The sequence below is a fragment of the Vigna unguiculata genome, chromosome 3, assembly GCF_037176805.1.
Source record: "Vigna unguiculata cultivar grain cowpea cultivar isolate G323 ecotype 2 chromosome 3, ASM3717680v1, whole genome shotgun sequence".
Classification (NCBI taxonomy): domain Eukaryota; kingdom Viridiplantae; phylum Streptophyta; class Magnoliopsida; order Fabales; family Fabaceae; genus Vigna; species Vigna unguiculata.
In genome coordinates, this window is record NC_140794.1 from 70,042,964 (window position 1) to 70,184,056 (window position 141,093).

The window sequence follows — 141,093 nt, forward strand, 5'->3', positions numbered from 1 at the left end:
GAAAGTAATGATTGGAAACTGTTAAATGCGTAACCATTCTCTCCTCTCTTTTATCTGACTTGTTCATTTTCATGGTCGTACTTCTGTGTTCACTGTTTGATTGAATGTTTCTGACATGTCATCCATTTTGGAGGCTCTATTATAAACTTTAAAACAATACTAATTAATTAATCATGTTACGGTGACGGTTAACGCTGGGTGAAGTCTCTTAATATATTCAATTTGAAATGAAACTCTAGAAGGAGAGATAATAATATATTGCACATTAAAGTTTACTTATTACATTAAGAATTCAATATTGGAGAAAGTCTTCATTGACCAGTTCTCTTTGGATCATTACATGGTTCCAAATGACATGGCCAAGACCATGTTTAAACTGTTATAGTATTAGAGACAACTTTTTGACTGTAACAATTTAGTTTCAGATGTGGTTCTTCAATTTTTTAGTCTCTCTCACAAATCACACACTGTTATGGGTTGGACCCTTTAAACATTTGGATTGAGCATGAACAAAGAAATGAATGAAACACATGAAACACTGTGTTTCACGCTCTGACCCAAAATGGCTGTAAAAACAAGTGTGAACCAACGTATGCCAGATTACATTCTTCTTTCTTAAGCCATTATCTTTTCCAAATATCCTTTCTACATTATTTGCACAACACATAAACGGAGAAACTTGAAACTTACCGACTAAAAAAGGTGACTTTGTATATTCCTTTCTTACTTGATATCGGCGATTGAAAAGATATATCTCTCATCCGAAGCGATTGTGCCTGGACTATAGTAAATTTAAACTATTATTTTTATCATAATGAAGATGGTTTACAGTTGTAAATATATCCTCTTATATCGTACTTTTATATCTATTCCAACACAATACAATTATAAAATAACAATTCAGATTATCATTTAATTTTCTCTTTAGTATCACACTACACTATAGGCATATAGTTGTTTTAGTCCAAAAATCTTGTAATAATATTAATGGGGAGAGTCTCAAAGCTGGCTTTTTTGTAAAAAGGGGTCACTTTGGCCAAAAATTTGTAAAAATGGGTCTGTTGAATTTTTTTTTTTGCAAAATAGGGTCAAGTCATCGTGGTGGAGGACGACATTAAAGGTGAAGTCCTCCACTATGCCGGTTTCTTCTTTTTTTTTTATCAAAAAGCGAAACCGTGCTCTGAGAAGCCGGTTTCTATATATTTTGAAAGTGAAGTCGTCTTCGGGCCTGACGACTTCACTTTTTGGTTTTTTTTTTTTACACATTCAGCTTTATATATATATATATATATTTAATTATATATTATTTAGTTTTTTTTTTAAATATTTGTTTACAGTAGAGAAATAAAGTGACATCCTCAATGACGATTTTTTCGCCAGTTTCTTCTGATTTGGTCAAAACGTTCTCTACTTCTTCGTTTGATTTTACAAATTTAGTATTTTATTAAATGATACTTGATAGTTAGTAGACTAACTAAACCACAAATAAAATAAACATTAACAAATTAAATATTCAAATATAATTATCGAAGGATTTTTTAATATTTTTTTAATTTGTATCATTTTATCTTCTTAATTTTGTATTAAGGTTTAACGATTAAGTATTTTAAAATTTTTTTAAAACTATTTTTCATATTTTTACTTAAACAAATATTTAAAAAAAACTAAATAATATATAATTAAATATATATATATATATATATATATATATAAAGCTGAATGAAAAAAAAAATACCAAAAAGTGAAGTCGTCAGGCCCAACTTCACTTTTAAAATATATAGAAACCGGCTTCCGAGAGCACGGTTTCGCTTTTTGGAAAAAAAAAAAAGAAACTGGCACGGTGGAGGACGACTTCACCTTTAATGTCGTCCTCTACTACGACGACTTGACCCTATTTTGCAAAAAAAAAATCAAACGACCCTTTTTTACAAATTCTTGATCAAAGTGACCCCTTTTTACAAAAAAGCCCTCAAAGCTATATACAAAGAAATTATGTCGCATGAGAAAAAAGACAAGTGGTACAAAATAATGTAAGAGGAGATGAAATTCTTGCACATATCTTTGAATAATTGGTGAAGTTACTCCAAGGCAAGAAAACACTAAAATTGGTTGTGGAGGACTTTAGATAGAAAAATGAAATTGATTTTGAAGAGAAATTTTCATCAATAGTTAAAATGTGTCTATTGTCGGACGTTACAAGAAAATCATTAAATAACAATTAATTTTAGAGACAAAAAATAATTAGTTAACTAGTCATGTAACTAATTTAGATGCCAATTTATAAACTATTGGTATCTAAAATAGTAATTATCATGAGCAAAAAATTAAAATTGATTTATGAACTAGTGTTTAAATTGGTCTCTAATTGGTTATATTAAAGTTTTAGTGACCAAGGTGTTAGAAATGGATTTTAAAGTCTAATTTAATCCTACAAAACTGACTTGTAAGGTAAGGATTGCACTCACTTATATATTGTAAATTGGTCTTATCTCTAGTCAATGTAGGACTTCTAACACACTCCCTGACACCAAAGTATTAGTATATCGTGGTCACGCCAAGATATTAGTATGTATGGTGGTGAATCGTGGAAATGACAAAATCTCAACTAATAATCATTGAGGTGTTTTGTGGAAAATTCTCTAATGTAAAATTATTATTCTATTTCTGTGTATTGATGACATGATTGTGGCGGAGAGAGAAGAAAAGAAGAATAGCACCCACAACTTCAATATGTAGCATATAGTATAGGATGTTGATTTTATTTTGCAGTGGAAAAGATATGATACATCCATATGTGGAAGCAAAAGATGATAAAATGGTGGGAACATACACATGTTACTGCTTAAGACCATACTATTTTTGGTCAAGGAGCCATGCACAATAATTAGACCCGATCTACCTCTCCGTGTGTCCTCACCAACAATTATATTATAAATTAATCCAAAATCCGTGGACAGCATTTCCATTATCCATTTCCCGATTATATATATATATATATATATATATATATATATATATATATATATAGAAGGATCAATAACACATCTTCACTTCATTAATCACACACACCATACTCAAAGAATTTGAAGCAATTCATCTGTGAAAATATGGGAAACTGTTGCAAGGCAGCTTCATCAAGCAAGGTGTTGGATGAAGGTGATGGGTTATGTTCAGAGAAAGTGCAGAAGAAGAAGATGATGGAAACGCTAGGAGTTTCTCCAGATCCAAATGGGAAAGTGAAGATAAAGATATCGAAGAAGGAGTTGGCAGAATTGTTTGATAAGAAGGAACTAGGACGAGCTTCTGCTGAACAACTTCTGCTTCGCTTCATAACAAAGGGTAGAGAAAATGATGGTGGTCACAGATCGTGGAGACCTGTGCTAGAGACTATTTCTGAGGTTTGAGCGGTTGTTAATGATATCAATATCAATCAACTCATGCTGTTCAAAAGCTTTCTTCAGTAACTCAGAACACCTAAGAAATGGAGCATAATTTTTCCAGTATTCAAAAACTTTTTAGCTTTCTCATAACAACCCACTACTTACTTTTTTCTGAAAAAGTAACCAAGTGAGAGGAATGATCATAAGTTTAAAGTGTAGTATACATGTCAATAAATTATTCAACAATTAAAATTTGCCAATATGCTACATCTACTTTCTTGGAATCGGCGTTTCACGTGAATTTCATGGATGATACACCACGTCCACATCATTTTAGTTATATCATCTTTCTATTCGTCAAAAAGGAAAAACTTAAAAGTATTACATTTGTGTTGACAACTTTAACAATTAAATATGTTTTTTTTTAATTTTAATAAAAATTGAAATCAGTTTTCTTTCAAAATTTTGATTTAATTTAATTTTTTAATTTAAAAATGTATGAATTTAATTTTTTTAATTAAAATTATCAAATAGTGTAAATATATGTTATCATGAAAATTTTTTAAAATTAAACTAAAATTTCAAAATAAATTAATTCTAATTTTCACAAAACAAAAAACATATTTAACATATTTATAAAGTAATTAAAGTTGTTTTTACTTTATATATTACTATTTATTGAATAGGTAGTCGTCCATAGAAAATACATTTATTAGTATAATATTTTTTATAAGTTTAGATTTACTTTACTAATATATTATAATTTAATAATATATAATCCACGTAAATTTTTTAATACATCTTGGATACACCTTAGACTATTTTTTTTTATCTCTTTCTTTTCTGTCTTTTATTTATCTATTTTCTCTCTTCCATGAAAATTGTAAAATATAACGAACATCAAGTGGTGAACTTCGATTTGAAGCAAGATTTTTACACTAAAGGCATCCTGGTTAATACGCATCGGCATAAAAAACTCATATTTATCAGCTCTGTTTTGGTAAGTTCTATTAAAATTTTATTATAAAAATTTGATTTCCTTAGACATATATATAGAAGGAGTTTTTACAGATTAATTGATACATGAACTAATTTATTTAATGAAAGAAAAATGGTCTTTTAAGAAGTATGAATGGAAATTTTTCAACAAATTGATTTATCATTAATTAAGGTGAGTTTTAAAATTATTATATTTTAAAATTGAGGTCATAAAATGTAGAATATTGTGGTATCAACATGGTTGCTTAATTGAAGTAAACAATTTGGTGGTTGTTAAGTTTGTTTTGTCTTCTACATCACATATCAATTATATTTGAAAAATATGAAGGCTTAAATTGGGAAGAAAATATGTCGGTTATTTATTATAATCTTTTATGATGTTAAATTGATAAAGGTAAATAATTTACATGTATGATTTTTGTGCATGAGGAAAAGAAAAGGTGGCTTGATCAAATATATATATAATTTGAATGTTGACGAGTAAGAAGTAAAAGTGAATGCCGCGGTAACCAAGACTTCAAATTCAGATATTTGGTTTCTGACTATGACTTTGTGAGTCAGTTTAATCACATTGGTCATATTAATTCTCAAAGAGAAATGCCTTTAATATAGAATCAAAATTTATTCTCATCTATCTAATTCAAGAAGTTATTGTACAGTAGTATTTGATATCTAGAAATACATTTATAAGATAAAAAAAAATATTTCTGAATATATTATGATTAAAATCAATTGAATAAATATTTTTGTATTTACGATAACAATAGTTTGTTTTATGATATAAAATTACTTTTAATTATTTATAATTTTTAAAATATTAAAATTCAATGAATAAATAAGGTTTTCTTTTTCTACTATAAGCATAACCTTCTTTTGTTTTATAAAAATCGAACTTATTTTATAAAAGTAAATATAAAATAATTTCACATTTGCTTAGTGTTCTTGTATGGAAACAAACTATCTCAAGAGTCTTATATTCTCCTATCCTCTGCTTTGTCTCTGTTTATTGGGATTCACTCTGAGTTGCTTCTAGGAAGTCTCCTTAGACTGGGGTACCTGGAGACGCTCCAATGCTCAAGTCAGTAACACTTCGATATAGTATGTATACTAAAGCTTACTAGAACTGAGTTAAGATTAGTCTCTCTTACCTTTGAACCCTGAACCTTATTTTATATCATTTGACTTTCGTCCTGGCTTCATTATCTTGAGGGCCGATTTTCATTTTTCTAAGTGCACGGTTATATTTCCATATCCTGCCTGACATGGAGCATTCCTATCTGCATATCCCCGCATTGGGTCAAGGTGCGCCTGCCCTAATGGGTCAAGATGTACTCGGCCTTCATGGTCCGAGATATACTTTGCCTCCATGGGTCGAAATGTTCACGATCCTTCACTTCACTATCCATTTCTTTCACTATCAACTCAGGTCCTCCATACTCCAAAACGGGACAATTGTACTTTGGGGTTGACTATACCTGTGTAAATAAAAATAATTCCAAATAAAAATTAACTTCTTTTTTATTTGTATTTAAATTAGTCACTGAGACAAATTTATAGACTAATTTGTTTGGTAGTTAAAAGCTTGGTATCTAATGATACTTAGAGACCAATTCACCACAATAGTCAATTTAGAAATTACTTTAGTTACCAATAATTTTTTAATTTATAAATTGTTATATAAATTCATCATTATAGTGACTAATTATTTTTTTCTCAAAAATTTATCATTATTTATAAAAAATTTTCTAATGATAAGATGATATGTATATCTGTACCCACCCTTCATTTGACAAATATTAATTAAATAACTTTTTCTAAAAATGAAAATCACAGCAAATAAAATATTATATTAAGAATTGAATGTCAAATAGACATATTTTATTTTCTCTAGTAAAATATCAATAAAAAAATTTAATTAAATAAAATTCAAATCAATAAATCAAAATGTCTCATGAATATATTCGATTAATATAATTTTTTTAGATTAATTAATAAAAATATAGGTGTTATAATAATTTAAAATAGAAATGAATATTGAAACATGTATGAAGAGAAAAATGCTGAAAATATGTATATATTCATCTAGTTTTCGTATCAATTTAAAAAATGAAGAATTACATATAATTTTATCTACACCTTATCAACATAATATTTTCTATTACAATTGGAATATGTTCGAACCATTCCGGAAAGACTTGTTCATTTATCATCTGGTGAACATGGTAAAATTTAATATAAAGTTTTCTTGACACTTTTAAATTACAAATAAAATTCTACATGAATAGACTCAGTAGCAATTTTTTTGTTTGTGAAAAAGTCATTTGAAGAGATTTATGGAAAGACACGTTTTATTAAACAACTTTAACTTGTTTTCAATTAAAATGAATAAATCACTTCTTTCTCAATGTATACTCTTCATCTGGATATATAAACTCCATGTCAATCTCAGTAGAAAATTATTTCTTTCACCATCTTAATTATAACCATGCCAAAAAAATAAATATTCATTAACAAATCGATCACATATATTGATATTTATTTACCATAAAATATGAATTTAAAAAGCTTTGAAGTGATTACTTTGGGTTTTGCAAAACCATCAAACACTAAGTACAAACCCAGGATGATTTGAACAAATTTTTTTTATTAATAGGGTGCCATCACAGGTAGACATTTAAAGCAAAAAAGGAATATATTATTGAATTAAAAAATAGAAAAAAGCAAACACCAATTTCTTGCATTTGATTAAACAAAGTGACACATAGTGATAGTCACTTGCTTAGTCACTCATAAAGATGCTAAATCTGAGCTTCATTTCACACGCTCTTGGCACACCACAAAAACACCAACTTTCAAAATTTACTGATTTTTTATGTTGTTTTTTACTGAACATTAAAAATATAATATTTTTAATATATTTTAAATTTTCAAAATTAATAATCATCAATATATTTTAAAAAGACAACAGAAAAAATAGTTAAAAAATACCAAATAAAGAATCCAAAAATGATCAAAACTCAGTATTTGGTGAATGAAGCCACCTTTTTGGCTGCCATGCAGAACACAATAATGAGACCCGATCTAGCTTTCCGTGTCTCCATCACCGTTCCCATTATCCATTTCCCTTTACTTTATATATATATATATATATATATATATATATATATAGCTATCAAATTATCAAAGCCTTCCACCTCACAAATCTCTCATCACACACTTCATTTTTTTCTAAAATCATCGATTCATCTATCGAAATATGGGAAACTGTGTTAAGGCTGCATCATCAATGGAGTGGGACGGCGAGGACTGGAGCGATTTGAAGTCGAAGAAGAGAAGCTCAAAGGCTCACGAGTTGAGTTTAGGGAAAGGGCAGAAAGAGAAGCTTATGCAAACGCTGAAACTTTGTCCTGATGCCAATGGGAAAGTGAAGATAAAGATATCAAAGAAGGAGTTGGCACAACTTTTTCAGAAGCAACACCAGAGAGCTTCTTCTGCAGAACAAGTTCTGGTTGGCTTAATAAAATCCAGAAATGATGATGCTGGTCACAGATTCTGGATGCCCATGCTAGAGACTATTCCTGAGGCCACTTGATTAGTTCCTCCAGGGTCAAGGTTTTTTTTTTTTCAATCTTTTCATGTAAAATAGATGCTCCTGTGAATATTTCTTCTTGTGAATAGATGCTCCTGTCTTGTATTTAAAACCAGATCAAAGTTAAAAACTTCATCTTCGTGATTCAGTAATAAACCAATAATTGAAGATTGCAACTGAGTGTTTTGAATTAATTGTGTAGAAAAGTAAAATAAATCAATAATTGAGTGAAGTGACATGTATAATAAAACTGAGAGAATACATAGCATTCAGCAACTTGATTGGTGTTTGGAGATAAGATTAGCAGTAAAACAGAGAAATATGACCTGGTCTGCAAGGACTTCGCATATTATTATTATTATTATATGATGAAACTTTTTTCATTGGCTATGGGATCATATTTTTTATTTTTTTTAATTAATTATTTGCATTTTAATTTTTTAATAATATGATATGATAATTTAAAAGTGATTGAAATAATAAATTTTAAGTAAATAAAAAAAAATGAGTCAAAACATTATTATTTATTAATTAATTAATTGTTAACAAATCACGGAACCCTGTAGTAATTCAAAAGTTTTAACTAGAAAGGGACAGAGGATTGGTTGAGTTTATCCTCATTTCTGTTTGAATTAACAAAGGTGAGAGTTGTTATTTTTATTGAATTTTTTTATTTATACAAATAAAACACTGTAAGAAAAAAAAAATGACTTTTGTGTTTGTCATCAGTGATGTTGCAAACTTTGAAAACATTGTTGATGAGAAACTAAATATCAACACAATCGAGCATAATTTACTTTGACAACACATAATTATATATCAAATACAAAATTTATTATTTTATATGAAAAATATAATTTACTTTTAAAATAAATATTTCAGAATGAAAAATAAAATTATATATATATATATATATTATATATATATATATATATATATATATATATATATAAAGACATTGAAATACGTTTTCCCATCTCATTTATTTTAACGAAATATATGAGAATGAAACGTACGAAAAGCAAAGCAACTTTGAAAATCAAAATAAAAAAAAAAGTAGGGAGCATTAGTTGGTTTTATAATGAAACAATTTTTTTAAAATAAATTCTATTAATATAATGAATATTTGACTAAAAATAACATATATAATTTTAATAACTATTATTATAATGAACTAAGATTAAAATATAAATTTCAGTTACAGATTCATAAAATTTCAAACTGTTTCTTATCTGAATTTCATATTATTTATTTTATTCAATTTTATTTATCTAACATTATACATTTATTTGATCCAATCAGATTTCTTTTGGATATCTTCATGGTATTTTTTTCTCAAACCTATAAAAAAGTATGAAAACTGAGATCAATTACTTTTATAAACTTTTCTTGTAGAAACAAAAGTTTCAAAATTCAATAAACATTAATTGATTTTTTTTTTTATATAATAGACTCTCTGACTGCATGCATAATCGAATTTATTATTAAAATAATCAATTATATATATAAAGTTTTGATACTTATATTGTAATATTATATATAATTAAAATAAAAATATAATAATAAAAATAAGATAAAATTATTATTATAAAATTTGTATAATGATTTTATTTTAAATATTATTATTTTAAAATGTATTTTATTTTTATTTGGAAGTATTTTTTATTTTAATTTAAAATTTATTTTCATTCTAATTTATAATTCAAAACTTACTTTTAAGAAATTATTTTGAAAAATATTTTTTAAATATGTAAAAGTATTACATAACTAATTCTATATAAACATTTTATTAGTATTAATCTTATCTAATTAAGAGATACTTAATTATTTTTGTAAATATTTTAGTAATACTTACTATATTTATGTTATTATATTTATAAAAGTAATAATCTCATCTCTCACATTAATAAAACATTTACATTTTATCTATAACTATATATAATAAAAGTTCTCTCTTCTATCTCTACATTTCATAATTCTAATTTTATCCTCATTATATAATTATTTATTTAATTTTTTAAAATTAATTATTACTTTCACAAATTTTTTAAAAAATGATTTATCTTTTTTATTTTATTTTTTATTTATCAATCTTCATATTTGTTATCTATTTTTAATAAATTTAAATTCATTTTATATATTAATTTAATAATATTAAAATATTATGATCTACGAATATAATATTATATATATTTAAAAAAATTTACATCACACCCGTTTATGCTGATTTATTATAATAAGAAAATTAAGAAATAACTATATACAAACTAAGAATTATTCTGGCGATAGCAAAAAATTATTAACCAACCACGTGTGGAATTTTGTTCTGCGCAACATCTTGGTGTTGGAAAGAAAGTGTAACAGAGATAGATCCAACACTCTTCACTTTCTTTTCCTATCTTTCTTTTCCCTTCTTTCTTTGTCTTTTTTGTTTTTTCTTTTAAATAATATATTAAATGCAACAACATTCATTTCCTCGCCATAGCCACAAAGCTTCCAGTTTTTGCTGTTCATTATATCCACCCCTTTTCGCCCCCAACTTCTTTCCATAACCCTAACCCATCTGTGAGTTTTCCATGCTTTCTTTTACGCTGCATTTTGCAATTTTCTTTTTCTGCGATGTTCAAGAATCAAATCTATTTATGATTCTTGCTACTTTTGTAAATCTGTTCCCTTGTTAGTTTAGGGGTTTCATCTTAGGACGACTGCTTCTGCATTCGCACTACCTTACATGTTATTACACATTCATTGTCAATACCTTCAATCTAACAACTATTTTGTACCATAAATTATTTCAATTTCAGAGCGTATATAAGTTATTTGTAAAATTGTAAAGGTTAATAATTTTTTGGTATGAATCATTGCCGCATATTGATCTCATTTATGATAACATTGCTTAACAACTATTAAAAAATTGGGACAATGTCTCTGCCCTTGTAGCTTTGAATTGTTTTATCTGCTGCATAAAAAAACAATGCTTAATTTTTGTCATTAGGAAATTTGTTTGTTCAGGTGCTGAAATACTTACATTTTCTTTTCTTTCTATCTTGTTTTTTTCTTAGTGTTTCTGGGCAATCATACACTTCTTTTAAATTCACTTGTTGATTTTATCCAGCATTAAGATTAAGGAATGTTGGATTATCAGACCTACTTTATTTGGTCAGAGAATAACATTTCTCTCTTTTTCAGATATATTTTTCTAGAGAGAACTCTGTAATTGGTATTCTGGGAGATGAACCAACAGAATCAAGGATTAGGTATTCCTTTAAATGTTCCGGTGAAACGAAAACGTGGCCGGCCAAGAAAAGAAGGAAGTGCAGTTCAAGGGGAGAATGTACCTGTAATTCCTGCTTCTGACAATGTGTTGCACTCAAACCAAACAACAGGTACAACTAATGATTGTGAAGATGAAATGGTGGGGAAGTTAGTAACTGGTGTCATTGAAGGAACTTTTAATGCTGGATATCTTCTTAATGTTAAGGTGGCAAACACTGATGCTGTTTTGAGAGGCCTTGTGTTTGTACCAGGCCACTTTTCTCCAGTTACTATAGAAAATGATGTGGCTCCACATGCCAAAATGATCCAAAGGAAAGAGATTCCTATTCCAGTTGTTAACCCACATGCAGGGATACGTGCCTCTTCTGTTCCCTCATCAGTACAATTCAACAAACAATCTTTTGAGCCAGAATTTCGGGTACCTGTGTCTGAAGAGCAAGTGCCACCAACCGAGATTCACTCTAGCATCTCACAAGTACCTGAGAATCAATCTGCCTCTACTTTGGCACCCATTTCCATTTCCAGTGGAGGAATTCCTCAAGGGACATCTGAACTTAGACATGTGAATCAGTCCACCGCTATCATGTCAGAGTTTGATCATGACAAAACGATTGAACAAGGTGAAACACTTCATGAACTTGATGCTTCCACACAGGTAAAAGAATCTGATGCGGATGGTGGAGAAACAAAAGACTCAGAAGCAGCATCTGAACTCATCAACCTGGTTCCATCAATTGACAACACCAATAAGGAGATCAGAACTGGACAGCAGGTTGTTCCTTGTGTGCATCATCTGAATGAGGTGGTTCGTGGAGAACCAAATATATCAAATATTGAATTCAATCTGATCCCTCTATGTACTGAACCTGAAGTCTTGCCATCTGAACAAACTAGTAAAATTGTTAACTACTTCGAGGAGAAGCAGGAGTTGCCAAAAACTGATGTGCTTGAAGATACAAAGACAGAGCTTGCAATTCAGACTTTAAGTAATGTTGACACCTCAAATTCAAGTGGAAGACCGAATACCGTTGTTGTTAATATTCCTGTTTTGGGATCAAACCATGCACTTGTGGCCAGCGAACCTGAATCCATGCCTTCTGAAGGGATTGGTAAATTTGTTCCTTCTGAGTCCAAATTTTCATCTGAAGTACATGATTTGTGGGGAAGGAGTGGTCCCCAGAACTATAGCTCTTTCGGAGACATTAATACAGTGGATTTCAATCAACCTACTGAACCTTTAGCTAATCCAATGGAATATGAGAAACAGATTGGATCAGGCACTTGAAAAATTTTAGTTGGAAAATATGGAGAAGGTTGTCTAGCATAGTTGAAAATTAGGCTGGAAAATAAATCGGATCGGTAGACATGTAGATCTATAGTTTCAAGTCTTAATCTTTTTGTCATTTTTCTTTTTTGAGTCACAATCTCTGTTCTACTTTCTGGTTTTGCTGCCACATTTTCTAATAAATGAGTTCCTTTTCAACATTGTTTTTTTATTTTGAACCTGCGGTGTCTGAATACATATTGGGAGAGAAGGTACAACCCGATGGATTATTTATGCAGATTAAGTATACATGAACAGTGTCATTTGTTTTTAGTTTAAAGTTGTTACTGAACTCTCGGTATGTGAAGAACTATAACTTGTTGCCAGTATGAACTCTTTCTTCACTTGTATGAATGTTAACAATTTGGTCAGTGTTTGGCAAAAGTAGCATTGTTTATGGAGATACTTTTGGTAAGAACGAGTTTGTGAGACAAAGAGAAAGAGATTAAAAAACAAATATTCTAATCTATAACTTGGAGGTTCGGCTATGACAAAAAAAAAAAAAAAGTGGTGAAACTTTGTAAAGCGATATCCTGTACCTCAAAAGAACCAAGAACAAAATGCATTGTCATTAAAATAACTCTGTTTCGAGAAGGACAAGTTTAAAAATTCTTCGAAAACCCTTGGCTCAATTTTTTGTCAACCAACTTTCCTATCAAACCAACTTAGTTAGATGTGTAACTAGTGTTTGTAAAACGCCTGCAAAAACGTCAAAATTCCATTCGATGTAAATTCTCACCAAAAATACTTCATTGAAACTTACAAAATGGCACCTTGCACCAAAAACAAACAGTACAAAAACGTTTAGATTTCGGTTAATAAATTAAGTTGACTAACCTCAACTGAAAATAAAAACAATTGGAACATTATAAGTTGACTCAGAGAGAGCTAAATTAATATAAATGTTCCAACTAAAATTCAAAAATTCAAATACACTACCAATGACCGTAAAACACGAGACTAAGTATCATTCCTACTAAGGTTGAGCAATATATTAAGTTTTATGGGAATCCTACTATCATTTGAGAAAACTTAATTATTAAATTCGTCCTTAACCTGTTTTCTTTTTTAAGTATCATCCAAAAGAATATTATTATTTAGGCGGCCTCTAACATTCAAAGACAAACTTGAAAAGCTTCTCAACACAATCTTTTTTTTATAATTTCTAAGATTGCTTCAGTGATTTTTTAATGCAAAAAAGTCACAATTGAAGACCAAAATTTATTGTCAATAGATGACATGTAATAATATGTTACGAAATGCAACATTAATTCCACCATGTTCTCTAATTGTTAACATTTATCAATTTTTTATGTTATTTAAAAATTCATATCTCCTTCACGCCACTGAGCAAGCTTAATACGCGACAACGCATCATAGGCTACACACTATGCCACCCTCTTAAGATTCTGTATTACAAATAATTAATACGAATATCAAATGTGGAGGGGGGTTCACCAGATGCATAAACATCAAAGTATTCAACAAGCAATATTTAATGGATACAAAATAAAACTTCGCATAGAATGTTTAATGCTAATAGCAATGATAAGAAGGTAAAAGAAGAGCCAAGTTTGTTCTCAATGAGACATAGATAGGATAGGATTACAGAAGAAAACGGAAAATTGGGGCAGAAGTTCTTAGCTATATCCTATTTGCTGTTGTTGCTGAGGAGGTTGGTAATTTGCGTAGCCCGGATAACTGCCATACATATTGGGGTCTTGTCCTGCAGGAGCATAACCATAATTTTCATAACCCTGCGCAGCATATCCATAGTAACCACCACTGCTGCCATTCCACTGATTCGCATCTGGTTGGGCCTGAGTCATGCACCAAATCCAAATTCATTATAAAAATCAATTAACACAGATAATGCATATCAGAATGACCACGGTTCAGTCACATTACTTACCTGTTTGTTTGAAGGACTTCGGCCCCATGAAAGCCGAACATTTTGTCCACCCAAAAGTGTACCGTTTAAAACCCGCAAAGCCTCTTCTGCACAGCTCCTGATGCATGAACATGAAAAAAAAAGCACAACAAGAGGACACTACATTTAGACAAGGAAGTTAACAAGATAAATACCAAATATTGAATGATTAAATTACCTGTCCGCAAATTGAACAAATCCACATCTCTTGCCAGCTGGAATCTTCACGTGAACTAACTCTCCATACTGCCCAAAAACTTGCCTCAAATGGTCATCGGTGACATTAGGATCCAAATTGCCGACAAAAATCTGCAAAAAAACTAGGGTCATGAACAAGAAAAAAGGAGAGCAGTTTCTATATAGCAGAGAAGTACGCACAGTTGTATTATTTGGATCATGCTCGTTCTGTGCCCCTTGAGGATTCTGATATGATGCTGCATGTTCAAAGTACAAGTAAAAAGATGGGTAACATTATTAAAAAAAAATCTGGAAGCAATCCGTGGAAAGAGATACCAAACAAAGATAGACAAAAATTCACAGACAAAAAGCACATCTTTTTTATAGAGGCACGACTTTTCAACATAATATTGATACATTCAGTGTGAAATTTCAAATATCCCATACTCAACTCTATGATTCATTCTAAAAACATGCAACTATATATATATATATATATATATACATACATATATATTCCACAAGCAACAAATTATAGGTGCCTTGCATGCACCACAAACATTCACCACATTACACTATTACAAATGCACCATCATTCAGAAGCAAAAAATCTACCTCATTTTCGATTAATAAGTACATGTATAGGGGAAAATAGCACCTTGAGAAGCAAATAACTTGCCCAGTACCTTGCATCATAAATATTAAAATATGGAAAAACTATTCAAAGATATAAATATGATCAGACATTAAAATACACCATGGATTCAAATAATTTCATGAGAAAATTAAGCAGAAAGGGTTACAATGCAAGGGCGGGATTTTTCACCCTACAGGATGCAAAGGGGATGTAGAAAATGATGAAGTTTCCCTCGCCCTGTCAATAACTATCCAAATATGATAAAATATTCTGACATGAAGAAAATCTGACATTGAACTAAACAATGGATTCAAATAATTCTATGAGAAAACTCAACAGAAATACTTGTTGATACAATGCAACGGTAAAACTGTTGGCATTACAGAATGCAAATACTATGGACAATGTGACAAACAAAATGGACACCACTCTCACAATGAGAATGTCTCCCTATAGTAGTTAAATTACACACATCGGGGTTTTCCATATAGACTAAAATAAGAATGAACTAGGAAGCTGTCAAATGCTTGTTACTACACAATATAGAAAACTTCACAAGTCATTTAATATTTTGACATTTTAATAGATTGGTCTTCCCAAAGGATTAAGTAATAGAGTAAATTATAACTTTAATAGCAATGGGTCTTCCCAAAGGATTAAGCAATATCGAGTAAATTATAACTTTAATAGCATATGTGCTGAGAAATTTAGAAAGAATGGCGAGAGACCTTGCCTTGTGACAATAAAAAATGGCATGATAACAAAACCATCTGGCAGAGTGCATTTCTACAAAACCACCGTATCCCAAGGTATTCCTTGTGAACTAGGTTGGAAACTTGAATTAATAGCGACAGATAGATGAAGAAAAGAAAGTAGAAAGTAAAAAAGACTTCTTAGAGAAGGGAAAGCTAAAATAGAAACTCAAAGATACAGTTCTTTAAGTAATGTCAAAGGAGTAAAGCTAAAGGGGAAAGGAGCAAGAATGGAGGACGGATATGAAAGTAATTTGAATAGTTGCATAAGTAATTTGGCTAAAAAAGCCAAGCAACAAAATGAAAAGAAAAGATAATATACGTAATAAGAGGCAGAAAAGAAAATGCCACAAAAAATAATGGGCAATACATAAACAGATAACTGACCTACACAAGGCCATGCACTAAAATGGTAACCATTTCAGCTGAAATCAGTTCCAGGCTCCGAGATGACAGAGCCTCTTGACACCCTGCTTTGAGACAACGGGAGTTCTATAAGATTTTATTATTTAATATCATTTACTTAGCCCAAATTTTTAAAGGAAATTACAGGAAGAAATGTGTTTGGACTGCAATTCTTCAAGAGTGTACTGAAAAGAAATGTAAATTAACACATCTGGGATACACACAAAATAGATAACTAAAGAATTAAAGAACTGAATCCAACCAGTAGTATAAATGTATCAATATTCAATAACAGACCAAAAGTATGCATATGAAAGAAAAACATATCTAAATTATATTTAAGCACCACATCGGCAGATATTTGCATCAAAATGACAAGCACAAGCCAACTATGAAAGAGACGTACCTTTTGGCTGGGACTGGGTGCTAGGGTTTTTATTAGAGGCAGGTCCAATTCGCATGGGTCTTGTTGAACAAAGAACCCCCTGCATTTCAGTCATAGCCCTAACCTGTTCACTCTCATCTCCAAACCTAACAAAACCATAACCCTTTGTACGACCAGTAAGCCTATCAATTACAACTTTGGCACCCTTAACCGAGGGATAGCGTGCCCGAAATGTCTCTTGCAGAAGATAATCTGTAACATCTGCAGCCAGGTCTCCAACAAATATGGTGTGATCTGGGCTGTCATCATGACGCCTGTCCCCCGCACTAAACGAAGCCCAGTTCAATCTGAAGTTCTGACCACCATTTGGCATGATGGTTCCGTTGTATGTTTGAAGGATTCTCTCGGCACCAGCACGAGTAGTAAACTCAATAAACCCATATCCCTCCGATTGACTGGTTTGTTTGTTCCTAATGACTTTAACTGAAGCCACCTGCAAGCAAGCACCATACATCCATCAGTAACCAACGTCAAGAATCACCTTGAAACACCAACAAACTACTAAACACTAGTTTTACTTGCTTACATGCAATAACACTCATCTGAATCAATCAAATCTGCCCCCGGAATATGCAATTATCAAAACTCAGATTCATAATTAAAAAAATAATATATTAACAGAAAACGCAAATCCGTATTTAAAAACTCTGAAATCTACACCTTTCAAAAGAATATATCATATTTTTTCCACATAATTTATTTATAGGATAAACAGTATTTGCCTCACAAGAAACAAAAGATTAATTTGATGTGAACATATTCTAAATCTAACACCACACCATAGTAATTTCAAGTTAAAATCTAACAAAGATTCCATAGAACAAAGATAAAATGCAAAGATATCGAGGACGATTTGAGAAAGGAAAGCGAAGATAAGGAAAAGAAAATATACCTCGCCTGTGTGAGCGAAGCACGTGTAGAGGTAGTTCTCGTCCATCCAGTACTGCAAATCACCGATCCAGAGGGTTCGGACCTCATCGGCGCTGGTGGGCTGCGGAGGAGCCACCGATTGTGGAGGAGGCTGGGCCGATGGGGCCCACATCTGAGGGGGCTGCGGCTGCGGCGGCATCATCATGTAGGGTTGTTGCTGTTGCTGCTGCTGTTGGGGATATTGCTGGTTGGGTTGTTGGGCCATGCCGGGTCCTCCTGGCTGCATCATCCTCTTGAACCTTAAAATTCAGCAATGGAGAAACACAGAGAAAAAAGATAGAGAACCAAAGAGAGAGAAAGAGAACAACCACAATATCGAATGTGAGACTGTGCTTTAAAGAGTAGTTGAGACCCAAACCCTAACCTTGAGGCGTGTCCTTCTTTCTGTCTCTCAACACGGATATTTATTTACTTTTTTTTTAATTATTATTGACAAAAACCGATCAATATCTTATTACAACTAAATATTTAAATTTATTTACTTATTCACCGGTGAAAAGATATTATCAATTCATTTTTTATAATAAAAATAAATATAAATAATTCTCATATTTATTGTAAATAATTATTTAACTTTTAAAAATTATTAAATTTAGAAAATATTAAATAAAAAATAGTTAAATTTAAAAATTATTACTATAATATATTGATAAAATAATTATTTTAATTTAAAAAAATATTTAAAAGATAAAGTGAAAAGAAAATATGAATATTAAAAAGGAAATCTCTCTGATATATAATATATATAACATATATAATATAATATAATAAACAAAATATAGATAAAAAGAAACACATTAATAACTTATTATTGATGAAAATATTGATACCTAGTATCTTGTAAGGATAAATAAAACTCAATGTTACACACAAGTAAATAATAAAAATTATTTATTCATTTATTAAATTGTTTCCTTTGGCACCACATGTTAAAGAAGATGTTAAATGGTGATCATTGTTTCTCCCTCTTTGTTGTGATTTATTTCTTTATTTATTTTATATTTCTAATAAATTATTTAGGAACATTAGATACAAAAGAAAATCTTTAACCGTGAATTCAAAATGTTTATTAGTTAATATTTATAATAATATATAAAAAATACTTTATTTTGCATCTTTTGTTATTTCCTTTTTATTTTTAATTTTTATTTTAAAAATTAATTATGAATAATTTATTTTTAAATAATATTCTAAAAATCTCTTTTATCTTTAATTATTATTTTAAAAATTTATTTTGATAATATATTTTATTTTTCTAATTTCACATTTAACAACTATTTTGAAATTTAGTTATATATTTTTTATCAATTTTAACTCAACTTTTATGAAAATTAAAAATATGTGAACACATGTTGTGTCTGTATATTTGCTAGTCAATAATTAATGAATATTGTGATACATTCATATACACATAATATTAATAATTAGTTTTTCAACTAATTGTTTATTTGATTTTTTAAAAGATAACTTACTGATTTTGGAAAAAAGAAAAAAGCGCTTCATGACAATCCTCTCAATAATCAGAACTGGTAAATAAGACCTATCTCAATTACAAAATTGTTTATTTAGGTATTTTATATAAACAAAGTTAAATTTATAGGATTTTTCTAAAAAACAAAAAACTATTTCAGTTTTCCTACAAAAAATTCTATTTAGTAAAAAATTGGGTTAAACTTCTAACTGAAATACTTAAATAAATGAGAAGATTTTATTAATTTATAATTAATAAGTATCGCTTTTAAAAACCTCCTAGCAAATATTATTTCAAGAATGATAATGCTTTATGAAACCTTATTATTTTAATATAAAAATACATAATAAACAAAAATAATAAATAAAAAGAATTATAAATTAATATTATTTTATTACAATTTTATAAATTACATACTTTATTAATAAAATTAGAAAGTATCTCACATGAATATGTGACGAGATTTACATCATAGGTTAAACATAATATTAAAAATTTTAAAGTTTTTAAGTACTCAAATTGTTTGAATTATTGTTAATAAATATTTTAATTTAAAATACAATTGTTTTAATATGATAACTTAATAACTAATCCAGTTTTAAGTAATTTTATTTAAAAGTAATTCAATTTTTAAGATTAAGTTATAACAGAAATGAAACCTTTTTTTTTTCATGCAATAGATTAATTTAATATTAGTTTTTTCACTTCATATATTATTATATTATAGTTTTATCTCACGTTTTGTGATAAAAATAAAAAATTAAATATATTAAATAATCTAGCTAAATTTTATTTTTGATAATTTTTGCTACATCTTAGAAAATTATATTTTTGAAGAATTCTAAGGTCATAAATTATGCATAATTTCGTTTATTTTTATTAAAATGTTCGTTTATTTATAGTTAAATTACATCATTTTTATTTATCTAATATTAAAGAGCATAACTTTTACAAAATAGAAAAACATTTATTTGATTCGTTATTAATTTGTTAATTGTGTCTAAGTATCTCGAAATATTAGTTTTTGTTTATTTTATTATAGATTACCTTCATTTTATTTATTTTTAAAACGTTAATACAATATTTTTCTGTCATCTAAATAAAAGTTTTGAAAAAAAAAATCAAGAGGTTATAAAACTTGTCATTGAACTTTTATATGTGTATGAATAAACAATTAATATAAAATTGTTTAATTTTATAAAATTAAATGAGCAAATATATAATTAATTAGTATAAAATTGTTTAATTTTATAAAATTAAATTAAAATTTGATAGAACATAAAGCTTGTAACATTCGATTTCAATAAGATCACACCACTAACTAAGGTATTAAACATTAATAATTACATAAACATACATTATATATGTAAAGTAGATTATACTTGTAAGATTAAGTTTTCTGCCCTAAAGTTTTATGGGTTGTCTTAAGCTATTGGGTCTAAGGGCTGACCCAAGGGATAAAACCACCCCAAAGTTTGTCCTAATGATTTCATTATGCACTTTCAAAACCTACTCCCTTAGTGCTTAGAGCCGCAGCCGCCACTCCGCTAGGGTTCAGTCTTGGAGCTCTGTCACTCTTGTTCAAGCCAGTTTTGTTCCATGTAAGTTGCATCCCATCCCACACCTTCTTGTTTAGCTCAATTGCTTCGAGTTCTAACTAGAGTCGTACTAAGTAATTTCGTGCCACTTCGCCCTTGTGTTTCCAGTTCACTAAGCCGCCCTAGGAGCTGCTGCGTTTATCTATTCGCACCCAAGAACCCAGCTGTTAGCCCTTTTCCAGGTAAGGGAAGGTAGGCTTTACTCTGTTGTTGCGTTTTTTTGCTCGAGTAGCCGTATTTTGCTATGGGATGTCTTGTATGTGTTGTGAATCGGTGAAATGTATTATGTTGGGCTGAATAGATCTGTTACGAGGCTGTGCATGAGAGAACAGTGGCGAGCACGTCTCGCCTAGGCGAGACTATCGGAAGCTCACTTTGATTTTTCTGCGCGAGGTGTCGCCAGAGCGACGCGTTTCCCTTTGAGCGAGCCACATTCTCGCTCAAGCGAGGAGGGCTCGCCTAAGCGAGAGGGTGCAGGAAGCCATTGTTCCCCTTTTTCGAGCCCTCGCCTAGGCGAAGGGGGCTCGCCTGAGTGAGAGCCTCTCACCTGAGCAAGACCTTTCAGCCTGAGCGAGGTGCTGGGCGAGGCAGTGTGATGTTTGATCGTTTTCCCTGACCTTGAATGGTTAATGCTTGTTTGGATTTAAGTATTGTGTTGAAAGTATGAGACAAATGAGTATGCATAAGTGGTATGATTCATAATTTGTGAATAATGGGTTTGGTATGAGCTTAGCATGGGATATTAATGAGATGGTTGGTATTAAAGTGGCGTGGTAACGAGATGAGTTGAAATTCTATATTCACGGATGGAGTATGATAGGTGGAATGGGTTTGACCTGGAATATGAAAGGTATTGGCTTTAAAGGTTGGCATGACAAATATATATTTGCATGATGTGTATTACTTGGCTGTATGATTATGTTTGGTCCGTGTCAGTGCGTAATTCCTCGAAGTCTCTAGGACGTAATTCCATGGCCCCTGATAGTGGGTGTCCATGGTGGTGCCCCATTTGTATAACTTGGTAAGGATTTAAGATAAGGATTGTATCCTGACGCTCTAAGGAGTCAGTTAGTCTCACTTAGAGCGGACTCCTGTGGTGAGAGTAGCAGGAAGCCTGAAACTCATTAAGGGCTAACCTTGTGGTGAGGGAATTGATTCATTGTGACACATAGGGGGTGAGCAGAGGGGGTGAGCAGAGGTATCCACTACAAGTGCAAGTCTTAGTGTATTGTTTGGAAGGTCTTAACATGCTTGTGTGATGTATATATAATGGACTGTGAATATGTATCTGATTACTTTGGTGAAATGGTTTTGACTCTAGCTTACCCTATGAGGTGATTTTTTATTTCATATTTCTTCTTATTTTATTCTTATTTCTTTTTAATACTGACTCGCTCTTTATTTTTTTCAGTTATTAATCCTAGTTATTTGATTTATATATTTTTTTTATAATAAATAAATGAGATAGAATATTCAAAATGGAATATTTCTATTATTTGATTTTTCATCCAATGACTATACATTTTTTATATTTTTATGGAAATACAGGAAAAAACTCTATGGAAAAATGGTGGTTTAATTCTAAGTTACTTAATAGGAAGTTCGAATACAGGTGTGAATCAAGTAAATCAATGGAGAGTCTTGGTTCTTATGCATATGCATAATCTTCTTGGGCTGGATTTCGTGCTTCTCTTGGGTTTTGTTAAGACCCAGGACTGCACTATTATACTATCTGTGTGTGACGTTTCTTTTAATTTCACTTAATAATTAAATGGGACGTCACAACATTTCACCAAACAGAAATAAAAAAAATAAAATATAATTTGATTGTTATATTTTATTCTCTCATTTTTATTAATTTGTTTTTTATTTTTTTTATACACAACACAACTGAAAACAAAGTTTGATACAAAATCAAGGATGAAGGAAGTATTTTTGTTAGTTTTAATGATATTATTTTTTGTTTAGTTTAACAAAATTATTTTTAGTTTTGTAAACTCAAACCACATTTTTCAAAATAACAGAATCAGAAAATTGAAAAAGAAAAACTAATGTTTCAAACTTACGACTCTTGATAAAACTGATGTTAACACTGATAATTCGTATTTACATGGTAAAAAGATGAAATTTATGTTATAGATTTTGAATTTATAAATAACCGAAACCTATTATGTTACCAGTTCGAAAAAGTTAGTGTAAACGCAGTAACATGAGGTATACTTAGCACATGGCAATGAACTAGTTCATGGGATTTTTCTTTTTCAAATCAATAATTTATAATCTGAAAGTTCTATTATTTTAGCTGACCTGTATATTTTTAATTTTTTCATTAGTTTTAGTTTGGTCCTTCTTTGTATCTTTGTTTTTTTTTTTTGTTTTTACTGATATTTTTAAATAATGACAAATTATAGATGTTCATGGAGTGAACATAACTTAACATGAGTTCTAATTAAAAAGAAAAACACTTCTTTATTCACCATTTTTCTATCAGACTATTTTGCTACTTATATAGTCCTTTCACCATTATCTGCATTTTCACTAACATTTTTAAAAAGCACGTATTTTGAAAACAAATTCTGCAGAGAACTCAGAAAACTCACACCTAACATTATCTTATTTGGAACTCAGAAAGTTCACCGAGGTTCTAACAATTGTTTGCTTTCAAACTAAATCATGATGCACCTTTAAACAAAGCTCATTCCAATATCCACGAGATGAGGACAGAATGTAAATAGAAGAGAACAAATCTTAGCCTTCTTCTGCATATCATCGAACATATCATCGAAACTCTGTTTAAAAAAAGCTTTTCACGCGCTTGTTATCAGCTTCACAATCTCAGCAGCCTCCTTCAATCTTCTCTCTCTGTTTTCTTTGATAGCCAGGTTAGGAGCCCTGGAATTTCTGTATTGCAACAAAACAATTGTAATCAACAAAAATGGCATTTTAAAAAACTAATTCCTCTAATCTAGCAAAACAAGTAAAGTCTCACCTTTTCTCGTAAATTCCCTTCCGTTTAAGGTCCTCGACAAGGGCGTGCAATCGTTTTAGCAGAGCATGGGACTTCAAAATCGCCTCAACGCCTATGCCAGTTGAAAATATCTTCTTCAGAAGCTCAGAAGCAACGAAATAGCCCTCGTTTTTATTCCTGGAACAAGTTATATAAAGTTATAACAAGAATTGAATAAGAATACTGTACATCAACTTTCAACGGCTAACTACAAACCTCAACAATTCCATGACAATTATCTGTACAGAATTACGACTTTGGATCAACACTTGTAGAAGATGAGGATAGCGGGCGAGATTTCGGAGAGTTGACAAAGCATGCTTTAGAACCTCCTGATCAGGTATACTCCGGCTGACTGTTTGAATCAGCCGCAGCAAAGTATCAACAGCTCCGGCAGCCACAAGTTCTTCACAACATTTCTGAGAGTGCCCTGTAGCCATGTCTGTGAAAACCCAGAAAAACAAATGGGTCAGGACTTATACAATGAACTGCTATTTGAAGTGAAGAATGAATGCAGGTGAAACTGCAGCATCACTTGGACACTTGGCAACAGAGTGAACGAAGGGAATTAGTAGAATTTAAATCACAAGAAATACAACTAACGGCTCTTTTAAGACCTCCGGCCACCCCTTAATAAATTATAAAATACCACTGTTTACTCATTCGTGTCAGGCTTATTATTAGAATTAGAACACAAATTTGAGGAAATTATTCGGCATGTTTGAGACGCCGTCATAGAAATAAGAAATATAGCAACAAAATCTAGATTAAGTAATGTAAGAAAAATCTCACCCAATATTGAACAGGTATGAAGGATGTTACTAAGACTCTTCATATTGAGTAGCTCCGAGAGCGCTGCCAAGAGTCTGTTTATGAGACGCTTGCTGTCATCTACATTTCTGGCAGACTTTTGCATTCTCAAGCGCAAATCCAATAACTGTTCTTTCGAAGCTTTACGTGCACGGTAACCTTTCCAGTGGGACTACAAAAGTTTAGAGAAAAAGAAGGAAGATTAAGAAAAAGGGAAAACCAAGACAAACACTAAAGAATTACAGGTAGTACAAAACACTATACTTGGATGACAATAATACGATGTCTCTGAACATTAGCCGTTCGCCTGGCGATCCACCCACGAGTACAAGATTGAATAACAATAGCAGATTTTGTCATCAATATCTGTAACAAGTGACCCTTCCACCATCGTTGCAATTTCACAACTGAAAGCAAAAATTGATCAGGTGGAAAACTACGACAGCCAACTGGACCTGAGATGCAGCCAACAGGAGTGATTGCACTTAGGTTAGAAGCACCACCTGCGCATCAGGATAACAAGCATAATAGTATCTGCAGTAAATGTAAAATCCATAACTAAAGCACCACCTAATGAGATTATGCATGAACACTCGTAAAATATGAATATTTACCTAATACCCGATGTCGAGTTAAATGTCCCCTAATGTAGCGTTGAATCACCAACGCGGCATCTTCCTGGCAAATGGCAATTAAGAGGCTTTAGTAAAATATAAGAACAAGAAAACAAATAAGTAAACAGAAAACAAATGAAAAGTGAGCAATAGTTGCAGGTAGCAGCAGCAGCATCTTAATGGTTTAAGAATTATTAAAAAAATAAATAAAGATTTAGCATGTATTTGGTTATCTGTCAGTAAATCATAATAACAACTGGAATATCATACTTGGATGACAACATGGCTTCTATAAAGAGTAGCATTTCGCCTGGCTATCCTCCCACGGGTACATGACTGAATGATGATGGCCGATTTATTCATTAACTTCAGCAACAGAAGACCCTTCCACCATCGTTGCAATTTCACAACCGAAAACAAGAACAATTCCAATTGAAAACTACAAAAGCCAAATGGTCTTGAGCTGCAACTAATAGGAATAACTGTGCCTAGCTTGGAAGCACTGCCTACATCACCAAAACATGAGATAATAGTATTGGTGAGATGATAGGAAACCACAGATAAAGTTAGCTTCATAAGACATTAATTAATAACCTAATAGCTGATTCCGAGTTACATGGCCCCTTATAAAGCGCTGGATCTCCAAAGCAGCATCTTTCTGGCAATTGAGAGCCTTTTGGCACTTCAAACTTCGAACGACACACTGGATCTTTACTACAGCGTCTCTTTGGAACAAGAAGTTCCTCTTTACAAGCCAACCACGGCAGTGCCTCTGGAATCATTAAAGCAACCTATCAGGTTAGATAATATTCTAAAACTAAAAATTACAAAAAATATGTAAAGACTTTTTTCTAAATTTGAAAAAATCATACTATTATAGGAATTATTAATTTCATCCGACGAAACATAACATTAAGTAAATGTATACACAGTACTGTTACAAAAATAAGTAACAGCACATCGACTCATGAATTTTTGAATGCAAACTGGAGATTCATGTAAAATAAATGAACATAAATATAATTACAACAAGCTAGCCGCTGCCTTACTTGAATCTTAACAATGTCCTTCCTACGCGTACAAGCATCTTGTCGGGCAAACCAGCCCCGTAAACAAGACTGAATGATAACAGCTGCTTTAAACTCAATTTTGAACTTCTGGAAAGCATTTACACATCTCCACATCCGAAAATATGATTGAATTTTTATGACAGCTTGAATCTGATTTAAAAACCTTTTTCTCGACAACCACCTGCGGAAATTTAGCTGAATTTTTGTTGCAAATAGGTGATTCCTACGTGCACCAGCATTCTTTCGGGCTAACCAGCCCCGCATACATGATTGAATAACAGTTGCCTTAAATTCAATCTTGAAGAGCTGAAAAGCGTTCACACATCTCCACATTCGAAAATAAGATTGAATCTTTACGACAGCCTGAATCTTATCTAAAAAACTTTTTCTCAATAACCACCTACGGAAATTTCGTTGAATTTTAGTTGCAAACAGGTGTTGCTTCTGAGCAGACTTGCAGCACATGAACTTTTTCCAAGCAAGCTGAATGATAGTGGCTGCATTTGTTTGAAGATGGAAAGGGACTTTCAGTTGGGAAACAAATAAAGCTTTCTCTCTGTGATCTAGCTGATGAATATATCTAGATTGTGCCATCCCATCAGGGACCAATTTCTGAACATTAAGAGCAGGCACTACCATATCTGAAATCAAAAGATCCGGACTTGTACTAAACTCTTGCTTATGCCTCCTATAGAGCCAACTCCTAACTGCTTTCTGGATAATCTGTGCTGAGCTCTTTAACCTCAAAAAGGAACGTCTATAAATGAAAACCATGGCATATCTCTTATATGTTTCTGATTGCTTCAGTATTTCTGTGTGATTAAATAAACAAGACAGACCAATAAGTAATGAAAAATTAACCCCAGAAAATGTCTGAGAAAAACTGATAAACTACATACCACATGAAGAGTCACAGACTTGAACAGTAGATAATATCACACAGGCTGACTTTTGCCTCACTTTTAGCCAAGCTCTGAAAACTGTTTGCAAAAGGGTAATAGCATTTACCATCTTCAGAAACTTGCGCCGTGCAACCAATCCTCTGAGATGCAGTTGTATTGTTCTTGTAGCATTTTCTAAAAATGTGAAGTACCAATTGTTAACTAGATGACATATATCATCAACAACACAAGTTTTGCATGCAATTAGCAGATTATTAAAAAGCTGCAATTATAGAGTGAAAAACGAATTATATCACACACGTTTACTATGCGATTTCATGAACAAAGTAAAGTTTAAAAGCCTATTTCAATTCACCTGCAAATACATTCATTCCTTTGTATAAATACAAACCAGGACTGATAGGAGTTGAACTAAGCACTGCTTCTTATTTTCCCTTTTTGAGTGATTTTAGGAATGATTATCAAGAAAATAACAATGTATTGAATTTCGTTTTTTTTTTTTGCTGCTGTGGTAAATGTAATTATGACAATAGTAGCAAATAGGATTATGCACGTCTTAACAATTACCTGTTTTGATGTTGGTGCTGCATTCAGTGATTTTTGATCCCTTCAAATTTGAGGCAGCTTGTTTGTTCAGACCGTTTCTTTCAGCCATGTCTTGCCACCAAGATTGGATGGCCTTGAATTTTCTTGAAGCATCTATGTTAATAAATAAGATTTTGATAAAAAAATTCATGAAATGATGAAAGAAAACTGATTGTTTCATGATTAAAACCATACCATCACTATGATTAATCTGGGATGTTTTATTTTGGGAAACTAATATAATCACATTGAAAATATTGTCACATAATATATAAAATGAAAGATGGCATGATGTTGTCTACTCAGGGCCAAATACCACGCCAAGGAATGAATAAACTGCAAACGGGCTAGCAATAATTCGTGGTAAAACCTACGTAAAAGGAGATCATATGTTTTAAAGATAAAGCCCAACTTATCTACTAATGTTTTAAATCAATATGAATCGTTCTCACTTTTATTTGTGATACTTTCAAATGATACAACTATAATCACAATGAGATCAGCATAAGTAGTTTTATGTGGATATTTATCAAGTAATATCAGATTTTATATCAAAATCAGATTAATTAACATACAAGGAAGTTGAACGATAAACACAAACAGATGACATGCATGAATAATTAAAGTTCACATCACTTGGTCACCAAACCTTCATTGTCAAGCACATCGGAAGCATCAGGCTTTTGAATTGATTCAGAATTTGAAAGGCACCTTAGCATCCTTAAATGTCTATGGTTCGGACTTTGGCAGTCATAACCCAAGAGTTTGTGGAAATTTAAGTGATCCTGAAAATGAGAGGAGAGATATAAATTTTTCTTGACACAAAATTCAGAGTACAGCAGCAACAGAATCCAATCATAACCTTTATTCTGCTTACCAAATTTTTCTTGACAAATAATTGGCTTGCCAGGAAAACCAACAAAATTATCACACTTCGGTCACTGCAAGCACCATTATATTGAAGTAGCTCACTAATTTGAAGTACCTGAAGCCAATAGTATCAAGTGAGATAAATTAAATGTATATTTCTTCTCTTTTTGTTTGGGTTACACAAAAGTACATCCATATTAATTGTGCTTTTATTTAACACAATTTAAGTGTCCATAGAAATGGCTTCAGTATTGATAGAGTACTGAACCAAAATTTGGAAAATGTATGTAAGACAAAGAAAACGAGAGAGGGAGAGAATTGGGACAGCATTAAGTTGGCCTTCTGGATAGCAGTGAAGGATAGGAACACAGGGAGGAAGGGCACCTCTTGAGGTTGGTTATGCACTTTTGCTTCGCTGTACAGAGACAAAAACATTTTTCTCTTGAGAGTTTAGACTCTGGTTCAAATTGTGAAGTGTTCAGGCTCCATTTCTGATTCTTAACAAATATCAAAAACCAGTTTGTGTTCCTTGTATGCATGCTATTAGCAATAATATAAGAATGTATTTGGTAGAAGGGAACATTTTTGGTCAAGTTTCCACAAAAACATTCTTGTGGGGGGAAGAGTGAATCTAACTTTCCTGAATTGAAATAAAAATTTTACTGAAAAAAATGCCATGTTATCCTTATTAAATCATTCAATATGACAATAAATTAAAGATTTTAGTAAATTTTTAGAAAACTTGTATAACATCGCCAAAAATATTTATGGGGAATAGAGATTTCTGGGTATGAAAAAATTCTCAGGTACCAAACGCCCTCTAAGAGCTCATATTGAAAAGTTTATATGAATTCAGGCATGTATCTCTCATGCATGTACCAATGCATTGTGTACACTATTGACTATATACACATTAAGCATATTTCTTCTCAAGCATGCATGCACAACTGGGAAAATGACCATTGTTTTCCTTAATCAGCCAAAGTTTGATACTTCCCACACCAGTAATTATAATTAAATGTTAGCAAATATTTTATGTGCACCTTGTGCTTTGTCCAGGTTTAATAATAGGCCTTCAACATGAATGTTAGATAGATATACAAAAAAATGCTCTCCATGAATGGATTTATTTGAAAATTTACCTAGTTTGAAACTGAATCACTAATAAACAGGTATCAAAGTACGCAGTGATCACTTATCAAGAAGAGATGTGGCCATGTCTCGGCAACAATGTCAGCATGCATGCAAGTAGATATTAACACAAATTAGGGTATTCACCTCTGGGAAGTTCCCCAGTAATGTAGTCAACTTTTGGGATAGTATAAAATTATACAGTGCATCTGAATATTCATCAACCGACATAATTGATGCCTTGCCACTTTTCATACTAACTTCCTGTTAAAAATGAAAAATAAAGGTGATGAACAAGATGTTATTATCAGATGTCGGAAGGAATCTAAAGAAGTTAAAGACCTTCAACGAACAAGAATTTTGAAGTTCTTTCTGGAAGTAATAATCAAGTAAGCACCAGACAGCTTTGCCATCAATAAGGGAATGGAAATTGTCAATTTCACAATCATAGTTGTCACAAACTGCCTGCAAAAATAGAAAAAAACTAGGTTACTGCAGATAACAGGGAATTTTTTTCTTAAATACCAAGATCACACAATTACAAATGCATCATATGAAGCTCAAGCAAAAAAAAAAAAAAAATTCAAATCCTGAAACAAAGTGTAGCAAACCAACCTCTATCAAAGAACAACTAGTTATGGACTGTATGCACCAAAACAAAACAAAACAAAAATGCATTTATCTGACTTGGAATAAGAGAGACTGAAACAAAACAAGCATTGGGTTGAATTTTGAAGAACTATTATGTTCAACGGTACTGATTAACCTATTGGTAAACCAAAATGAAAAAAAAAAAATCTAGAATAATTACCATGATTTATGGAAGTATTCTAGGAGTTTTTACCTGAATCCAATTCAAAAGCAATTCCATAGAGCTAGAACTTGCATTGTTTACGGGAACCTGTAGGATGAAAGAAAAAACAAAGCTCTAATATAATAGGAATTGTGAGCTTAAAGTGAAAAAAAGTGTAGATACTATTTCATGAATCCAGTTCCTCTAAAGTGAACATCTCACTTTATTGGGTAAATTGAGTGATCTCAATCATAAATGAGAAGAGTACACATGCTTAACAAAATATGAAGGTGTTGTAATATAAAAAATTGATTTGTTCATCAATGGTTAAGATTACTTGCTTTACTCTGGCTCGAGTTAGAGGAGCCAATTATTTATTTTATAATTAAATCAAACCACAAAGCTCATCTAACATGGAGCATACCTTGCCTCCTTGAATTTTAGAAATTTCCCCTTCTAAACTTGCTTTATCAACCAAAAGAGGTAGCTGCATGTCCAATGGCATCAAAACTTCATTGTTGTCTTAGTATTAGTTAAATCACAAGCCTAATGCAGAAACTTGAAAAATAAGTCAAAACAGAACTCCACCTGCAAATGAACAAATATATTCCAGAGCAAGGAAACTGTAAGTTCTTTGTCTCCATTAGCAATATCATCTGCCACAATCATCATGCCATCTTCATCAACTAGTGACCCACCAGCTTGCCTAATATATTGCAGGGCAAGACTGCAGTTTGCTAATTTTTTCTTAGGAGTATCAGAGGGGACTACAATTTTCTGTCCACACAAAAATGATGAATTACAATCATCCTGAACTAATTGAATTATCAAGTGCCAAAGAAGCTAGTATCATTTCCAATACATAAAAATATATATAACTAACCATGAGGATCGAAGAATTATGCTGCAAGAGCTGAATAGCTCTACACAGTTTTAATCCATCTTGGAGATCTACAAATAAATCTCTGATCATGAAATCATACTCGACAAGAGGTTCCTACAAAATCACAAAACATTCAAATAAAACATAGGTTGGACCTGATACAAACACAATGCCCTTCTTCACATATTTACTAGTACATCAACATTAGAGTGAAATATTGACATTAAAATGAAACATCTACGATATTTGTAGGTGCCCAACACTCCCAGGTACATGTGCAAGCTCACGCCCACATTAACGGACAACCTCATTCAGGTAAATCAAAATGGCATATGGAAGGAATAACTGACCTGTTGATGAGATAATTTGTAACCTAAAATCACCAAATGTGTTAGAAGATTGCCTTCTCCATGCATTACGTCAGACGATAGAAATTCTAATTTCCAACCCCAAAAAAAAGAGTCAAACTAAAATGTAATGTAGAAGCTGCTGTTGCAAAAATACTAAAAGAAAATAAGAGTAGGCTGAGAACATGAAAGAGGACCTACCATGAATCAGCTGACTGCTTGATTTAATCCAGGATTCGGGTTTGAATAACAAAGGAGAACCGCCATCCAATCCATCAATACCATACTCCAGTGGGAGGTAACTCTGGCATTTAGCTTTATCCAGAACAAGCACAAGCAACAAAATTCTTTTCAATATCACATTCCCCAAATTCTCATAGTAACCTGACCTATACACGCCTTCAACCATTTTATTATAAGCATAGGCTTTAGCTAAACCCTCATGCGAAAAAAATAGCTTGTCAACGACCGTTCTCAAGAACACAGCATCATGATCAGAATCCACATCACCATTTAACACCAAGGAGTCACCGCCAAAAATTACATACAATCCAATTCGCAACCAAGTAGAATTATAACACATGAGAATTCTAGTGGCCTTATCCTTCAAGCCGACATCAGTTACTATAGGGCAATGCGCCTTCATATTCAGTCTTCCTTGGTCAATTGTCTAAGAAAGGTAATGGACACGTAGTTCAATAACTAAAGACCAAAATGGATACAAATTTTATAAGAGTTGCTAAGCCTAGTATTTTATGGAAGAAAAAAACAAACCTTGGCGACGCGATTCATTTGTAGGAAGATCTCTTTACAAGCTGCGAGGCTGAAATACAAGCTCATCCGCTGATTCAAATCTTCGAAACTGCAAACATCCTTGAGAGAATCGCTGAGGCGCGAAAACGAGGAATCAGGAACCTCAGCTACAGTCGCAGCATTTTCCTTGCTGGACCACATCTTCCTCTGGCGCTTGGGAGTGCGCCAGGTGGAATCGACGCCGACTACGGAGATTACCGGTGCGCCGTCTCGCTTGCCATTGGTAGTGGCGGCGGAAGCATCCTCGGCGGAGTAGTGGCAGCCACATGAATTAGGATTTTGGAGGAGAAAGTTGAGCCATACAGAGAGAGACTTGGCGAGGGACTTGAGGGAGCGCTCCTTCTTGATTTGGGCCTTACGGGAGGACTGAGACTGCTCCAATTGGAAGGCCTTGAATTTCTTGGCTGTGGCGGCGGTGGATGGTTTGTTGGAACGGCGGTGGAAGGAGGAGGAGGTGGCTGCGTGTTTGGAGGCGGTGAAGAATTGAGTGGCGGGAGATGGGGCGGCTGTGAGAGAGAAAGGGGGTCGTCTGGGAGTGGTGAAGTTGGAGATATCCTTCAGAAGAGAGGAAGAACGGAGAGAGGGAGACGGTGACGGAGGTTCTTCGTAATCCATTGCACTCTGCTGTTTCCGTTTCTTCCAACTCTGAAGTGAAACAGAGAAGAATTGAATCACTATCCCTGTTTTGAAATTTGAATTTCAAAATCTCTGACCGTTTGCTTTTCGCACCTATGCTTTCTTTCTTTCTTAAATTAATTTTTTATTGTCTTCCCTGTTAAAAAATCTGTTTTAAAATTGAAGAAAGTACAATTATAAAAAAAAATACACCCTCCCTGAATAAAAAAAATACACATGGCTTCCCTAGTTTAGAATCAAAATTGATGATCACGAGAGTTATATCATTTCTACAACTTTTTTTTTTTATCGTTAAAGTGACTTTTTTTAATAATTAATTAATTTAAAATGACAATTAAATGAAAGATAAAATAACAATACACACATTAAAAATAAAATAAAATGAATCGTGATGAAATTCAAAAGTTAAAAAAAAAAACACTCAAATGGATCAGATTGTGTACTTTTTTTTTTCAAAGTCAATTAATGTGATTTTGCTGATCAATTCCTATTAAAAATAGAATCAAATCAGGAGTTATATTTACTTTTTTATTATTATTAAATATGTGTGTCCCTTTTTTTTAATGAATATTAAAAATAAAAAATTAATTTTTAGCATAGTTATTAAAATAAAATAAAATATATCGTTAACTTATAAAAAAACATATTTATCTAAAAGTAATTACAAAATGAATAATTGTTATAAATTTATTATAAGTATTTTTTTTATTATAAGTAGTCAATTAAATTTTAAAAAATAGTTTTACACAAATTAAATAATAAATAAGATGTATTATTACAAAAAAATAGTAAATAATTATATATATATATATATATATATATATATATATATATATATATATATATATATATATATATATATTACAAATCGTTGTAAAGCAACTGTAAATATAATCATATTTATTAATAGTTAGTGAAAATATGTGTATTGTTACTTTTTTATTATAATAAAATTTATATTAAATTATAAAATGGTTTTTAATTGTTGAGATAGAAAAATAATAAACTATAAAACCATTTTGTGATAATTTTTTTATCATAATTTTATTATATATAATTTTTTTGTATAAATAATTTTTTATTGCAAATAATTATTTGAATTCAGAAATGTAATTATTAAAATAGTCCAACTTCATAAAAAGTAGTTGAAAAAGAAAAAATCGTGTATACTAATAGGAGAATTCCTCTATTAATGATATAGATTATAAGTAACTTTTCTCTTATAATAAAAACGTAATTTTTAAATTAGAAAAAGTTTGCTAAAAGAGTAAAACTGTAAAATATATATATATATATATATATATATATATATATATATACTAAAAAAATCTCCTTATTAATTGTATATTATAAATATTTATTTTTAAGATATAAATAATTATTATTATAAAGTGTTGGTCAAGCCATCATTATTGTTTTATTATGAATTTATGATTGTAATTATATCATGATGTTTCAAAGCAAATAATAGGTAATTTTTTTAAATTTAATGGTTGTTAAATAAAATATATGTGAAAGAAATTATTCTCACTGGACTAAGGTATTTGTGCCGACCAGTTACGGGTTTTTTTTTTTACGTAGTATTTTATCTTTTTAACTATGTTAACTCTTTAAAAACACAATTACATTCATTCATATCTTCAGTAAAATTAATAGTTAAATACTTGAGAAGAATGAAAAATTTTAATTATATTTTTTGAAAATATCAACATAATTAAAAAAAACTAATCCTATTTTTATTAATACTTGTATGGATTGTTAATTTTATGGTTAATTATTGTTCATGGGTGAATATTTTATTACCATTTACTACTATTTATTCCTTTTTACCTATAAATACAATATACTCAAATAAAGCAAATTCACAATAGTATCTTATCAAATCTTGATGTCTTCTGCATATTATTTAAAAACATTAGTATTCATTAGTTTTAGATTTCATTTACAATAACTCAAATGTGCATTAGAATTGTTTTCTCTTGTTTATTTCTATCTTAATGTACTAAAACTTTTTAATCTCTCCTAATAAGAACCTCTGATTATGTCTTATTGAATCATCCCACACTTGATATAGTGATGGTCATTATTCCTCCTTTTTTTTTTTTAAATAAAAGACAATAAATTAACAATTCAAATTGTTGGTAATATTCAATCTTTATATTAAATCTCTATTAGGAAACTAAGTTCATTCAATGCATTATATGACATAAATTTGACAAATTTTTTAAAACATATAACACTTAAAATCTACACTTCTAAAAATATCATTCCAAAATTAAAAATAATTGAATAATTAAAATATATAAGAAAAACATAACATTACTTTTTAACTTTCCTAAAAAAATTATATAAATATTTTTCAGAAGTATTTATAATAAACTAAACTGATATTACTCGTTAGTAAGAATCATTATTTCTGAAATTCATTATTCCTAACCACCATAATCTGCTGACATAAAAAGACTAATACTTCTCTCATATCAAGTTACCTTTAAATGCTCTTTTGTCATATAGACTGAACTTGAGCTGACTTATTTTTTTAACCTATGATTTTTCATGTATTATTAACCAATTACAAGTTAGCTTGAACGTGATTTGTAGAGCAACAATATTAATTATTATTGTTATAATAAAAGTAACAATTTTATCATATATTAGATAATAATGTGAAATCTGTTGTTATGACACCATCTTATGCATAAAATCAACTAAAGAATCGAGGCGACACCCTTCATGTAATTCATTCAGAGTCAATACTCATTTTGTTCGATTGAAGCATATCTAACAAATAAACAATCCAAATTAAGACACTCAAAATTGTACAAAATGTTGGAGTAAATAGATGTATGATTCACAAGACGTGCCTGAAACACTTCAACATCAAGATTACATGAAAATTCCCCTCTCCCACCGTTTTTCTCTTTTGACTAACTGCAGAAAATAACTCAAGCTCTTGAGACTTGTTATTGCATGTACACCTTACAAAACCTGCTGAGAATCACCCCCATAAGAATTACTGCCATGTGACTTTTTCTGGATCTTTTTCTTTATCTGTTGTTCCTGATGAACTTAAAATTATCTATCTAACCAAGAACCATTCAATTAAATCATAAACAATGGGCAGGTAAATTAATAAATTAGGATTCGCTATGAACAACAATCAACGGATAGGATGATATTGGGCTGATATTCTCTTTGGGGGCAATTTGCGCAGGATGTAGAGGACCAGAGTTGAAGGTAGGATCTCAACCAGCTGCATTTTGAAAAGTGAAAAGTAAATTCCAAATGCCAAGAAAACGACAGATTGAACTTCAAGTAACCATAACCAAAAAGAATAATTAAGCAGAGCATACCATGTAATAGATCAAATCCAGGAGAGGATGATCCAAAACATCAAGAGATGCATCTGAATCAAATGCAGACAGAAAACCCTGCATGCACATCAAAGTGTGATCACACATTGGACATTATTCGTAGTTGTCCATTCTCATTGTCAAAAAAAAGAAAAAATATTATATCTCCGAGAAATATACATCAAAAAGTATTATGAAGCATACTTAAATGGTAAACAAAATAAGTACACAGTAAAATCCTTATATATAGATGTACTATAACTATCGAGAAACTCAAATATGACAAAAAATAGAATGTATCAAATGTCTACAGCAGCACTAAAAGTTTGTAGAAACGTTCACATCTTTTGTGTCTGATGGTAACCTCCCTGACTAATGGTGCAAGCAGACAGGAAAAGAAGACTACCATACTAATGGTGTAAAACGATAACAAATGATAATGTGAAGACAAGCAGATAAGGATTAAAAATTCTACATTGACATATTTATTGGACATCCTTATGAAAATGCTTATTTGAATACTAAAGATTACTAAAACAATAAAGGCAGAAATTACCATAACACATCTTATCAGAAAACAGGTGAAACAGATGGCTGTGACGGATCCAACCTGCAAAACCCATTCCATTTTAGATAAATACAAGTAATATTGATATGGGCAGTTTTAATTTTTTTCAATTTCATCGTTATATTTTTCGAATATCAGAAGGTCAGAAGGGGTTATTCTCATTTCCAAAAATGATGAAAACTAAATCTAATTCAAAAGGGTACTTACAGAACATAACCTTATTGTTTAAACTATAGACCGTTGACGATAATGTTAATAAATAAAATTGTCTGTGGCTAAAATGGATAGTATATTGATTTGTTGTGATTTAAATAGGAAAAGCAATCGATGGAACAAAACCTATACATTGAAACACTTAGAGAACATTTAAGAGCTCTTATTCATTACTACTGTTTTGTTTAGATGTTGCAAGTTCAAGAAAATCCCTTTCTCCTATAAAAGAAACAATTCAAATAACTAACCCATGCAAATACTCTCCCATGCCCATTGCCAAAACCTTTGTCTCTGGTGTGTGTGTTTGGAAGATCTATGTATTAAAAAAATATAAATGAAGAGACAACAGAAGCAGGCAATCATTTTCTATTGAAATACCGGCCATGGACCAAATTGGCAATATACTAAGATATCCCAGGGAACCTGTATACATTATAAATAATACCCATTTTTCAGAAAATAAAGGAGGGGAGTAAATTGTGTCTCAAATGAGACTTTCAGTAGTGTGATGACACGACATGATTTGCACAAAGACATACGAATAATACTACTACCAAATAGACACACTCGAAAGAAAATGCTTATACCTCATTAAGTTTCTTCCTTCTTCCTTTAGATTCGATTGGGAAGCGCCTCAGCATAAAAAATAATCTAGCGAGTAATGAGTAGTGAGTAGTCAGTGAATGAAACAAAGACCTCAGAGGTATTAATTGACAAGAGACAAAATGCAAAAGCTTCACCTTCCTCCGTATATCAAGAAGCCTAGAGCAGCCATAAATGATACAACTGACAAAAAAGGGGGAAACATTTTTTAAAAGTGTATACACATATAGCAATGTTTATTCTAAGGTGGCAAAACTCACTCGCAAGTGGGTGTGAAACATAATAACATTATCAACCTTCGATTAGAAAGCTAACCTGCAATAAATATCTCTCCAATAAACTCCACGGCACTGTTATCATCTATCCAGAGGTATATCCAAATGCAAACCTAAAATCCAAAGGCAAACTAGTATTGTGATTTTTGACATCGACTATCAAAGAAAGTACTCCTGTTTGTTTTGAAACATTTAGGCTTTGCACAACATGCATCTTGTATAAACTAGAGATAGTAAACCATCACTAATGCACAAAAATGATTGCCTTTCTGGAGTCAATAATTTCCAAATCAAATAAGTTATGGTTGAACACGTGAAAAAATGTCTCCTGGGAATTCATATGCCATGATATTTCTAGAAACCAGATGATGTCAATCTATATAAAATGTCCCATACTTGACAGTAGGTATCACCACAATTCTGTTCCAGTAAAGTGGGTGGAGGTGAGTGCCCAAATTTTGATACCATAACAGGTAATAAAATGAAAAGATGCAGCATGATGGTGTCTGATCCACATCATGTGACATTAGAAACCAAAATAAAGAGATATTTTCCATATAAAAAAGACGGAATACACAGGAAGAAAAGCAGTGAAGTGTTTCAAGTTCAGACAGAAGATAAGCAGTTCAAGTGAAAGTGCAACTATATTGCAGGTGTAGGGGAGATGTCATTTTGCTTTGATCCAATCTGTTAGTATGACTGCTGAGCACCAACATACCACCATAAATAAATAATAGTGTAGACCAGAAAATGAGATGGATACCTGGATAATATATAGGGCGGCATTTACTGAAATATATACAATCTTTAGCTTATCAGTTGGTAAACCCCTTGCCTGCTCAGTAATTGGAATAAAATTAGAATTTCCCTTTTGAACAAAAAGAATTTCCTTGATCATGCAAAAACTGATAATCTTTTTATTTTAAAAAAAAAAATCGAGGTCTATTTAATTCAATAAAGGGGTATTCATTCATGACAGTTAAATAGCTTCAAAAAAATAAAGAGAACTTTGGCTTGCCTGGTGATAAATTTCTGCCCAGAAAAGGACTAGAAGCGTATATGTTGAGAAAAAAAGCAATCCAGGCAGATCCAACAGTACCAAAATCAACACCTAGGGAATAAACAGCAAATCTACGTCAGCATACCAGCCTTGCAATCATTATCCAAACATCACACGGTGAAACACAGACCTTAGGCTGCAAAAGAAAAACTAACTTGTGCAATCCAAACACCACTGCTCGCACTGCAAATTCAAAAAGCCAAAAACAAAAGGAAATAAACAGATGTCAAAAGAAAACAAACGCGAAACAATCCTAAAAAGAAAACTCGCGGCTTATCTCGTTAACCCACAAATAGGGATTTGAATAAAAAGTTCACGCTAATTATGAAGATAAAACTCCAATTATGACGGAATAAGTACTCAAATAGCACCTAAGCAACTGTAGTCAGATAAAACTAAAACTGAAACGAGCTAGGATTGTGAGATGACCTCCGTTGACAACGAAGTTCATGAGATGAAAAATTTTCTGCGTCGTCCAACCATACTCAGGCACTCTAACTTCAATTCTCACCAATTGAGCCTGCATAATCAACAATCAACAACAGTGCAGAGCAGAATAAAACAAAAACAGCTACAACAGTATAGTAATTGGAATTTCAGTGGATCAAATAAAAAAGAGTCGAAGAAGGAGAAGAGGATAAGGAATGTACTAAAGCGATAGAAGCGACGAGAGCATAAGCAGCGCAAAGGAAGAAGAAAACAGCATTCTGCCAGCGCGTGGAAGCGTTGATTTGGTCCCACCACGTTGCGACGGTGAAGAGAGGAGCAATCTCCATGGGCGGCAAGGTGAGTAGCAGGTTCCTCATTTTGCCGGCGCTGAAGGGTGAGTGAAAGTGTGGTCAAGACAGAGATAATAGGTAGTTTACCAGACAGTCTTCAACGGAATGGTGTGTGTGTGGGCCTCTTTCACTGATTACTCATGAAAACAACACTTTTCGCGCGCTCTCTCTTTCTCTCTCGTAACTCTCAACTAAGCTTCTTCAACCTCACTCCCACACTCGTGGTAGTTGGTGACACTGCATCACTGTACCGCCCAAATTATTTAAGCCTTTTAATTTATAAGTTCTTTATGTAAAATAAATAATTGTCTGTATATATTATTATATTATTATAGATATACATTTAATCTTTAATTTTTATATATTTATTGACTTTTTTTTTCAGTAAAATTTAGTTTACATTGTGTACAGTAAAGTTGAAGAAAAAAATAACAATTTAAATATATTTTTAGTTTCTCAAATTATGTAAATCCCTTTTAGTTTTTTTAGTATTAACAGTTTCAAAAATGGGTTTCCAATTTCATGAAAAATGTACGTGCATACATAAACGAGTATCATATTTATCTCATATTTCAAAAAATGATTAACCTAAAGAAGCAAACCCCGGTCCCGCAATCAAATGTTTTTTTTTTGTTTTGTTAAAAAAGTTGTTTAATATCATTTGTAGGAGTAAAATGGTTATGGAAAAAATAAATTTATCTATTTTGTAAAAAAGAAAATGAAAAGTGGCGACGTGTAGTGCCAATGGGAATGCAATAATTTGGAGACAAAATAATATTATTTTTTTCAAAGAAATTTCCTTTACGTGAATGATATTTTAAAAGATTTAATAGTATTTTTTCTGTTATATGTTTTTTTTTTAATCTAATGTAGTGTGATCTTTTATATCAGAAAAATGTCATGGTTATTATTTCTATTTTGTTTCTGCTCATTTTCAGTATGGAATTTATGTTGTTGATTTAATTGAAAGAGCATCTTTTTAAAATATAAATAATTAAATATTGAATAATTATTATAAATACTAATGAAATTATAGGCGCTACTTTATATTTGTAATTTTATAAAAATTTAAATTAAAATCAATAAAAATATATAATTAATTTTTAAAATGATTGTTAAATATAAAATTAAAAAAATAAAATATTTAAAAAAATAATAAAATAACTGTTAAAGATAAATTATTTATAAAATAATTATATTTTAAAATAATAATTAAAATTAAAATTAAAATAATAAAATATGAAAAAAAAAGAAAATATCTCATTTATATTATATATATATATATATATATAATACTATTAAATCTACAATTAATCAAATACCTTTTGTGTAACTAAAAAATGGTTAACAAATAATTAATTATAAAGAAACCTCAGGAGAGGTTGTTGGGGGTCTATCATCCTTGTGCGCAAATGATAACAAATGGGAAACAAAGAACTCTAGATTTTTGTTGTTAATTTTGATACTAAATTTAATTTCTGTCTAAAAACCTTAAGATAAAAGAACTGTTTAATAATATTTTTAGCTTATGAAATTTAGAACTTATTCATTTTAATTTCTAAATTTCAAAGAAAATTAGTTAAAAAAAATCTTATCCAATAAATGATATAATTATGCGATTATACCATATATAATAAATATTAAATACGTCATAACATTATATTTTTATTATTTTAATTAGCATGGTCATTCTTCGAATACGCTTATTATTTTTAAACAAATAACTAACCTTTTTTTTTTCTCTCCTATTTATCATAACACCAACAAATATCTCCACTTTTTTTTTTCTTTTTTTTTGGGTAAATATTCGTTTTGGACTCTAAAAGACTGAGGCATTTATTGATAGCTCCTTAAATAAGGTAAATAGGTTTTTAAATAATGTATTGTTTTATATTTAAGTTCTTTTATTAGTGAAATTATCAACAATAGTGATAACAACCTAGTGAGATTACCTTTATTTATTTCTTATTGAAGAACATTATTTATCAATATTCATTAACTTGTAACTAAGTTTTTAAATAATCTTATCTTCTTACACATATCCCAACAACAAAGAAAAAAAAGTTAAAAAGAACAAACAAAAAGAATCATCTCAAATATGTATGTGAAATTAGTAAATGATGATGTTAATTGAAATTGAAACTCCTATGTGATAATGTAAATAAGCGAGTACTTAAGTTTCCTTCATTCTTTCAAATGGAGGGACCAACGTGTTAATGTCATAACTTTGAAATTAAAGTATATACATTTTTTATAATATAGAATTTAACTTACCTGAAATTAAATTTATATTTTATATCGGCTAAAATATATATCATTTTTCCTCATTCCTCTTCTTTAAACTATGAATGAATTTCATTATTGCCTAAGATGATATATAACCACACACACAAATATTTATTTGTGATATAGTTAAACTTATGCTATCATTTATCTTTATTAAAACTAAAAATTATAAATTTAACATAATATATATTGTTTTTTATATTTTTAAATATTTATAAAATTGTTATATAAAATAAAACTACCTATAACCAACGAACAATAAAGTACTTCTTATATTTTTAAATTTTGTATTTCAAATCCTTTTTTTTATTATTTAAGTTTTTTTTCTTATAAAAATGTGGAAAAGATTCTTTACTGTGACATCCCATTTTTAATAGATTAATCTACCAAATAAAGCATCACAAAATTTTGATAACGAGAACCAATCAGATAAACATGTAACGTACGAAAGGTAACTATTACAGTCATCCCAAAAGTACTTCGAAAGGAAAAAAAACTAGGCATGCAACCATGCCACAACCAAAGAGAAAACTAACAGAATTCAACAGTTTAGCAAAAGGAGTTACCACCGGACAACCATTACAAAAGGCCCCATGGCCATGAAACTGCCCCTAAGGTCATCAAGACAAGAAAAACTAGGCCGCACCGCTACGTCCCCCGGATCCATCTCGAACATCCCTCTCATCTGCTCCCACCAGAAGGTGATCATCGCAAAAGAGAAAACATAACAAAAACAAACACAAAAATGCAGGGGTAAGCTAGTGCAATTTGAAACTTATCATGATATAGAAGAACAAGTACATAAGCATTCCCAGGCATACACACAGAGACACAAAGTCATGTTATGGCAAACAAGCAAGACACTATGACTCAATTATCCGAATACATATACTAAGATCGGATTCATTGGACGCTTGCACTTGTGGTGGCCTCTACTGCTCTGCAGAGCCATTGCCAATGGGTTTCACCCTACCACGCACAAGGTTAGCCTTTAAGCGTCTAAGGCCATTATCCTGCCAGAGACTAGGGCCTCCCGCTACTCTCACCACTTGGGTAAGTTTGCTCGACTTGAGACTCACTGACCCTTTAGAGCTTCGGGATGCAATCCTTACTTGAATTCATATCTTAATATATACACTACACACCACCATGAGATCTCCCCACGAGACTCGTGGAATTACGTCTATCACATACAAATTTCATGTTTATCATATCCCAACCACCAATTCCATCTCATACATTAAATTCTCATTTCACCCAACCATAACGTAAGAATTCCATGTCATTACTCATACCAAACATACCAATCCCAGTGCATATAACTCATACAGTTACACCATAATCATACATGTTCGAGGTAAATAGCCACACACAACGTAGATAGAGATGTAACACATAAATCTACACGATTCTCGCCCAAGCTAGAAGTCCTCGCCTAAGTTGCAGCAACTGTCTTGCTTAGGCTAGGCCTTCTCGCCTAGGCGAGGCCTGAAATAGTGGCACTCTGCGAGCATCTCGCTTGGGCGAGACCAGCTCACCTGGGCGAGACCGTCCTTCGCCCAAAAATAAAACACCTCGCCTGGACGAGGCTGCGAACAGAGCACACCAGCTTCTCCTTCGAGAACTCGCTTGGGCGAGGTACTCTCGCCTGAGCGAGACAACGCATCGCTCAAAGACAAGGGCCTTTCGCCTGGACGAGTTGCTCGAGTAGAACCTGAGTGAGTCTCAGACGCTCTCGCCTAGGTGAGACGAGCTCGCCTGGGCGAGATTGACAGTTCTTGCCACTATCCACACACATGCAGCAGAGTAACAGTTCAATCCAACACCCAAAAACACATGCACCCAGTTTCAGTCGATTACACATACTTCTCAAGCTTATAAACATGCAACAAACCAAAAAGACACCTAAAAACAGCGTTGAACGGTTAAATCTAGCTTCCCTTACCTCTGTTTGAGCACCAAAAGCAACCAGACCCTAACTATGTAGTACCACAACTCCAGGAATGAGCTGAAACGTGGAAAAAGAGGCCCAAAACGAAGTTAAGAAACTTAACCCCAACTTGACCCACGTGTTTTAAACAAAGTGAAGAGGAGAAGGAACGGACCAGGAGCTCTAAAGCTCAGCTTACCTGAAAAAAGAGGGAGTTTTGCTAGCTCGGAGACGTGAGGATGGAGAGCCCTAGCAGAGAACCTTGCTGAAGAACAAAGTGTTTGAGGGAGGGGAACCTGCTTCTGTAAAGGAGACAAGGTACAGAATGAGCTGAAAAGGGGTATAGGGGTCCTATTGAAGGACTGGCCTTGGGCCTCCGAAAAGGCCAGGCCCAAAACTTTATAACACTGAAAAAGGGACTTATATTTACCATAACAAACTAAACACATGGAAAAGGACGTACGAAATGTCAGGATACCAGTTTAAAATCATTGGTTTTTAGACAAAATTTTAAAATATACCATCTTAGGCAAGTAAAAAGATTAATCACAATCCAAAAAAAAAAATATTTATAAATAACACGATATTGATATTTTCTGTTTTATATTTGTTCTTATTAAATTTAGTCGATCAGTCTATGAGACTTATAATCAAACTTTGAATCATCAAAGAAAAATATCTACATATAAATACTTTCTAGTCTTTAAGTTCATAAAAAATATAAATAAATATATGAGAATAAAGTAATTATCCTACTTTTTCAATAACTTATATTTATGAGTTTTCTAATGAATAGAGATATATTAAATATGTTACGATACTTTCAAGATACTCAAATTCCTATAAGATATTAAATATAACATCTTGGGGCTTGTACACTCTTTAATTCTCAACATTTTTTATTTTGTTATTCTTCTCAATTATTACAATAATCCTAACTGCAGACATCATAAGATATTAAATTATAAGATATTAATAGTAAATATATTAGAGATATTTTATAAATTTGTTAGATATAACAAAATTGGATAACAGATTATTATAGCATCAGTATTCTTCATAGCTTTCACTTTCTTTTTCTTCTCAATTATCGTAAGAGTAAAACAAACTAGGATTGATCGTGTAACAAAGAAACCAACAAGAACACAAAATGAAGAAACACTCCGACGGAGAAGTGAAGAAAAGTAAATCGGTGGTACTTCTGCCACAGGACGTGATCATGGAGATCTTGTTGAAGTTGAATGTGAAGTCTGTTGTTCGATTCAAAAGCTTGAGTAAGTCGTGGCTATCTTTGATCTCTGATTCTCGCTTTAGAAATTTGTATTTTGATCGATCTTCTCCAACAGAGAAACTTTTGATCATTTCAATTAGGGTTTTGGATCTTACAGTCCCATCCATAGACTTCAATGCGCCCCTAAACCGTGATTCTTATAGTTACTTTGAATTCGAAGTACCAGGTGAAGTTTTTCAGCCTGGAATTTTTAAATTTGGAGGTTGTTGTCGAGGATTTGTACTTTTGGATTGTTTGGAGCATCTGTGCCTGTGGAATCCACGCACAGGTTTCCACAAAAAAGTTTGTCGGCCACCCATTGATTCCAACAAAGAGCTCTCTCGTAATCTGTTGTTTCAAGGTTTGGGGTATGATCCATTAACCGATGACTACTTGGTGATTCAACTTTTCGCAAGCATTACTATTTACCTTCAAACACATGCGAAGGTTTTCTCGATCAGAGCTAACAAGTGGATGGAAAATGAATCTACCGATTTGTTTTTCACATACTCTCAGGATTATGATACGCCATGCAGAGTTGTGAACCATGTTATTCATTGGTTGAGTAGTTGTTTGAAGGAAGAGATAATTGTTGGGTTTATCCTTGCGTTTGATGTGGCAAAGAGGAAGTTTTTTGAGATAGCTTCGCCAATTGTTTTTGGGGATGGCATGGATGAAATGAGAGTTTTGAGTGAAATTGAAGGATTGCTGAGTCTGAATGTTTATACAAACAGCAAGCTTTCAATAGACATATGGGTGATGAAAGAATACAGAGTAGAATGTTCTTGGAGCAAGAGCATTGCCGTGTCTCTTGTTGATCATGTTCCACAGAAATTCTTCTTCCCAGTTTGCGTAACAAAAGATGGTGATATTGTTGGAAACGATTTGTGTGGATTGTTCAAATTTAATAACAAGGGTCAGCTGAAGGAGATGCTATCTTATCAAGATGTTTCAGCGCATCTTCATGTGGAGATGTATCAAGAATCTTTTCTCTCACTTCCATGTCCCAATGACTAGGACTTCAAGACTACAACTCAAATTAGGTTAAGATTAATTTATATTTACTTTATATATTTTTTATACAGATTTTATATAATTTATTCTTTTTCTTTCATATTATGTTCCCTTTACAATATTAAAAGAGAATAAATTGATGTGAGTAATGGCTTAGTCTTTTTCTATGTCATCACATGTGACAAGAATTATTTTTTTATGAGCCATCATATATTTATATATATATATATATATATATATATATATATATAAATAAAGACACCTTGAATAAAATTTAATATTATTAAGAACCAATCTTCCTTCTTTCTGTCTATAGATGTTTGACTCGGTAAATGAAAATTATGATAGTATTGACTTTTTTTATTTCAATTTTAATTTTGATAGTAATTAGTCTCGTATAATTTATAAATTATAATAAGTTAAAGAGTGAATATCAATGATTATATAATAGATTCTAATCGAAAAGTCTTGTATAATTTATAATTTATAATAAATTAAAGAGTGAATATCAAGGATTATATAATAAATTCTAAGTTTATGGTATTTTTTTGTCCTGATTTAATATATTTTAGTTTATATTTCATTTTTTTTATGTTTTTGTTTTATTTTAATTTTTTTATTAATAGGGTGATTCTTAAAAATAAATACGATAATATTATTAATTGAAGACGTGTTTTTTCAATAAAATGTTTAGGTAGATTTTGTTTCTTTGTATGCTATCGTTACATCTTAATATGATACATTAGAAAAAAAATAATTTTTTGGTGTTGAAGAATCATTCTTGTTTGTGGGAAGATCACCGTCAGCAACGAGTTGATGTGGTGAATATATAGCTAAAAAAACTTGCATCATTTACTCTCGATAAACCTATTAAGAGAAAATCAAGATAAAAACAAAAAAGTACAAAATATTTTTTCCTTAATGATGCATTATTTTCGGACAAACTTTCTGTCCAACAAAAACTATTTACTTTAAAATACTTTAGAAAAATTTAAATTCATAAACCAAAAGCCATTATTTATTCTTTTAATGACCAAACAAACTAAAACGCGTAGTTTATATATCTTGTGGCTAATAAATTTATATTGATATTGATACAAAATGAATACATTTTTTTACGATAGACTAAAACAGGAAAAAATAAAAGTGTAAAAATGAAACTAGCATAATGAATATTAAGGATAATTGTTAAAAAATACAACCAAGTAAAACAAAGAGATATCAGAATTAACCAAACTAATATTATTTTACTATGTTCTTTGTTAGAATATTTTCAATAATATTGTCCAACTAATAATAATATCTTGCCATCACAACATATGGTCATTATGTTCAGAAGATTTCAAAGCGTATATTATTGTGTGTAGTTATCATTATGTTTTCCTTTTTAAAAGCAGCACTTTTCCGAAGAGAATGATAGAAGGAAAGATCTAAGTACAAATGAACACATACACAAAATATTAATGCTGACAAAAAAACAAAATATTGTTATTTTATCTTTTGAGTCTCCTTTCGAAGAGATCAAATCTGGTACATCATACAACGTTGTTGTTGGATATAAATATAAATATAATTATTATTTTAATTTATTTTATCTTAAATTAAAGGACGAAAATAGTATTTTAGTCATTTTCTTAACGAAAGAGTAATTTAATATTAGATAACGATATAATTTTAACACACAACTCCATTCACCTTTAGATTATTTATTTTAATTTTTGTAGTAGTGTAATGTGATGATCTAAGGATGATTGGAGTGGTAGATAAAAAAAAAATGAGTCAAAATATCATTATCCTTTGATATTTGATATTGGTTTTTGGTACATGTGTTTAGGGCTTAGAAAAAATATATTTTTATAATAATTTTGAAAATATATTTTTTAAAATAATGTGATATTTTTTTTAAATATAACTTAAAATAAAAAATATATATATATACTAGAAATTTCAAATAAAATATTCCAAATTAAATGCATTATAAAATATCAAAATTCAATTAAATTTATTTGATTAATTTTTAATTATTTATTTGATTATAATATAAAATATAACTATTCATAAAATATTAAATTAACTGTTTTATTTTCTTTTTTTGTTTTAGTTTCTTTTTATTTTAATTACATATTTCTAAAATATAAATTAATAAAATATTATTATAATATAAAATATATATTAATAAAATATTAATAATTTAATTATTAAAATGAATTATAAATTTTTATAATTTAGGGAATTGTGTAAAGTTAATAATAAATTATATGGAAAACATAAATAATTAAAATTTCGTGTTTTTACAAATATGTAACTGTGAAAAGTTTTTGATCTAAAATTGTCTAATCTTATGTGTGTTGTGTGTTTTTATTTTTTTCTTTTGCCTAAATAGTAATACTCTAAAAGCAATTACACTTTAGAGAATATTTAGGAGTGACAAAAAGTTAATTTTCGCCTGCATAAAAACTGACTTAAAATATTAATGCATTCCAGCAGTCAAGGTGCTGGTGGGCAGTGACGGATCTTGACCAATATTGTTGGGGGAGCCAAAATAATATGTTCAAAATTTATACATTTAATTATTATCATTAATATAATAAAAATAAATACATAATTTAGTATAACGATAACTAAAAAAGAAATAAGACTACAAATGAATATATGGAATAGTTGAATTTGTATATCTTTTTAAAAAAAAGACTAAAAAAAAAATTCATAATCTAATAAAAAACTGAGAGACGTAAATACCAAAAGAAAATTTGATGATAATCAAATCACACTTAAGATCTAGTTATAAAAAAACACACAGTACAATATTTTTTCTTCTATGTTCATAAAATAAAAAATTAATATACAAGCTCATTAAATAAATTATTAAACTAATATTTCACTATCATGTGATACAAGAGAGAATTACCTTCTCCTTTATTTCTTCGAGAATGAAAGACAACAACTTACATATGAGAGCAAAAATAGTAGATCTTTTTCTCTTCAGAAACAAAAGAAAATAGGTGAGAATAAGTGATGAGAACAATTCGTGAGAAACTCAAGTCATATAATGGAACCACAATTGAAATCCGGTTATAAAAAAACACATAGTAAGATACTTTTACTTCTTTGTTCATAAAATAAAAATGAATATAAAAGAGACTTATTAAATAATTTTTTAAACTAATATTTTACAATCAAGTAAGATGAAAGAATTACATCATTCTTTTCCTCCTTTAGAATGAAAGAGAACAAAGTGAAATAAGAGCAAAAGAATAGATATTTTTCTCTTCAAAAACAAAAGAAAACATGTGAGAATAAAAAATGAAAACGATTTATAAGAAGCTCAAACCATAATGAAAAATAATAATAAAAATATTTTGATAAATCTTTTTATTCTTTATTTTTATTATGTTTGATTTCATATTTTATTATATATATATATATAAAAAGATATATTCAATCATATAAATAGTTTAAAAATTTTCATTGTTTAATTAATATAGAATAAATTAAAAAAATGTATTTATATGTTAAATTATTATTCTATAATTAATGATTGAAATCAAAACTTAATTTATTAATTTATAATTTTTAATGATTTAAATTATGATAATTTTATATATTTATATTTTAAAAATAACATAATATAGAAAGCACTTTTTAAAAATATTTTTATTGTAATTTAAAATTTGAAAAAAAAACGGATCTATTCAGTCTATTTTGTATTTGGCACGTCAGTTTTACGAGTTAGTTAAAACAAATCAAAGCGAGTTAATCCATTTCATGATTACCATAATTTTTACACTTTAATTTTCAACTAAAATATTTATAATAATATTTAATGAAACATATAAATATTTATACTATACTACTACAACTAATTGAGTTAAGTTAATCATTTTAATTATACTATAAAAATAAATATATAAAGTAAAGTAGAAAAACAAAATTTTCTTAAGAGAATTACTTAAGTCACTAACTCACGTTGAATGTTACATAATTATTCATTCTCAAAAACAAAGTAAATTACATAAATTAACTCAATTTTAATTCAGTATCTGAGAAACGAATTTGTACTAGACCTCGTAAGTAGAAAGACTTATTTAATCTGCATTGGTACCATATTCGAGTTTTATTCGGTTGATAACAGACAAAAAAAAAAGAAAAAAGAAGAAAAAAAAGATGAAACAAAGCAACAACTGGAAGAAATATAAATGATTCACTATGGAAGCAGGAGGAATAGATATTTATAGCGGAAACTCCTGCTTTATATAAAAAATAAAATTAAAAGCAATAATATAACTTGCAATAGAAAGGTCATATAATAGATTAATGAAAAGAGTAACTTAAAAAAGACAATTCTGTGTTTCCAAATAAAAATTTCAAATTCATACTATTACATAAGATGATGATCTATACTTTCAGTGATTAGTAATGTAACATTCATAAATAATTGAGGAGAAGAAAGCGCAGGTTTAGGCTTTCGTGTAAAAAAATACTTATAACAACTATTTATCAATTTCTACATCAAGGATCCGTGGCGCAATGGTAGCGCGTCTGACTCCAGATCAGAAGGTTGCGTGTTCGATTCACGTCGGGTTCAAATCCTGTACTTTGATCCTTTAAAATTTTTTGTTTTAGTTTGTGAGCCATAATAGAATAAATAAATAATTTGTACAATAATAGCATTATTTTATTTATTTTATTGGCATGTTTTATTATAAATAATTATTTTAATTTAAAAAGTAATTACTTATTAAAGATAAAATTTGCAAGACAGAATAAAATTTGCAAGACAGAATAAACTCCGTAGTACAAATGAAATAAATCGGTTACTAATTAATTCAATTGTTTTATTATAAATCCTATTAAATTTATGTAATAACTAATTTGCGAATTTTAAACGCAGTAAATTCCATCTACTTTATATAATAAAACATATTTTATTATGTATGATTATTTATTCATTGTCATAAAAAAAAATACTATTGAATTATTAATTATCTGACCCAACAAAATTATGGTTGAATGAAGTTAAATTCGATTATAGTAAAAAAAAAACTCAGTCCGATTATACTTAATTAGGTCGAATTTAAAATTATATTAAATTCATCTAGTCCAAACCATTTATACATTTGTCATTAATCCCGTTTATTATAACACTCTTCTATTTTTTAGAAAAATATTTTAATTATCTTTAATATAGTTCTTATTTCGAAAACAATTACCTTTGCTTTTCAAATTCGGCAACTAAGACTTTGTCAAAGCTTTTCAAATTGTTACGATTTATGTTCAGGTTATATAGCATTGTAGCAATGTATGTTCAGGTTATAATTTGGGTTTCAGGTGACTTGATCAGAGAAATTAAAATGACAATGTTTTTTAAACTTTCCTCAAACACAGAATTTCAGAAGGAAAAAAAAAAAGTAACTACAAGAAACACTAATGCTCACTCTTATCAGAAGGCAATATTTGAAAACAGCCTGTGCATTATGGTTATAAATAACTGTGCAATGAGTCCTAGTTCTTGCGGATCCCTCCATCCTTCTGCATTCAATGGAAACTCAACTAGACCGAGTTTGATACTACTGTAAATCTCCTAAAGTATTGTGCTCCATATGCTGCAGTAGTTGCCACTGTTGTTGAAGCCACTAAATAGCTGCACCAGAAAGTTGGAGTTCATATCTGGTATGATTTGCTGAAAGGGAAACATGAAATTCTCACAAGAAGATTACCTCAAATAAGTAATATATGGTTGAGTTTCCTGTGTTCCAAACTCTGGTTGAAGAAGAGCAGCAGCAACTAGTGCTAATTGGAATACTGTATTCACCTGTTCAAATTTGTATTCCTCCTCAAGAAGTATCAAAGATAAAAGAGAACTTTTTACAGGCTCTCCATCATAATTTTACTTCTCTAATCTACTACTAGATAGCATTTTTATTTTCCTTTCTAAAAGCATTTTAGTGAGAGAAGTTTTGCATAGTTAGGGATTAAAGTGAAGGTTTTGTAAAGTCAGAAATTAAAGCTACTCATGCTTAGAAAAGTTTGAGGGTTTAAGGGCGGAATTGGGAATGTAATTTGATTGAGACCATAACAAGCTGAGGGTTTCGTCCTGTAGCTGTTGATAAAAAATATTCAAATTCCTCTAATTGCATGTATAGATATGCTTACACTAATCATCATCATGTTAATAAATCAAACTCCAACATTTGATTCAATTGAAGGAAGGGCTCGGACTCGTTGATCGTGTTAAGAAATAGGCCAAATATTGTAAAATGTTCTGTCTCTGTACATCTCAATCATAACCCTAAATATTTATCAAGGAGAGTAACAGAACAGGCAGGTGATACAACTAGTATACATAAACCAGTCTGCACTTAACACCACATGCACTGTATGATAAGCTCAAAACATCCATCAAGCTTACCTTGCTTAGAAGGAGTGGTTCAACCTTTTGGCGGGCGGTTCCATCAAGGTTAAAAAAATCAAACCAGCTTTTCCACTGAGAGCAACACACAACATCAACATTTTATCTCGATGACTATACAATTTCTTAAGGAAAAAGGAAAAGTTGAGAACATACCTTCCAACCCAAGCTATTTGCTCTTAGAAATACTGCACCCCCAACAAGGAAGACGTCCCGAAACACAACAAGACTAACAACCCCAGCTTCAAAATGAGAAACCAGAATCGATAGTTTTACATAAGACATATGATAATATCTGGGTTCTCGAAACATAAATGGCAGATAATGCAACATGTAATTAAATGAAAATTGCATTTGATTGTCAGCCTCACATTGAAATATGATAAGAAAAAGATCTACAAAAGCTGGCATTCAGAGAGAAATGTGTGCATATCCCTGTCTTAAATAAATAACTGAGGCCAAGGTTTTAAATTGCAATGGTAGCATTTGTTGATATTACAGGAAATTGTGGACAAACAGAGTCAGTGAAGCCACAATTGCTGTTGCGGACACCTAAAATCCTTGACATTGCTTTCAAACTCACAGTAACAGACCCATTTTTAAAACCATGGTCATGTCCTAATGCTATGGTATTTCCAGTTCTATTCTAATCCTGATAAAATCATAAATGCTTAAGCCAACTAGTGTTTAAAAAACCAACCCACAAACAGACAAAAAAACAGAAGTAGCAAGCAGAAGGACTCACGATGCAGTAGATCTTTATGCACCATGGCAAGAGCAACGCAACCAATAAGAACCTGGATTGACGAAAGAAGAACGCCAGATGAAACAAAAACACAAGTGGAAGTGGGAAAAGAGAGTGGAGATTACCTTGTCAGCAAGGGGATCAAGGTAGGAACCCACTACGGAATCTATCTTCATCTTCCGAGCCACGTATCCATCCAGCTACGATCAATTATTAGAATCACACGACAACATAAAGACAAACACGTTTAGCATGTGAACGATAACGTTCAGCTGCAGCATAGCAATTAAAAAGCAAAGAACATTGGTCGTTGATACTCACCCAATCAGTGGCCCCAGAGAGTGCCAACCCTACAATTGCTGGAGTATAGAACTCGTTGGAGATCATCCTGTGTACAAACAAAAAGCCAAACTAAAGCACCCAATAGTGTTTTGAGAAAGAAAACAGAAACGGAAAAAAAAAAATGGAGGTACCATGCGAGAAGAGGACCGGAAAGTAATCGGGAGAAGGATATGAAATTGGGGAGATTGACGAAGCTGTGGAAAAGAGAAGGGTTGGTGGAAATGGAGGGAGCCGGATCAGGGAAGCGGAGAGGGAGAGGAGGAGTGGAGCGAAGCAAATTGAAGGGGTGGACCTTGGGGAAAACGACGGCGTTTTCGTGCAAATAGAGAGGGGTGGCGGATTGAGAGAGTTTCCATGGGGGGCGAGAGAGGAAGAGAGGGCCTGGGCCTGGGCCAGGGCCTGGGCCGGGAGAGAGGAATCTGTTATTGGTTGGGGAGCGGGAGTGGCGGTTGTTGTGGTGAGGCGCGTACCAGGGGAATGCGTATATTGAGGTGAGGAAGGTTCGGGCTTTGGCTCGGGCTTGGGTGTTGTCGGCGAGTATTGCTCTGAGGAACTTGCTGAACAGAACCATTATTGGAACATCTTCCGGTGAAGCTGCGCAAAGACACTGGTCAAGTTTTTGGGTTTTAGATACGCTTAGAATTGGAATATGACGGTCAGATTTTCACAATAACCATTGTTAACTTTTTATTTTTTTACTCTTTACTATGACTTTAACCCCAAACGATTTTCTCCATTAAATAAATATATTCTCACTCCTCCATTTATAATTGTCAAAGTTATTCCGTTTAAATCTACTCATTTATATAGATTTAAAAGAAAAATTTTGTTGAAAAATTTACATTTCTATTTTATTTGAAACTCAAGAACCTGATCTCCAAGTCAGAAAATATTAATGTAGAGAATATTTGGCAACAGAAAGTGAAAATAACATTAACTTGGTTCAAGTTTTGGGTCACTCAAGATACAAGCAGAGAGCAATTCAAGAAAGTAGATTGAGATTGACTCAGAGATGAAAGTTGTTGATATCATCCTTGAGGATCCTGTAGCCATAACCAGGAACCCTGTTCCACTTACTGTTCTCCACCACTTCTGCAACAGAACACATTTTTGGGACAAACACATTGCTACCTCTTCTCTTCCTTCTCTTCCCTGTCATCAGAAACACCCAAAAACTAGGTCTGCAACTGGAATATCCTCTGCTAGAAACCATGTCCACATAATGTGGTTGAGGCCTTTGTGAGTTCCCCAACTCAAATTTGGAGAAGTATTCAATTTCCTTCCTCACAAGGGATCCAATTGTGCCTCTTGTGCCTATAGCAACTGGAGTAGGAGCACTCATTCTTTCTACAAATATGGTTTTTGTGATGGCAGTGACAATGGTTTTAGATATAGTGCATTCAATTCACTGCTTTTGAAATGGATTCATGAATGAGACTTGTAGATGAAGATAGATAGTTGTGGCCATCATATTAAATTTAATTTTAAATCTGTGACAACAACATGCTTTATGAAAAGCATCAAGTCCCATGATTGAAACTTTATAAAGTGAACAGTAACATCAAATTACCTCAACCTCTCTGCAATGAAATCTCACTTTATCCTTTTGACTTCTCCAACTGTATAATAGCTTGCTTCTTATGCACACTATAGTTATATATAAAATTACCGATCATGAAATGTACCAGATTTGGTTTCTGTAATTTGTCCCCTTAAGTTCTTCCGCAATTGCTGTATTGACAAAACTGAAATTTCTGCAGATTCCAAATCAGTGTTTCACTTTTTAGTTTGCAGCAAAAGTAGGTCTTCACTCTCCACCTTTTGTGCCTTGGCTAAAGGAGAGAAGGTTGCTCTTTCATTGTCTTGGTTTTGTGCTTTTTGGGCATGGGGTCTTTCAATTTGCTGTCTTGCTCTTAATTCTTCTGTTTCAAAATCTTTTTTTTTTCTTTTTCAGGTTAAAAATTATAGTCTCATCTAATCACTTTTATTTTATCGTTGAGTGACATACTAACAATAAATTGTTATATTTAAAATTAATACAACTTTTACCGAACAAAATTAATAAATCTAACAACTAATTATGGGAGTTCTTTATTTAATCAAAAAACATGTTTTGTTGGCATTGATGTGATTATTACAGGAGTAAAGAAAAATTGATTATAGTATATTCTTAGATTTATCTAAAAGGAAAAAATGCAAAGAAAGAAGAGTTTGCGTGTATTCCTTTAATGGCATGTGTGAAAAAGAAATTGCAGACATTATAATGAATATTATAAGCACTATCTGTGGCATTATTAAGTATTATATTCTTCAATCATCATCCATTATTTGTTCAAGGACTTATGAAGTCCCTGTATAACTTTAATAGTCTAAGAAATCCTCATTTGTATATATATATATATATCCATTTTTTGGTTTTTTTTGGAAGGAAGAAACAAAATTTAGTTAGTCACAATTTTTTACTGTAATATTGGTAAGATGAATTTTTAAGTTTTTAGTAGAATAGAAAATGACATAAAGTTATATTTATTTTTGTTGTTTTGTCTCATTGTATAAAGACTACATATAATAACAGAGTATAAAAATTTGTAAAATATCGAAATTAAAAATATAGACTAACAAACGTAAAATGAGGTTTTTTCATTCCTTAGTATGTCAGGCTTTCCGGAAGGAAGGAAGGAATGAGTATTGATTTTTTAAAATATTTACTATTTTAATTGGATCTTCAAATTTCTGTAAACGTGTATTTGGGACATCGATTTTTTAAAATTTTTAAAATTGAATTCCGAGACTTGGTTTAAGATGACTTATACCATAAAAAAGAAAACAGAAGAGCATTTCCTAAATTTTACTCCTTTTATAAATGCACACCCAAACCTTAATATTGTTTTGATTGATCTCAAACATCATTCTATATATACAAAGATACCTTTAATTTTTTTTATTTTAAATTGTAATATTTTTATAAATAGACACCTAAAAGATTTACTTTCAATTTTAATCTAATTATTTTTTAAAACTTCTTATTTTTTTTATTAATAGATTTTTTTCTAGTAGTTTCGAATTTTATAATTTTTTTTGTTGGTCAATAATTCATTAATCTTTTTCTTTTGTTTTCTATAATTAATTTTTTACATAACATATAATAAAATAAGATTTTAGAAATAAATGACATAAATCAATTAACAACATGATTTCTTCCTAGAGTTTATTCTTTGGTATCACTTCCAGAGAGTGTTTTAACATGTTTTCAGATCAATGATGAAAAACCATATTAAATGACCTTATAGAATGAATATCACTATAATTTTTTTTCCTATATCAGTGAGCTAATATAAATTTTTAAACATTAATACGATTCACATAAAATAACATAGTTATCTAATATAAAAGTAACAGAATATCCATTAATTAAATTTAATAAGTAGGAGTACAATCTTCCACCAATCAATTAAAATATCAATAATATGGTTTTAAAAATAATTATAATAAAATTATACATTTTTCCTTTTTAAGTCTAAAAAGTAGGATAAATTTATTTATTGCATCTTGGAAGAAAAAATATAATTTAATGAGATGGGATTATTGTGTTTGAAGTTTAAGGGAGATAATTTTGTTTTTGGGATATAGTCTCCTTAATTCATATCCACAGGCTTTAATGTAATTAAGTCTATCAATTTGTATTTTCAGTCCAAAAGTCAGCTTCGTGTTGAACATTGATTGGGTTGTTGTTTAAAGGAACCTGCCTATTCTTGCCTTATATTTAACAAGAAGAAGGGTTTTCGAGATATCTCTATCACTTCATATTTTAGGATCAAGTATTTTGAGGAAAATAGAAATATTGTTGAATTTGTATGTTATTAAGAAGAAGAATGATTTGATAGAAATATTGGAGATGAAAGAATACAAAGTGTAACCGTCTTGAATAAGAGTATATTGTCTTGTCTCTTGTTCTCCCTAACACAACCTCCATCCCAATTTGCAAAATAAAAAGTGCTGATATTGTTGGAAAAATATGAATGGATAGTGAATAAGCCAAAATAACAATAATATAGTCAACAAGTCAAATTAGTTTAAAATTATTTTTTGTTACTCCTAATATATATTTAGATGGAGATTTGACATTATTTATAATTTTTGTTTTGGATATTATGTTAAAATAATATCTTTATTTATAATCAAATACGACAACCAACTTCCATTAAAAAAATTTCATAACAACTTATTTTAATAATTTAAGCAAAGGCATCTCTAAAGTAAATAATAATATATTTATTGCTAAATTTAAAGATTGGATTTTATTTTCAATTACTATCAATGAAATATTTTCTTTTAAATTAAATTAATTAATTAATTACTTAGTCTTTTTATCTATTGATATAGGAACAGTTAATAATGATGGAGGTGCAGGAAGCAAAAGCCGAAATTGATCTCTATTTCTTTTGGGTCTGCGAATATTTGAATGGCTAAAAAAAAAGTATGACAATGTGTGACTATAATACATATAATACGAAGCCCTAATCCTCCTGCAATGTCATTACAGTTACATAGTTACATAGGAAACTGAATAAAATAGCAAGGGATACATACGTAAACCTTTTATGAGCCACAAAACTGGTTATCGACTATAATTTAATAGAACATGATCTAATACAGACTCCGCTACTTATCTTTCCCCCCTCGCTCATCCTTTATTTTCGTCTTTTATTATGTAAGATTAAGTGATCAAAATTATTGTACGCCGGGGAGATGACACACATACCTCATTCTTCTGTACGAGGCAAGAGCATGTTGCAAAGCAACATTGATGCTAGCACCTTCCCTGAACAATGAATCATACAAGTGGCAAACAAAATTTGACAGCTCCTCTTCATCATCGTCCCAAAAAGACAAAGTGCGGTCCCCATATCTCTCGGGGTCACTATCTTCCCAGTCACTTACTGGACTGTTGGGTACGGCCTCATCATCTGCTTCATCCTCTCCAATTTCAAATTTTCCATTTTCCACCGCATTCAACTCTTTGTAACCATCAACATTGCTCGTCTGAGACTCTGGAGGTTCATTTGAAGGACAAACAATAGCTTTGGCACCGGAGTCTAGAAAGGCCTTTATAAGAGCAGCAGTAGGTCCATGTGTCCCTGTGCATATTATGATCCTGTCTCTCCAAGCTCCAACCTAGGTAATTCAAGATACCAGCAAAAGGAGACATAGAAATGAGTTAACAATTCCACGAATATGACAGGATTTGACTACAAATTTCTCTCCTCCATATCCCTACGACACCAGGAAAATTATTGTTGTAGCAGAGAACATGTCATATAAAATACACATATTTCCCCGTAACCCCCTCTGCCCTCCTCTATCCCTCCCTCCATCCGACCAAACACTGTATATATTGAAACAACCAATGAGGGAAAGCATGGCTCCGATTTATATTAAGAACCTATACCAAATGATTACACTGGGAATTGACAACTATGGAGTATACTCCAAAGACAGACCGCAAAAAGGTAAAATGAAGATTATTATAACTTGAACTTTATAGCCTGTTATAATATGTGTATTATTTTATTAGAATATCACACCACTGACTTTTTTATCACGTTATAACTCTGCACTTTATCTTCAAAAAAAATATTCACTCTACAGAAGTTAAATCCATAATTGTGAACTGCTCACTCTTATTCAACCCAATGGCATTACTTATTTCTCTTGATATGATAAAACAATTAAAATGCTTATCCCTTCTTTCACTAATAAAAATAGACACCAATGGCTGTATATGATCTTTAAATTTACAGTGCCTACACAGTTCAGATGCTTCAAAAATAAGCCAAACCTAGTGTCGTGTCACAGTAAAGGTCTAATTCAAATAGTGTGATTGCTCAAAATTCTTCAAGGGAAAAAAAGGGAAATGGACTCTTACTCCCTCCACATATTCATATTCTCCAAAATAAGGCATCATATACAAAACCAGATTGAAGAATCACTCACGAAAGAAAGTCAGCAACAGAAACGAATTAAGCCACATATAAAATGGACCAAGAGCAATACAAGGAGGTGATCATTCTTAGGACATGTACTACACAACTTCTTTCACTGTATAAAAGTGAATCATGTATAATCAAGTGACCAACACCCAATCACCATTCCATATCTTAAAACTCCCGGTCAGATGATGACAGTGAACATTGGGTAACAGCCAATTTGAAAGTTCTTAGCAGTTTGAGTGAAGCTATAAAATGTACATCCAAAGGACAGTAAAGTGGAATCAAAGCACACATACCATCCATCGTACATCCTCAGGAGATAGGTGCATAGAAGGGACAGTTCTACGAAACATATATGAAGCAATTTCTTGATCATCTTCCATAACCTATAGAGAAAAACCTTAAGTTTGTAATAGATATATAAATCTGATCAAAAAATGAATAAGAAAACACCAGGGAAAGAAGATATACTAGGGTTTGACGGCCTAGATATCGGTGGACAATGCCTCCAATTTGAAAATAAGGTTTAAAGGCAACTAAATCAGAAATAGTAGAAATATTTGCCAGGAGATTTGCACCCTTTCTGCGATGGCTCCTCATTGTTGACAACAAACTGAATTTAACATTTTGTAGAAATTTCTCGGCAAGCTCTCCAGGTTCAGCCACCACAAACACATCATTGTGCCAACTAAATATAAGGACAACAGCATCAAGCTTCTATGGGCACAGAAAAAAATAACTAGTGACAGCGAACAGAAATTCATGGAAGAAATTAATCATACTAGTAAATACCTAACTATTGACCCATCAGAGTCGTTTTGAAGAGACAAATGTATAACACCCACTTGTGGCGAATTCTGCAATTTCTCGTGCAATGATTTAATGGGAAAAGAGAGCTGTCTAAGTCCTCGAGGTGACACCGGAGGCGATGCAACTGTTTTTCCCAATTGACCATCCAAACTCAGTGGTGGGACCAGATCAATTCGTCCAATCCTCTGACCAAGATCAGGACTATACATGAGGGGACTTGAAGGGAAGCTTCCTGTAAACAAAGGCGATGCAAATGGAGTTGGGAATGTTGTTGATGGCAATGTCTTTACAATCCCAGACAAACCCTCTACGAGGGACAAACGTATGCCATTACGAGCACAAAATGACTCAAGTTCCCTGGCATGGTGGATCGCTTTTCCAGAATCTGGATTATGTGCAGCTTCAACAAGTAGTACATTACGCCTCCACCCTAAGGTTGGGCCATTGGCTCCTGATAAAATAAAACAGAAGAGCCATAATGTCTAAGGGGATCAATGAATGTGAAATTTTACAGTGAAGACAACATATAATCCACAATACCTTCAAGTGATTCCTTTGTCTTGGGTAATTTTTGTCTCATATTTTCTGACCACTTCTCCTCATGATGGAATGGAAGGAGTAACCTCTCACACGCATTTTCAAATGCTTGATGATTCTTTTGTATATACTCTTCAACTGCAGATTCCAACTTTAGCCAGTTAGTTGGATCTGTCTCATCAAGTTCCATATCACAACGTTCATCAACTGCAAGGAAAGACACCAAGAACACTAATTGAGAATTGAAGTTCTTTCCAAGAATATCTAACAAAGAAAATAAATGGAGCTAAAATTTAAAGAAAATAGGAAATTACTGAAAATTGAATCAAACAGAATTTAAAGGCAAAGAAAGATTCTTCATTCCCGAACTCAAAATCATAAACAATATACCTGGATTGAAACGAAAATATTGTATCTCAGGAAGCATAGGTAACAATGTACTTAAAGCTTCCTCCACCCGATCAACAGAACATGAACTTTCAATCAATACCTGCCCCGTATCCAGATACCGCCAACCTCCTTTTCGTGGCTACAGAAGTATTAATGTACAACAGTAAAAAAATTAACTTACAAACTTTGGTAGTCAGCGAGACATCTCCAAAAATAAAAATTACTTATCACATTTATTAGAGTATATGGATTATGCAAATATCCAAAATTATCTAGTCATAACTTAGATTCTCGTCTAGAATAAGTTTCCTATTTCTGCATTTTAAGATAAGTTAACACATTTCCTTACCATGATTTATTTTTCTAATTAGTTAGGATTATGATCAGTATAAATAAGGGCTAGTACTTTAAATTTATAAACACGTCAAAAAATTGTGAAAGATCATAGTTAATATCAATACAGTATCTCATTCTCTTATATCACTATACCTCCTTCTATACTCAAAATTCCATAATTTCAATATCATTTTTTTTTAATATCATATTTACAGACCTGTGAAACAAGGGTTAGAATGAATAACTATCCAAACCCTTGATCTTCTTTTCCAAACACAGAATATTATTGTAGAGCAGAATTAAAACTGAGAAGATTACCTACCCTAGTTCGAACAGAACCGCATCCTACTGAAACCAGACAGTCAATTTTTGTGTCAGGCCACAGAAGTTGTGCTTCTCTTATGGCAAAAATTGTAGGATTGTTTGCCACTATTGCACCATCTTGCCAGCGATTAAGATCTTAAGGTACGTTGGAGCATGAAAGCAAATACATGTCAAAACAGTACAGAAATAGAAATAACTAAGACTTAAATACAGCAAATTTGATGCAAACAACAGCAGACAAATCAGTACCATCTGAGAAATCGTCTAGATAATATGGAGCAGCAGACGATGCTCTGATGGCCTTCCATACTTGATGCTTACAGCTTCCAATGAAAGCACTGCGCCTATAGCCAACCTGTTCACCTACAGTCGATGATAATACATTGATCCCTGAACCATCTGATGTTGTAAGAGCAACCTCAGGTGTTCCAGCAGGGTACTGCATTATAGATAGTAACAACATAAAGGCAGAGAGGAACAGAGAATTACACGTCATAAATAAAACCGCATAAAGAACAATGAACAAATGTGTTTTAACAGAATTTATAAACAACAACAAAAAATATGAACCTGATAATTGCGGAATATGAAAGGCTGTGCAGGCATCATGCTCACCAAGGTTGATACAACAAAGACTTTGGGTACATTTTTCACAGCAGAATCTATCATTAGATCTCCATCCTCATCAGCACACATTTCCTTCAATAGCCTCTCAAACTGTTCTGCACTGTGCTGCAAGTTAACAAGTCATAACACTCATCTTAGGTCAGAGAAAAATTACATACTTATACCATATCTTTGTCAAAATAACTAAAAGATCACAGAAAATTATATCTTTGTCAAAATTATATGTGTATTAGCAAGTGTTGGCAGGATATGCTAACGAACACCCACTTGTTTTTCAGAAGGAATGTGTTAGCAAACTAAGTACAGTTTACCTTAAAATATGCCGGGGTGTAACATTGATAACAGACTCTTATTAAAAATAACTGGGTGTATATTATGAGTCCCTATATAAGTCTGGGCGGGGAGGAGGATTCACTAATTTATACCCACTTGATTTTGAATGAATAAATTAGCAACCTACACCTTGGATATATTTTAAGAAATTTAAGTTATAGTTTGCTAACTTCATTTAAAAACAAAGTGGGTGTCAGCTAGTGAACCTCATGTATTTAATAACTTACATCCACTTGTTTTTCTAGAAAGAGTAAGGCGGAAGTCGCAATAATTTATTTACTTACTCCTAAGATTTGGTGAGTGAAAGTTGTCAAATGCCTATTATATACATATGACAAGTAAATGTCAATGCTAACATTTGGTTTGGTTCCCCCATGTTTTTTGTTTCTTCGTTTTTTTTTTTTTAATAAATTTTCATGTAATGACAAATGATAGATGTCCTTTAGGGCATTAGTATAGCTGAAATGCCAAAGTACATAGTGATACCTAACATGAGTTTTATTAAACAAAAGTGTTAATGCAACAACATAAAGGAAAGAAATACATACTTTTGATCCATGAACAACAACCCTAAAGCTCTGTGATGAACTTTTATAAAGTTGATCCAATTTTTCTCGCCAAGTAGCAGCTTCATTGTCCTTGGGAACAGAGTCAGCGAAAACAAGCTTCCCTGATGCCAATTGTTTTGAATCAGTTCATCTAGAATTGTAAAAGTATGCAGATTGATAGAGAATAAATAAATGACATATACCATTCCTAAGCAACATCCTTACCGAGATTTTTGTATATATCTTCACATTCTTCCAAAGTCATTAACTTGATCCCAAGTGCAACAGCTAGCATTCCTCCTGTTGAAGTGCCGCAAATTAAATCAAACAACTCGTGTATTCGTTTTCCAGATCCCTTTTCAATTTCCTTTAGCATTTGTACAGTTGCTAGACCTTTCATTCCACCTCCATCCATTGCAAGTATGCGTAGTCCCTGCTTTGCCACTTGTCTCCCTTTAATTGCGCGCCTCAGGTTTTCATTTTCTCCTACAAAAGAAAAAAATGAAGAAGCCCATTCAGTGATCAAGACAAAACATCATAAGAAACAAAAGAATTTTATATACAAAGACAAACCAAGAATTGCCAAAGCACGAGCAGCAGCTTTATAAACACGTGGCTCAGTTGCAACAGTCAGGCGCAAGAGAAGTTCCCGTAAGCTTTCAGAAGTAACAAGTATGCGACGATTTTCCAGACAGAAGGCTAAATTCCCAACAGCTAACAAAGCTAGTCTTTGTACCTAATAGAAGGACAAACCTAAAACTTAAAGGACTACGCAATACAAGGAATCAATTAAATCATTATCTATGAAAAGAAACTAACTTGCCTCTGGATCTTTATGAGCACATAAGTTTTTCAATGATTTTAAAATATCCTTGGTCAACATCTTCTCAGCCACACTATCAGAAGTGAAAGCCAACTTGACCACAACTTGCAATACAGATATTACCTCTTCCAGACCACTAGATTTCAGAACTGTTCTAATTGGTTGCATGATGTCTGCTTTCATCAGATGCAATGCTACGGAATCACCAGATGCAAGGGATGAAAGAGCAGAGCAGGCTTGTTCAACCTGTAAAATATTAAGGACAATCACCAAATAGCAGCAGAAAAGGTTTTAAAAATTGTGATATCTAGACCCAGTAAAACATACCACATGACTGTTGTCACTACTTATCATGCTTATAAGTTGTCGCACTGCATTCTCATCTTTACCTATAAAGGCTCTATTTCCTTCGTCTTGCATTATCTTTCCCAGTGCAGATGCTAGTAAAGGATGATGACAAGAAGAAAAGCGGAATATAAGAGAGAAGAAGGCACTGAGTCTATGCCTAGAAGCACCAAAATAAGAACTGTTTTCCATCTGTACTGACAAGAAAAAACATGTTTAATTGAATGTGATAGGTTTTAAAAGGATAATGTGAGAAGTAGTTTAGTTAGTTTGTAAAGAGGTACCTCTATTTGCACGTTCACCGATCTCAAATTTTCATCTGCGACAATCCTAATATTTGCAAGAGAAAGGTGGCGAAGTTTATGGAGGGGCAAAATTTCAGGAAGAAACTCAAGAGGATTTCCAAATAGCCTAAGAACCCGTAGTTCAGCCATAGCCCTGCCATGAATGGTAACAATAAGACCAGAGGAATACGTGGAGTCTAGACTAGTTTATACAAAATCCTCTAAACCAAAAACCTGAAGTCAAGAAGTGGCCTAACAAGCTTGTTATGTTCCAGTGACAACTCCACCAACTGCATACACTGTCTCAGTTCCGCTGCTCAAAGAAATAAAAATCAGATACAAGGACTTATTTTATAAGAAACACTAATCTTAGTATCAGTTACTTAAGGAAATATCCCAAGTGTAGATACTGCACGGTTGAACATTGGGTGTGTTCCCCAACTCCATAAGGTTAAACAAGTATGCTGGTGCAGTAAATGGGGCTAGACTTCCCGTACCCAATGCAATCTTGTTTTCTAAGTTTTGTGTTAAGTTTGGAAGCTGCAAGTAATCTAACATTACTCATTACTTTCAAGTAGATCTATCTGAAAATGTTTACTCAGTATACTTATATATTAGAGGATATACAAATATTTCCACCACTGCTAGGCACACTTGAACACATTTAGTTTACTTCTATCATCTATGGTAGTAGTCAAACAATGAAAGCTTACCAGGCACCGAGACAACCATGTTGCTGTCAACCCTGAGCACTTTTAAGCTTCTTAGCACACCAAGCTCAGGCGGCAAAACACTTAGCCTGTTGTTATCAAGATAGAGTTTCTCAAGGTGGGGCAATAGTGTAAGCTCCACTGGAAATACCTGTACATAGTAACAACGTGCTCAAAACATCCCCGATCCAACTCAATGACATTTGACTTCAACTCCACCACAATTAAAAAATACAAAGCACTTCCTGAGCACCAAGGAGGGAAAAAGCAAGGCAAGAAAACATAATAATACAATACATGCAAGTGTATTTTTAGATGCTACTTGAATTCAGAAGTACTTTTGTTTCCAAAGAAACAAATTCTTCCTTCTTTATTTTGTACCTTGAAATTCGGGATCATGAATTAGAATTTACAAATGCATGTTCCTAACTTTTATCCAACGATAGCCTAAATCTTTCATATGTTACCATAGAATATAGCAGAGATCAAATGAAATCACTGATTAACTCTTCCAATTTCGGAAACTACACATATCACACAAACAACCAGCAGATTCAAGAAATTCACTTGTCTTGGCACAAGGTATAAACCACAGGAGTGAGAGTTCCATCAAAGAGTAAGCAACACTCACCGACAAGCCACAGCCACAGAGGCTTAGCACAGAGAGACTGGTCCAGTGGTTGCCGGAGCCGGCAACGGCGGCATCTGCAGCGACTGGCGGAGACGACGGCGGCGTCGGGGACGGCAAATCAGAGCGCAACAAGCGTATCAAAACGCCAGTGCCGTCGCTCTGCTGACCGGAGGCAACAACTTTGCTCATTGTGACCGCTCTGAGAGGCTCTCGTCGCTTGACAACCTTCATTTCCAAATCCACCACGTTCTCATCTTCGTCCCGAGGCGAGAGCTCAACCACCACCGTGTCCTGCGGCATCGGCAGCGCCACCATCAGCTGCGATTGAAGCTTCAACGCCACCTGATCCTCGTCCTCCGAAGCCGACCAATCCAATTCAATGCGAAACCCGAGGTCCTGATCCTGCGAGATGATTGAGGAAGTGGAAGCGGATGAAGACAACGAAGAAGTGGAGGAGGAGGAGGACCGGGAAGAGGATGAGGTGCGAGCGATATTCTCCGGCGGATCGTCGGTGCCATAGCTGAGAGTGAGGTGGAAGATCTCCGAAGGTCTCTTCCAACCCAAACCCCAAGACATTGTCGATTTTGGATCGAGAATTCACGATTCAGTTACGTAGTCACATTGAATTGTTGAGAATGACCTCTACGTTACGGTGCCGCATTCGGATCCGAATCGGATCGTGCGGTTGAATGTTGAATGCTGAATGATGAATGATGAATGCTGATTGATGTTTCAACAAATACCGGAAAACAGAATAATGTAATCAGCTTTAGCGCACACTAACTCAGAAGACGAACCCAAGCTGTGTTACCCGTCAACCCAAATACGCACCTATCCCATCAAATTCAGTGTTCTTTCTTTCTTTCCTTATTTCTTTTCTTAAAAGAAAAGGAAAAAGAAAGAAAGACACTGTTTTGGACAAATAAATGCTACGCATTAGTTAACGTTTGATTTTCAAGAATGTTCGATATTTATTATTTATTTATTTATTTTATATTACTGCAATTACAATATTTCGTAGATGTCGAGTTTGAAAAATATATTAGTTTATAAAATATTAAATTATTGAACGTAGGCAATAAGGCTGTTGAACTTTAATTTGGGTTAGAATTGCATTTTTTTAGTACATTTAAAGAAAGAAACCTTGGCCGGCTATTTGGTAGAAGATTCAAAAAGAACTTAACTAACTGGTTTCAAGATGAAAATGCATACAAAGCATTATTTTGCAGTGAAGTGGTGAGAAAAGTCTTATTTGAAATTTTGTAGATTTTATTTGGTTGAAGAAAATTATTAGTAGCGACTTAGGTTTAAGGGCTTGGATTCCCAAAAAAAGAATAGTTTTTATTATTTGTTTTTTTTTAAGTCTATCATTGGTGTAAAATGTTCTCGTTATCCTTGAATATCATAAGGCATATTATTAACGAATTTTTACACCCTATTGATGCATTCAAAAATTCGAAATCAAATTATTGATTTTAAAACTTATTTTTTCTGAACAACTTCAACTGTGACAAGCATATGTTTTTCCAAATAAGTTCAACACGACATGTCACGACTTTGACCATACTTAAGCATTCTTCCGCTAATGAAGGATTAAAAGCCGTGTGATTAGAAATTAACCAGAACTCTAGCGGTCAGAGTTTGGTATAGTGTTAGATATTTAGTTACTTAAACATAAAACACTATACATTTACGGAAATAAATGCAAACTTAATAATGATCATGAATCTAATGAAGTCCAAAAGATGCCGTGAGGGAGAAAAATCATAGTAGTCAATTTATGTTACCTTTCACATATGCCTATCTATCAACTTAACAGACAAGGTGGATTAATGCCTAAACTGTTTGGATTGAAGCCTCCAAAAAGGTATTTTGTTCAGTTGTCATGGTGGACTAGTTCATAGCCGCCCATTATTCCAACTGGTCAAATATAAAATTGGCTCAGAGGAGAGTCACTTCATCAACATATACCTAATAACATGACTATATCACCTCAGACTCTTAGCTTCTGATGCAAAAGTTTTTCTTAAAACCTCCTTCACTACATTATCTGCAAATATAAACTCGATGGAGTTCTTTGATAGCTCAAACATTTCCTTCTGTCCAAGGCCTAGATATTAGGCAAACCAAAAAACAGTCAGCAGAAACCTTACCAAATGTGGAAGACAAAATTGAAACCTTACCAAATGTGGAAGCAGCAATCTTATATTCGCGGGTGAGACTGGTAGAAAATACGCCCGAGTCATCAGTACACAGAACTAAAGGATGCTTTGCATTGTATAAATCAACTGCATGAACAAACGCATCGTGGTAAGAGAGGTTGCCAAAAGTTGATTCCATAAAATCTCTTTAAAGTTGGACAAACACTAAGTTTCTTTTAGTTATCATCATCAACTTCAAAAATAAACAAATATCCTACCAAAATGATGTGCATCTATAGTTGGAACAGACAGTGTTCTAATGTTTGATGTCAAACAAATTTCAACCTGAAAATGAAATGAAAAACATGATGGATAAGTCATCTGTTTATAAGTTGTATAAAAAGACTGTATAATACAAATAATTCAAACTTAGCAGCAATCAGAAGCCCTGAAGGGGTAACCTTTTAATTGATTGAATACCAACAAATACATGTGGTTGTAACACTTAAACCATGACACTCTACCATTTTTGTTGCTTTAACATTAATATAACTAAAGTAACGGTCTAACCGGAATGTTAGACGACTTCAGCTTTCTCCAGTGTTCTTCCTCGAAGAAACAGGCATGTCCAATCCTCTGCGGAAGAAAGTCAAGCATATTGTGTATCTCCTTGGAATTTGATACCTGCAAACACAGTCAGAAAGAAAAAACTGCCAGAGAAACACCAGGTAAAAGGTACAAAGAAAAGATTAATCACCTCTCCACAATGAAGAGTTATATAAAGACCTTGTTGTCGGGCAAACGTCAATGCTGGCAGATATGTACTCCTACAAAAGATAAGACTGGTTCTAGCACCAATTTTTAAAACTTCAAATAAATCACTTCACTAGAGTCCAAGATCAATCTCATATACCATTCACCAACAGCTGGATTCCCAGAAAGGTCAATTCCAACAACACCGAAACGCCTCATTTCCAGTGCAAGCATGACCTGCAGCAGATAAATAAAGTGCTCCAAGTTAGTAACAAACAGACTTTACTTTGGCCAAAATAAATCTGCATAGAATCTCACCGTTTCCATTGCTGCTTCTGTTGTCTCCCTACGATCAATGCTCAAGAGAAGCCTAACAAATATTTTTTTTCTAGTGTTTCCATTACATTTATCACTCGCATCTGAGAGTACAGGGCTTGAAAGATTCACAGGCTCCTCGCTATTAGGAATGAAAGCCACATCTACTGAACTGACAGCTCTTAGACCCTCCAGAACAGCTTCCACGTAAGAACGTTTGCTCATTCCTAGGGAATCATTTTTCTACACATAATTACGAAAACGCTTTCCTCATCCAGTCTATGAAACAAGAACAAACAAAATAACCAAACTAGCTCCACATGTTGTTACCTTTGGTGTGGTTCTCAGCTCCAGATATACAACATTCTCAGATGCAAAATCTTCAACAACCTGCTTGTATAAGTTGCTTGCATAAATGTAAAAGCAAAAAAGAAAATGGAATAATACAATACAGATGGTAGGTAGTGGGCACGAAGACAGTAACATACCTCTTTGGTAATTCTGGTAATACTCGAGTGATCGGTCGTAACAATGTGGATTAAGTCAAACAACTTGAATACCTCACTTAATGAACGATCATCTGTATTTAAATAACCGTAATCAAATCCAAGCTTTAAAACACAAATATGGGTATATATGGGGCTAAGTCCTGCTTGCAGCAGATTAAAAATAAAAATAAAAAATCAGGAACAGTCCATAAATTAAAAAATTTTGAATCTCTGGTTGTACCCCTTTTGCCTTTTTCATTCTGATATTCTTTTTCCTCTTTTATTGTCATGAATTTCGTACCCTTAAGAAAAATGAGGAACGCAGCAAGAAAACAACTTAAACGTGGAAGTGCAATTGGAAGTTAACATGAAGCACAAGAAGGATGTAGGAGAAGATAAAGGGGCATACTTTTAAGGATAACATGCTCGACCTGGGAGAAATCTATGAGACCCTTGTCACCCAAAGCTCTAGCGAGGTCTCTGTGGAAGAAAAATGGAAAATTTCAGAATGTTGGAGAATGGGAAAAGGCATAAAGAGTAAATGAAAATAAAAGAAAAGAAGTTACAGAAGTGTTAAGTCTCTGATGGATCCATTGAGGTGAGCATGTAGTTCTATCTTTGGCATTGAGACGCACCACTCCATTTCTCTCACTCAGCACTGGGGGAGTACCCTAGTAAATTAACTCTCACTTACCTGTATCTAATTGGTCGAAGTTCATCCTTCACATTTTCAAATATTAAAGGTTAAATCATTACATATCCCCATTTTTCTAGCGTCTCCATTTTTTAGTGAAAACTTAAGTAGGTTTTTCATCGGCACGTATTGATTTTTTCGATTTTTTTAATTTTTATTTTATTTTTTAAAATTTATTTTTAAATTTTTTAAGTTTTTTATAATTTAAAAAAAAAAAATTGTCAAGTGTCAATCTAATGTCACATGGTAGAGACGGTGTGATGTGGCAATGACAGTGCCACGTGTTATTATTAGATGTGAAAAGTCTCCATGTAATTTCTATATTTGTTATTTTGTCTCAATTTTGTCCCAATTTTTTTAAATTGAATCAATTGCATCCTTATATCAAATTTAATTTTTATATCAATTTTACAATGATATTCTTATTATAATTGATATTTTTAACAAAATTAAGTTTATTTAAAATTATATATTTGAATTTATAAAGTTTTTATTTTTAAAGCAACCCTAACATTTATCTATAAATTATAAATTATAGATATATAAATATTTAAAACAAAATTTAAATAAATATCAGTGCAAAATATATATTTAAATAAACTTAATTTTGTTAAAAATATCAATTATAATAAAAATACAATTGTAAATTTATATAAAAATTAAATTTGATATAGGGATGCAATTGAATCAGTTTTAAAAAAATTGAAACCAAATTGAGACAAAATAATAAATACAGGGACTACATTGAGACTTTTCACATCCAATACACGTGACAATTTTAAATTTTTTTAAAATTTAAAAAAATTTAAAAAAAAATTAAAAAAAAATCAAAAGAATCATGTGCTGACACGTGGCACATAATTAATGCAACTAATGGACAAAAACTGATTGCAACAAATTTTCTAAAATAGAAACTCAATTTAGTGAAATAAAAATGGAGACCTACTTGAAATTTCCTTACACAAATGAAACCTCTGGAATGATTTAACCAATATTAAACCATCCAATTCATCTCTCTCGAATCAAGTATTCAATAAGTTGTTTAACTCAAAAAAAAAAAAAAATAACTGTTGATCTGTTAAACATATTATATTTAAATAAATAAAAGTACTTTTCAAATAACTAAATTAGACAAACACATAAACTTAATTTATTAAAATAACTACTTATTTTTGAAAAGTAAACACAAAACATTAGTCTAATGATATGTGTTATTAAGTTTAGAAAATAATTTAAAGGATTTTTCAATATTTGTCAAAATTAGTTAGTATATTTTACAATAATTGAGATTATTTATATTTTTTATTTTCGAAATTAAATAAGAAAGAAAAGTAATACTTTAAGATTTAATGTTTTTCTAATATGAGATAAAAAGAATATAAGAGATAATATTGTTCGAATCAGATATAGTTTTTGTACAGGGAGAAGTCTTTATTTGAATAAAGATTTACATATTGTTTAAAATACCTGTAATGTAATAAAAAATGAAAAACACAAGTGAATATTTTATTTTAAATGACGTCTGAGCTACAAAAATGGAAACACAGTTTGCGAAATGCCGCCATAACTTTTTTTATATTTTTTATAAATACTAAGCTTATGTTTTGAATGGAGTAAATTTGAGTGAATTTAAGAAAAACAAAATAATAATAATAATTTTGTTATTTAAATTAAAGAAAAGATTATAAGATTTAAATGAGAATGAAAAAAAAAAGTTTATGGGTATTAGTAAGTAATGTGATAAATTGAAAAAGAATAATTAAATTGGTAAAAAAATAAAATTATTAGTGTACTTGTATATATAAAATTATTTTAAATTAAATTAATAATAGTGTATATTATATTATATCAAAATATCAATTATTATTTAAACTAGAAAAAATATATTTATAAAAACATGATTTTTAGAAATTAAGATGGAATACAAATTTTTAGATTAGTTTAAAAATAATTAAGTAATAATTTGACATTATGAAATTATTTTAAATGAATATGTGTTAGTTTAAAATTAATATAGATTAAATAGAGTAATTTTGTTAAAAAAATTATACAAATAATTTAAATTGAAAATTACATATTTGAGATAAAATTTCAATACATTCAAAATGTAAAAAGAGTGTAAAAGTGAAAAATTGAAAAAATATAAAGATAAAATGGTAATTGCAGTAGGAGATCTCTAGTGTTCCAGTCAAATCTTATCATTCTAGAAGATTTTATTCTCTCCCCACTCTTCCAAATTTGTGTATGCAAATTAGCTTAAATCAATAGATAAAATGATAATTGCACCAAAAAGAGTCTAAAACTGAAAAATTGAAAAAAGTATAAAGATAAAATGATAGTTGCCTTGAAATTACTTGGTTTTTCACTTAAATCTTTTCATTCTAGAAAAGATTGGTCTCTCTTCCATTCCTCCAAATTTATCTTTACTAATCAACTCAAATCAATATATTCAAACATCACACTCACCTTCATTTCCATCCTCTTCTACGATAAATAAGCAAAAATAAACAAAAAAGTTAAGTGAATTTTCTTATTACACATAACTTACTTATACTTTCTAAACTTAAAAATTATTGCGTGATAGTTATTTCATACTTTTACATCTAAATTCGAAACACAATTTAAAGATATAAAAGATATATTCTTTGACTAATCATTTCTCATTTTTATAAGGAAAAATGGTTGATACTCTAAACTTTATCAGCTCTTGTGTTCATGATTGAGAGGATATTTCCACCATTCTTGATGGTTTACCTAATAAATATAATTCTATTGTTAATAAGTTAAAAAATTGCTGATTAATATTAGACTTCCCTGACAACTCTAGAACGAAGACTAGAAAGGTAAAAGAAAGAATAACGAGATGACCTTTTGGTGCATAATTAACAAACTAATTTTTTACATATTCAAAAGAATATAACCAGTTTGAAAAAAAAAATAATAAAAAGACTAGAAAGGTAAAAGAAAGAATTAAGAGATGACCTTGCGGTGTATAATTTACAAACTAATTTTTTACATATCCAAGAGAAATTGAGTAGAAAAAAAAATGATAAAGTTTCAAAGTCAAGGAAAAAAAACTAATTTCAAAGTAGGAAATTTCAAAGATCGTAATAAATGTTTTAGAAAATAAAAATCACAATGAACCATAATGTCTGGTATGTGACAACATGGGCTTAAAATTGTTGATCTTTTTGAGAGAAAATAATTACACCGATTTTATAAGTTTTCATTTTTTATTATTTGCGTTAAACTTTCTCAATTTTATTTAATATGAATTTAGATTTATACTTAATCTTCAACAATAATATTATCATAGATATAATTCTTGTTATAAAAAAAATGTCCAATCTAATACTCCATCTTCATATTCTAAAAGTCACGATATTATATTATATTATATTATATTATATTATATTATATTATATTATATATATATATATATATATATATATAAAATTCAATTTCACAGTAGAATATTTATACATCTATAACTATAACACTCTTTATATTTGTGATTATATCTAATATAATGTTACAAAGTTAAAAATAATCAATGACTAATCTTCTTTCTAAGGGGTCTGTTCATTTGAAGAGATGAGTTTGAGAGAGAAAGAATGTGGATGGTTTTGAGTGAGTATGAGAGTGAATTGTGTGTTATTTTTTTAAAAGGGATTTAGAGATGATTGTAAGTGAATTTGAGAGTAATTTGATTGATGTGATAGTTAAAAAAAATATTTTAATAAATATAAAAGATAAATTACTATATTACCCTTCATTTAATTAGTATTTATATGAGTTTATATTATTGTTATATTATTATTTAATTTTATTATTAATATAATTATTATTTTATTTATTATTATTATTATTATTATTATTATTATACTTCTTTCTACTGATTTCTTTTCATTTTTGCATTTCATACTATTTACACATAATTCCAATATAATTTCAAATGATAACATGACATTTAAGTAAAATAGATTTTATGAACTGTAAATACCATTCAATCTCTGAATTTGGGCGAGGATTCATCATATCCTCAATCTCTTAAATCCACTCTTTCAAACCTTGACAAATTAGCGCAAATGAACAAAGAAAATCATCGTCTTTCCATCCGCTGAAAAATCCATTCTTGAAAGTGAACATAGCCTAAGTAACATTGGTTAATCCTTTTTCTTTCTCTTTCTAAACAAATTATTACATGTTCATGGATACCAAGAATTTGTTTAGTTTGCTAAGAAAAAACATAAAGGTATGTTTAGTGCTACATATTGCAAATATATTTGAATTTTATAATACAACATAAGTTTCAAATCGGTCATCCTTTACATAATTTAAGAAAATGGTTGAAAATGAAGTTGATTTAAAAATAAAATGGAGAAAAGTTCTTGGTGTGTGACATGGTGTGTGAATTAGGTAATGCATTTTATGATAAATGTATGTGTTATATAAGAAGATTAGGTAGTGGGAGAAAAGAAGAAAAAAGAAATTGATATTTGGTGGGAATGGATATGGTTGAGATATATCCAACTACCAATTTGAATCTGTTTATTTTGTTATCACTCTTTAAGGGTGATTCTATTTACTCCCCCCAACTACAAACACATCTTCCTCTTCATCAAATCAATTAACACAACCCTTCCTACACTTACTGCCACAACAACCACGTACACACCTCATCTATCCAAATTTATTATTTATATCAACTTTATATTTATGTCTTTTAAATCAAATATATGTGTATGGTGTGTGTGTGCGCTTTCTTTTATCTAGTTACTTTCTAATCAAATATCACACCTCAGTATTTTTCTTCTTTTCACCTTTTGTTGTTTTAATTTTTTAATTGGTAATTGTTTTCTACTATAAATTTTGTGTGCTAAGTAGATAATTCTTTTGTGATTATTTTATTTACTTTGTAGGGAAATATATATATATATATATCAAAAAGTTAACTACCATAGTTAAATATAATTAAATTTAAAATTGAAAAAATATTTGTATCTATTAAACACCAAAATTTCACACAATAAATAAATCTATTAGTATTATTATTTTTACAATTTTAATATATATATATATATATATATAATATTATTATTATATATTTTATTTATATAGAATATTCCTTTTATTTTTATTAACTAAATAATTGTATTTTTATTTAAAAAATGAAATATTTAATATTATTTATTTTCAACAGTGGTATTTATCATTTATATAATTTTATTTAGAACTTTTATTATTTTTTTGCTGATTATATAATTTCATTATGAATGATTTCAGAATTCGGTACTATTTATTAACTTTTTAATCATGATTAACTTAATTATGAAAAATATATAAATGTTATAAAATAAAGATAATAAGAGAGAGAAAAAGGAGAGAAAGAATAGAGAATGAGAGAGTAGGGAGCAACTTCTATTCCTATGTGTCTTGTTACTGATAGGACGAGTCCTAATCATAGATATAATATAGTATCCCAAAGACGATATAAAATCAAATAGTAAATACAAATATTACATAAAGAGTAATGAATGATGTGATTATCAAACATAATTGTATCACATCAATAGACAACCATTAATTCATAACAATAAATATTTTTTATTGTGATTAACTTATAAAAAAGTATACAATTTTTTTTATTGTGATTAATTTAATCATAAAAAACGGGTTGAGTTTCGATAACTTATATTTCATAAAAGAAACAAAATTCATCTTCATTCTTATATAAAAATTTGAAAAATATAAAATGTTAGTCTTATTTTCATCTCCACTAGATAAAAGATTTACATGTATCTCTATTTGTACTTATTTTCGTTGTTTTACTGTTTCAATATCAATTAATTATTTTTTACTAAATAATTAAAAATTATGACAAAAGAAACATAGTATTATCAAATAAATATCAAAAAGAAATATTCTCAGTTCTTCCATATCTAATAATTTAATGAGAACCAAAACATTTATTAAATTTGCAAAGGTTTATAAAACAAAGTTGATAAAATTTAAAATCATTTTTAAAAAACTATAAAAGGAAAATAATATTCAAATTAAAAAATATTTTAAATGTTTATTTACTTCAATCCATTAAATTTTAATTATTTTTTTATAAACAAATAAAAGTTATAATACAACAATTGAACATAGAGCATCATTAAAATAATAATAATAATTGAAAATTAACACAAATCTTTGGTCCCTATAAAAAGAAAATATTTTATAAAGTTTTAAAATAAAATATAAATAAAAGTACAAAAAATATATATAAATTAATTTTTAATTTTAAGGCTTAAATACACCCCTATTTTCTCTGTGTTTGTTCAATATGGTCCTCATTTCGTGTTATGTTCAATTAGGTCCTCATTTAAATTTGATGAACTTGTGTTCAATTAGTTAACACTTTTGAATGATAAATCCCATGTGTTAGCTTTTGGTTTTTTAATTTTTTTAACCTTTTTTTTATTTTTTATTTTATTTTTAAAAAAAATTTCACGTGTCAAGTCACAATTGTGTCATGTCAATGTCAATGCCACAACTTACGATTTTATTGTTTCTTTTTGTTTAATTTAATCATGATATTCATTATTTTTATTCAATTATTTGTTTTTTTTAATTTAATCTCCTTTTTTTTGTTAAAATGAAACAATTTTTTCCCATTTATATTGGGACCAAAATTATTTTTTTATAAATGTTATATATTTATTTTTAAAATTGACATTATTATTAATTATTTTTTAAATTCAATTATAAATTATTATATTTAATTATTATTTGAATATAATTCTCAGATTTGTTAAATAGAATATAATTATTTAAAATATTATTAAAATATATTTATTAAATGTTTTAAAAATATATATTAACATTTCAAATACAAAATACAAAAGATAATAATAAAATATCATCTCTTTTTAGTTTGCTAAAACATATTATAGATTACAAGATCCGTTAATTAAATTAAATCTTCTTGAAAGACACAGGTCCAATTCATGTTGAGTGTTTGAACATTCTATTTATCTTGAGTATCAAGTGGACCTCAAATGACCGGTCAATACAATACCTATATAATAAAGTATTGTCATTTCTTATTTTTAATTATAAAGAAGTGAATTAAATAGGATAAAAGGAAGGAAATTTATATAATAGAATTATAAAGTTTACAGGCCCAATTCTTGAGCTATAAATTTTAGATCGATCTTTAAGCATTTTTTTTTTTTATCTTCAAGTATTAGGTTAGATCTCAAATGACTAGGACAATACATTATCTATAATAAAACATGGTTATTTTTTATTTTGAATTATAAAGAAATGAAGTGAAAAATAAAAAATGAAAGAAATTCATATAATACAATTATAAAGAAACGAAGTGAAAAAACTATACTTATATGATAAAATGAAAGAAATTTATATAAAGTAATTACAGCTAAGAAAAATATAATTAAGAAAAGAAGAATAAGTAATAAGTAATGTTTTTTTATTCAGTTTTTTTTTAATTCACAATGCAAAGCACGTCCAAAAACTTAAGGTGTGATATAAAAAATCATTTACACCTGTATTTATAAAGGATACATTTTTTTTTGTCCATATTTTTACTCTTTAAACAAAGTTTTTGTAAATTAAAAATCATTATTTTACCAATTTTATATTTTGAATTACTATATTTTTAATTTAACAGTTATTTTCAATTTAATCATTTCTTTTTAAATTTAATATTTTTTGATTAAAAATCATCTACAAAATTAATAAAAAGTTTTATAATTAAATTATAAAAATTATTTATATTTAATTTTATAATTATAACAATAATAATATTAATAATTTTATTATGATAGAAATAAGTAAATACCGGATTTATTTTCACTAGTAATTGTAATTGTTTTTGTTATCTTCCAATGCAAACATAACATATAATTAATGAGTGTAACACAAATAGTCAATCCCATGAAAATAATTTCTATAAAGAGGAAACAAATCATAAATGTGTAAACTAAACCCTTTCTAACTGTTTATACCTTTTACAAGCAGTTTTCTCAAACATTTTTGGCTACTTGAGACACTCTTTTATTGTGTTTTTTTTGGAAGTTTTATTTTTTCTAGGTTACAGAACAAATGCATACCATGTTTTTTAGAAGATCCCAACTGTTTTTATCTCTAACATAGGCATAGCCATTTTTATACGTGCTATGGTATGTCAAACACAGCCCCTTATCTCATCTCGCAAGACATGAAACAAGAAAATATTGTGCTGAGAACCGAAGACGAATTAAATAACCCTACTTTCAATTTTTTGACGAATTCACATGCAATTGCATTGCAGCATAAAAATTGGATACTATATATCACATAGATACCACATTCACTACACACATTGGAAGCAGATCTTCTGCTCCTTTTACAACAAAATAGTGTAATATTTTACGCCATAAACTATCTATATGTATTAAAGAAGCAGCATATATTATATTATACGAGTGAAATGAGTAAGAAAAATGAGTAACAAAACGAAATGCGTGCAGGAGTGTTGATTAAATTAAATGGATCGTGGAACAATAACTGCCTTCAGAGGGTTCTTCATGACAACAGTGAAAGCAAATGTCTCAGCCGGGTCGGGTGGGGCGTTGGGATTGGGCAACCAGTGGAAAGCCTGCACCATCTTAGCCAATAACAAGTTTATATGCAACATGCCTAAACTCCACGCCGGACAGATCCTCCTCCCAATACCGAAGGGCATCATCCTCACACCTTTAGTTCCGGTCACGTCCACGTCAACCCCATCCCCGCTCAAAAACCTATCGGGTCGGAACTCATTCGGATCCTCCCACATATTCGGATCCTCCGTCAACCACGCCGTGTAAAACTCCACACTCGCGTTCTTCGGGACCGTATACCCTCCCAGCTTAGTATCCTCCGTCGCAGCGTGGGACAGCACGAAGTGGCTCGGCGGGTGACGCCGGAAAGTCTCCTTCACCACCGCGCTCAGGTAAGGCATCTTCTCCACGTGACTCTCCGTAACCACCCCGTCCTTCCCCACACACTCCACAATCTCCTTGTACAACCTCTCCTGAATCTCCTGATCCATCACCAGATGAAGCAGCGCCCACTCCACCGCGGTGGCGCTCGTGTCCGTCCCGGCGCTGATAACCTCCGACACGAGCGTCACGAGCTCCTCCTCCCCCAACCGTCCCCGTCCGGGAACCTCCAACCCGAACAACGAGTCCACGTAAGCAGCACCAACGGGACTCGCCATTTCATCGCCGGAGAATCTCCCCTCCACGTAGGCCTTTCTATTCCTTATCAACGGCGCCAGCAGTTCCACCTGTCTTTTCCTCAACTCCTTGGCTTCCTTCACCTGGCGGCGGAACAACGGCGTGAAGACGGGCAAGAAGTCTGGGAGCTTGGGGAGCGTGATGAGCATGACGTCCTTCAAGATGCTTTCTATGCTCTTGATCCGACTCTCCTCTATCTTGGCGCCGAAGCAGAGGCAGATGAGGATGCTGCAGATGGTGAGTCTGCAGTTGCTCATGACTTCCACGAAACCATGGAGACGGGCCTCCTGTTGGATCCTGCTCATGTGGGCCTCCATGGCCCATTTTCTTATCCAACTGCACTGCTTGATCCTGAGCGGGGTGATCATCTCGGTGACGAAGTTCTTCCGGAGGGTGCGCCAGAGAGGGCCGTACTCGGCGGAGTTGATGGCGCACTTCCCCATGCTGAAGATGAGACGGATGGGGGAGTCCTGGGGCCGGCTCGCGAACTGTGGGCCGCGCTGGATGAGGGCCTCGTGGATGAGGTCCGCGCTGGAGACGATGATCAACGTGCGCTGGCCCATCTGCATGGTGAAGATTGGGCCGTATTTCTTACGTAAGTCGCGGATTACGTAGATGAAGTGACGCCGCTGCAGCACCACTTGGAAGAGGTTCCCGACGATGGGCCAACCGGGCGGCCCAGGCGGGAGGTTTTTGGGCCCGCCCCCGGTGGCGGACCAGCGGCGCCACCACCAACGGAGGAAGAGGAGGGCGAAGGCGAAGAGAAAGACGTCCGTGAGGTGCATTGTTTGAGTGTGTTAAGAGCGATGCATTGGAAGTGGTTATATAAGAAGAGAAAGGTGGGGAGTGGAGTGAATGAATGTGGTCTACCATGGTAATTGTATTGAATGGTTTTGGCAGAAGTAATTAGTGAGTACGGATTGGTTCAGAATGATGGCAGAAGGAGGTGTGACTTTCACGAGGGCTATGTTCCAATGGTAGTCTTAAATTCAACCCAACCGTCACTCAACAAAATTAATCTCTCTGTAACATTAACTCTCATCCCACCAAGTGGGAAATTTTTTCTACTACTTTATTTGATCTTGCTCCACAGCTGGTAGTTGAGCTATTGGTTGAGAATGCAGAGCTGCAATCAATTCCAAATTCATTCATTTTTCTAATTTCCATTTGCCCAATCAACTCACACTGCACACTGCATCGTCGTGTTTCCTTTCTTCACCATGCCCACCTTTAAGTAGGTCCACTTGGGCTGTGTTTTCCGTCACATCGTTTCATTACTTTTACAGTTTAATTCCTTTAAAATAACTATTTTAATTCATTCACTGCAATTCATCAACGTTAAACTCTGCAATATATGCTTCTATGCTTCTTCTGTCCCCACCCACATTTATTTGTAGTAACTCACATAGTTTCTAAGCTTAACCTAACATCGTAACATGCTCTAAACATCGTCGTCTGCATCCCAACAGCACCATTCTTCCCACACTTTCCTCATGTATGTCCCTCTTCCACCCCCTAATTTCTAATTAAGTTTTCTGCTTACATTCTAATACCTAATTTGTATAACCTCAGAGAGAGTAACAATACTACAAAATTAGGATATGAACGATGCCTCTCATCTACTCACCCATTTCTAGTTTTAAGGAACCCTTTATGGCAAACATTAAAAAAAAAATAGTTGTGTTTATTATTATAATTATTATTTGGTGGTGCCAGCCACTGGACATTCAATAAATGATAACTATAAATATGTCAATTTTATGAGGAGTGAAAGTCAACAGAGTACTAATTAATTTTATTTTCCACCTGTAGTTGTGCTGGATTACTTCCTATTAGGCCTTCCATCAATGGTCACCTTAAAGTACTTCATTTTAGCTTCTTTTTTTTATTAAAAAATTGTTTTAAAATTATTAAACCTGTTGAAAAATATATGTTAAAATTTACAAAAGCTTTATTCTAAGATGCTAAAGGAGGCTTTTAAATTAAACATATTCGTAGGTCCGGTAATACCTTTACAATTTTCTTATGAGATACATATTTGTCAGATTCAGAAACTTTTTTTTGTGATAATGACATAGTCCTAGCAAAGTTTAGATCACGTCAACATATGGAAATTTTATTATTTTAATGTAATCATTTTGAATAAAGTATCATAATATTAGACTATTTGTAAATAAAAAAATTGTTTTGGTATAAACAGATCGAACATCCACTTAAATAATTTGTAAATTTTCTAAATTTTTATTCATGTTGTTCTTTGGATGATTATGTTCGTTAGCCAATAAATGAGTACTTGTTAAAGGTGTTCCGATGATAAGTCAGTAAATAATTAATTTGTCAAAATAATAAATATTATAATTAACGTGAGACAAAATTTTCAATAACCATATTTTGATCTCTTTTTATAGTTTGGATCTTGCTAACCAGTACTAGTGCCTTAAGGACACTGGTTAAGGTAATTAATATGCATTGAATTTTATAACAAATACATAGGTAAGTTTAATATTAAATTAAATTTGACCTAATCACTATTAATGTAATTTTATTTTATTTAAAAGACATAAATGTCCATAATTGTTATACATATGTTTCATATTTTACTTAATGTTCATCAATAAAATTTAAAAAATAATTAAATAATAAAATAACTATGTTTTAATGTTGTTAAAAATTAAATATAAAGAAGTTTAAACTAACAATACAACCATAAAAAATAGTGTTAAATATCTACAAAATTTATAAAAAAAAAAACAAAAATAAAATGTTTTAGTAGAGATCTTAAAAATTATAAAGTCATTCTTCTGTATCAAAAGGTTATTGTCTGAAACTTTAAAAAGGTATTTTTGTCTTTATAAAATTTGTTATATGCATTTATACTATCTTAATTAATATATTTAATTATTTCAACTTTCAATGTAAAAATGAAGGAACCAATGCAAATTAATTATCCTTAACCAGTGTCCTAAAGACATTTGTTAACATTCTCCTTATAATTTTCTCCTTGAGTCCGTGCTCAAAATCCACATAATTACGACCTAATCGATTTTAATCACATATGTATAAATCTTCTTCAAAATAATCTCATACGAGCATCAATCAAGCATTCAATCACATATTTAGAGATCTTCAAAGTAATCTAAACTGGTTGGTCAATTCAGGCGTCCAACTAACCATACAATAAACAAATAATAAAAGTAGATAAGTTACATTTCAAAAACATAAATTTATCTCGACCAAATTGTATTTTACAAGCACAATTTTTACTATTTATATTTTACAATATATATATATATATATATATATATATATATATATATATATATATATATATATATTGTTCCGCACCTAGTCGACCTAAGCCGAATAATAGTAGGTGTACCACACCTGGTCGGCTTCCGCCGAATAATAAGTAAGCATCATATATATGCTAAAGGTACCCGGACCAAAATCACTAAGAAGCGACGTTGATTTAACAAGCCGAAAATAACTATAACGGCCTAAGCCGTTAAAGGGTAACCGGCTCAGGCCGACCACTCTATACAAACAACCAAGGACTTAGTAAAAAACATAACACTCCAATACAAGTCACGAGTCTCCTACAACCGAACTAAGGGCTTGGGCTAAGGCCCAGGCCCACCCATGGCCCAGCCCATGATGTGGCCAGACATAATTAATGATCTATAAATACACATGGACTCCACGAATTAAAGGTATGCATTCATTACTTCCTTAATCACTTGATTTGACTTTTTGAGAGCTTTGAGTAACTTGAGCTTCGGAGCTCCTGGTAACCCCTTCCGGGTCCAAACAGACATATGCCAACTGGAAAGAGACCTACTGAGGAGACAGTGGACTATATGGGTAAGGTGATACTTGTGCCTAACTTATCTTATTTGTTCTCTGCAGGAATATATATATATATATATATATATATATATATATATATATATATATATATATCCTTAAATAATATTTGATAAACACAACTTTTGTTTATTTTTTTACACTAAACATACTTCCTAAACACAACTATGCAGACATAAAAATAAACATCACGACAATTTTAATAGAAAAAAAGTCATGTTTACTTATTCACGTAATAATTACACAACCTTAATAAACACATTACTTTTATACAATGCAAATATATTAACATTGATATATATATATATATATATATATATATATATATATATATATATATATATAATTTATATACTTTTATAAAATGATACTGAAATTGTACATCTCACTCATATGTGGCATCCGATCTAATACTTGAGGATGAATATTACATCTAAATATCTATCTAAAGTTTATAGACCTAGAAATTGAGGCTAAGTTTATTACGTAACTAGATGTAATTTCATTAACAATTGTTGTAGCATAGAAAAAGTTTTAGCGAAAAATAAAAGAATTTATATTTATTCATATTTTTTATTATTTTTATATTTTGTAATCGAAATATTATTTTCTAATTGAAAAATAAACCATTTGCAACGATTTTATTAATAAATGGAAGAACACTCTGTATTTTTGTTATTCAAGACACTCAGTTTTGTACGAAAATATAAATATTAGAACTTAAGAAAAATTATTTATTTAAAATTACAATAAGTTTTTGAAAATACTTTTAAATTAAAATATCCCCATTTAATATTTTTGAACCAGCATTGGCCTGGACATTGGATAGTGAAGAAAAGTCTAGAATCTATATAATGTAGATTTTCAGATTTTCATGGCCGGTTTACAATTGGCCTAGGTACGGATGCCTAACTTTTCGATAGAAATAAGAAGTATTTTTGAAGGTGAAGTACATTAATTTATATGATTAAAATTAATATATTAATACCTTGTGTATTAAATTTTAAATGTTGACAATTTATTTTTAAAAGTATTAACATTTATTCAAAATATTTAAATTCAGTAGCAAAAAATATTTAAAGTAAATAATATAAACCGGTTAATTTGTTATTTATTATTATGAGTAGTGCTAATGCATGAGATACTGATTAAGAGTAAACTTTATATTACTATTTGGATAAAATTACGACTAATTTTAAAACTTTTTTTTTAACATTGTGATGTAATCTATAACCATGAAGGTAATGCAATTTTACAAATATTTTATAGATTATACATATTTTACAGATTTACTGCTAACATTATAATGACTTTCTTTTTAATGTGATAATATTTTTTTCATAATTGTTTTCACTATTTTAATAGAAAAAATGTGAACACATGAAAATATCTATGTTGAGAAAACGAGTTAGTTAAATCTCTTAAGGGTTATCTCTTTATAGTTCATAAAAAACTGGTAAAGTTAGTTTGGTTTGATTAAGATATGTCAGAAGTTTTGGTTCGCTCCATCAATGAATAAGCCAACAGATCGGTCAAAATTTTCCTTGTGTTTTCATTACTATACCGTTATTTTTTACCTTTAATTTTTCTTTTTTATTTTTAAAGACGTGTTATCATCAGTTTTAAATTTGTATTATTTTGAATAACTACAAAGCACATATAGTCGTGTTATTTAATTTAAAATAAAAAATATAAAATTATGAAAACATTTTAAAATATTAGATTAAATATGTTTTGATTCCTCAAGTTTTAGTAAAATTTGGAATTAGTTCCTCCTCAAAAATTTTGACCAATTTAATCATTCATCATTAGAAATATGTGAATTTAGTTCTTTTAACCAAATTTTGTTAAGTTTATCTGACGATTATAGTATTTGAATTGCTTACACTTTGACACATTTCCATTTCAATATTAATTTAAATATTATCATAAAATGTGTTTAAAATGTCAAATAAACTTAATAAAATTGAGTTAGAAAGACTAAATTCACGTATTTCTAAAGATGAATGACTAAATTTGTCAAAGATTTTGAAGAGGAACTAATTCTAAATATCACTAAAACTTAATAGATAAAAACATATTTAATCTAAAATATTTTATGAAAAGATCAACAGTTATTTAAAAAAAAATTATTTATAATAAGTTAATGAATGAGTATAAAATTGCTGAGCGCATCTGTCTCATTTATTGCATTAAATATAAAGAATTCCAAATTTGTGTGGATGCATTCTCTATCACGCTTTTTCTCCATACTGTTTATCCAACCAAAAACTGAAAAGTGTTAATCAATGTTTAGGAATGCTAATTAACACAACTTTTGGAGAATTCGAACAGGTTGTTAGTTGCATGTCTTTCTAATTGATTTTGGCATAAATCAATTTTTTCGTCTATTTAATAAATGTCCATTTCCGACTTTAATTCTTCTCAACTTTCTGAAAAATCTTTTATTAGAGCCTTAAACATATTAGGTAAAACGAATGTTTGTGGACTTCAATTTTCATATATTTATTAAATTGATTTTTAATTAATTTTATTTAACTTTTGAATAATATAATAAGTTTATTTATAAAAGATTTATATAAGTGAAAAAAAAACTAATATGTCTATTAAAGATAAATCAGACTATATACAAATTTTACTTTTTAAATCAATTTTATAAAAATAATTATTTTTTAATATCATATTAAAGTTTGTTTTAATAAAAAAATTATTAGACTTATTGTGACATATAACATTCTAAAAAATATTTTAAGTGAAAGATAATTTTTATAATAGACCCTCATTATTTTATTATTAAAATATTTAAGTGTAAATTAAAAATTATTTAAATCGAGTTTATTTTATAAAAATTATTATCTCTTTATAAAATATACTTTATTTTTTCTCTAATTTCTTTCTGACTTTACTTTTTTATCCGTTTATTTGAGTATCAAAACATATCATAAGATTTATGGAATCGAAGTCTATATAAATTTCTTATGATATACCAATATATTTACATATCATAAGAAAATAATATGTAAATATATTCTATTTTATTAATTTTTATTAAAATAATTATTTTTCCAATTTACTAGTTTAAATATTTTTTATTAAATAATTTTAACTCATCTAAATATAATTTTAAATAATTGTAACCTTTTTAGATTACTTTCAACCTCAAGGACAATTTGATAATCTTATTTTTCTTTCAATTCAACTTAGTTTTTAATCTATCAAATCAATTAAATCACTCATAAACTTTTACAAATTTTACTTCTAAAGTCACTCGGTTTCACATCAAAATCCCTTTAAAAAAACAACATAAACATCACCCTCTAATCCCCTCAAATGCATCCCCTCTTTCTCTCAAATCAATCTTCATCAGTGAACACACTCTTCCGGTCTTTTGGTCTTTGGTTTGCATGTAAAGTGCCTTGGATTTTCATGTTTAGTCTGAGAGTACTGAATGAATATTTGTTCAATTAAATTTTTTTGAGTATGATAAGATCATTGATTTAATTTTGAGTATGATAAGATCATTGATTTAAGCATTCCTCGTGCAAATATTATTTTCTAAATGGTTATAAGCTCTTAAAGGCACAAGATAAATTATGTTGTGCTCGTAATTAGGTAAAGAAATAAATATTTAAAAAAACTAATTGAATTATTGAATGATATCGTTGTGAATTACTTATTAAAGTGATTGGATTTGATGTTCGATATGAAATTGTGATTTAGAAAATTGGTTGGATTAATGATTACATTAAATTTGATATGTATAATTTGAAACTTTGATGATGTGAAGTTTGTTTCATAATTTTTGTTCGACAGTTTTTATTTTATTTATTTTTAATTTAAACACAATTTCTTTTGCAAAATTTTATCTCAAAAGTAATTGTTATTTTTTTGAAGAAAATTTTTATCGAAAGAAGTACACAGTACACCAGAAGGACATAAATATATAATTAAATCTAACAAAATATAGCAATACTTAAAAATTAAACATGTCATGTAATTCACACATGCGTGAGACTTTTATTTCTTGGATGTTTAACATTATGGATTTGAGCTCTAGGTTTCCTTGTAAAGAGGGTTTTCTCACGAGACCCAACTCTATTTGTTGTTGTGCTCAGTCAAAATGTCAAAATATGTTGTCTGGTCTTTTCTATTTCCATGGTTCACCTATTGTACTATGACTCAATTGCATACTTGATATTTTTTTCACTGCAAAACCACAAAATATCATTATAATTCATAAAACTCCAATTCTAAATACCTCATTATGTATCTAAGGAGGTTTGTTTTATCCACAAATAGGACCATTTCATACATGATAAATGCCAATTTCAAATGGAAAATTGACTTATTCTTGACCCTTATCATTAATCTAACATTTTATCTATTAAATTTTTTTAATATATCACATCAGTCAATTCGGTTACAAATTTTTACAAATTTCACTTCCTACTGAATCTCTTAAAAGGAACAACACCAACTTTATCATCTAATCCTTTGATCTCTTCCTCTCATTCTCCTTCAAATTATTATTTCCAAAAAGAACACAACCTTAATGTTGTTATGATTTAGATAAATTTAATATGAATATCGGTAGTAACGTGGCAAACAAAAAAAGTTACCCTTCTAAAATTCATCGCACTTTATCTCTTTTTCTTTAAAAAATTTGGATATTCTATCTTTCAAAAGATTAAATTAAAATTTATAAAAAAGAAAACTAGGAGTGTACTAAGGGAATGGCTGTGGTGTAAAAAGAGATCTCACTAACACAAATTAAATATTAAAGAAAAGTTATGTTATTTACGTCTTTAACTAATATAAAAGAGACGTGAAAAAGGAAGTTTACTACAAATATTTGATTTTTTTTATAACGGATTATCTTTATTAATTAACATAGTTATAAATTTTTTTATGATAATTAAATATAAGACCACGCACAAAATTTATAATAATCACTACAAAAACTGTAAATAATATTGTTTGTGTAATTGAGTTTTGGTTGCTATTTTATTATTTCACATGTTATACTTTATTTTGTATTCAAAATTGTTACTTTTAGACTTCAGAGATGACAACGGGTCGGGTCGACTACGGATTGTGTCTATCACCGATCTGACTTGTAAAAAAAATTCACCCACCAACGGTATTCATTTAAAAAATATTTTCAGATTTTTTAAAAACTAGTGAATACCTGCAAATATTTTAAAATGATATATATATTTTTTATTTTTTTAAATAAAATTATAAAAAAACAAAATATAAATTAAATTAAATTTTAATTTTAATTAAATTTAACATATAATAAAATATAATTTTAATTAAATTTAACTTAATAAAATATAATTAAAAAATTTTGTGGGTAACAGTGACTTGCAGGGGTAAAAATAATATGATATCCGCATCCAATCAGTTTATAAGTGGATATTAAAATACCTGCTACCGACAAATTATAAATATATGCCTATACTAATTACTCCTGTAGATACTCGCGAGCAGGTATATTTGCCATCCCCAATTAGCTTTTTATTTTTAAGTAAGAATTAAATATGTTTTTGATCCTATCTTGCAGCATTGAATTTTGGAATTAGTCAATTTCAAAATTTTGGATCAATTTAGTCATTCATCTTTCAAAATATGTGAATTTAGTCATTTTAATAAAATTTTGTTAGATTTATTTGATGTTTTGTACGCATTTTAGGATTGTATTTGAGTTGTTTATAGTGTTTGATACATTTTTGTTTTAATGTTAACTAAAATACTATGAAACATGCTTGAAATGTTAAATAAGCTCAACAAAATTTGATTAAAATGACTAAATTCACGTATTTCAAGAGCTGAAAGACTAAATTGGTCTACAATTCTGAAATAGATTCATTTCAAATTTCACTAAAATTAAGGAATCAAAAATTTATTAAGTAATTATTATCTCGTCAAGTGTTTTTTTTTCCTGCATTCCCACAAAATGTCTTTCGCAGCTATTTTCAAATGTTAACAACAACCTTTTCAGGAAAACCACATGCTTTACATTCTCCAGTAAAAAAAACAACAACAAACGGATACAGAAAAAGATTAACCGTGTGAATGGATATATGGAGACAAAGGTCTGCAAGGACAAAAAAAAAACCGAGAAAAATGAAAAGAACTGTTTTGGTATCTTGGGTCGGCCGATCTCGTTCTCCAAGGTCAGTCATCCAATATTTCTCCAAGCACTTCTCCTATTCATTAACACGATCGGTACCTGCTATTTAGAAGTAATAAATGCCTAATCTACTATCTTATCATTTTTATTTATAGTTTTTATAATAAACTTTTCATTAAAACCGTCCTAATTACGGTTCAAATTCCTCTAATATTGATTAAAAATACAATCATAATAGTTATCTATTAAAAACCGTTTTACATTCAGTCTTTTAAATAAAAAGCGTCATATTTACAGATATTTATCGTTCGATTTAACTTACGGCACTACATCTTGCAAATTCTTAAACACCTTTTCTTCTTAGTGTCTTTTATACACATTTCTCAAGTATCTCTTGGTTTCAAGATTTGAAAGTTATTTCAGCATTTCTTATCACATTGGTATTACGACTGGTTTGGTGCATTTCATGAGAGAAGTGGAAAGAATGTGTCACATATAATAGGTGAGAGTAGAGGTATGAACCTTGTTGTTGCATATGAAGCTTTTATTAAGAAAAATGTTGTCTCAAGTGTTTTGCAGGAGCTTTTCTTGCCTTGTCATCTCCTTGTACTTAACAAGTAATTGTTTGTACCAAGTTGCTGACAATCTTGGAGTTCTTTTGAGGGTTGCAAAATCGACATGATGGAATCCATATCTTATTGTATATCCATATATCCACTCAAAGCTGTCGAGCAGGGACCAGGCAAGGTATCCCCTCACATCTGCTCCATTCCTACAACCAACACAGGGTTGGAGACAAATCAGACACAAATCTATTTGTTTTATGTCACAGTAAACACAAATAATGGTGTTCCTGCACTTGGCCATTCTATTACGATGCTATATGAATATACTAGATAACAATTTAAATACTTGATTGGTTTTTATCCATAAACTGCTGGGTTTTTTCTAATTGTCTTTTTTATCTTCTTACCTTATTGCCGCTACCATAGCCTCTATGTGATCCATCATGTACTTTATTCTTTTAGAATCATTAAGATGTTCTTCGAAAGTGGAATTTGGATCATCTTCTTGGGCATACCCTATAATTTTTTTTGCATTATCAGCAGCAATGGACAGAATGTGCGTAAAAGAAAACAATATGCTTACCATTTTCAGTTATGAACATTGGAGTATTGTTGTATCTATCTCTCACATATGTGAGTGCCTTTTCCATACCATCTGGGTAAATATTGAACCAACTAAATTTAGTCTGCAAAACATTAGAAGATTCAGAATTGGTTAAGCATGGAAGAGATTGTGATCATGATCTTTGAAAGAAGTTTGAGGACACGTACTGGTTCACCGATTGGGACACCATTTTTTGCTCCACTTTGAATGTATAAACCCTCTGTTCTGGAGTTCCCCTGTCCTGTCTGACACGTTGAGTACATGCAATCTTGGACATAGAAAGCCGTGTAGTAATTGACACCAATGAAATCCAATCCTTTCTTGAGTTTCTCTTTTTCTTTGCTGGAAAATTTGGGTAAGAGGCTTCCAACAAGATTCTCCATTTCTGTTGGGTACTTTCCCAATATGATTGGGTCCAAGAACCTGAATTATAAGCAAGTTTATACTCTGAAGCAGTTGAATGAGCAAGAATAGAAAAAACTGTTAAGGGAGAACAATACCAATTGAAGGTGAATGATCTTGCTCTTTCCGCAGCCAATTTGTCAGCTGTTGAATTGCTCAATGGTTCATACCATTCATGCTGAAGGACTATCCCAATGCTTCCTTTTTGCTCGGTCTAATGATCCATCCACAAAGTACATACAATTCTTTTGTAAGAAAATTGAAATGTGTAATCTCATGTTTTTGATCAAACGATTCGATTTCAAAAGTTTTGCAAATATTATCATAAATTTGATCTTGTCTTTTAGGATAGTGAAGTCATGATGCTGAGAAATGAGTCACATACCTGGTATTTGGTTCTGTAGATATCAACTGCAGCTGCATGTGCCAGGATGACGTTATGAGCTGCTACAAAGGGCTCCTTTTCTGAATCACCTTCACTGCATTGAGCAAGAGCTAATGGGCCAGAGCAACGGCATGGAGGATATATACCTGAACGGTAACCAAGTGGCACTTGGAAATTAGGTTCATTGAATGTAACCCAGTACTTAACTCTGTCACCAAAGGTCTTAAAACACAGGTCCGCATAAAAAGCAAAATCTTCCCTGTTCATACAAAACGTGAAAATATGACGGTATTTAAGAGTTCCTATGATCAATGTGGTATTGAAACATCTTCAGGTAAGCTAAAAAACTTGTTGCTTACTGTGATTGGGGACTTAACCAGCTCCCATATCTGTCTTCCAGTTCTTGGGGACTGTCATAGTGACTAAGAGTCACAAAGGGTTGGATCCCTGTTGAGAAAAGAAGATTCATTTCCAATTAATTTTTATAGAAAAGCTCACTAATTGTATATTTTGCTTACTGGTGAGGTTTGTGAGGAAACTACTCTGGGTACCTATCATGAATGAAAATAAATTTATTTTGTTACCTTTGAGTATTAGAACATCAATTAGTCTGTTGTAGAAGTCAATACCAGCATGGTTGGCTTCTCCAAATCTTCCCTCTGTTTAAAGTGATGCATACCATGAATCTATGATACATTCTTAGTTGGAATATTAATTTATTTCAATTTTATAATGCATAGGAGCATACTTGGTAGAATTCTTGCCCATGATATGGATAGCCGGTAGCTGTTTACTCCCAAAGCTTCCATTAGATCTATATCTTCCTGTGTTTTAAACCACAATGAATTAAAATTATAAAAGTTATAATAGGTTTTATGATGAATTGAAATGTTAAACATTTTGTTAATGTTTAAAACTATATAATTGTTATTTTTAAGATATACATCAGATATTCAAAAAATATTCTTTTTGTTATAAGTTCAGTCATAATCTAATTTATATACTAAAAGCATTTATCATAAAAATTTTCTACAGTGTAATACTATTTGAACCTTAATTTTTGGTAAATTGTCGAGTAATACCTTAAATCTTTGTTAAACACAGAGATAAAGTTATTTTTAGCAATTTAAGAATCTTGCCTTAAATTTTTTGGTTTCCTTGTTTTTTTTTTTTGTTTTTTAACAAAAATAGATTTTCAATTTTGGAGAGAAAGTGATATATTTGTGAAAAGTTTTTGAGACTTTTTGGTGGAAAATTTTAATCGATTAATATGACTTTTGAGTATTACAAAAGGCATAGTATCATATAGTCTAAATTACACATTTTTAAAAGATTTATATATCAATATATTTGTAACACTTTTAAATAATTGTTTAGAATTTAGGATTTAGCTTCATTTGACTTTGTTTTAAGCAATATCTAAATCTTGTCGATTCCCTCCGCCCTCTACGTGTGCGATTAAGTATATTATAGAACCTCATTTTTAATTAATTTCAAGTATGATAAAGTTGAGTGTCACCGACAATGAATCAATATAATAATTTAATTATAACTTTTTATTTAAAGATTAAATTTTTTTTCTTTAATTTTTAATAAAAATTAAAATTAATCATTTTAATCAAGTTTAGAATCGTAAAGATTTAATTTCTCAAGTTTTAAATTGCGTGAATTTAGTTCATCAAGTTTAAAAGTTTTTTTAACCATAAAATTAATCATTTTAATAATTTTAATAACATTTTGTTAAATTTATTTGACATTTATTTCTTAATTAGTATGAAAGCAAAAATATGTTAAAAAATATATAAAACAGTCTAATGCTATAACTGAAAAATATTTGAAACGTTAAATAAAATTTTAACACAATCTAATCAATAAAATTAAATTCAAACTCTAAATTAAAAAAAAAACAAATTAAATCAAACTAATTCAAATTTTTACACTAAAATTAAAAAACAAACATCATATCTAACCCTTTATTTAAATATTTTTACATACTTTATTATGTCTTGTAATATTAATTAATTAATAATAATAAATAAACAAAATAGCCCGGTCATGTTAGGTGCTATTGTGTATACTAGTCGAGGGCGTAGATAGGAAAGACTAGGCTTTAGCTAATTAAATGCATATGCATGGCATCTCATCAAAGAGTTCAAAAATATAAAATAAAAATGAAAACTTTATCTTTCATTCAATTAAATTAAACCTATATGCATTTTTTTTATTTGTAAATTTTATAATTAAATTTTGATATTTTTTTATAATTTAAGATGATATTTTTTAAATAATTTAAAAAAAAATTATTTAAAAGTATTATTTATAAAAAAATTGTAAAAAATTAGTTGTTAAAATTTATTTTGTTATGAAAAGTTGAAGGCTCCATTTCCTTTTTTATTTAATGGAATTTAATGTCCCTCCGTACAGTTCATTTAACTAGTCCAGGTCCAACTTTATCATTTTAAACTCCAAATATTTCAATCTGGGTCCATACAATCAACCAAAGTCTAACTTCACAATAAGAGGATTGGTCTAAATTCGTAAATCATTCTTACCTCAACGACTTGATTAATAATATAAAAGGATTGGTGTAAGTTCTTAAATGATTTTATTATTCTATCTTATTTCAAATTATAAAATTCAGAATTTGGTTGATACTTTGTCATAAGAATACTGTTCATGGAGTTGTTAAAATGGATTATATTCTGCGAGCCAATCTGGTTCATCACGGATTCGGGTTGGGTTAAAATTTTTTTACAGTTTTAATACGGGTTGATTTTTGACCTGAGTCATCTAGAACGCGGCTCACCCGGGTAACAACTCTAAGTAAAGTGACAAATGGTTAGAGCAGTTAAAACGGGTAACCCGACCCAATCCAGTTCGACCTATCACGGAGTGATCATTTAGTGAGTCAACTCAACCCGGCTCACTTCTTAGTGAGCCAAAAAAATTTGAATCCGGTCCGGCCCACCACGGATTGGCTTGTTAAATAAGTTAGCTCATGGGTTTACTTAATTAAAAAATCCAAATTTTTTATTTTTTTTTCAATCAAAATTAAATTATAATTCTAATTAAAATCTAAATAAACTTTAATACAATTCAAATACAAACCAAAATAAATAAAATACAAATTATTTATGTGTTGGCTAAAAAAAACAACCTAACATCACTCAAATGTAAAACACAACTTAATCAAAAAATACTTGTATTACCATTTTATTTACGGGTTGGTGAGTCAACCTGACTCACGACGAGTTCAGTTCAATCCAGGTGAGTCAGATCAAAAAATCAACTTTATTAAAATTTATAAAAAAATTTCAACCTAACCCAATCTAAATCCATAATGAGTCGGATTAGTTCACGGGTTCCAACTCGTTTTAAGAGAAACTTTATTATATCAAAGTCTTTTTACTCCTTGGCTCGAGACTAGAGTTGGGTAGTGTCATAAGGGCGCAGGTCATCAATATATAATCTATCAATAACACATATCTAGACGAACAAAAACAAGTTAAGTTGGCGGGAGTAAAACTAATAATATTTAAACTAAATTAAATATTTTCGGAAAAAAGAGCAAGATTAAATTTAAAAAAAGTAAATAAATTGTGAGAGCAAGGAGGTGTCATAATACCAGATAGCGATGGTAATGATCATTCGCAATATCCCCATTTTTCCCACCGTATATTACATATCTACCTGCAAATACTCATCGTCGATAAGATTAATTGCAACTTCAGAAAGAACAGTGACAGAATTCAATTAAAATGAAGAAAAACTTGAACACCTGTTCCGTGAGTGAAGTTATCCCAGTTGCTCATCCCTTTGCCGTCGCTGTTGTAAGCTCCTTCATACTGTAAAACAGTATAATGTAATAATAATATTGAGAAGTGGATTGAAACTACCAAAATTAGGTTTCGTTATGCGTGTTGCGATCGAAGGTGGAGACGTGATACCTGGTAAGAGGAAGAAGCAGTGCCGAAGAGGAAACCAGTTGGCAAGGGCGAGAGATCCAGATCCAGTTCATTTGAAAGAACTGCAACTGAAAATGGTGCTAACAGATGCAGCAACAATATCACACCAAACAGAGCTTTTGCTAACATTTTGGAGCACAACCGTTGCTGTTCGTTGCGCTTCTTCGCGGATGTCAACCATCCATGGCTTTGCATCATTGTATATTGTTATGAACCCGCGCAACGCGTGGACAAAAAACTATTTTTTTAATAATTCTTTCTTTGTTAAACTATCACTTCCCTTGTTAAACATGTCCCCCGAAATTAAGTATAAAAAAAAAGTGGAAGAGACATGTTTCTGTATTTAAAAATTGAGATTTCATCACGATTTTCACACAAATAGACTATTTAAATTGAGACTATTATCTTGAACCGATTCAGAATCTTAATGGAATAGATACTGCATCTGATTATCCAATTAGAAGAAATAAGTTATGAACCGATAAAAATGTTTAAAAAGTTATGCATTTATTATATACATATGGATATACGAGATAAATATAATGATAATATTTACATTGTTAGAAATTTAAGTGTAAGTTTAAGTCTTATATCGATTAGAAATGAGAAAATAAAGCACCATATAAGGATCAAGATCCATAAATCTTAAGATCTTGGGTTGAGAGTGATATCAATGCATTATGTGGTTCAATTCAGATTTCATTGGTGTTTGTTCTCCCCCTAAAACCAAGATAAGAATTTAAAGAAGGACATCTAACGTCACAAGTAGCAGTAAAAAGTTATTCAATTATAGTATGTTAAGAATATTTTTTGACAACTTTATTGTATACAGTGATAGATATTTTATGTGATTTATAATTCTTCTTGGATATTAAAGCATGTAAAGTAGCAAGCAGAATGATGAAAGTATTATTTTATGACTATTCAACCATGATGCTTTGCTTATTTATTGTATGCAATTTATATCTTTCTGAATTTATCACATGCTAGCCTTGTATGTAGCTAAATTTCAAACTGGAGCAATCACTTGATAGCTCAGAACGCACCTCGTACTGATACCAATTAAATACATTTTTTTGTTTTTTATACAATAGGGTAGAACAAGGAAAAGAGTGTAATACTTGTCTAATAACTACTGCTGTATTGGGTACGATGTAGTTGTATTATTCTCTTCCCCTGTTTTTCTGAGAATGCTTCTTTGTTTTGTGTTGTCTGCCATATACTTTTCAATGAAAAACTTGTACCAACTTGCTGATAGTTTTGGTGTTCTCTTCAGTGTGGCAAAATCGACGTGGTAAAGTCCAAATCTTACTGAAAACCCATAGATCCATTCAAAGTTATCCAGCAAGGACCAAACAAAGTAACCTCTCACATCTGCTCCTTCCCTGCTCACATGACCAAAACAGAAATACTCACGTATTTTACTTGTGTACAAGATCAAGTGTATATAAAAATATTAGTCTACCTTATTGCTGCCATTACATTATCCAAGTGACCAGACATGAACTCTATTCTCTTATGATCATTCAGATATTCTTTCTCAGTAACATTTGGATCAGACAAAGTAGCATATCCTACAAAAGTTTGGGTGGTTAGAAACACTCAGAGACTTTAATATAAGGTGTTAACATGCTTTGCTCACCATTTTCCACAATGAACATTGGAGTGTTGTTATATCTGTCTTTTAGATACATAAGCATTTTCTTCATGCCTTGTGGGTGAACATTGAGCCATTCAAATGGAGTCTACATAACAATAGAGGTTTCAGAAGAATCAGCAAGGTTTCCATGAAGATCATAAAAAAGGGTGAAGTACTTACAAGCTCTCCAATTGGGACACCATTTTTTAGTGCAGTTTGCTCATATAAGCCCTCTGTTCTGGAGACTCCTCTCCCATGTCCACACACAGATGATATGCAATCTCGGACATAATAACTTGCGTAGTGGTTGATGCCGATAAAATCCAGTCCTCTCCTCAGTTTTACTTTGTCATTACTGGAAAATTTAGGTAAGAGGGTTCCTAGAATTATCTCCATCTCTTTTGGGTACTTACCGAATAAGATTGGATCCAAGATCCTGCAATAGAATAGTTGAATACTTATTTTCTATATGTTAACTGTGAACAATATTACTGTTGTTGATTCAAATGTACTGAAAATTATAAATATCTGTTCCAATCTATCATAGTGCCTAACTATAACCTATTATATCAATATCTAACTGCCTTTAACATTGGTATTCTGCAGTAAACAAGGAAGTTTTACCAATTAATGCTGAATGATTGCGCCCTTTCGGTTGCCAACTTATCTGCTGTGGAATTGCTTAATGGCTCAAAGGAATCACAATGTAAGACTATTCCAATTTTTCCGCCTTGCTCATTCTGGATATGCCATCAACAATACTACAATTAACAATACTACAATAGAGAAAGTTTATAATGTTTTGCACGACTGTTTCGTGCTATTTCCATTTTGATTTGTAGTATAACCAGCATTTTTCATAATGTGATGTTGTAGTGAAATTACCTGGTATTTGTTTCGATAAAGATCAACTGCAGATGCATGTGATAGGATCATATTATGGGCAACCACAAAGGGTTCTTTCTCTGAATCTCCCCCGCTACAATTTCCAAATTTGCCAGAGCAGCGACATGGTGGAAATGTACCTTCGCGGTAAGCAATTGGGATTAGATAATTTGGCTCATTGAAAGTCACCCAGTACTTGACTCTGTCACCAAAGGACTTAAAACAGATATCTGCAAAGAATTGAAAATCTTCCCTGCAAATATCAAATTATGTTTAGTATCATTATCCAGTTTTTTCAAGTCAAAATCAAACACAAAAAAAGGGAGAAGTGGCTGCTTTGCTTACTGTGATTGGGGACTTAGCCAAGCTCCGTATCTGTCCTCAAGTTCTTGAGGGATGTCAAAGTGAAACAATGTTACAAACGGTTGGATACCTGCGAGTTGCACAGTTGAGAACAGATAAAGATCAAAGAAATAGAAACTGTGTCTGGAAAACCAATAGCATAGGAAAATTGAAATGAAACCTTTGAGTAGCAACGCATCTATAAGTCTGTTATAGTAGTTGATACCCGCCATGTTAACTTCTCCAAATCTACCTTCTGTTCACAATCATTACAAATTCTGCTTGTGAATTGACCATCGTATACAGGTATTTAGTGTCTTTTAAGGTAATATCAGACAGATTTTGTTAAAACAAGAATCGTACGTGGTAGAATTCTTGCCCATGATATTGAAAACCGGTAGCTGTTCACTTTTATAGCTTCCATTAGATCAATATCCTCCTGTTTTCATTACAAATTGAAATTGGGAACATCTATTACTCAAACAAATTTAATGCCATTTTCTTCCTTTGGTATCTAACAAAACTTTTACCAAACAGTTACTTCTTTTTTTCTTCCAAAATGATACAGACACTAGGGTTATAAGTTTGATGTTTGGGGACTACCAATTTTACATCAATCACAAATATGTCATAGTAGATGCAAACTCCGTATATAGAAATAGGTAAGATTTATGAACATGATCTATAGAACTGAACAGAAACTTACCTGATACCGGTGGTATTGATCAACGGCAACGTCGCCATTACTTCCATCATCTATACTACCTGCAGTACATTGAGTTGCGAAAATTGAAGTTTGAACAATGTGTAAAAATTAAGAAAATCAGAACTGGAATACGAAAACTGGCTTTTGAGGCTGTTGGTCTGGTCACCTGCTATGTGAGAGAAGACATCCCAGTTGCTCAACCCTTTGCCGTCACTAGAGTAAGCCCCTTCATACTATGAAGAATATTAAATTGATAATGTTTAGAATAGTTGAGTTAAGTTCTTAGGGGTATTCCGAAATTTGATTAATGGGGTCATTAATATGGCAATAGTGATTGGTGAAAACTCAAGAACTAAACATGAAGATGATGGCAAACCTGGTAGGAAGAAGAAGCAGTGCCAAAAAGAAACGGTGGAGATGGATCTAATCCCAGTGAAATTGGCAACAGAGAGCACATGAACAGGAACAACCTTATCTCCATAACCAATCTTTCCTCAAATGCACAAAAACCCCATTGCATTGTCTTCCTAATTTGCCAACTTTCTTCTTCAATCTCAATAATGTCAACAATTCAATTTTTCATGTGCTATAAAAAGATCTTCACAACTGCCAAAGTAACAAAACATAGTACTTACCAACCAAATGATAAATTTAGTGAATGATTATCAAAAAACGATTATTTTACAATAATTAGTGAATACTACCAACCACTCCCAACTACTCATGTCTCCTACTTATCATAAATCTTTCAAGATTAGGTGGATGGTGACATTGAAAGAAAATAATATGATTTATTTTACTTGTAATTCTATAGTAAGCAGTGGTTAGTATAATTTTTACTCATTTTAATTAAAAGAAATATTGTTCAAAAGGGTTCAAATAAACTACCTTTGAGCATGAATTATATTTTAGGAGACATTTGAACTATATAACCACATCTTCAAGCAAAATTTCAGTTTTTAACTTGCTGTATAAATGATGAAATGAGGTAATTTTATATCAAGTTTTTTTTTTTTTTAATGTGTTTTAACATTTGTTTTGTCAGCATTAAAATAAGTTAAAGTAGTCAGTACGATAAAGAATCGATGTCACCATCGTCTTTGTTACTATTAATATTAATAATAATAATAATTATTATTATTAGTCTATAATAATATATAATATAATAATCTATAACCATAATGCATAATAATATATAAAGATGATTCTTATTTTTGTCCATATTTCAAAATATTAATTTTACTCTTTAAAATATAATTTTTTATTAAATTTTTGAAATAAATTATTGAAAATTAACCGTTACTTTTACAAGTTCTTTATAAAATAGTCTATCTCTGCTTCTTCTCTTTTTTTCTATTTATCAACCGTTATTCTCTCATCTTTTCTGATATATTTTACTTTATTTTTAATAAATATTTTTATTTTATATATTAACTTAATAAAATTACATTATCCACCTAATAATATAATATCATGCATATTTAAAAAATGCGTACACACATGCGCTGTCGCACATGAGCGTACACTAGTTATATATAAAAAGAATTCATTCTTTTGTATCCACATTTCATAATTCCAATTCTACCTTTTATAATATAGTTATTTGTTAAAATTTTAAAAATTAATAGTTACTTCTACATGTTTTCTATAAAATGGTCTATCTTTTTCTCCTTCTTTCTTTCAAATTCATAAACCGTTACTTTCTAGTCTTTTTTCCATTTATTATACTGTTTTTTAGTAAATATAAATTTATTTTGTATATTAATTTAATAATATTATAATATTATCACTTACTAATATAATATCATACATATTTAAAAAATGCATACATACAGATGCGATAGCGCATATATTTACACTAATAATATATAAAGAGAATTCACTCGTTTCCATCCACATTTCATTTTTCAATTTTATTCTTAATTATTATTTTATAAATATTTGTCTTTAACTGTTATTCTAAAATCTTCTTTTTATTTTTAACAGTTATTCTATTTAACAACTATTTTAAAATTAATTATATTTCGAAAGTAAATATTATTGATTTTAACTTAAATTTTTGTGAAAATTAAAATATATGAACACATATACATGATATTTATATAATAATAATTTTTTTCTTAAATTTTCATATTAAAAAATTGTATATCCAACATGAAACATTTGGTACCATTATGTTTTTCTGTTGTAATTTTTTGTTTTTTATAAAAAATATTATTTTACTAATATTTAGAACATTAACAAAGATATGTATGAATATAGATACCCGTTATCCTATACAAAAGAAAATTATATGAAAATTTTGTAGTAATTAGATAAGCTTTTACTAATCAAGCTCGCAACTACCACATAAGTCATCCATATATTAACTCAAGAGAAAGAGACTTCATGTCCCTATATATTTTAAACAATATATTAATAAAAATGGTTGCATAAAAAAATATTTTAAAACTAAATTTATTTTTACTATACAAATTATAGGTACTATGCTCTCCATCCCTTTCCAGTGTCATTTAAGAGAAAAATATAGTACATTTTCTTGATTTTAATCGAATTCATTCTCTTCGAATTTTACATCATAATAAATGAATGATGTAAATTAATTAAAAATTAAGATAAAGTTAAGAATAGTAAAAGAATAATTAAGATTGTCTCAAATACTGAACATAACAATTAAATAGGAACAAAATTTGTACCACTGACACTTAAAAAGCACCAGAAGGAATACTATATACAAATTATTTAAAATGACATCCGGTATTATAGGAAATAAACAAAAGAACTCATCAATTATACTTTGAAAACCAGATGAAATGATTATTTGAAATTCGATGACTTGGACCTCAAAGAATGTAGTTTGAAATCCTCTCGTGACAGCTTCTTAAACTACACTTCACTCACTGTTTAGCCTGCTCAAATAATCAACACAAACTTATTAGCTGTAGCGCAAATATGTAATTTAATATTCCTAATTTGAAAAGGTACACACTTTCATCAAGGAATAGTATAGTATAAATAATCAACATAAACAAATGGTCATTGTTATTTCATCCAAATCACTGTCAGGACATAAAATATTGGAAAGTAGCAACAGTCCTGAAATTCACTTTACAAATTACACAATGAAAGCACATTAACACTATGTTCGCATGAGGAAATTATATTGCTGAACTGAATATGAGAGAGCCCATTTTCATAGTTGAGCGTGTTTGTTTGTGATTATTTGAAGGAATATATGAGAGACGATTTGGGGATGGATGGTTTAATCTATCCCCTCAAAAGTGCGAAGATATTGCATATATTTTATACAGATTACGAAACTATCTTTGTTGTCGTTACGGTGTGTGTCTATGTGATTGTTGAGTGCATGAAGAGGAAGAAGAGGAGGTGGTTCGGGCTGTGGTGGTCGACGAAGAGGATGAAAGGGTGGCGTGGTTGCCAGCGGTGGTGGCTAGGTGGTGGCTATGGTTGGACTATGCACGTGGTGTGGTGATATGCACAGTACAACACCGGTGCTGTAGTGTTTTGAGAAGAGGATGGCACCGGTTACGTAACCGGTGCCTTGATTTATAAAGGGATGACACCGATTACGACCCCGTGTCGTTGGTTTTTTTTTTGACCTTTTTCCTGACTTTTTTTTAATATTTTTTTAACTTTATTTAACTTTAGTTTAAAATTTAATTATATAATTTTTTAAAAATTTAATTGTATAATTTTTTAAAAATTTAATTGTATAATTTTTTTTACATTCATAAAAATTTAATTTAATTTAATTTTAAAATTTTATATAATTTTAATATTTTTTTTAATTCGTATTAATTAATTATAATTATTTTTATAACATCAAATTACAAATCCATTAAGGGTATTTTGGTAACTTTCTAATTCTATCTATTTTTACAATTTATTTTATTTATCACATCAATCAAATCTTTCACTAACTTTCATACAACTTATCTCCAAATCTACTTATTTTACCCTGTAAATCCACTCAAAAAAACACAAAAATTCATCCACCCATATCTACACAAACTCATCTTCACACTCTCTCCCATATCCATCATCTCAAAGGAACACACTCTAAGTGTGTTTGGTTTGGCAGCAAAACCCAAATTTATTTTGTATCGCTAAGATATTTGGTAAAATTTTGTTATATTTCGTTGAAATATAAATGTAGGTTATTTTCGAAACAAAACTATACAATTAGTATTATTTAAAAAAAATTAATTTTTCTAATTATAATCCAAATAAACTTTAAGAATAAGAGTCTAAATTTTTTATTGAATTTTTTATACTGTATATATTATATTAATATTTTTTAAAAATTAATATATTTTAAATTTTCAAAATTAGAGCATAAATACATTTTAATAAAAATAATTTTTTAATAAACAATTTTTTGACAAAGTTAACTAAGTTACTAAACAAAGTAGACATGTCAAAGTTAGCCAATTTGGTTTACACGGGTTGGCTTACCACGAGTCAGGTTGAAAATGAGTGAATCAAATCCGGCTCACTTTATGGTGAGTCAGAAATTTTGCAACCCAGTTTAACCCAGCACGGATTGGTGGGTTAAGTGGGTTGGTTCACCAACCCACATAAAAAAATTATTTATGTATTTATTTTTAAGTAATCAAATATTTAAATAAATTTTTAAGCAACCCATGATATGACAATCACAGTAAAATCAAGAATCTATATTTTCAACATGCTCACCACCAATATATGATGAATTGTTTCTAAAAAAGTGTTCATATAGTCCAAGAAAATATAGCTAATATTACACATTTTCTGTCATGCTATTCAACAAAATATAAATAAAAGACTACACATTTTTCTCATACTAATTTAGAAAAAAATTGTTTATAAGACAGTTGTTTGAATAGCTTACTAGTTAAAGATTAAAGTATCAACATATATAACTTGAAAATCAAATTAATTAAATATTTGAACTATTCAAATATTATTGAACAACATTCTAACATTTAAAAATATGAAATTGTGAATATATATAATTAGTAGTAATAAATAATTATTAAAAAAATTAAAAGAATTGTAAAAAAATGTTGGTGGGTTAAGTGAGTTGAGTTGGATTCAACACACTTTTGAAAAAATTAAATTTTTCTCAACCCAATCCGACTTGAACCCGTAGTGACCCGGGTTGGCTCACGAGTTGAAACTCATTTTGACATCTCTAAAACAGAATAATTTTTTACTTTTTCTGTAAAAATTACAAAAAATAAAATAATAAATTTTAATATTTCTTTCAACAAAAATGGTTATTTATCAAAATATCGTTTCTCATATTTTAAAGACTTTATTAAAAAAATCAGAACACGAAAACTCGTCGTACGAGTTTAAATCTCGAAAGATATAAAAATCTTCATCACTGCTTTTGATTAGTCTCGAAGTGTAAGGAAACAGAAATAAGAGAATAAGAGAAACGAAAATGTACCTGTGAATAGAGGAAGGTACCAAGAATTGCAATGGCAGCACCAAGAGCATTGACGGGGTGAATTGGTGTGTGGAAGATAAGGATTGAAGAGACAATAACCGAAATCCTCTTCATCGTGTTCCCTATGCTAAATGTTAAGGGTGAAATCTGATCCAGGGACATGTAAGATACTTGGTTGTACAAATGGTAAAACACACTCTGAGCAGCCACCCACCTATAAAAATTAAAACCCTAAATCTAAAATTACACTTCCACAATAACTTGAAGAGATAAAAGATAGTAAAATTACCACACAAAATTGGGACCAATCTGAGACAAGGCTTTTTGCCAGCCTGCAGCCCATAACTCTGGGCCCTCCACAGCAATGGCCAAAGGTGTGAGAATGAAGAGAGATAACATGGAAAGACAAGCATAGTAATTCATTCCACTAACACGCATCCCTTTCATTCCCTTCTTCGAGAATATATTCCGAAACACAAAGGCCAAATTCGATATCATAGCGCCCAGAAATCCTGAAACATGATTGCAGATTCAACATCTTCATCTTATCAAAACTTAGTCACCATTATTCAGTAAATAGTTTTACCAATCATGTTGAAATTGAGCTCTGTCACAGCAGCGAGTGCGCAACCTCCTATAATCGGAAGCAGTGAAAGGTAAACCTGCACAGGGAATGCTTCCCCTAGCAAGAACCTTGATACCAGAACACTGAAAGCAGGTTCTCCACTCTTGATGATGTGCGTGAATGAAACTGCAACTTTGGACATACTCACAGTAGCTGCAACATGCCCAATGGTGTGTGCCACAGCAACCTATCAGTAAATAACTCCATAAGTATATCCAAACTTCAAATCTTGCTGTGAAAAAAAGAAAAACAATGAAATGAAAATGAAAATGATTACAGGAAAAAGGGCCTTCCAGAACTCCAGATCAACATTGGGAACTTCGGCAACCCTTGTGGCCCATGAGATTAACATCAAGAGAGAGCCAGCAGCAAGGGAGAGAGTGGAAACAAGCCAGGGGTAAGGAAAGGCGTTCAGAACCTTCTTGTTGTATATGTTGAAGACCACATTCAAAGCCCACCACGTCGCAAAATACAAACCGATTTTGAGTCTCTGGGTTGCTTCGATCCCTGTTTCTTCGTGGTTAAGCTCAATGTTAAGCTCCAATGGCCGCGACCTGTCTGCTTCATAGGCCTGGCACTGTGTGACCCTTGTTCTGAGTTTTGGCGACAAAGCAAAGTTGTGAGCGGATGAAACGTGAAGAGGTTTGAGGGAAGAGAGAGAGGGTTGAACGGTGTGGTTGTGGATAGAAGGGAAAGTGCAGAGTTGAGGCCTTGGCGCGTGACTTAAGGAAGCAGGGTTGGTGAGAGGCCATGCTGAGTACTTCACCAATGACATCATGATGCTTGAGTGGGTGAGTGTGTAAAACAAAAAGAGGTGAATTTGTAGGTGAGAAGAGAAGAAAGAGTGAGAGAATGTGGAAGAGTTTAACGGTTACTGCGAGGGAAGTGGCGAGGGAAAAGAGGTTGTCGAACCTTGGAGAAGTGGAGAAGAAGGAAGACAAAGAGAAGAGAAGGAGGAAGCGGGTACTCCTATCTTAGGATATCGACTACATGTTTGGTCACAACAAACATCCTTTGGAGTTTATCTAGGAAAAACCGAATAACTCAATCTAATCTAAATCTAATCGATCAAGTGTGATTAGCGATGTTTTTTCACTGCACAAGATTTTCATGCTTCATGCGACGCATGGGTTTGATACAGAGTGGATTTAAAAGTGACGGACTTTTTGTTTGCATTGGGGCGGTTTCTTGTTTCTTGTTCTAGCCATCATAAAAATGTGTTTATTAACTCCACAAACCCAAGCGCAGTCGATTTCTTAGTTTCAAAATTAGGTGAAATTGATTTTATTAGAGGTTTATTTGAATGCTTACTTTTTATTACAAAATATCAAAACTATTTTCTAACAATAATTTCAAATTTATATGTTTAAATATATATATATATATATAAAAAAAAATATATATAAAGCTAAATTATAAATAATTATTGAATGATTAATATTTTATTTCTAATAATTTTATTTTAATTATTTAATTTTTACAAATAAATATTTAAATTAAATTTATTATTATTAATGAGTAAAAAAATTTAAAAAGTGGATCTCTTCCATTATGGATTTTGGATAGGGGCAACTCTTGATGAGATAATTCACCAGCTTTTTTTTTTGGTACACGTGAATGTTCCAAACAAAACCTAAATTCTGTATTTATTTTGGTAATTGTATATATAGTAAATTAGTTTCATCAATATTTTAATACATTTCTACATAAGTTTTACTCGATAACAAGAGTTTAATTCCCATACATTATTATTAGTGTAATTTTTTTATACAATTAACTAATAAAAATCTTTCATATAATTTTTAAAATAGATACTATAATAGTCAATAATGTTATTATTTGAATTATGATATAAAATTTTATATTATGAATGAATCCTAATTAAATTACAATAATACTGATTTAAAAACACATCCTATTGTGGTACTATCATACCCATTTCATTTTAAGTTAGTTCAGCTAAAATTACTAGTAATCATCATTGATTTTAAGCTCTGGATATTCTACCGAATCATCTGACCTAGCTACATGCTTTAGAACTGGGCTTTTGCTTATTCCACCCGCACAATTTCTTCACTACTCCCCTCAAATTTGTGAAATGACCATTTTACTTTTATGTAAAAGGGAATTTTAGATTAGATATTTCGGGAATTTTTTGAAAAAAAGCTTTCCAGAATTAAAAAAATAAAATAATAAATCATCAAATATTTACTTTATCATTAAAGAAATGTTTCAAGTGTAGAATTGATTTTGTATTAGAGCTACCCTCGATTGTTTGTTTGTTTGATTTTAACAGAATGACATTACTCATATGTTGTATTTATCATCTTACTCTTTAAAATCAATGGCACTGGAAAGAAATTGTTGCCAAAAACCACCAAAAAATAATCACACATATCCAAACTAAGTAATCTAATCCAATCACAGTTTTTAGACATTAATAAAAAGTTAAACTCGCATTCATGACATGAACGTGTTGTTTGGACAATAAAATTAAATGAAACCATAAAAGTAATTATGATATACTTTTAGAATATAAGTATAAAAAAATAGTAAAAAGTGATGATACATATTTATATATAACATTAACTTGTAAAAAAATATTTATGCTAGCACATAATGATTTGGAGAATCTAACCAGTGTACTGAGCCACTAATTAAGGAATAATAATTGTATTTTGATATCATCATTTTTACATTGAAAGTTGAAATAATTAAATGCAGTAATTAAAATAGTATAAATATATATAATAAATTGGAGAATGCTAACCAGTGCCCTAAGATACTGGTTAAGGAATAATAAATGTGTTTTTGTATCATTATTTTTATATTGAAAGTTGAAATAATTAAATACAGTAATTAAAATAGTATAAATGCACATAATAAATTTTATAAAGACAAAAATACCCTTTTAAATTTTTAGACAATAATTTACTGTTACAAAAAAGGACTTTAGAACTGTTAAGGTCTCTGCTAAAAAGAAGAAAAAAATTTAATCAAGTCTCAAATTGACACTTTAATTGTTCATTTTTTGTTGTAACATTTTTAGATATTTAACACTAAATTTTTTGTTGGTTTTTCATTTTTTATAATTTCTTATGTTGTTTTTTGTTTTTAATTTGTAGATGTTTAACACTATTTTTTCTGTTGGTTTTTCTGTTAATTTAAGCTTTCTTATATTTAATTATATTTAATTTTTAGCAACATTAAAATATAGTTATTTTATTATTTAATTAGTTTTTAACTTTTATTTCTGAATATTAAATAAAATATTAAATACACATGTATAAGATTTATGGGTATTTTTGTCCTTTAAAAAAATAAAGTTGCATTAATGGTTATTAGGTCAGATTTTATTTAATTTTACACTTATCTATGTACTTTTGTGCGATCCAATGTATATTAATTATCCTTAACCAGTGCCCTTAGGGCACTGGTTAGCAAGACCCTAATAAATTTTAGGTTTAATTATGCTTTGATCCTCATTTTTTAGTCAAAATCTTAAAATGATACCCAAATTTTTAAAAGTCCCCTGTTTTGTTAAAACTTCTCACGTTTACCCTTTCCGTTAAGTCAAGGTTGACGCCGTTAGAGAGAGTGCCACGTGTCAGTTCATTGATTTTCTGATTTTTTTTTTATTATTTTTTGAATTTTGAATTTTGAATTTTTTTATTTAATTTTGTTAAAAAAATAAATAAATTGTCACGTGTCAAGCTGTCATCGTGCCACGTGGCAGTGGTAGTGACACGTATCAGTATTATGCCAGGTGTCATTTCCTTAATCTCAATTTGGTCCCTTTATTTTAATTTGTCTCAATTTAATCCCAATTTTTGTAAAAATTAGCAATTTTGTCCCTCCAAATTGAAATCAAATTTAATTTTAACATAGCTAAGTTTATTTAAAATTATGTTTCACATTCAACTTTACTTAAAATTGTTTTCAAATTTTAAATTTATATGTGTTTTATTGTTACATGAACTAGTTAATTTATGAATTTTTTTCTATTAACATTATTTTCTATTAACAACAATTAAACCATTTTAAATAAAGTTCAATGTAAAATATTAATTAAATGAACTTAATTTGGTTAAAAATATTTACTTGAAATATCAATTTTTATGGAAATATTTGTGTACATTTATATAGAAATTAAATTTGATTTCAATTTGGAGAGGGACAAAATTGCTAATTTTTACAAAAATAGGGACTAAATTGAGACAAATTAAAATAAAGGAACTAAATTGAGATTAAGAAAATGACATCTGGCATAATACTGACACGTGTCATTGTCACTGCCACGTCACTTTGTCATTGCCACGTGGCACGATGACAGTTTGACACGTGACAATTTTTTGATTTTTTAAAAAAAAATTAAAAAAAATAAAAAATAATTAAAATTCAAAAAAATAATAATAAAAAAATTCAAAAAATCGAGGAACTGACACGTGGCACTCCCTCTACCGACGTCAACCTTGACTTAACAGAAAGGGCAAACGTAGACGTTTTAACAAAAAAGATGACCATTTTGAGACTTTTAAAAATTTGGGTACCATTTTGAGATTTTGACTCCAAAATGGGACCAAAGGCATAATTAAACCTAAATTTTATAAAGACAGAAATACCTTTTTAAATTTGGAAAATGCGAACCAGTGCCCTAAGGGGCACTGGTTAAGGAATAATAAATGTGCTTTGATATCATCATTTTTATATTGAAAGCTGAAATAATTAAATACAGTAATTAAAATAATATAAATGCACATAATCAATTTTATAAAGACAAAAATACCTTTTTAAATGTGTAGACAATAACTTATTGTTACAAAACAAGATTTTGAAATTTTAAGGTCTCTACTAAAAAGAAAAAAAAATTAATTAAGTCTTAAATTGACACTTTAATTATTCCTTTTTTGTAACATTTTTAGATGTTTAACACTATTTTTTTGTTGGTTTTTCTTTTAATTTATACTTTCTTATGTTATTTTTTTTAAGTTTTAGATGTTTAACACTATTTTTTTGTTGGTTTTTTGTTAATTTAAATTTTCTTATATCTAATTTTTAGCAACATTAACATATAGTTATTTTATTATTTAATTAGTTTTTAAATTTTATTTGTGAACATTAAATAAAATATTAAATACACATGTACAATATTTATGGGTATTTTTGTCTTTTAAAGAAAATAAAGTTGTATTAATGGTTATTAGGTCAGGTTTTATTTAATATTATACTTATCTATGTACTTTTGTAGGATCCAATGTATATTAATTATCCTTAACCAGTGTCCTTAGGCCACTGGTTAGCAAGACCCTTTAATATTTTATTTATTTATGTACTTTTGTAGGATTCAATGTATATTAATTATCTTTAACGAGTGTCCTTAGGAAATTTGTTAGCAAGACCGTAATCATCTTGGTGAAACAAGACTCGAGCCATTCTTTGAAGGAAAAAGTTACTTTGACACTACTATTCCCAAATAACTACCATTTTGACACCAACTTTTTCTAATAAAATATTATTATTTAAATAAAATATTAATTTATATGAGTGTCAAGTCAAATGAGAGTATTGGTGTCAAACTAACACCGTCCATCTTTGAAATGAAAGTGTGCATTTTTTTAAACCATCAAAGGGAAACAAGTGAAATGATTGGGTTATAATAATTTCTATAGTGAGAAACATATTCCATAATTTTACATGAACAACGAACATACCACAAGAGGTGACATAAACCAGTTTCTCCCACTGAAAACCAAATTTGAAGTTGAACTGAAGCATTTCAAACTAAGGTCACCAAGACGAAGTTACAATTTTGATGATTTTTTTAAGAAATTCGTAAAAAGACATAATACTAATGAGATATAAGATATAAACTTAGACTAATATTTCCATATATAATAACTTGTATATGGAAGATAAAGTGGTGATAATTCCATAATCTAAACCCATGGAATATTCGTCAATTGGTGATGCCAAACAAAATGTAAGGACTAAAGTGTGACTGAACATGTGCACTTATTTTGTAAAACCAGTAACAAACACAAACTAAATTGGTGGATGCTGTTGAATTTGGATAACGTGGCCCAATCTTCCAAAATAACCGGATATGCATGTAAGCAAATCTGCACACACACTACACATTACACACATCGCTGGTTGCTCTCTGCTTCTTCTGTACGACATAACAAAATACACACACAAGACAACCTTGAATTACCAAGTACGTAAATTCCCATTTTCTCCCCGGAAAAAATGGCAGCCTCCGCCGGCGGCCAGATAACGGTGTCCTCAACGGTGCAGTTGCATGGAATGGGGTGTGGTCGGAACTGGAAGGTTGTCAAGTTTTGCAATGGTGAACTCATGGGACGTAAGCTTCACTTAAAAACTGCTTACTCTAAGAATCTCAACCCTCAACACCATATATGCATGTCTCTCGCAACCGACCTATTATCCACTGAATCCAAGGTTTACCTTACTCCTTTTATATCCTTCTCTTCTACCACGAATTCTATAATTCATTCACATACTTTTGATTTTCACTAATCTTTACGTTTCACATCATTTTCTGCAAACAAACTGTTAGGAAAAAATCACGCACTAAAAATAATAACCTCTTCAAAGCACACCTACGATTAAGAACAGAAAAAATAAATAAAAGTACACAGAAAATTTAACATGATTCAACACCTCAAGGCCTACATCTACAGACACTCAACAAAATTTTTTTATGGATAAAAATTGCAAACCCTTCATAGTGTAATTTTTCTGGCCAAAATTGCAAACCTTCCAAAGACAGATAACTATCCAAGCCTTACCAAAGTCCCCCGTACACCCAAGAATTGCTACTCTCTTCTTTATATTATTGAATGTGGAACTTTGGTGAATACTCACTTGAGAACCAACACAAACAAGGTCAAACATGTCAACAAAAATTTAGATTCTTGTTAAGGTAGAAGGGATACAAGAGTGTTAGGGAAATAGCTTGAATGGCAATAAACTTTCTTGCCCAGGATTTGTTGTTTCGAACGTGGTTCATATACACCATAACCACGAGCTTACTTTGTCAGAAACAAACATTCATAAAGTTGAAGCCAGTTGTTCAATATATATATTGGCCCATGCATGCTGCAATTGGATACTTAGGTCCACCACATCACCAATATAACGTAACGGGACTCATTTTTTTTTGTTCCTTTATTTATTTATTTATGTGGATATAAAACCAATTTGACATTCATTTTAAATTTAATCTATTTAGATCCGATCGACTAGAATTTGTTGCTTAACTCACTTGAAAAATAAGAATCATACATTAAGTTTTGAAGTTAGTGTATATAGCATTATTGAGTTTTGAAGAAGATGAATGGGGTAGTGCAGTTGAGAGACTTAGAAATGGAAAGAAGAAACGCAAGAACAGTGTTGGCAGTAATACTTGGTGGAGGAGCTGGAACCCGTCTCTTCCCTCTCACTAAGCGACGAGCCAAGCCTGCTGTAAGTTTATTTCCCTTTAATTTACCATTTTTATACTTATTCTATCAACTATGAACATAATGGTGCATAACTAAAAATTGAACTCTTGAGTGTTACATATAAATTTATAGCTGAGGAGTTTGGTATGGTATAGGTTCCTATTGGAGGTGCTTACAGGCTGATTGATGTGCCAATGAGTAACTGCATCAACAGTGGTATCAACAAGGTCTACATTCTAACTCAGTTTAACTCAGCCTCACTCAACAGGCACATTGCACGTGCTTACAACTCTGGTAATGGAGTCACCTTTGGAGATGGCTACGTAGAGGTATCTGCCATCATGTTTCATCTTTTACTTCTTCTTAGTCATCTTCAAAAATAGAGTTCCTGAAAGGTTCTTAAACAGTGCATGCTCTCTTTCAGGTTCTTGCAGCAACCCAAACCCCAGGGGAGGCAGGTAAAAAGTGGTTTCAAGGTACTGCTGATGCTGTGCGTCAGTTCCACTGGCTCTTTGAGGTATTAAGTTACACTCATTCATGTAACTACAACATTTAGACTCAGATCGTGTTTGCTTCAGCGTTGAAAAATTTATTCATAACACCGAAGCATTAGATGCTTCTCATATGACATGAATTTTTTATCTTTTAATTGATTTTGGAAACTAAACAGATGCTGATTCTGTATTAGAAAATCAATTCTAACCAATTCTACATTATTTTGACACATAATCATATATATGTAGAATTAATCTCCTTTTCTATGATGAAATTCGTTGTGTAAGTTTACTTGTTTGGCTGTTGTAGGATCCAAGAAGCAAGGGCATTGAGGATGTGTTGATTCTTTCTGGGGATCACCTCTATCGAATGGATTATATGGACTTTGTTAAAGTAAGGCGCTGTGCCATAAAACCAAATAATTTTCCCCCCTTTCAATTCAGTTGATGCAATCAAATTATTGACTCTCAGATGTTTGGACTCATTTTCATATGCAGAATCATCGGGAGAGTGGTGCAGATATCACTCTTTCATGTCTGCCAATGGACGACAGGTAGGTTGCTTGCATCACACATTCTACCTTTCCAATTATTTCAACATAGAACTTAGTGCAAATGTGTTGATTAATGGGCTGTCGTAAGGGTTTGGTGGACAATGAATTCTTATTCAAAGTTAGTAGTATTCATGTGATTCTTTATATCGGCAACTGGTAAAACAGAAAGATTGATGAAAGAATCAAAAGAAGTCATACAATTGATAAAAGAATAGTTAACAAAAATTTTATTTGTTTGAGTGAACAGAGTTGTCAACCATGACTATTTAAGGTTGATGTAATCACTTAGATCTTGTAAGTACAGAGCGTTGAGAAATTATTTGAAAGTGTGTTTTAATCCAAACTCATGGTATCATCTCGAAAAGATGAATCCATCAACAAATATTAGTGTCTTCAAGAGGTGACACATTTGGAAGAAGTACTAAAAGAGGAGGAAACCCCTCTAGAAGAGGAAATAATGGGATCAAACAAATCATAAAGAAAAAGACTATTGGAATAAAGGCAAATCACAGTGTTATAAATGCAAAAGATTTAGGTATGTTCAAGAGGATTTCCATTTTGGAAATCAATATCACAATTCATTTGGTGAAGCGGGAAATGGTGAAGGAACCTTGTTCTTTATTTGCAAAAGACAACTCAAGAGCATAAAAACTATGGTATTTGAATAACGATTGCGATAACCATATAGCCGAAGATAGAGAAACTTTTATTAATCTGAATTCTTCATTTACCTAAAACATTAAATTAATTGATGAAGAGTATGTTGAAGTAGAAGGCAAAGTTAGAATTGGAGTTGCAACAAAGCAGTGAGGTAAGGTAATTCATTATACTTTTTATGTGCCAAACTTAAATGAAAATCTGTTGAACATTGAACAACTTTTGCAGCATGGTTATTCTCATTTGATTTGAGAATTGAGAGTTCAAAACTTTGTATCCAAAAGGAATAATTTTTGTTGTGATGAAAAGGACAAATAAGAGATGTTTCATACTTTCTCTTAGTTATGAGAGAAAACTCAACTTAATGTTAGAGAAGAAAATGACTATCATCTATGACACAACACAATATACTTGAAATGTTAAATTACAATGACCTTATGTTTATGGGATATATCGTGTTGTCGAGTTTCTTTTAGTTGTATGATCAAGATGTTCAATCTTCTGTGAGAACATGTGCGTTGAAATCTTACATTCATTAGATATATGGCTAATTAATAATAATATATAAAAGAGTGGAAATCTTACATTACCAAATTAGTTTTGAAAGATTAAGTTTCACTTTCTTAAGATTGCCAAATACTTTCTTAAGAGAATACGGGATTTAAACTATCCACGATCGAGAAGAAAACTTGAGTATGTGAAGAACATGTGCTTGTTTAAAATCAGCATCAAAATTCCCAAAGACAGGAGTAGAAGCCAAGGAAGTATTAGAATTGGTGCACAAAATGTATATGGTCCAATGAGTAGCCTTTCTAATGCTCAAAAATAGGTATATTATCATATTTATTAATGACTTGAGTTGACTCACATGACATGATGAGAAACAAAGTTGTTTGGAAGAAGACACCATTTGAATCATATAGTTAAAGAAAGCCTTCCGCTAACCATCTTAAAAAAAATATAGTAAAGTTCTCAACCAAAAGAGAACAAGGCCTAAAGAACCAATTGTGAGATTTGTTACACTTTTGTATCAAAGGACTATATTTACCACTTAAAGTAAAAGGTAATCATTAGTTGCGATATTTGATTAGACGAATTTTTGGAATTGACAAAACAGAGAGGAGGGGAAAACAGTTTCAACAACTACTTTTACAGCAAAATTCGAACACCTAAGAAATGAAGAATTAACTTCGAATACACGAAGGTGTAATTATTTTGGAACCATAAATTTTTTAAGAGGCAATTAAAGAAAAAGGTGGGGGTAAGGTAATGCAAAAAGAAAGTGAGGTGATTGAAAAGAACAACACATAGAAGTTGTCAGAGAAGCCAAGTAACAAAGAAACTGTTGGTGTGAAAATGAGTAAATAAAGGAAAATATAACCAATCAATTTCATTTTATTTTTCTTTAGCATTGTTACGACTAAAACCCACAAAGAAAAATCAATCCAAAACAATAGCTGAGTCAACAATTTCAATCAATAATTAAGCTTAATGATATTTATTGTATATTAATGCTCTAAACTCTTCTGTGCAACGATGACAGCCGTGCCTCAGATTTTGGTCTGATGAAGATAGACAACAAAGGAAGGATCCTTTCATTTAGTGAAAAGCCTAAAGGAGAAGAGTTGAAATCAATGGTACACTTTATGTTTATTATAGTAATCACTCCCGAAAAGTTCCAACAGTTAGAACCACTGCTAATACGTTCTGCCTTATAATTTAGAAAGTGGATACAACCGTTTTGGGCCTTTCGAAGGATGAGGCTCAAAAGAAGCCATACATTGCTTCCATGGGAGTGTACGTCTTCAAGAAGGAAATCCTTCTTAATCTACTAAGGTACTGACCAATATCTAGCTAAACGTTTGGCTTTTTCCTGTGGTTCACTTCTTCTATTAATATATTCAATAAAAATACAGAAATATGCACTGAGAATAAATTGATCTTGTTGCAAAGCTTGATTGTTAAGTGCTACAAATTACTTTAATTTAGATGGCGCTTTCCCACTGCAAACGACTTCGGATCAGAGGTTATTCCTGCTTCAGCTAGAGAATATTATATGAAGGTATGAATGAAAAAATCATTGCATAGGAATCTTTTCTGCTTATTATTTACCTATGCTGTGACAATCTCTGTGTGCAGGCTTATCTCTTCAATGATTATTGGGAAGACATAGGGACCATCAGATCATTCTTTGAGGCAAATCTTGCCCTCACTGAGCATGTGAGTGTCAAATCACCTTGTTGAGCTTCAATGACTTGAATTTGTTGAATTCATTAGTTATTTGTGGGAGGTATGCTATATGTGAACATAAGAAATGAATTGAACTGTTAAATTGAAATAATTAACAGCAAAAAAAAATTCATTTAATCCTTTCAAATTTCATGTCATAGAACTATTTTCCTTGTTCAATGATTGAGATCCAAAATCTTTCTTGCCTAGAAAAGCTTACTTCTGTAATTTTTCAGCCCCCCAGGTTTAGCTTCTACGATGCAGCAAAACCAATGTACACATCCAGGAGAAACTTACCACCATCAAAGATTGACAATAGCAAGGTCAGTTCTTCAAAATTGCTCGTGATGAATTTTGTTGGTAATTCAAACAAGACGTGCCAAAGCCTTACTGCATGGAGAAGAGTGAACTTAATTTGTTAGGCATACAGCAAAAACAATTATTTAACATACTGTTGCATGCCTATATTATCACATGCAGAATGCTGTACCCACAAGTATGGAGGAATTCATGTGTTTAGATGTTCAACAATTATTTTACTTACCTGTTGTATCCCCATCCCCACACCAGAAAACCACCTCTTTTCTGCTTTTAAATATCAACCATAACATTGTTATTTGTCCTTTCATGCAGATTGTTGATTCAATCATATCACACGGAAGCTTCTTGAATAATTCCTTGATAGAGCATAGTGTTGTTGGAATCAGATCCAGAATAAACTCAAATGTTCATCTAAAGGTTTGGTGCACCAATTCTACCATCTAACCATGTCTGTTTAAAAAATTATAGAAGATGACGATGCATATTGTTATAAACATTGCCATATATACATACTTTGTTGCTATTGTGCATCAAGTCTCAAATTTATAGGTTAACATTCAAATTTTTTGTTCCGCAGAAATATAATTGTATTTATGGTAGAACATAAATTTGGTATTTTTCTTAGGTGCGCGCTCATCTAGTTCTATAACTTCTGGTGCGTTACACTTCTTTGCAGGATACGGTGATGCTTGGTGCTGATTTCTATGAAACCGATGCAGAAGTGGCAGAGCTCTTAGCTGAAGGAAGGGTTCCAATAGGAATAGGAGAAAATACAAAAATCAAGTATGCATTATAATGCTCACTATTTTAACCATTACTTCCTCACGCTTTACTCACTTCTCACATTTCTGCAGGGACTGTATCATTGACAAAAATGCTAGAATAGGAAAGAATGTTGTTATAGCAAACTCAGAGGTATGCTCTTGACACTACTCTAAATATATATAGCATTACAAGAAGACTACGTGACACACATACCAATTGATAACCAACTTTATTTGGGGCTATGATGCTCCTAAAACTTTTTGTCAATTCACTAAATCACTGTATAAGAACTAATTAACCTCGCTTGAATTTTCTCTTACAACCCTCAAATAAGTGAGACAAACATTTTCTTTTTACTGGAACACCATGAAAATTCACAATAGTTTAAACTATAAATAAAATCATTTAGATATGCTGAAAAGTGTACTAAATCTGTCTTTAATTACTTACAGGGCATTAAAGAGGCTGATAGATCTTCAGAAGGGTTTTACATCCGTTCTGGGGTTACCGTTGTATTGAAAAACTCAGTAATTGAAGATGGACTCGTCATATAATAAATTCGCCCGCGATTTGTTTGCCCCGGTTTACCAAGAATTTGAGGATGGGAATGTTCTAATTTTTATGAATAATAATTTTGAAAAAAGAAAAAGCATTTAAAAACTAAATATCAATGTGCTGTCGAAATGATATATCTGGACAACTTTTCTGAGAATGTACTTATATATAATACTTATCAACCTCAGTTATACATTTTCACAGCAGTAAAATATGTACAGCTTTACATACCCAATTGCACTGAACTTTTCTAGATCGGGCTCCTTTAATGAGAAAAATCATTCACTTTTTCGGAATAAGAGTCGAAGTATGAAAAATAATGAAATGAGTTTAATGATGATGAGAAATGAGTATAGAATTTAAAGGATCACCTTTTCAGTGGTAGTTTGCATTGTAGCCATGTTGCACGCATCTCTTCGTGGTAGTCATTATTCCTTAACTGAACAGGAGGTTTTTGATATTGTACGTGAGTTCACCTGCCAAGAGTGTCAAAATCCCTTTTTGTCTCGTGAAAATAATAGTATTTTTTGAAAGGTTACCGAGAATCCTCCTTTAATTGCTGAACACACTGTGAAAGTTTCATTTAATTACCGAGAATTTCAATTTTACATCAAAGTTCAGGAACTATATACATACTTAACCATTTTTCTTATCTCCAGTAGCTTGTTATTTTAATATTCTATAGTTCCCCACATGATGAAGATCATCCAGAATATAAAACGTTTCTAAAAGCGAGATAACTATGAAAATACAGTCAATTTGAGGCACACCGTATTTATATTAATAAGCTCAAGGTTTATGGAACAATAAGCTCTTCACAGTCAAACATCAACTCGTTTTCATATCTCTGCAGAACAAATCGCTCATCTGGAACAATAATGCTGGTAACACTACAATTGATGTCAGAAAAGGGCTTTCTACATGTTCGGCCTGCTCGATGAAGATAATCAACAGCAGTCCTTGGCAGATCAAAGTTGTAAATGTGAGACATTTCTGGAAGGTCAACCCCCCTAGCAGCTATATCTGTTGCTACAAGAAGATAGCCACCTCCTTTTCTAACCTCCTGAATCAAAGAAACAACACACTGTTGTTACCAACCATTTTCCCCTTCTCAATTTTAACTTGTCATATATTCACAAAATACACATTTTAATGCTACTGCCTCCGACAGACTTAGGAACTCTGACGAGAAGGTTTAAATAGAATTGAATTAAGAATTCGAAATCAAGTAAGTCTTAGGCAAACGACTGGGGTGACGCTTGAACTAAATTTTCCCCACTTGTAGTCAATGTTATCATCCTCAGCCAATACTCATCAAAGAGTTCCCTTAAATTTTGGTTCACTAATTTATTTGCCAAGGGCAAGGGAGTAATGTCAAGGATTCAAGGCTGAAGAGTGCTACCAACACACCTTTTAACACTTTTCAACACACTATTTCCTATCAATTGTAATTATGTGCGTCCCACTAGTTTGGGAGTAGGATCCGCCAAATGGAGAATGAGAGTCACATAGCAAGACTCACATGAATTTCTTCCAATAGGAAAGGAAAATGTGTTGCTACTATTCTTGCTAAGGTTTTATTAAAAATTAACTAGAATCCAAACTTATTTCGAACCAAGCTACAGTTTATTAGACTGAAGGATGACTGTTAAAATGAATTTAGATGCAGAATACAGTGGTAAAAAATGCACAGGGAACAGATGACTAGGGGTCTACCAAAAAATCTCCAATCAATATCAATCCACTGGATGGCACTTACCAACAGTGAAGCTGCTCGTGAATTGAAATTCATTTTGTCTTCAAGGAGGAGGACATCCAAATCACCTTGGTATGATGTCTTCAAAAAATCAATCAGAAGGGATGTTGATGGAGCCTTTCCAGCCTTTTTGGACTTCTCAGACTGCATAACAGAATATGTAATATTTAGTCGACAGATTTCACATAATACATGACCAAGTCTAACAGATATTAAATGTAGATATATGGGTTAATCATTTGAAGGGCACTAACTGTTAAGTAATGATCAATAGATGCAACCAAGTCCTATAAATATGAACTTTAAGCAGATTTACAGGGAAATTATCATAACAGAAGAAAGGACCTCATGAGAAAACCATAGTTATGCTAAATCTATAGTCTGTCACCCCAGGTGCTTGTATTTTGTCAAAATTAAGCAAGATTTGAATCAATGATCATCAACAATGCACTTACTCACAAAAGTGAACCTTGCAATTTAGAGGATCTTGATTCGAGAAACTGTTCAACAGCTCAAGCACTAATGACAATCACAAGTTCACAACTACTAGAATATAAATTGTCAAATGTACCAGCAGATAATAGTAATACAACATGGGAAAGTATTTTATCAAGGAATGATAATTATACAATTTATACAGTTTCTCATGCCTGGGACTACCCAAAAATTGTAAAGGAAAGTAAGGCATATATTAACGTAAAATGTTAAAATTTAAACTAAACTTCCTCTACTCCCAGATCGTTACCTATTGATTGCATAATCTCATTGATGCAAAATTGTTATTGCATAATCTAATTGAAGGAGGAAAAGAAAGTTCTTAGCATACCTGCTCAGCAACAAATATAATACCAGACTCAGGTGCATCAGATTGTAACAAGGATAACAGGGTTTGTAATTTTCTTTTGGTTTCACATCTCTGATAATTGAAGTAGCAAAAGAATTTAGTTAGTAGCAAAGATAAGTACTTAATAAACAAGTGACTAAAAGTTGAAATTTAAACAATTTTAAATACATCTTTCTAAGATCTATGGGGACAGGCAGATATGTTAACCAAGCATTGAAAGAGAAAGACGCACACATTTTTACATGGAGAATTAGAGATACACAAGGCTTATTTATTCAATAAACAATATTTCTTACTATAAATCTATGATATAGGCGAGATGGCATGGGCTCCACTGCACTGACATGAATATGGACCACATCTCTCTGCAAAACAAATAAAGAAGTCAGACAAAGTTTACGGTACCTGAAAGACAGACATACAATCGGACCAACATACCTTTGTCCATTTTTGCTGCACAGAGTCATGAATAAATCGGTTATGCTGTGGTATAGATGCACTGGCAAAGATTGTCTGACGGTTATTGCAAGATGAATATGAAGTCAAAATCTTTCGAAGAGAACTCACTTGCTTTGAAGAATTGAAAATACAGTCAACCTAAGCAGAAAACAATACAAAATAATAAGAAATAAATATTTATAAAGTTGATGAGGGGCAGAGAGAAGAACTGGTGTTGGCAATATATAATCTCAAGTCTTGTATTTTCATATTTCACAATTGGTAATTTCTAAAAGGTGTAATACTGTTTTCCACTTTCCACTCATGGTAATGTGAAATAATAAAATCTAATATGCTAAAAAACACTTTCGAACTACCTTTAACTTATTTCACTTAGCTGAGCCCTGATATACATATCTTTTTAAACCAATTATAGTTGGATGGTGGTGCGCAGTCATATTTATTACTTCTAAACCATGCAGAGACAACAAAAACAAGACATATCTGGAAATTTGCTTTTACATTTTACTAAAAAATGAAAGACTAGGTGACTTAAATTTGAAATTCAAAACTCTTGCCTCGTCAACAATCAGCACACGCACAGTTTCAAGCGAAAAAGTATGTCTTTCAAGCATTTGGCATAAACTCCCAACTGTTGCAACCACTATTGTTGGTGGCTCTGCCTGAAACCTGAGAAAGTTAAACGAGCAAAAAGGGTCTTTTCTATAAAACTTAATGATGCAAGCGACCAGTTAAGAGAATATAAAAATCAAAGTAAACGAAAGCAATGTTCAAAAGGAGCAGTCAGTCGTATATCATTCTCATGTCATATGTAAAAGTTTGGGATACATTTGAGTAAACAACTTAATTAAGCACTTTTTCAATAAGCTTTTGTCAAAGTGTTCATCCATAAACCAAAAGAGCTTATCTTGATAAGCTTTTCCATGAAGCTTATTGAAAAAAGTTAAACAGAGCTAAAGATAAGTCATAAGCCACTTCCATGAGAACAAATAAGCACTTCCAATGGAAAGAATTGATAATATTTAAAACATAAAATTATCTATACTACACTGTACAAGATGTAAGGACTAAATGGGCTTTTAGAATATTCAAACCATTTTCCTATAAAGGTCTAAGGTATAAAAAAAGACACACAAAACTAAAGGATTTGGTCATTGATGCCTAATCTGCAATGGTCAACACTAGGGGTGGGCATGGATTGGATTTTTAATGATCCAATCCACATCTATTTTAGATCCAAATAATTGGATTAGATTTTTGACCCAAATCCATAATTTTAGCAAAAGTAGTTTGGATTTTTTAAAAATCCAGATCCAAATATTTGGATCAAGTTCAAAATCCAGAATCCATTTTTTATAAAAGAAATTTAAATTGAATTTTTTAAAACTTGTGTCATTAAGGCCCGGATGACCCGGATGGATCCGAGGACCCGGACGACCCAGATGGGCTCGACGACCCGAACGGGCTCGACGACCTGGACGGGCTAGACAACCCGGACGGGCCCGACAACACGAACAGGCTCAACGACACGAACGGGCCGAACAACCCGAATGGGTCCGACAACCCGGATGGGCCAGACAAGCCAGACGACCCGGATAGACCCGTCCAAACAGTCCGGGTCATCGGGCCCGTCCGGGTCGCCAGGCCCATCTAGGTTGTCTGCCCCATTCGGTTCGTCGGGTCCGTTCGGGTCTCTGGGCCTGCCTAACCCGTTCGGGTCTTTGGGCTGCCTGACCTGTTTTCGTCAGTGGTCCCGCCTGGTTCGTGCGGGTCTTCGGGTCCGCGTGACCCTTTCAGGTCTTTGGGTCTGGCTGACCCGTTCGGTTCTTCAAGCCCGCTTGACCCGTTCAGGTCATCGGGCCTGCTTGGCCCGTTCGGATCTTCGAACCTGCCTGGCTCGTTCGGGTCTTCGGGCCCACCTGGCTCATCTGGTCATTGGGTCTGCCTGCCCCGTTCAGGTCATCGGGCTCACTCGAATTTTCCGGATCGTTGGGCCCATTCGGGTCATTAGGCCCGCCTAGCCCGTTCATATCTTTAGGCTCGCCCAACCTCTTATGGTCGTCAGGCCTGCCCGATCCGTATAGGTCGTTGAGCAAGGCCCGTCCAAGTCTGAATTTAGCATAGTCCATCTCAACCTTTAATCTAACCCAACTAAAAATTTAAATTGAAAATTTGGATTGGATTTTTTGGATTATCCACATTTAAAAATCTTGATTTATAAAATGGATATCCAATCCATAAGATATATAAAATGTAAATTAGATTGAAATCCAGATCCATTAAATGGATTTTAAATGGATTGGATTTTTAATAAAATGGATTATAAATGGATTGGATTGGAGCAAAAATGGATTGGATCAAGAAAATTAGATTTTTTGTCCACCCCTAGTCAACACCCCATCCGCTAGCCATTTGCATTATAAACATTAAGAACAAATAAGCACGTCCAATAGAAAGAATTTATAATATTTAAAATATAAAATTATCTATACTACACTGTACAATAATTAAGGACTAAATGGACTTTTAGAAGATTCAAACCATTTTCCTATAAAGGTCTAAAGCATAAAAAAACACACAAAACTCAAAGTAAGGTTTTACAGTTTATTTATTGGGCCAAACAGCAAAACAACAGAAGACTCAAAATATACCAAAGAACATAGGTTAAGTTATCGTCACTTTGACCGATCAATCACATCTACAAGCTTCGATAACAACTACTCCCGTTAAAGAACTCTCTTAAAAATCTCAATTGCTTAACGAATCCAAATAACTTTAAGCTGTTTAATGTTTTTATTCCAAAAATGATCAGTACCCTAAAATTAATTCACACTACATATCTATAATACAAAGCATTTTGCATCCATGAATATCTGTGGCTTCCAAAAAATGGAACAAAGTAAAGTAAGAAATTAGAGAATGAATTAATTGCATCAACAGTAGGAACATAATTAGATATTGTACAGAAGAGTCAATAAAATTTACTCAGAAGGTAGAAAAGTGTGAGAAGCAAGAAGAAAACCCATTATCTCTCAAATAATCTCCAAAAAGATTAAAAAAGAGGAAATCCTGTTGTGTTAAGAAGATTTCAAAAATTGCAGCAGCATTCATTTGGTAATCACTGAGAGTATTAGGTTAAAAATACTATAATATAACTCATTAAAGAAAAAGACAAAAGGGTTCTACCTTTAACCAAGTCTTGTGTCTTTTTAGTGTTCCTCCATCTAGCAGAGCCATGATGGAACATGACTTTTGCTCCCCAACAACTCCAGTTGGCTTTGCAGCCAATGCCCTGGCGACCTTAGTGACCTTATAATTGAAATTTGTTTATTCTTTAGCACTAGTAGTGGCCCTTACCAAGGGAATTACCCCTTACGTGTTGTAGTAAAAATAAGCAACATACTACTATGACGTCACAGCTCAAAAATATTCTTACTTGCATTCCGAGTTCCCGGGTGGGCACAACAACTAGGGCTTGCACAGAGGATTTTGCAGCATTGATGAGGGAGTGAATCAAAAGCAGGTATGTGAGTGTCTTCCCAGAACCTGTCTAGAGAAGAAATGAAAATAAGCCTACACATGAACATCGATCAGAATGCAATAAAAGGTGTAAAATATAAATAACCTGAGCATGAAGAATGCAGTCACGCCCGGAAAAAAGGTAAGGCAAAGCTTCCCTCTGGATATCTGTGGGCATTACATATCCAATCTCTTCCATCCTGAATAACATTCTTCAAATTCTTAGCACAGAGCAGAGCAGGAAAAAGAGAAAGGAAAAAAAAAGGAGAAAGGTCTTGAAATTGCCTTTGCAATATATGTTGAGGAACGTGAGCTTGGCATAATTCTCTGAGAGTGGAAGTGGTGAGCGGTGTTGGGGTTATGGGAGAGGTATCGAGAACGGCTTGTGGAGTTCTGAATTTGGAGTTGCGATTAAGGTTAGTGGCGTAGGAGAAGTGTTTGACAAAATGATTGTGAGGAGGAAGGCCGTAACAGGTAGGAGTTGGTTTTTCAGATGAAAGAAAACGAAGAGTGGGAAGAGACCACAACAGTGAGACCGTGCTGCAAGCCATCGCTTCTCAGATAGACAACCTGATTTACGGAATTTCTGTCATGATATTAATATAGACAATAATATAATAATTACGTTTAATAAATATAAAAATTTAATTAGTCTGGATGATATTTGTTTTATGTCCATCAGGTTGATATCATTTTTAAAAAAGTGTAAATCGATCAATTAAAAAGAAAATTATCAAGGTCCTCTCTAAAAAAAAATTAAAATTGTTAATATTCATTATTTTTATCACTAAATCTTAAAATAAATATTAATACTTAATCTTATACGTAATTTTAAGATAAATATTAATATTTAATTTTATATGTAATTTTAAATATGTTAATAACTTTTTTAAGAGACTTATTTGAGATATTTTTTAAAACGTTACTCAATTAATCTCTTTTAAAAACAGATATTAAAATAACACATCCAAATTGATACATCTAATTAATTAAATCTATATTTAATTAATCAAAATTTCAAAACTAAAATAGTAGATGTATACGGGATATCTCATTCTCTGTATAATCTCTCTATTATTAATAATATTCTCCATTTTAACTTTGGAATTTTGGTGAATTAAATTTGCCTATTATAAATACTCGTAGGATTCTGTCATATATATTATATTTTCTCGATTAACTCATACATAAATTTAGTCATAATCATTTTCATAATTTATTTAATTACTCTTATTTAAAGTTAGTTGTTATATAATTTAAATGTATATATATATATATATAATTTTTCATATAATATAGAATTAAGAATTTAAATTTAAATTTAAATATAATTTAACCTGGTAAAATTGGTTTCTAAAATAAAATTTATATTTTATATATTATAAATTGATTATTCCTTATTTTTAATACACTTACATCATGTAGAGTATTAATCACTGGTACGAGAGTAACAAACAAAATTTTTTATAATAGGTTTTAATTTAAGGCTGATGTCAGGCTACAAAATTAATATTAAACCTAATTTAACCTTATAAATCATTTTATATGATTAAGTTCAATCTCTCTGACATTTAAGTTTTATATTTTTTGATCAGTTTTTATTTTTCTTCAATTCCAATAATTTCATGTTTTTACTATTAACAAAAATAAATCATTCAACAACTTATATTAGTTTTCTTTGTTTTTTTTATTTCAAAAAATATGAAAAATAGAATTATATATATATATATATATATATATATTCACAACATTGATTACTAACATAAATACACGTGAGTCTGTAAGTCTGTACATATGTATGTGTTTTTTAAATATATATAATATTAAATTATTAAATAATTATGTTATAATATTAAGTTAATATATAAAATAAATTTATATTTGTTATAAAAGGTGGAATAAACGAAATAAAGACGAGAAAATAAATATTAAGGAATATAAAGTACATTACATTTATTAAAAACAAAATGGAATAAAAAGAGAAAATAAAAAGCATTGTTAATGAATAAGAAATAGTTGTTAAAATAGTTTTGTAAAAAATATATAAAAATAATTGTTACTTTTTTAAAATAAATAAATAATTACATTATAAATTATAAATAAATAATTAACAGAAATTGTTTTTAACTTTAATTTAAATTATAAAATTAAAAATAATAAATTATAAAAATATAAATTTATAAATATAAAATTACAAAAAATCAAAATTATAAAATTTACAATTTGATAGTTTTATAATTTGATACCTTCATAATTTTTGTGTTTTCATAATTTCACAGAGTTTGATAAATTGATAATTTTGTAATTTTGTAATTATTTAATTTTATAATTTTATATTGGGTTAAATATATTTTTGGTCCCTCAACTTTAAGTGAAAGTTGAAACTAGTTTTTCCTCAAAATTTTGTTTCAATTTAGTCCCCTAACTTCAAAACCGTATGAATTTAGTATTTTCAATCAAAGTTTGTTAAGTTTATTTAACGTTTCATATACATCTCATGGCAATTTTAAGATTGAGGGATTAAATTAGTCGAAAATTTCTTAAAAAGACTAATTTTAATTTTCATTTATAATTGAGGGACCAGAAACATATTTAACTATTTTATATTTATATATTTTATAATTTTATATTTTATAATCTTTTTATTTTTTAATTTTTATTTCATAATTTTATAATTACATATTTTATATTTTTAGTATTTTACATTCTTATATGTGTTATCTTTAATTTTATATTTTTAATTAAATTTATTTTATTTTTAAATATATTAAATATTTGAGAAAGATCTCATCATAATTTTTAAAAATTTTTCATAATATTATGTAACGACATTCGAGAGGAGTTATTTTAGATTTTTCAGAATATTACGTAACGACATCCAAGAGGAGTTATGATAAAGTTAACGATATTACCTAACTGTAAATATTGGACTGAAAATGAATTTGAAGAATTTAATAAATAACAAAAATATTATAAAGAAAGTTTGAGATTAATTATGAATTCAAAAGATAATCAAGCCTAATAATAAAAAAAAACAAAATAACAATAATAAAATGCAGTAGGAAATAGAAAATAAGTGAAAGTGAATAGGGTTTGATGTGAAAGTTTTTAGGCTGTGGCATGAGGAGCGAAGAGACACTTGCAATCAGAAAAGAGCAGAGAAGAAGAAGAAGTGCATCGGTTTCAATTTCTGATCCATTGTCTTCCTAGGGTTCGGCTCCGCTTCTTCTGGCCATTACCATTTCAGCTTCCCACAATTTTACAATTCCAAACAATAAGGTTTTCCATTGCTACTCACTTCTCATCTCACTCTCAATCTAGGTTTTCTCACATCTCTTTTTCTTCTTCTTTTATCAACCATGTTTCTTTGCCACTTCTCAGATTGCTGAGCGAGATTTCACTCTATTCAAACTGCGGAAACATGGCGAATTTAGCTTTGACTGGCATACTCGAAAAGGTATGCATATACATGTTATGATGTTCATGTATTGATGCATTATAGCTGTTTATGTTGAATGCTGACCGATTTCTTGGCGCAGATGACTGGCAAGGACAAAGATTACAGATACATGGCCACCTCTGATTTGCTGAACGAGTTGAGCAAAGCGACGTTTAAGGCCGATGCTGATCTGGAGGTAAAATTGACAAACATCATCATACAACAGCTTGATGATGCAGCTGGAGATGTTTCTGGACTTGCTGTCAAATGGTACGCATTTCCTCTTTGCTCACTCTTTTACTTCCCCTCATATGTAATGTATGCACAACATTTCAAATATTTGTATTCTTTTGTTTTTCATGGTTAAGTTGAGCGGGACATTCATTGCTCTAGAGTTTAAAAGGATAATCATGGATATTTTAATGACAAGTTTTTAAAGGTTTTGAAAGTTCAGTACCAGAACTGTTGCTCGTGCAATATAGGGCACATTGAAATTACATCACATAATTTAACAAGTCATAGCGTTTGTTATTGCTGCTAATGATTTGTATGTATGTGTTTGTTTTATGTTCTAGTGCATTCAGTTTGGCACATGAAGATAACAAATGATAAAGCATTAGTGTTGCTATAGTTTATTTATTAGTTCAAATTTGTTTGAAATTGCAGTCTTGCTCCGTTAGTGAGGAAGGTGAGTGAGGTAAGGGTGGTGGAAATGACCAGTAAATTATGTGACAAATTGCTAAATGGGAAGGATCAGCATCGTGACATTGCTAGCATAGCTTTGAAGACAGTTGTTGCTGAAGTTTCTACTCAGTCTCTTGCACAATCTATTCTCCAAACCCTCACGCCACAATTGATAAAAGGAATCACTGGTCCTGTAAGTTCGTAGTTTTGCTTAAAAGCTGTAATTGTATTGTGGGTGCTGTATATAGCCAATCATTGACTATCCGCACTTTTAGTTAACAAAAGGAGTCTAGCAAAAGTAAAATGCAGTATTGGCACTTATAATCCATTTCCACATCATCTAAAATTATCTGTATAGTGGCTCAATCAAAAGGTCCTGTAGGTTTGCTTGGTCTCTATGCAAGGCTGAGTGCATCGGGCTGTGGTTTTGTCATAGGCTGATGCCACCATTAAACTTCATTGTGCATATATGCAGATTACTTAATCTGTGTTCCATGGTTTCTCATCTGTTATGTACCTGTTCAAGATGACGAGAATTATATAAAAATTTCAATGTCTTTCATTTTTAATCTACATATTTATTGTTATACTACCCTTGTATATCACTATCCATAAATCTGCCATCTTGAAAGCATGAGTTATTAGGTGAAATTATCCATCCCACTCTATCATGCAAGATGGATTGTATGAGGTTTAACTGTGGGCAACGCACTGGCCCACGTATTTAACTTTGAGATTCATCTTCTATAGATGAATAGGAGTGATAGGGATTGAGCTCTAGACAACTGGGTCATAAAGCACTGAAACTGTGTTATGAACCAACTATTCAAACCAGCTATTCAAAGAGAAGTTTGAATGGTTTTATGTCTACATTGTCCAAGACTTCATTGACTTGTGAGACAAAGGGGATTAGATTTATTTTTAGCATTGATTTTAGCCTTGAGGTTTGGTTTGGGTCTACTCACGCTCACTGGCCCAGGAGTGATTATTTATGAAGTTGTTTAGTTTGGTCCTCCTCCTCCTGTACTTAATTATTAATCACGAACTGCTTATTTAGTGTTTTTCTAAGTGACATCGTGTTGTAATATACTCCTCATCTACAGGGAATGGGCTCTGAGATTAAATGTGAATCTCTAGATATTTTATGTGATGTGCTTCATAAATTTGGAAATCTAATGGCAGCAGACCACGAACTTTTATTAAGTTCCTTGCTTTCTCAGTTAAGTTCTAATCAAGCTAGTGTGCGCAAGAAGACGGTGGCATGCATTGGTAAGATGAATTTAAACTTTCTGTATTTGATTTTCATAGAAAGATTTGTTTATTACTTATTATTGGAGAGTTAATGTTACTTTTTGCGTTTTGAGTGTTGTCAAGTTTCCTTTTTCACCTTGTTGAATTCCATTAATGAATTTGTTTAGAGAAAAATTGTACTCAAGTTGTGCCATCTGTGGCTTTTCCATATTCTGATTTGGAACCTTTTGAATTTTGAAAATTCACTTAGATTTTCATTATAACTGGAATGTGGGGTAAATCTGACTTTGAACTTTATTTGATAAACATGGTTGACTCAGACTAAATTGGTAATCCTTAATGTATTCTATTATATTGAATACTATCTTTAAATTCAATGTTTGCTTGCATGTTGGAACTTATCTCAAATAAGGAATATTGTCATATTATTGATGTCTTTTATTTTTAAAGTCTGTTATTTAGCTATGAGCAAATAATTAGAAACACTAACTAGTACATGAAAAGACTGATGATGGCCTCCAGACAAATTTACAAAGTTCGGGATTTAAATAGATTAAGCAAGTTCATGTTTATTTTGTTTGTGATGGAACTTAAATTAATTGAACCCAATACATGTAATTACTAATTTCAAAATGAAAATACCTTGAAGCAAGCTGTTTGTAAGCCTAAAATGGTCTCAAATTTAATTTGCTTGAAGATGTTGTCAATGAAAGCAAAACTGTATTCATCTCGTTAAACTTTTCATTTTGTCAGCATCTCTCTCTTCAAGCTTGTCAGATGATTTGCTGGCAAAGGCAACAGTTGAAGTTGTTTCTAACTTAAAAAATAAAGTTGCCAAGTCTGAAATGATCCGTACAAATATACAGATGATTGGTGCTTTGAGGTTAGTATTCTCATTAATCCATTCCTTGTGCTTTGTTTTATTTTTATAGAGAATATTGAGAAAGAATCTTTTTCTTGTTATCAACAAGTTTGAACTAATTTTCAGTCGGGCTGTTGGCTATCGATTTGGGCCCCATCTTGGAGACACTGTTCCAGTGCTAATCAATTATTGTACTAATGCCTCGGAAAATGATGAAGAGCTTCGTGAGTACAGCTTGCAGGTGCCATGTTTGTTTATTATCAGTAACCTTAGTACTCTGAAGTATGTTATTCCGTCATCTGAATGATGTTAAAATTTTGTTAAGGCACTGGAAAGCTTTCTTCTAAGGTGTCCAAGGGATATTTCTGTTTACTGTGATGAAATTCTTCATCTGACACTGGAATATTTAAGTTATGATCCAAACTTCACTGACAACATGGAGGAGGATACTGACGATGAAGGTCTTGAAGAGGAGGAGGATGAGTATGTTTTTTTTTTGGTTCATTTAGCTGCAGTATGTTTTTAATGTTTGCATGACATTCATCTTTTTAATCATCCCAAACATGCTACCTTTTGCAGTGAGAGTGCAAATGAATATACAGATGATGAAGATGTCAGCTGGAAAGTTCGCCGAGCAGCAGCTAAATGCTTAGCAGCATTGATTGTTTCTCGTCCTGAAATTTTGTCAAAGCTGTATGATGAGGTAGCTATGCTATGTGTGCCTAATTTTAGTAATTGCGTTTATACTCAACTCAATTTCTCAAAACTTGTTTGTAAGGTGAAGTTTGTCATATGCTATAATTTGGTACCATCTCTAGTTGATGTAAGCTTTTTAACATACCTCCTCACATTGATGAATGAACATCTCGAGTTGTGGGCAATCTAGCGGGAGCCCTTTAGGGAATGGCATAAAACCCCCAATGAACTTTACTAGAATAGGTTCTGAATAACTTTGATACCATCCTTATAAGTAGGTTTATGCCTAACTTACCTCACAAAGCTTGTTTGTAAGGTGAGTTTTGTAGTCCACTTATATAATATAATTTGGCTTAATATTTAGTCAATGTGGGATTTCCTACAAAAATATTGCTGTTCTTATATCATTTTATCTATCTCTTGGTATTAGATAAACATTAGAGTTACTAGGTCCGTAGTTTGATTAGATATTTTTAATAGTCTTATGTCCTAATAAGTTTTTTATTCTCTAGAAAACCCGACTGTGTTTGCTTGTATAGCTGTTTGCTCCTTCATAATACTTAGTTGCATGACTATCTAACTTTGAAATTTTTATCCATTGTTTAGGCTTGTCCAAAACTAATTGACAGATTCAAAGAAAGGGAAGAAAATGTCAAGGTAGGCCCAAGTAGAGATATTAATTGTCGTCTTTACTGCACAAGGTTGCTTTTTAACATGAATATGTTGCAGATGGATGTATTTAATACTTTCATTGAGCTCTTGCGCCAAACTGGAAACGTCACAAAAGGGCAGCTTGATGCAAATGAAATGAGGCAAGTGGCTCATCCTTTTCCTAGTGTAAAATCTCTTTATTTCTTTTGATGAATGTCTTTACTGCTTGTTAATAATTTATAATTAAATTGATTGTGAACTTCTAGACATATTAACTGAAGATGCACACTCAGTAATATTACTATATGTAAATCTTAGATGAATATTTTAAACGACCGAGTAGTAGGCTCCTTAAGATTTGTTATCTTGTAGAAACTCGGTTATGATAGGTACCTATATATTTATTGCTCCTTATATGGAGGTGTCAACTAAATAAATCTGTATCCGAATATTGTTCTTTAGTGCTGGTGTATGAGAAAATTAATTTTTAATATTATCTTATCAGTGTAACTATAACGACTGCTTTTAGAAGCTCATAAATATACGTCCAAATTTTACAATGCCACGTTTGGTTTATGACTTTCATCTGTTTTTTTAAGAGCAATATGAATGAACATCCACAATGGTTATTACTTCAGCTTTTCCTGTCGACAAGCCTTGGTTTTACTATATGTCATAAAATATAGCAATTATTGACTGTCTTAGGGCTGATATGTAATGCAGTCCTCGATGGTTGTTGAAGCAAGAAGTCTCAAAGATTGTCAAATCTATAAATAGGCAGTTGCGTGAGAAATCTATCAAGACAAAGGTAGTAGTCATCAAAAGTTGGTAATTGAATTTTTTATTTTATTTTATTTTTTTTAAATTATCACCGAATCTTAAGCATCAATGTCTATGCAGGTTGGAGCCTTTTCTGTTTTGAAAGAACTTGTGGTTGTATTGCCGAACTGTCTTGCAGACCACATTGGATCTCTCATTCCAGGAATTGAAAAAGCATTAAATGTAAGCAATATTCGTTTCAATTATAATTTATCATAAACTCAGCTTGTTTTCCAGTACTGATTGCTTGTCTTTTCTTTTAATCGTCAGGACAAATCTTCTACCTCGAATTTAAAGATTGAGGCTCTAACATTTACAAGATTGGTGTTATCTTCACATTCTCCTGATGTTTTTCACCCTTACATCAAGGTAAACAGTATTACTTGTTTAATTTAATCTTTGAATTGGTGTTTGTGAAGCTTTATGACTTGTGTTATAGCAACAATTCAGGTACAGTAATGGGTGAGCTTTATCATGTGAAAACATAAATATATCTGCTGTTAGCATTTCTAAAGAAACTAGATCAACTGAGAGAGAAAAACTGAATCTGTAATTTGTTATGGATTTTCTCTCGTTGAAGAAATGAGTACAACAGTATCCATGTTCAAAGTATCTGGGCACTAATTGTCTTAATCTAGCTAACAGAGGAGAGATAGAATACAGCAGGTTTACAGTAAGAGACTGTTCCCATGGGTACGCTAGGCTATATTCTCTAACATAACCCCCTAAGCCGAAGGTGACTCTCCTGAAATCACTTTCAGCTTGTTCCTCAAGAACCAGAAGGGTGTAGGAGAAAGAGCTTGGTGAAGAATCAACACATCGTTTGTTGATCAGAAGGGAAATGCAGAACTTTCAAAGTGTTGTCTACAATTTTCTCGGAAAAAACACCAAGCTCTACATGCTTCGCTTGAGCATGAAGAATTGGATTATGAGAGAGAGAGCAACTCTGCTACAGTTGTCACACTAGATATTAGGTGCTGAAATTGGCATTTTTAACACCTTGTTTAGTTTATGATTTGTGGGTTGGACTGTTTGTCACACAGCGCATCATAATTTAGATTGGAAAAACACTAGAATTGATGCTTGAAAAAAGTGGATTATTTTGTGATTTTCCAATCTGTGATGTGTCTATAGCCTTAATGATTGTGTTGAATTCAGAGAAGACCTCACAAAATATGCTCCCTTGAAATTATTATTACTCATTCTAGTGTTTCCCTCATCTTGTCCGGATATTTAATTTTCTCTTCGTATTCCACTTATTGAGTATGTTGATCTTTTGAAAGTAGCTACTACCTTTGGACTCAATTATAAGCAAAATTAACTACTTTCACATTGATTACGAATAGTGGTTAAGTTTGTTTAATATTCTTGTTTCCATAGAATAAAGAGGTACTTCACTTAAATTACCCTTAATTATATTTGTTGAGAATGTGCTTAGGTTTAAAGATAAGGGTATTTCTGAAAGAGTAGCATTAAATAAGGTTTCATGGAATTGAAATATGTTTTATATTTTAGTCCACCTGACAACCCTTTTTTGCTTATATTTTAGTCTAGAGGGAGTGTATTATATGAGGTTTTTGTTCCATGGTTTCTTTGACATAGTGTCATTCCTAGTTAACTGAGTTATGTAAAATTCAATCTCTTTGCCATTCCAGTGTTTTATGGTTCTGTTTAGTGCCAGACCAGACCAACACACACAATAGGCAGTTATAAAGATCTTGTTCTACACCATCTTTTATACACAGTATTGGGGCTTCATGAGGGGGATGTGTCAAAATAAAATCCTTCCCTTGGTTGCATAATTCTTTACTTGAAGCAATTCCTTGACACACATTGCTTAAATTTTCCTGTCAAACTCTTTGATGCAAGGCAGTGACATGTATGTGGTATGTTAGTTTCCATGTATATGGATAAACATACGGCTGCATTTTGTGATCAATTACATTTATGTTTCTGCTTGTAGGCTCTTTCTGCTCCTGTTCTGTCAGCTGTTGGTGAACGTTATTACAAGGTCACTGCAGAGGCCTTGAGAGTATGTGGAGAACTTGTTCGGGTTGTGCGACCAAACATTGAGGTATGTCTTTGTTTTTGGTTTTAGAAATAATGTTTAGGCCTATTTCTAACAATCAGAGTGGCATTATTGTGTAGGGGTCTGGTTTTGATTTCAGACCATACGTTCAACCCATATATAATGGCATTATGTCACGCTTAATAAACCAAGATCAGGATCAGGTTAGTTGGATAACTGTAGAAGAATTCTTTATATGTTTTATCATATATAATAACCTTTTTCCTGTGCAGGAGGTTAAAGAGTGTGCTATTTCCTGCATGGGACTAATTGTGTCAACATTTGGCGACCATCTAAATGCAGAATTACCTGCATGTCTTCCTGTGCTTGTTGATCGTATGGGAAATGAGATAACTCGACTTACTGCTGTTAAGGTTGGTCTGTTGAATATTGTGCATTAAGATGATTGTCTTGGCTTGCAACTTGTCTCTTGTGCTGTTGAAAAACTGTTTATTGTATAATAATAAGGGAATTTTTAAGGTTCAAGAGATTGACTTCTTCTAGTGTATCCAAAGTGGATACTTTTTTAGTAGTCATGATTTTAATTCAGATAAAGGTCTAAATCTGTTTCATATAAAATAAATTTTTAAATATTAACTGTTGTGTAATGAATGTGAAATATGATATTCATTTTATTTCAATATAAATAGTTAGAATTTATCCCAAATTTGGGATTTTTTTGCTGCAATGCTCTTTAGGTGTCCTTCCCTCCTTTACATGATCCACAGGCTAGGGGTGTTCGAAATCGAAGTAAACATGTTTGTGGGAGAACTTGAGAAAAAATAATTGGGTTGATTTTTTTTTTGCTAGATCAGCTGGTAGGTTAAGTATCTAATTGCTTGATTATTTTTTTGTATAGTTCAGTGAATTTTAACGCTGACTAGCCTTGATCCACCGTCCTTGTATTACTAGGGGGGAAGAGGCACCCTATGTCTCCCTATATTTTTTAAGATGTAATATGGAAAAGATAGCTTGTAGATGTTTACATACATTTGAAATCAGACTTTACATTCAATTATTTTAATGTATTTTTTCATGCAATGAAAACATCATACTGGTGTGGTTATAATGTTAGTCAAGGGACAACAAATTATAATAAAATATCGAAACAAATAGTTTATATATACTTTGTGTGATTTGTTTTAAATAATATCAGGTTTTTCTGGCCAGTGAAGCTTAGTGAGATTGTTTTTTACTGCTTCACAACTTCGCCTTTTGTTTGTGGAACCAAGTGGAGCAGTAGAGATCAATCAGAGAGTAATTTTCTGTCAATGCCTCAAGGATCGGGATATTAAATCCGTTTTGTGCAAATTTTTCTACATACCAAACCTAACCAATCTGAGGATGAAATTCCCCTAATACAAAGTAGTAGGAATTGAATATGCAATTATTTAAATTGAAATATTTTAATTGTGTTTTCTGTAGAAGTTCTTGTGTAGCTAGATCCTGTTGTCTTGAATGTTACCATTGTTATGCAGGCATTTGCTGTCATTGCCGCTTCTCCACTTCGGGTGGATCTGTCATGTGTTCTGGAGCATGTGGTGGCAGAGTTGACTGCATTCCTTCGAAAAGTATGCTACTCCTCTCACTAATATGTTTATCAGCTTATGGTGTACTTTATTATTTCATGTAGGCAATTTGATTTTTAAGTTCAATTTGCTTATATTCTTGAGAGTTTCTCACTGTAACACGTGAAATGTGCTAAGCCTTGTTTTACTGGTTTGCAAACAGGCTAATCGTGCTTTAAGACAGGCTACCTTGGGAACCTTGAATTCACTTATAGTTGCTTATGGTGATAAGATTGTGTTGTCTGCTTATGAAGTTATTATTGTAGAACTGTCTGGACTTATTAGGTTTGTCTTACTTGCCTACTTTCTGCAGATTGGTAATAGGTGATATGGAATAATTGATTCCATTTTTTGTTGCTTAATTTTGTTGCTTGTGTTTCAGTGATTCTGACTTGCACATGACAGCTCTTGCCCTGGAACTCTGCTGCACATTAATGGGTGATAAGAGGTCAAATCAAAGTATTGGTTTGGCTGTTAGAAACAAAGTTCTTCCTCAAGCTCTAACATTAATTAAAAGCTCATTGTTGCAGGGGCAAGCACTCTTGGTAATTATTACACATGTGCCTGCTCTTGTCCCAATTTATATGAAGTATAATATATGTATTATAAGGGTTTTCTTTTGATGATTGCTACAGGCTTTGCAAAACTTTTTTGCTGCTTTAGTCTACTCCGCAAATACTAGTTTTGATTCTCTGCTAGAGTCACTACTTGCCTGTGCTAAGCCTTCTCCTCAGTCAGGTGGCATTGCTAAACAAGCTTTGCATTCGATTGCCCAGTGTGTGGCTGTTCTATGCCTTGCTGCTGGTGATCAGAAGTGCTCATCTACAGTGAAAATGCTTACTGACATTCTCAAGGATGACAGTAGTTCTAATTCGGTAATTTTTTTCTCCCATGTTTCTAATTGTGTTATGAAGCACCGGCACTTCAATTTACTTCACGTATCCAATACCAATATTTATCCATAAAGTACTCAAACTTGTGAAGCACCAATACTCTTATTTGTTTCCCATATCCTACGTCCATACTTTTGGATATTTCACTGATTAATGTTGGTGATGTGTCTCTTTTAAATCATTTTTAAATTATATCCAATAAAACTACAAGAAACATATAAGTGTGGGTAATATAGAATTATAGAAACATTGTCTCGTTGTAAAACCAAAGTTGTCTTTATGAATCACTTTTGAAAAGCAATGAGATTGATAGTGTTATTTCTATATGTAATAATAGAAAGTAATTTATGATGACAAGGATTTACTATTTTTGACTTAAACAACATCTGAGAAATGTGATTCTGGTTGAGAATATACTGCTTCGAAATTCATGTATTCTGTAATTAGTGATCATTAATGCTTTTCCCTTTTAATTTTCAAAGGCTAAACAGCACCTTGCCCTTTTATGCTTGGGGGAGATTGGTAGAAGGAAGGATCTAAGTACGCATGAACACATAGAAAACATTGTTATTGAATCTTTCCAGTCTCCTTTTGAAGAGATAAAGTCTGCTGCCTCATATGCTCTTGGTAACATTGCTGTTGGTAATCTTCCAAAATACTTGCCATTTATCTTGGATCAGATTGATAATCAACAGAAGAAACAATATCTCTTGCTCCATTCTTTGAAAGAGGTATGTTGCATTACAATTGGATGTGATTTCTTTCTATTATTAAATATATACGCAATCATGAAATTTCAAAAATGTTTAATTTAATATTAATATACACAATTCTCTTGGCCCCTACCTGACAGGTTATTGTGAGACAATCCGTTGATAAGGCAGAGTTTCAAGAGTCCAGTGTGGAGAAAATACTTAATTTACTCTTCAACCACTGTGAAAGTGAGGAAGAGGGAGTGCGCAATGTAGTGGCGGAGTGTTTGGGCAAAATTGCACTTATTGAGCCTGTAAAACTTGTTCCTGCACTCAAGGTATCTAAATTTTCTTTTGGTATCCTGTACATGGGACTGTTTTTTACATCTTTCATACTTGATGATTGTGTTTGTATGTTTTGAAACTTCTATAGGTAAGAACAACCAGCCCAGCTGCATTTACTCGAGCTACTGTTGTCATTGCTGTGAAGTACTCTATAGTTGAACGTCCAGAGAAGATAGATGAGATCATATACCCTGAAATATCCTCATTTCTGATGCTTATCAAGGATAACGACAGGGTGAGTTTTTAATCACCTTAATGAATGTTAAGAAATATAACATGCTATGTTCTTTTTGTTGGTTGTGTATTTGTTCCTTACATTGCGATGGTGTATTAAGCTTGAACTTATTTATTGCTGGTTGTAAATATGAGCATGCAGCATGTTAGGAGAGCTGCTGTTTTGGCTCTAAGCACATTTGCACACAATAAGCCAAATCTCATCAAGGGGCTTCTTCCTGATCTGTTGCCTCTTCTATACGATCAAACAATTGTTAAGGTAACCTTGGGATACACTTGTTCCATATGTTTCTGTTGAGTATATACATACTACAATAAAAACACTTTCTATTTCCTCTGATTCTTTGAACATTTAATTTAATTTTAATATATTCTGTAGTGGTTTTTGAGCCCACTTTAAATATGGGAGGTGATCTGATTTTTATAATGAAAATTTGACAGCAAGAGCTCATAAGGACGGTTGATCTTGGTCCTTTCAAGCATATTGTGGATGATGGACTTGAATTGAGGAAGGCAGCTTTTGAATGTGTAGACACATTACTGGACAGTTGTCTTGATCAAGTGAACCCCTCATCATTCATTGTTCCTTATCTTAAGTCTGGTTTGGATGGTAAGCATTAGTTGTAATCTATTCTCCATCACTGCGGATTACATTTGCTGGTTCTGATTCACTTGTCCTTAAGGGAACATGGTGCACAATAATACTCTATTTGTTATAGCCGTACTCCTGCAAGCAGATAGGCTGCTTCAAGGGAAACTGTGAATTTTAATTTCGTGTTGACAGTTGATATATTTTCTTTGGATGAACTCTATCTTTCATCCGTTTTCCACCGCAATGTCCTCAAATGTCAAACTTTTATGATGATTCGTGTACTAATTTTAACGAAAAAAACTAGTTTTCTGCTATTGCTACTGAGCAGCACTCAAATTGTTTTCTAGACTCTGTATATTGCCGTTGCTTTTAGCACTATGCTTCCCCTCTTTCTGAATTTGTTGAATATGTTTTTGTACTGGAAATGCACAGAGGACTGAGAATCCAACTGTATCTTTCCCTTTCTTTGTTGGTACTAATTTTAAGGATATATTTGTGTTTTTTCAGATCATTATGATGTTAAAATGCCGTGCC

General features: G+C 31.3%; 18 protein-coding genes, 1 long non-coding RNA gene and 1 other non-coding gene across 25 annotated transcripts in view; 7 read left to right on the forward strand and 13 right to left on the reverse strand.

Annotated features, from left to right (window-relative positions):
* The first annotated feature begins 3,063 nt into the window (after positions 1–3,063).
* On the forward strand, positions 3,064–3,642 carry LOC114175729 (uncharacterized). The gene has a single exon (XM_028060516.2). The coding sequence runs from the start codon at positions 3,108–3,110 to the stop codon at positions 3,402–3,404; it is 297 nt and encodes a 98-aa protein (XP_027916317.1). The 5' UTR covers positions 3,064–3,107; the 3' UTR covers positions 3,405–3,642.
* Positions 3,643–7,545: 3,903 nt separating this feature from the next.
* LOC114179321 (uncharacterized) lies at positions 7,546–8,144 on the forward strand. Its single transcript, XM_028065621.2, has one exon. It carries the CDS (start codon positions 7,636–7,638, stop codon positions 7,969–7,971), a length of 336 nt encoding a protein of 111 aa, XP_027921422.1. The 5' UTR covers positions 7,546–7,635; the 3' UTR covers positions 7,972–8,144.
* Positions 8,145–10,304: 2,160 nt separating this feature from the next.
* LOC114179519 (uncharacterized) lies at positions 10,305–12,727 on the forward strand. Its single transcript, XM_028065886.2, has 2 exons — positions 10,305–10,533; positions 11,158–12,727. Exon 2 carries the CDS (start codon positions 11,201–11,203, stop codon positions 12,527–12,529), a length of 1,329 nt encoding a protein of 442 aa, XP_027921687.1. The 5' UTR covers positions 10,305–10,533; positions 11,158–11,200; the 3' UTR covers positions 12,530–12,727.
* Positions 12,728–13,992: 1,265 nt separating this feature from the next.
* On the reverse strand, positions 13,993–18,266 carry LOC114179520 (polyadenylate-binding protein RBP45-like). Of its 2 annotated transcripts, XM_028065888.2 has the most exons (7): positions 18,153–18,266; positions 17,807–18,064; positions 16,876–17,347; positions 14,877–14,932; positions 14,677–14,807; positions 14,481–14,577; positions 13,993–14,388 (listed from the first exon to the last, which is right to left on the reverse strand). In XM_028065888.2, the coding sequence occupies exons 2-7, from the start codon at positions 18,047–18,049 to the stop codon at positions 14,209–14,211; spliced, it is 1,179 nt and encodes a 392-aa protein (XP_027921689.1). In that variant the 5' UTR covers positions 18,050–18,064; positions 18,153–18,266; the 3' UTR covers positions 13,993–14,208. The 2 variants fall into 2 exon arrangements, with proteins under 2 accessions (XP_027921689.1, XP_027921688.1); XM_028065887.2 differs by lacking the exon at positions 18,153–18,266 and having other exon boundaries at positions 17,807–18,146.
* On the reverse strand, positions 15,350–16,869 carry LOC146888040 (uncharacterized). Its single transcript, XR_014993696.1, has 3 exons — positions 16,615–16,869; positions 16,452–16,534; positions 15,350–15,361 (listed from the first exon to the last, which is right to left on the reverse strand). It is a non-coding gene; the product is annotated as an uncharacterized LOC146888040 (long non-coding RNA).
* A 5,230-nt stretch (positions 18,267–23,496) lies between the features above and the next one.
* On the reverse strand, positions 23,497–33,412 carry LOC114176196 (binding / calmodulin binding protein). The gene is made up of 22 exons (XM_028061151.2): positions 32,700–33,412; positions 32,127–32,595; positions 31,929–32,014; positions 31,579–31,692; positions 31,284–31,472; positions 31,120–31,182; positions 30,747–30,803; positions 30,245–30,367; positions 30,050–30,166; positions 28,779–28,886; positions 28,551–28,686; positions 27,884–28,015; positions 27,314–27,490; positions 26,394–27,226; positions 25,939–26,116; positions 25,615–25,850; positions 25,345–25,408; positions 24,995–25,233; positions 24,713–24,902; positions 24,137–24,362; positions 23,903–24,058; positions 23,497–23,814 (listed from the first exon to the last, which is right to left on the reverse strand). Exons 1-22 carry the CDS (start codon positions 33,351–33,353, stop codon positions 23,721–23,723), a joined length of 4,641 nt encoding a protein of 1,546 aa, XP_027916952.1. The 5' UTR covers positions 33,354–33,412; the 3' UTR covers positions 23,497–23,720.
* A 2,744-nt stretch (positions 33,413–36,156) lies between these two features.
* On the reverse strand, positions 36,157–40,469 carry TOM1 (tobamovirus multiplication 1). Its single transcript, XM_028061815.2, has 11 exons — positions 40,097–40,469; positions 39,876–39,966; positions 39,577–39,629; positions 39,405–39,497; positions 39,150–39,221; positions 38,427–38,499; positions 38,249–38,294; positions 38,096–38,159; positions 37,284–37,337; positions 36,728–36,805; positions 36,157–36,627 (listed from the first exon to the last, which is right to left on the reverse strand). The coding sequence occupies exons 1-11, from the start codon at positions 40,250–40,252 to the stop codon at positions 36,535–36,537; spliced, it is 873 nt and encodes a 290-aa protein (XP_027917616.1). The 5' UTR covers positions 40,253–40,469; the 3' UTR covers positions 36,157–36,534.
* Positions 40,470–45,591: 5,122 nt separating this feature from the next.
* On the forward strand, positions 45,592–46,728 carry LOC114175583 (F-box/kelch-repeat protein At3g23880-like). The gene has a single exon (XM_028060338.1). It carries the CDS (start codon positions 45,592–45,594, stop codon positions 46,726–46,728), a length of 1,137 nt encoding a protein of 378 aa, XP_027916139.1.
* Positions 46,729–51,238: 4,510 nt separating this feature from the next.
* Positions 51,239–51,310, forward strand: TRNAW-CCA (transfer RNA tryptophan (anticodon CCA)). The gene has a single exon. It is a non-coding gene; the product is annotated as a tRNA-Trp (tRNA).
* Positions 51,311–52,071: 761 nt separating this feature from the next.
* On the reverse strand, positions 52,072–54,888 carry CLS (cardiolipin synthase). Its single transcript, XM_028059654.2, has 8 exons — positions 54,353–54,888; positions 54,201–54,267; positions 54,005–54,079; positions 53,880–53,931; positions 53,291–53,376; positions 53,135–53,209; positions 52,443–52,537; positions 52,072–52,366 (listed from the first exon to the last, which is right to left on the reverse strand). Exons 1-8 carry the CDS (start codon positions 54,790–54,792, stop codon positions 52,276–52,278), a joined length of 981 nt encoding a protein of 326 aa, XP_027915455.2. The 5' UTR covers positions 54,793–54,888; the 3' UTR covers positions 52,072–52,275.
* LOC146888041 (uncharacterized) lies at positions 54,680–55,682 on the reverse strand. Its single transcript, XM_085670530.1, has 2 exons — positions 55,160–55,682; positions 54,680–54,815 (listed from the first exon to the last, which is right to left on the reverse strand). The coding sequence occupies exon 1, from the start codon at positions 55,561–55,563 to the stop codon at positions 55,228–55,230; it is 336 nt and encodes a 111-aa protein (XP_085526656.1). The 5' UTR covers positions 55,564–55,682; the 3' UTR covers positions 54,680–54,815; positions 55,160–55,227.
* Positions 55,683–58,699: 3,017 nt separating this feature from the next.
* LOC114179864 (phospholipase A I-like protein) lies at positions 58,700–67,833 on the reverse strand. Of its 2 annotated transcripts, XM_028066344.2 has the most exons (19): positions 66,910–67,833; positions 66,282–66,429; positions 65,803–65,881; positions 65,569–65,722; positions 65,267–65,476; positions 64,940–65,185; positions 64,690–64,852; positions 64,510–64,602; positions 64,342–64,416; positions 64,117–64,238; positions 63,179–63,340; positions 62,858–63,047; positions 62,607–62,743; positions 61,949–62,087; positions 61,562–61,765; positions 61,004–61,472; positions 60,683–60,899; positions 60,508–60,597; positions 58,700–59,396 (listed from the first exon to the last, which is right to left on the reverse strand). In XM_028066344.2, the coding sequence occupies exons 1-19, from the start codon at positions 67,483–67,485 to the stop codon at positions 58,953–58,955; spliced, it is 3,918 nt and encodes a 1,305-aa protein (XP_027922145.1). In that variant the 5' UTR covers positions 67,486–67,833; the 3' UTR covers positions 58,700–58,952. The 2 variants fall into 2 exon arrangements, with proteins under 2 accessions (XP_027922145.1, XP_027922144.1); XM_028066343.2 differs by having other exon boundaries at positions 64,342–64,602; positions 66,910–67,832.
* Positions 67,834–68,598: 765 nt separating this feature from the next.
* Positions 68,599–71,359, reverse strand: LOC114179865 (N6-mAMP deaminase). Its single transcript, XM_028066345.2, has 11 exons — positions 71,173–71,359; positions 71,016–71,086; positions 70,607–70,698; positions 70,449–70,508; positions 70,122–70,361; positions 69,964–70,040; positions 69,808–69,877; positions 69,621–69,734; positions 69,329–69,395; positions 69,093–69,197; positions 68,599–69,019 (listed from the first exon to the last, which is right to left on the reverse strand). Exons 1-11 carry the CDS (start codon positions 71,247–71,249, stop codon positions 68,898–68,900), a joined length of 1,095 nt encoding a protein of 364 aa, XP_027922146.2. The 5' UTR covers positions 71,250–71,359; the 3' UTR covers positions 68,599–68,897.
* Positions 71,360–79,742: 8,383 nt separating this feature from the next.
* Positions 79,743–81,384, reverse strand: CYP77B1 (cytochrome P450, family 77, subfamily B, polypeptide 1). Its single transcript, XM_028062398.2, has one exon. The coding sequence runs from the start codon at positions 81,355–81,357 to the stop codon at positions 79,837–79,839; it is 1,521 nt and encodes a 506-aa protein (XP_027918199.2). The 5' UTR covers positions 81,358–81,384; the 3' UTR covers positions 79,743–79,836.
* A 9,025-nt stretch (positions 81,385–90,409) lies between these two features.
* Positions 90,410–96,745, reverse strand: LOC114176097 (beta-glucosidase 46-like). 3 transcript variants are annotated; one of them, XM_028061025.2, is made up of 13 exons: positions 96,477–96,743; positions 96,308–96,374; positions 96,155–96,219; positions 93,278–93,353; positions 93,114–93,188; positions 92,889–92,976; positions 92,530–92,788; positions 92,243–92,358; positions 91,910–92,165; positions 91,722–91,824; positions 91,546–91,654; positions 91,095–91,344; positions 90,410–90,648 (listed from the first exon to the last, which is right to left on the reverse strand). In XM_028061025.2, the coding sequence occupies exons 1-12, from the start codon at positions 96,690–96,692 to the stop codon at positions 91,137–91,139; spliced, it is 1,638 nt and encodes a 545-aa protein (XP_027916826.2). In that variant the 5' UTR covers positions 96,693–96,743; the 3' UTR covers positions 90,410–90,648; positions 91,095–91,136. The 3 variants fall into 3 exon arrangements, 2 of the variants coding, with proteins under 2 accessions (XP_027916826.2, XP_027916825.2); XM_028061024.2 differs by having other exon boundaries at positions 90,410–90,671; positions 96,477–96,741; XR_003602966.2 differs by lacking the exon at positions 91,546–91,654 and having other exon boundaries at positions 90,410–90,671; positions 96,477–96,745.
* Positions 96,746–97,392: 647 nt separating this feature from the next.
* LOC114175584 (beta-glucosidase 46-like) lies at positions 97,393–100,719 on the reverse strand. 2 transcript variants are annotated; one of them, XM_028060339.2, is made up of 12 exons: positions 100,443–100,718; positions 100,233–100,299; positions 100,067–100,125; positions 99,724–99,799; positions 99,542–99,616; positions 99,364–99,451; positions 99,019–99,271; positions 98,758–98,873; positions 98,314–98,569; positions 98,137–98,239; positions 97,960–98,068; positions 97,393–97,879 (listed from the first exon to the last, which is right to left on the reverse strand). In XM_028060339.2, the coding sequence occupies exons 1-12, from the start codon at positions 100,584–100,586 to the stop codon at positions 97,627–97,629; spliced, it is 1,599 nt and encodes a 532-aa protein (XP_027916140.2). In that variant the 5' UTR covers positions 100,587–100,718; the 3' UTR covers positions 97,393–97,626. The 2 variants fall into 2 exon arrangements, with proteins under 2 accessions (XP_027916140.2, XP_085527174.1); XM_085671048.1 differs by having other exon boundaries at positions 99,364–99,616; positions 100,443–100,719.
* Positions 100,720–102,714: 1,995 nt separating this feature from the next.
* Positions 102,715–107,307, reverse strand: LOC146888042 (glucose-6-phosphate/phosphate translocator 2, chloroplastic-like). Its single transcript, XM_085671050.1, has 5 exons — positions 106,424–107,307; positions 106,108–106,333; positions 105,811–106,033; positions 105,522–105,735; positions 102,715–102,975 (listed from the first exon to the last, which is right to left on the reverse strand). The coding sequence occupies exons 1-5, from the start codon at positions 106,922–106,924 to the stop codon at positions 102,964–102,966; spliced, it is 1,176 nt and encodes a 391-aa protein (XP_085527176.1). The 5' UTR covers positions 106,925–107,307; the 3' UTR covers positions 102,715–102,963.
* Positions 107,308–112,269: 4,962 nt separating this feature from the next.
* On the forward strand, positions 112,270–119,422 carry APL1 (ADP glucose pyrophosphorylase large subunit 1). Its single transcript, XM_028064419.2, has 15 exons — positions 112,270–112,608; positions 113,521–113,634; positions 113,768–113,941; positions 114,037–114,129; positions 114,417–114,500; positions 114,605–114,660; positions 116,861–116,954; positions 117,041–117,153; positions 117,307–117,379; positions 117,457–117,537; positions 117,783–117,869; positions 118,180–118,284; positions 118,544–118,650; positions 118,722–118,782; positions 119,085–119,422. Exons 1-15 carry the CDS (start codon positions 112,396–112,398, stop codon positions 119,184–119,186), a joined length of 1,557 nt encoding a protein of 518 aa, XP_027920220.1. The 5' UTR covers positions 112,270–112,395; the 3' UTR covers positions 119,187–119,422.
* A 514-nt stretch (positions 119,423–119,936) lies between these two features.
* LOC114178486 (P-loop containing nucleoside triphosphate hydrolases superfamily protein) lies at positions 119,937–126,348 on the reverse strand. The gene is made up of 10 exons (XM_028064420.2): positions 126,051–126,348; positions 125,872–125,965; positions 125,683–125,796; positions 125,433–125,555; positions 122,804–122,908; positions 122,226–122,384; positions 122,084–122,152; positions 121,770–121,859; positions 120,947–121,087; positions 119,937–120,250 (listed from the first exon to the last, which is right to left on the reverse strand). Exons 1-10 carry the CDS (start codon positions 126,314–126,316, stop codon positions 119,984–119,986), a joined length of 1,428 nt encoding a protein of 475 aa, XP_027920221.1. The 5' UTR covers positions 126,317–126,348; the 3' UTR covers positions 119,937–119,983.
* Positions 126,349–128,837: 2,489 nt separating this feature from the next.
* LOC114178484 (cullin-associated and neddylation dissociated) overlaps positions 128,838–141,093 on the forward strand; it is a 14,039-nt gene continuing 1,783 nt past the window's right edge. The window contains exons 1-27 of the mRNA XM_028064418.2: positions 128,838–129,044; positions 129,147–129,222; positions 129,305–129,474; positions 129,871–130,081; positions 130,992–131,157; positions 131,893–132,022; positions 132,128–132,242; positions 132,327–132,484; positions 132,581–132,704; positions 133,304–133,354; positions 133,427–133,509; positions 134,072–134,156; positions 134,249–134,350; positions 134,438–134,536; positions 136,131–136,241; positions 136,316–136,399; positions 136,469–136,609; positions 137,714–137,806; positions 137,967–138,088; positions 138,186–138,348; positions 138,439–138,678; positions 139,179–139,427; positions 139,550–139,726; positions 139,822–139,968; positions 140,110–140,226; positions 140,409–140,577; positions 141,067–141,093. The exon at positions 141,067–141,093 is cut by the window's right edge and continues 51 nt beyond it. Of these exons, the coding sequence (XP_027920219.1) occupies positions 129,187–129,222; positions 129,305–129,474; positions 129,871–130,081; positions 130,992–131,157; positions 131,893–132,022; positions 132,128–132,242; positions 132,327–132,484; positions 132,581–132,704; positions 133,304–133,354; positions 133,427–133,509; positions 134,072–134,156; positions 134,249–134,350; positions 134,438–134,536; positions 136,131–136,241; positions 136,316–136,399; positions 136,469–136,609; positions 137,714–137,806; positions 137,967–138,088; positions 138,186–138,348; positions 138,439–138,678; positions 139,179–139,427; positions 139,550–139,726; positions 139,822–139,968; positions 140,110–140,226; positions 140,409–140,577; positions 141,067–141,093 (3,370 nt within the window). The 5' untranslated portion in view covers positions 128,838–129,044; positions 129,147–129,186. The remainder of the gene's footprint in view (positions 129,045–129,146; positions 129,223–129,304; positions 129,475–129,870; positions 130,082–130,991; positions 131,158–131,892; positions 132,023–132,127; positions 132,243–132,326; positions 132,485–132,580; positions 132,705–133,303; positions 133,355–133,426; positions 133,510–134,071; positions 134,157–134,248; positions 134,351–134,437; positions 134,537–136,130; positions 136,242–136,315; positions 136,400–136,468; positions 136,610–137,713; positions 137,807–137,966; positions 138,089–138,185; positions 138,349–138,438; positions 138,679–139,178; positions 139,428–139,549; positions 139,727–139,821; positions 139,969–140,109; positions 140,227–140,408; positions 140,578–141,066) is intronic.

Excerpts from the sequence above, each read along its gene's own strand:
- LOC114179865 (XM_028066345.2), bottom strand. The coding sequence starts at position 71,249 with ATGGAGTGGTGCGTCTCAATGCCAAAGATAGAACTACATGCTCACCTC. Across the intron at positions 70,699-71,015 it reads CGAGCATGTTATCCTTAAAA|ATGATCGTTCATTAAGTGAG; the intron begins GTATGCCCCTTT and ends ATTTAAATACAG. Across the intron at positions 70,041-70,121 it reads CAGAAGCAGCAATGGAAACG|GTCATGCTTGCACTGGAAAT; the intron begins GTGAGATTCTAT and ends TATCTGCTGCAG.
- TOM1 (XM_028061815.2), bottom strand. The coding sequence starts at position 40,252 with ATGAGGAACCTGCTACTCACCTTGCCGCCCATGGAGATTGCTCCTCTC. Across the intron at positions 38,295-38,426 it reads TGGAGAGATATTTATTGCAG|TTGTATCATTTATGGCTGCT; the intron begins GTTAGCTTTCTA and ends CTTTTTTGTCAG. Across the intron at positions 37,338-38,095 it reads GAAGGAAGAAACTTAATGAG|GTTGGATCCGTCACAGCCAT; the intron begins GTATAAGCATTT and ends TGGGTTTTGCAG.
- LOC114179864 (XM_028066343.2), bottom strand. The coding sequence starts at position 67,485 with ATGTCTTGGGGTTTGGGTTGGAAGAGACCTTCGGAGATCTTCCACCTC. Across the intron at positions 63,048-63,178 it reads TCATATTCCGCAATTATCAG|TACCCTGCTGGAACACCTGA; the intron begins GTTCATATTTTT and ends TCTATAATGCAG. Across the intron at positions 60,598-60,682 it reads ATCTAGGCCGTCAAACCCTA|GTTATGGAAGATGATCAAGA; the intron begins GTATATCTTCTT and ends TTTTCTCTATAG.
- LOC114175584 (XM_085671048.1), bottom strand. The coding sequence starts at position 100,586 with ATGCAATGGGGTTTTTGTGCATTTGAGGAAAGATTGGTTATGGAGATA. Across the intron at positions 99,617-99,723 it reads ATGGGCAAGAATTCTACCAC|AAGGTAGATTTGGAGAAGTT; the intron begins GTACGATTCTTG and ends GATTGTGAACAG. Across the intron at positions 97,880-97,959 it reads AATGTAATGGCAGCAATAAG|GGAAGGAGCAGATGTGAGAG; the intron begins GTAGACTAATAT and ends TCATGTGAGCAG.
- LOC114179321 (XM_028065621.2), top strand. The coding sequence starts at position 7,636 with ATGGGAAACTGTGTTAAGGCTGCATCATCAATGGAGTGGGACGGCGAG.
- LOC114176196 (XM_028061151.2), bottom strand. The coding sequence starts at position 33,353 with ATGGATTACGAAGAACCTCCGTCACCGTCTCCCTCTCTCCGTTCTTCC. Across the intron at positions 30,804-31,119 it reads CTAAAATTCAAGGAGGCAAG|GTTCCCGTAAACAATGCAAG; the intron begins GTATGCTCCATG and ends TTCATCCTACAG. Across the intron at positions 28,687-28,778 it reads TATTTGTCAAGAAAAATTTG|GATCACTTAAATTTCCACAA; the intron begins GTAAGCAGAATA and ends TCTCATTTTCAG.
- LOC114175583 (XM_028060338.1), top strand. The coding sequence starts at position 45,592 with ATGAAGAAACACTCCGACGGAGAAGTGAAGAAAAGTAAATCGGTGGTA.
- LOC114176097 (XM_028061025.2), bottom strand. The coding sequence starts at position 96,692 with ATGATGCAAAGCCATGGATGGTTGACATCCGCGAAGAAGCGCAACGAA. Across the intron at positions 93,189-93,277 it reads ATGGGCAAGAATTCTACCAA|AGGGAAGATTTGGAGAAGCC; the intron begins GTATGCTCCTAT and ends CACTTTAAACAG. Across the intron at positions 91,345-91,545 it reads GCTATGGTAGCGGCAATAAG|GAATGGAGCAGATGTGAGGG; the intron begins GTAAGAAGATAA and ends TGTTGGTTGTAG.
- LOC114179520 (XM_028065887.2), bottom strand. The coding sequence starts at position 18,073 with ATGATGCAGCCAGGAGGACCCGGCATGGCCCAACAACCCAACCAGCAA. Across the intron at positions 17,348-17,806 it reads GCTTCGCTCACACAGGCGAG|GTGGCTTCAGTTAAAGTCAT; the intron begins GTATATTTTCTT and ends GCTTGCTTGCAG. Across the intron at positions 14,933-16,875 it reads CACCCAGTCCCAGCCAAAAG|CATCATATCAGAATCCTCAA; the intron begins GTACGTCTCTTT and ends TTGAACATGCAG.
- CYP77B1 (XM_028062398.2), bottom strand. The coding sequence starts at position 81,357 with ATGCACCTCACGGACGTCTTTCTCTTCGCCTTCGCCCTCCTCTTCCTC.
- LOC114179519 (XM_028065886.2), top strand. The coding sequence starts at position 11,201 with ATGAACCAACAGAATCAAGGATTAGGTATTCCTTTAAATGTTCCGGTG.
- LOC146888042 (XM_085671050.1), bottom strand. The coding sequence starts at position 106,924 with ATGATGTCATTGGTGAAGTACTCAGCATGGCCTCTCACCAACCCTGCT. Across the intron at positions 106,034-106,107 it reads GCTCAATTTCAACATGATTG|GATTTCTGGGCGCTATGATA; the intron begins GTAAAACTATTT and ends ATCATGTTTCAG. Across the intron at positions 105,736-105,810 it reads ATTGGTCCCAATTTTGTGTG|GTGGGTGGCTGCTCAGAGTG; the intron begins GTAATTTTACTA and ends TAATTTTTATAG.
- CLS (XM_028059654.2), bottom strand. The coding sequence starts at position 54,792 with ATGGTTCTGTTCAGCAAGTTCCTCAGAGCAATACTCGCCGACAACACC. Across the intron at positions 53,932-54,004 it reads TTGATCCCCTTGCTGACAAG|GTTCTTATTGGTTGCGTTGC; the intron begins GTAATCTCCACT and ends TCGTCAATCCAG. Across the intron at positions 53,210-53,290 it reads CAAATAGCTTGGGTTGGAAG|TGGAAAAGCTGGTTTGATTT; the intron begins GTATGTTCTCAA and ends TGTTGCTCTCAG.
- APL1 (XM_028064419.2), top strand. The coding sequence starts at position 112,396 with ATGGCAGCCTCCGCCGGCGGCCAGATAACGGTGTCCTCAACGGTGCAG. Across the intron at positions 113,635-113,767 it reads AGCGACGAGCCAAGCCTGCT|GTTCCTATTGGAGGTGCTTA; the intron begins GTAAGTTTATTT and ends GGTATGGTATAG. Across the intron at positions 118,783-119,084 it reads TTGTTATAGCAAACTCAGAG|GGCATTAAAGAGGCTGATAG; the intron begins GTATGCTCTTGA and ends AATTACTTACAG.
- LOC146888041 (XM_085670530.1), bottom strand. The coding sequence starts at position 55,563 with ATGAGTGCTCCTACTCCAGTTGCTATAGGCACAAGAGGCACAATTGGA.
- LOC114175729 (XM_028060516.2), top strand. The coding sequence starts at position 3,108 with ATGGGAAACTGTTGCAAGGCAGCTTCATCAAGCAAGGTGTTGGATGAA.
- LOC114178486 (XM_028064420.2), bottom strand. The coding sequence starts at position 126,316 with ATGGCTTGCAGCACGGTCTCACTGTTGTGGTCTCTTCCCACTCTTCGT. Across the intron at positions 125,556-125,682 it reads CCCGGGAACTCGGAATGCAA|GTCACTAAGGTCGCCAGGGC; the intron begins GTAAGAATATTT and ends TTCAATTATAAG. Across the intron at positions 121,860-122,083 it reads GCCTATATCATAGATTTATA|AGATGTGAAACCAAAAGAAA; the intron begins GTAAGAAATATT and ends TTCAATTATCAG.